Below are 144,179 nucleotides of genomic sequence, written 5' to 3' on the forward strand. Positions count from 1 at the left end.
ATCAGGATTTGAAAATCCTGACCAGTTATAAAATCTGGAATTGAAAATCCCGACCAGTTATAGAAACTGGATTTGAAAATCCCGACCAGTTATAGAAACTGGATTTGAAAATCCCGACCAGTTATAGAAACTGGATTTGAAAATCCCGACCAGTTATAACACTGAATTTGAAAATCCCGACCGGTTATAAAAACTGGATTTGAAAATCCCGACCAGTTATAGAAACTTGATTTGAAAATCCTGACCAGTTATAGAAACTGGATTTGAAAATCCCGACCAGGTATAAAAACTGGATTTGAAAATCTCGACCAGTTATAAAATTGGATTTAAAAATCCCGACCAGTTATAGAAACTGGATTTGAAAATCCTGATCAGTTATAACACTGGATTTGAAAATCCCGACCAATTATAAAACTAGATTTAAAAATCGGGACCTGTTATAGAAACTGGATTTCAAAATCCTGACCAGTTATAAATCTGGATTTGAAAATCCCAACCAGTTATAAAACTAGATTTAAAAATCCCGACCAGTTATAGAAACTGCATTTGAAAATCCTGACCAGTTATAAAACTGGATTTGAAAATCCCGACCAGTTATAGAAATTGGATTTAAAAATCCCGACCAGTTATGACACTAGATTTTGAAATCACGACCAGTTATAGAAACTGAATTTGAAAATCCCGACCAGTTGTAAAAACTGAATTTTGAAAATCCCGACCAGTTACAAAAACTGGATTTGAAAATCCCGACCAGTTATAAAAACTAGATTTGAAAATCCCGACGAGTTATAGAAACTGGATTTCAAAATCCGGATCAGTTATAGAAATTGATTTGAAAATCCCGACCAGTTATAGAAACTGGATTTGAAAATCCCGACCAGTTATAACACTGAATTTGAAAATCCCGACCAGTTATAAAAACTGCATTTGAAAATCCCGACCAGTTATAGAAACTGGATTTGAAAATTCTGACCAGTTATAGAAACTGAATTTGAAAATCCCGACCATTTATAGAAACTGGATTTGAAAATTATGATCAGTTATAACACTAGATTTGAAAATTCCGACCAATTATAAAACTGGATTTGAAAATCCCGACCAGTTATAGAAACTGGATTTGAAAATCCCGACTAGTTATAAAACTGGATTTGAAAATCCCGACCAATTATAAAACTGGATTTAAAAATCCCGACCAGTTATAGAAACTGGATTTGAAAATCCTGACCAGTTATAAAACTGGATTTGAAAATCCCGACCAGTTATAGAAACTGGATTTAAAAATTCTGACTAGTTATGACACTAGATTTAAAAATTTCGACCAGTTATAGATACTGGATTTGAAAATCCCGACCAGTTATAACACTGAATTTGAAAATCCCGACCAGTTATAAAAACTGGATTTGAAAATTCCGACGAGTTATAGAAACTAAATTTGAAAATCCTGATAAGTTATAACACTGGATTTGAAAATCCCGACCAATTATAAAACTAGATTTGAAAATCCCTACCAGTTATAGCAAATGGATTTGAAAATCCCGACCAGTTATAAAACTGGATTTGAAAATCCCGACCAGTTATGACACTAGATTTGAAAATCCCGACCAGTTATAGAAACTGGATTTGAAAATCCCGACCAGTTATAGAAACTGGATTTGAAAATCCCGACCAGTTATAGAAACTGGATTTTAAAATCCCGACCAATTATAGAAACTGGATTTGAAAATCCTGACCAGTTATAGAAACTAGATTTGAAAATCCCGACCAGTTATAAAAACTAGATTTGAAAATCCCGACCAGTTATAAAAACTGGATTTGAAAATCCCGACCAGTTATAGAAACTAGATTTGAAAATATCGACCAGTTATAGAAACTAGATTTGAAAATCCCGACCAGCTATAAAACTGGATTTGAAAATCTCGACCAGTTATAAAAACTGGATTTGAAAATCCCGACGAGTTATAAAAACTGGATTTGAAAATCCCAACCAGTTATAGAAACTGGATTTCAAAATCCCGACCAGTTATAAAAACTGGATTTGAAAATCCCGACCAGTTATAAAAACTGGATTTGAAAATTCCGACCAATTATAGAAACTGGATTTGAAAATCCTGACCAGTTATAGAAACTGAATTTGAAAATCCTGACCAGTTATTAAAACTGAATTTGAAAATCCTGACCAGTTATTAAAACTGGATTTGAAAATCCCGACCAGTTATAAAACTGGATTTGAAAATCCCGACGAGTTATAGAAACTGAATTTGAAAATCCTGATCAGTTATAACACTGGATTTGAAAATCCCGACCAATTATAAAACTAGATTTGAAAATCCCGACCAGTTATAGAAAATGGATTTGAAAATCCCGACCAGTTATAAAACTGGATTTGAAAATCCCGACCAGTTATAAAAACTGGATTTGAAAATCCCGACGAGTTATAAAAGCTGAATTTGAAAATCCTGATCAGTTATAACACTGGATTTGAAAATCCCGACCAATTATAAAACTAGATTTGAAAATCGGGAACAGTTATAGAAAATGGATTTGAAAATCCCGACCAGTTATAAAAACTGGATTGGAAAATCCCGACCAGTTATAAAAACTGGATTTCAAAATCCCGACCAGTTATAACACTGAATTTGAAAATCCCGACCAGTTATAAAAACTGGATTTGAAAATCCCGACCAGTTATAAAAACTGGATTTGAAAATTCCGACCAATTATAGAAACTGGATTTGAAAATCCTGACCAGTTATAGAAACTGAATTTGAAAATCCTGACCAGTTATTAAAACTGGATTTGAAAATCCCGACCAGTTATAAAACTGGATTTGAAAATCCCGATGAGTTATAGAAACTGAATTTGAAAATCCTGATCAGTTATAACACTGGATTTGAAAATCCCGACCAATTATAAAAACTAGATTTGAAAATCCCGACCAGTTATAGAAAATGGATTTGAAAATCCCGACCAGTTATAAAACTGGATTTGAAAATCCCGACCAGTTATAAAAACTAGAGTTGAAAATCCCGACCAGTTATAGAAACTGGATTTGAAAATCACGACCAGTTATAGAAACTGGATTTGCAAATCTCGACCAGTTATAGAAACTGGATTTGAAAATCCCGACCAGATATAGAAACTGGATTTGAAAATCCCGACCAGTTATAAAATCTGGAATTGAAAATCCCGACCAGTTATAGAAACTGGATTTCAAAATCCCGACCAGTTATAGAAACTGGATTTGAAAATCCCGACCAGTTATAGAAACTGGATTTGAAAATCCCGACCAGTTATAACACTGAATTTGAAAATCCCGACCGGTTATAAAAACTGGATTTGAAAATCCCGACCAGTTATAGAAACTTGATTTGAAAATCCTGACCAGTTATAGAAACTGGATTTGAAAATCCCGACCAGTTATAAAAACTAGATTTGAAAATCCCGACCAGTTATAAAACTGGATTTGAAAATCCTGACCAGTTATATAAACTAGATTTGAAAATCCTGATCAGTTATACTACTAGATTTGAAAATCCCGACCAATTATAAATCTGGATTTGAAATTCTCGACCAGTTATAGAAACTGCATTTGAAAATCCCGACCAGTTATAAAACTGGATTTGAAAATCCCAACCAGTTATAAAACTAGATTTAAAAATCCCGACCAGTTATAGAAACTGGATTTGAAAATCCCGACCAGTTATAAAACTGGATTTGAAAATCCCGACTAGTTATAGAAACTGGATTTGAAAATTCTGACCAGTTATAAAACTGGATTTCAAAATCCCAACCAGTTATAGAAACTGGATTTGAAAATCCCGACCAGTTATGACACTAGATTTGAAAATCCCGACCAGTTATAGAAACTTGATTTGAAAATCCCGTCCTGTTATAAAAACTTAATTTGAAAATCCCTACCAGATATAGAAACTGGATTTGAAAATCCCGACCAGTTATAGAAACTGGATTTTAAAATCCCGACCAGTTATAGAAACTAGATTTGAAAATCCTGACCAGTTATAGAAACTGGATTTGAAAATCCCGACCAGTTATAAAAACTAGATTTGAAAATCCCGACCAGTTATAGAAACTGGATTTGAAAATCCCGACCAGTTATATAAACTGGATTTGAAAATCCCGACCAGTTATAGAAACTGGATTTGAAAATCCTAATCAGTTATAACACTGGATTTGAAAATCCCGAACAATTATAAAACTAGATTTGAAAATCGGGACCTCTTATAGAAACTGGATTTGAAAATCCCGACCAGTTATAAATCTGAATTTGAAAATCCCAACCAGTTATAAAACTAGATTTAAAAATCCCGACCAGTTATAGAAACTGCATTTGAAAATCCTGACCAGTTATAAAACTGGATTTGAAAATCCCGACCAGTTATAGAAATTGGATTTGAAAATCCTGACCAGTTATGACACTAGATTTGGAAATCACGACCAGTTATAGAAACTGGATTTTAAAATCCCGACCAGTTATAGAAACTGGATTTGAAAATCCCGACCAGTTATAGAAACTGGATTTAAAAATCCCGACCAGTTATAGAAACTGGATTTGAAAATCCCGACCAGTTATAGAAACTAGATTTGAAAATCCCGACCAGTTATAAAACTGGATTTGAAAATCCCAACCAGTTATAGAAACTGGATTTAAAAATCCCGACCAGTTATAAAACTGGATTTGAAAATCCCGACCAGTTATAAAAACTGGATTTGAAAATCCCGACCAGTTATAGAAACTGGATTTCAAAATACCGATCAGTTATCGAAACTAGATTTGAAAATCCCGACCAGTTATAGAAACTGAATTTGAAAATCCCGTCCAGTTATAACACTGAATTTGAAAATCCCGACTAGTTATAAAAACTGGATTTGAAAATCCCGACGAGTTATAGAAACTGGATTTGAAAATCCTGACCAGTCATAGAAACTGAATTTGAAAATCCAGACCAGTTATGAAAACTGGATTTGAAAATCCCGACCAGTTATAAAACTGGATTTGAAAATCTCGACCAGTTATAGAAACTGTATTTGAAAATCCCGACCAGTTATAGAAACTGGATTTCAAAATCCCGACCAGTTATAGAAACTAAATTTGAAAATCCCTATCAGTTATAGAAACTGGATTTGAAAATCCCGACCAGTTATAAAATCTGGAATTGAAAATCCCGACCAGTTATAGAAACTAGATTTCAAAATCCCGACCAGTTATAGAAACTAGATTTGAAAATCCCGACCGGTTATAAAAACTGGATTTGAAAATCCCGACCAGTTATAGAAACTTGATTTGAAAATCCTGACCAGTTATAGAAACTGGATTTGAAAATCCCGACCAGTTATAAAAACTGGATTTGAAAATCCCGACCAGTTATAAAACTGGATTTGAAAATCCCGACCAGTTATAGAAACTGGATTTGAAAATCCTGATCAGTTATAACACTGGATTTGAAAATCCCGGCCAGTTATAGAAACTGGATTTCAAAATCCCGACCAGTTATAAAAACTGGATTTGAAAATCCCGACCAGTTATAACACTGAATTTGAAAATCCCGACCGGTTATAAAAACTGGATTTGAAAATCCCGACCAGTTATAAAACTGGATTTGAAAATCCCGACCAGTTATAGAAACTGGATTTGAAAATCCTGATCAGTTATAACATTGGATTTGAAAATCCCGACCAATTATAAAACTAGATTTGAAAATCCCGACCAGTTATAGAAAATGGATTTGAAAATCCCGACCAGTTATAAAACTGGATTTGAAAATCCCGACCAGTTATAGAAACTGGATTTGAAAATCCCGACCAGTTATAACACTGAATTTGAAAATCTCGACCAGTTATAGAAACTGGATTTGAAAATCCCGACGAGTTATAAAAACTGGATTTGAAAATCCCAACCAGTTATAGAAACTGGATTTCAAAATCCCGACCAGTTATAGAAACTGGAGTTGAAAATCCCGACCAGTTATAACACTGAATTTGAAAATCCCGACCAGTTATAAAAACTGGATTTGAAAATCCCGACCAGTTATAGAAACTGGATTTGAAAATCCTGACCAGTTATAGAAACTGAATTTGAAAATCCTGACCAGTTATTAAAACTGGATTTGAAAATCCCGACCAGTTATAAAACTGGATTTGAAAATCCCGACGAGTTATAGAAACTGAATTTGAAAATCCTGATCAGTTATAACACTGGATTTGAAAATCCCGACCAATTATAAAACTAGATTTGAAAATCCCGACCAGTTATAGAAAATGGATTTGAAAATCCCGACCAGTTATAAAACTGGATTTGAAAATCCCGACCAGTTATAAAAACTGGATTTGAAAATCCCGACAAGTTATAGAAGCTGAATTTGAAAATCCTGATCAGTTATAACACTGGATTTGAAAATCCCGACCAATTATAAAACTAGATTTGAAAATCGGGAACAGTTATAGAAAATGGATTTGAAAATCCCGACCGGTTATAAAAACTGGATTTGAAAATCCCGACCAGTTATAAAAACTGGATTTCAAAATCCCGACCAGTTATAACACTGAATTTGAAAATCCCGACCAGTTATAAAAACTGGATTTGAAAATCCCGACCAGTTATAAAAACTGGATTTGAAAATTCCGACCAATTATAGAAACTGGATTTGAAAATCCTGACCAGTTATAGAAACTGAATTTGAAAATCCTGACCAGTTATTAAAACTGGATTTGAAAATCCCGACCAGTTATAAAACTGGATTTTAAAATCCCGACGAGTTATAGAAACTGAATTTGAAAATCCTGATCAGTTATAACACTGGATTTGAAAATCCCGACCAATTATAAAACTAGATTTGAAAATCCCGACCAGTTATAGAAAATGGATTTGAAAATCCCGACCAGTTATAAAACTGGATTTGAAAATCCCGACCAGTTATAAAAACTAGAGTTGAAAATCCCGACCAGTTATAGAAACTGGATTTGAAAATCATGACCAGTTATAGAAACTGGATTTGCAAATCTCGACCAGTTATAGAAACTGGATTTGAAAATCCCGACCAGATATAGAAACTGGATTTGAAAATCCCGACCAGTTATAAAATCTGGAATTGAAAATCCCGACCAGTTATAGAAACTGGATTTCAAAATCCCGACCAGTTATAGAAACTGGATTTGAAAATCCCGACCAGTTATAGAAACTGGATTTGAAAATCCCGACCAGTTATAACACTGAATTTGAAAATTCCGACCGGTTATAAAAACTGGATTTGAAAATCCCGACCAGTTATAGAAACTTGATTTGAAAATCCTGACCAGTTATAGAAACTGGATTTGAAAATCCCGACCAGTTATAAAAACTAGATTTGAAAATCCCGACCAGTTATAAAACTGGATTTGAAAATCCTGACCAGTTATATAAACTAGATTTGAAAATCCTGATCAGTTATACTACTAGATTTGAAAATCCCGACCAATTATAAATCTGGATTTGAAAATCTCGACCAGTTATAGAAACTGTATTTGAAAATCCCGACCAGTTATAAAACTGGATTTGAAAATCCCAACCAGTTATAAAACTAGATTTAAAGATCCCGACCAGTTATAGAAACTGGATTTGAAAATCCCGACCAGTTATAAAACTGGATTTGAAATTCCCGACCAGTTATAGAAACTGGATTTGAAAATTCTGACCAGTTATAAAACTGGATTTCAAAATCCCAACCAGTTATAGAAACTGGATTTGAAAATCCCGACCAGTTATGACACTAGATTTGAAAATCCCGACCAGTTATAGAAACTGGATTTGAAAATCCCGTCCTCTTATAAAAACTTAATTTGAAAATCCCTACCAGATATAGAAACTGGATTTGAAAATCCCGACCAGTTATAGAAACTGGATTTTAAAATCCCGACCAGTTATAGAAACTAGATTTGAAAATCCTGACCAGTTATAGAAACTGGATTTGAAAATCCCGACCAGTTATAAAAACTAGATTTGAAAATCCCGACCAGTTATAGAAACCGGATTTGAAAATCCCGACCAGTTATATAAACTGGATTTGAAAATCCCGACCAGTTATAACACTGAATTTGAAAATCTCGACCAGTTATAGAAACTGGATTTGAAAATCCCGACGAGTTATAAAAACTGGATTTGAAAATCCCAACCAGTTATAGAAACTGGATTTCAAAATCCCGACCAGTTATAGAAACTGGAGTTGAAAATCCCGACCAGTTATAACACTGAATTTGAAAATCCCGACCAGTTATAAAAACTGGATTTGAAAATCCCGACCAGTTATAGAAACTGGATTTGAAAATCCTGACCAGTTATAGAAACTGAATTTGAAAATCCTGACCAGTTATTAAAACTGGATTTGAAAATCCCGACCAGTTATAAAACTGGATTTGAAAATCCCGACGAGTTATAGAAACTGAATTTGAAAATCCTGATCAGTTATAACACTGGATTTGAAAATCCCGACCAATTATAAAACTAGATTTGAAAATCCCGACCAGTTATAGAAAATGGATTTGAAAATCCCGACCAGTTATAAAACTGGATTTGAAAATCCCGACCAGTTATAAAAACTGGATTTGAAAATCCCGACAAGTTATAGAAGCTGAATTTGAAAATCCTGATCAGTTATAACACTGGATTTGAAAATCCCGACCAATTATAAAACTAGATTTGAAAATCGGGAACAGTTATAGAAAATGGATTTGAAAATCCCGACCGGTTATAAAAACTGGATTTGAAAATCCCGACCAGTTATAAAAACTGGATTTCAAAATCCCGACCAGTTATAACACTGAATTTGAAAATCCCGACCAGTTATAAAAACTGGATTTGAAAATCCCGACCAGTTATAAAAACTGGATTTGAAAATTCCGACCAATTATAGAAACTGGATTTGAAAATCCTGACCAGTTATAGAAACTGAATTTGAAAATCCTGACCAGTTATTAAAACTGGATTTGAAAATCCCGACCAGTTATAAAACTGGATTTTAAAATCCCGACGAGTTATAGAAACTGAATTTGAAAATCCTGATCAGTTATAACACTGGATTTGAAAATCCCGACCAATTATAAAACTAGATTTGAAAATCCCGACCAGTTATAGAAAATGGATTTGAAAATCCCGACCAGTTATAAAACTGGATTTGAAAATCCCGACCAGTTATAAAAACTAGAGTTGAAAATCCCGACCAGTTATAGAAACTGGATTTGAAAATCATGACCAGTTATAGAAACTGGATTTGCAAATCTCGACCAGTTATAGAAACTGGATTTGAAAATCCCGACCAGATATAGAAACTGGATTTGAAAATCCCGACCAGTTATAAAATCTGGAATTGAAAATCCCGACCAGTTATAGAAACTGGATTTCAAAATCCCGACCAGTTATAGAAACTGGATTTGAAAATCCCGACCAGTTATAGAAACTGGATTTGAAAATCCCGACCAGTTATAACACTGAATTTGAAAATCCCGACCGGTTATAAAAACTGGATTTGAAAATCCCGACCAGTTATAGAAACTTGATTTGAAAATCCTGACCAGTTATAGAAACTGGATTTGAAAATCCCGACCAGTTATAAAAACTAGATTTGAAAATCCCGACCAGTTATAAAACTGGATTTGAAAATCCTGACCAGTTATATAAACTAGATTTGAAAATCCTGATCAGTTATACTACTAGATTTGAAAATCCCGACCAATTATAAATCTGGATTTGAAAATCTCGACCAGTTATAGAAACTGTATTTGAAAATCCCGACCAGTTATAAAACTGGATTTGAAAATCCCAACCAGTTATAAAACTAGATTTAAAAATCCCGACCAGTTATAGAAACTGGATTTGAAAATCCCGACCAGTTATAAAACTGGATTTGAAATTCCCGACCAGTTATAGAAACTGGATTTGAAAATTCTGACCAGTTATAAAACTGGATTTCAAAATCCCAACCAGTTATAGAAACTGGATTTGAAAATCCCGACCAGTTATGACACTAGATTTGAAAATCCCGACCAGTTATAGAAACTGGATTTGAAAATCCCGTCCTCTTATAAAAACTTAATTTGAAAATCCCTACCAGATATAGAAACTGGATTTGAAAATCCCGACCAGTTATAGAAACTGGATTTTAAAATCCCGACCAGTTATAGAAACTAGATTTGAAAATCCTGACCAGTTATAGAAACTGGATTTGAAAATCCCGACCAGTTATAAAAACTAGATTTGAAAATCCCGACCAGTTATAGAAACTGGATTTGAAAATCCCGACCAGTTATATAAACTGGATTTGAAAATCCCGACCAGTTATAGAAACTGGATTTGAAAATCCTGATCAGTTATAACACTGAATTTGAAAATCCCGACCAATTATAAAATTAGATTTGAAAATCCCTACCAGTTATAGCAAATGGATTTGAAAATCCCGACCAGTTATAAAACTGGATTTGAAAATCCCGACCAGTTATGACACTAGATTTGAAAATCCCGACCAGTTATAGAAACTGGATTTGAAAATCCCGACCAGTTATAGAAACTGGATTTTAAAATCCCGACCAATTATAGAAACTGGATTTGAAAATCTTGACCAGTTATAGAAACTAGATTTGAAAATCCCGACCAGTTATAAAAACTAGATTTGAAAATCCCGACCACTTATAAAAACTGGATTTGAAAATCCCGACCAGTTATAGAAACTAGATTTGAAAATATCGACCAGTTATAGAAACTATATTTGAAAATCCTGACCAGTTATAAAACTGGATTTGAAAATCTCGACCAGTTATAAAAACTGGATTTGAAAATCCCGACGAGTTATAAAAACTGGATTTGAAAATCCCAACCAGTTATAGAAACTGGATTTCAAAATCCCGACCAGTTATAAAAACTGGATTTGAAAATCCCGACCAGTTATAAAAACTGGATTTGAAAATTCTGACCAATTATAGAAACTGGATTTGAAAATCCTGACCAGTTATAGAAACTGAATTTGAAAATCCTGACCAGTTATTAAAACTGAATTTGAAAATCCTGACCAGTTATTAAAACTGGATTTGAAAATCCCGACCAGTTATAAAACTGGATTTGAAAATCCCGACGAGTTATAGAAACTGAATTTGAAAATCCTGATCAGTTATAACACTGGATTTGAAAATCCCGACCAATTATAAAACTAGATTTGAAAATCCCGACCAGTTATAGAAAATGGATTTGAAAATCCCGACCAGTTATAAAACTGGATTTGAAATTCCCGACCAGTTATAAAAACTAGAGTTGAAAATCCCGACCAGTTATAGAAACTGGATTTAAAAATCACGACCAGTTATAGAAACTGGATTTGAAAATCTCGACCAGTTATACAAACTGGATTTGAAAATCCCGACGAGATATAGAAACTGGATTTGAAAATCCCGACCAGTTATAAAATCTGGAATTCAAAATCCCGACCAGTTATAGAAACTGGATTTGAAAATCCCGACCAGTTATAGAAACTGGATTTGAAAATCCCGACCAGTTATAACACTGAATTTGAAAATCCCGACCGGTTATAAAAACTGGATTTGAAAATCCCGACCAGTTATAGAAACTTGATTTGAAAATCCTGACCAGTTATAGAAACTGGATTTGAAAATCCCGACCAGTTATAAAAACTGGATTTGAAAATCTCGACCAGTTATAAAATTGGATTTGAAAATCCCGACCAGTTATAGAAACTGGATTTGAAAATCCTGATCAGTTATAACACTGAATTTGAAAATCCCGACCAATTATAAAACTAGATTTGAAAATCCCGACCAGTTATAGAAAATAGATTTGAAAATCCCGACCAGTTATAAAACTGGATTTGAAAATCCCGACCAGTTATAAAACTGGATTTAAAAATCCCGACCAGTTATAGAAACTGGATTTGAAAATCCCGACCAGTTATAAAACTGGATTTGAAAATCCTGACCAGTTATAGAAAATGGATTTGAAAATCCCGACCAGTTATAAAACTGGATTTGAAAATCCCGACCAGTTATAAAACTGGATTTAAAAATCCTGACCAGTTATAGAAACTGGATTTGAAAATCCTGACCACTTATAAAACTGGATTTGAAAATCCCGACCAGTTATAGAAACGGGATTTAAAAATTCCGACCAGTTATGACACTAGATTTGAAAATCCCGACCTGTTATAGATACTTGATTTGAAAATCCTGACCAGTTATAAAAACTAGAGTTGAAAATCCCGACCAGTTATAAAAACTGGAATTGAAAATCGGGACCTGTTATAGAAACTGAATTTGAAAATCCCGACCATTTATAGAAACTGGATTTGAAAATTATGATCAGTTATAACACTAGATTTGAAAATTCCGACCAATTATAAAACTGGATTTGAAAATCCCGACCAGTTATAGAAACTGGATTTGAAAATCCCGACTAGTTATAAAACTGGATTTGAAAATCCCGACCAATTATAAAACTGGATTTAAAAATCCCGACCAGTTATAGAAACTGGATTTGAAAATCCCGACCAGTTATAAAACTGGATTTGAAAATCCCGACCAGTTATAAAAACTGGATTTGAAAATCCCGACCAGTTATAGAAACTCGATTTCAAAATACCGACCAGTTTTAGAAATTGGATTTGAAAATCCCGACCAGTTATAGAAACTGGATTTGAAAATCCCGACCAGTTATAACACTGAATTTGAAAATCCCGACCAATTATAAAAACTGGATTTGAAAATCCCGACGAGTTATAGAAACTAAATTTGAAAATCCTGATCAGTTATAACACTGGATTTGAAAATCCAGACCAATTATAAAACTAGATTTGAAAATCCCGACCAGTTACAGCAAATGGATTTGAAAATCCCGACCAGTTATAAAACTGGATTTGAAAATTCCGACCAGTTATGACACTAGATTTGAAAATCCCGACCAGTTATAGAAACTGGATTTGAAAATCCCGACCAGTTATAAAACTGGATTTGAAAATCCCGACCAATTATAGAAACTGGATTTGAAAATCTTGACCAGTTATAGAAACTAGATTTGAAAATCCCGACCAGTTATAAAAACTAGATTTGAAAATCCCGACCACTTATAAAAACTGGATTTGAAAATCCCGACCAGTTATAGAAACTAGATTTGAAAATATCGACCAGTTATAGAAACTAGATTTGAAAATCCTGACCAGTTATAAAACTGGATTTGAAAATCTCGACCAGTTATAAAAACTGGATTTGAAAATCCCGACGAGTTATAAAAACTGGATTTGAAAATCCCAACCAGTTATAGAAACTGGATTTCAAAATCCCGACCAGTTATAAAAACTGGATTTGAAAATCCCGACCAGTTATAAAAACTGGATTTGAAAATTTCGACCAATTATAGAAACTGGATTTGAAAATCCTGACCAGTTATAGAAACTGAATTTGAAAATCCTGACCAGTTATTAAAACTGAATTTGAAAATCCTGACCAGTTATTAAAACTAGATTTGAAAATCCCGACCAGTTATAAAACTGGATTTGAAAATCCCGACGAGTTATAGAAACTGAATTTGAAAATCCTGATCAGTTATAACACTGGATTTGAAAATCCCGACCAATTATAAAACTAGATTTGAAAATCCCGACCAGTTATAGAAAATGGATTTGAAAATCCCGACCAGTTATAAAACTGGATTTGAAATTCCCGACCAGTTATAAAAACTAGAGTTGAAAATCCCGACCAGTTATAGAAACTGCATTTAAAAATCACGACCAGTTATAGAAACTGGATTTGAAAATCTCGACCAGTTATACAAACTGGATTTGAAAATCCCGACGAGATATAGAAACTGGATTTGAAAATCCCGACCAGTTATAAAATCTGGAATTGAAAATCCCGACCAGTTATAGAAACTGGATTTCAAAATCCCGACCAGTTATAGAAACTGGATTTGAAAATCCCGACCAGTTATAGAAACTGGATTTGAAAATCCCGACCAGTTATAACACTGAATTTGAAAATCCCGACCGGTTATAAAAACTGGATTTGAAAATCCCGACCAGTTATAGAAACTTGATTTGAAAATCCTGACCAGTTATAGAAACTGGATTTGAAAATCCCGACCAGTTATAAAAACTGGATTTGAAAATCTCGACCAGTTATAAAATTGGATTTGAAAATCCCGACCAGTTATAGAAACTGGATTTGAAAATCCTGATCAGTTATAACACTGAATTTGAAAATCCCGACCAATTATAAAACTAGATTTGAAAATCGGGACCTGTTATAGAAACTGAATTTGAAAATCCCGACCATTTATAGAAACTGGATTTGAAAATTATGATCAGTTATAACACTAGATTTGAAAATTCCGACCAATTATAAAACTGGATTTGAAAATCCCGACCAGTTATAGAAACTGGATTTGAAAATCCCGACTAGTTATAAAACTGGATTTGAAAATCCCGACCAATTATAAAACTGGATTTAAAAATCCCGACCAGTTATAGAAACTGGATTTGAAAATCCCGACCAGTTATAAAACTGGATTTGAAAATCCCGACCAGTTATAAAAACTGGATTTGAAAATCCTGACCAGTTATAGAAACTCGATTTCAAAATACCGACCAGTTTTAGAAATTGGATTTGAAAATCCCGACCAGTTATAGAAACTGGATTTGAAAATCCCGACCAGTTATAACACTGAATTTGAAAATCCCGACCAATTATAAAAACTGGATTTGAAAATCCCGACGAGTTATAGAAACTAAATTTGAAAATCCTGATCAGTTATAACACTGGATTTGAAAATCCAGACCAATTATAAAACTAGATTTGAAAATCCCGACCAGTTACAGCAAATGGATTTGAAAATCCCGACCAGTTATAAAACTGGATTTGAAAATTCCGACCAGTTATGACACTAGATTTGAAAATCCCGACTAGTTATAGAAACTGGATTTGAAAATCCCGACCAGTTATAAAACTGGATTTGAAAATCCCGACCAGTTATAGAAACTGGATTTGAAAATCCCGACCAGTTATAGAAACTGGATTTTAAAATCCCGACCAATTATAGAAACTGGATTTGAAAATCCTGACCAGTTATAGAAACTAGATTTGAAAATCCCGACCAGTTATAAAAACTAGATTTGAAAATCCCGACCAGTTATAGAAACTGGATTTGAAAATCCCGACCAGTTATAGAAACTAGATTTGAAAATATTGACCAGTTATAGAAACTAGATTTGAAAATCCCGACCAGTTATAAAACTGGATTTGAAAATCTCGACCAGTTATAGAAACTGGATTTGAAAATCCCGACCAGTTATAAAAACTGGATTTGAAAATCCCAACCAGTTATAGAAACTGGATTTCAAAATCCCGACCAGTTATAGAAACTGGAGTTGAAAATCCCGACTAGTTATAACACTGAATTTGAAAATCCCGACCAGTTATAAAAACTGGATTTGAAAATTCCGACCAGTTATAGAAACTGGATTTGAAAATCCTCACCAGTTATAGAAACTGAATTTGAAAATCCCGACCAGTTATTAAAATTGGATTTGAAAATCCCGACCAGTTATAAAACTGGATTTGAAAATCCCGACGAGTTATAGAAACTGAATTTGAAAATCCTGATCAGTTATAACACTGGATTTGAAAATCCCGACCAATTATAAAACTAGATTTGAAAATCCCGACCAGTTATAGAAAATGGATTTGAAAATCCCGACCAGTTATAAAACTGGATTTGAAAATCCCGACCAGTTATAAAAACTAGAGTTGAAAATCCCGACCAGTTATAGAAACTGGATTTGAAAATCACGACCAGTTATAGAAACTGGATTTGAAAATCTCAACCAGTTATAGAAACTGGATTTGAAAATCCCGACCAGATATAAGATCAGGATTTGAAAATCCTGACCAGTTATAAAATCTGGAATTGAAAATCCCGACCAGTTATAGAAGCTGGATTTGAAAATCCCGACCAGTTATAGAAACTGGATTTGAAAATCCCGACCAGTTATAGAAACTGGATTTGAAAATCCCGACCAGTTATAACACTGAATTTGAAAATCCCGACCGGTTATAAAAATTGGATTTGAAAATCCCGACCAGTTATAGAAACTTGATTTGAAAATCCTGACCAGTTATAGAAACTGGATTTGAAAATCCCGACCAGGTATAAAAACTGGATTTGAAAATCTCGACCAGTTATAAAATTGGATTTAAAAATCCCGACCAGTTATAGAAACTGGATTTGAAAATCCTGATCAGTTATAACACTGGATTTGAAAATCCCGACCAATTATAAAACTAGATTTAAAAATCGGGACCTGTTATAGAAACTGGATTTCAAAATCCCGACCAGTTATAAATCTGGATTTGAAAATCCCAACCAGTTATAAAACTAGATTTAAAAATCCCGACCAGTTATAGAAACTGCATTTGAAAATCCTGACCAGTTATAAAACTGGATTTGAAAATCCCGACCAGTTATAGAAATTGGATTTAAAAATCCCGACCAGTTATGACACTAGATTTTGAAATCACGACCAGTTATAGAAACTGAATTTGAAAATCCCGACCAGTTGTAAAAACTGAATTTTGAAAATCCCGACCAGTTACAAAAACTGGATTTGAAAATCCCGACCAGTTATAAAAACTAGATTTGAAAATCCCGACGAGTTATAGAAACTGGATTTCAAAATCCGGATCAGTTATAGAAACTGATTTGAAAATCCCGACCAGTTATAGAAACTGGATTTTAAAATCCCGACCAGTTATAACACTGAATTTGAAAATCCCGACCAGTTATAAAAACTGCATTTGAAAATCCCGACTAGTTATAGAAACTGGATTTGAAAATTCTGACCAGTTATAGAAACTGAATTTGAAAATCCCGACCATTTATAGAAACTGGATTTGAAAATTATGATCAGTTATAACACTAGATTTGAAAATTCCGACCAATTATAAAACTGGATTTGAAAATCCCGACCAGTTATAGAAACTGGATTTGAAAATCCCGACTAGTTATAAAACTGGATTTGAAAATCCCGACCAATTATAAAACTGAATTTAAAAATCCCGACCAGTTATAGAAACTGGATTTGAAAATCCTGACCAGTTATAAAACAGGATTTGAAAATCCCGACCAGTTATAGAAACTGGATTTAAAAATTCTGACTAGTTATGACACTAGATTTAAAAATTCCGACCAGTTATAGATACTGGATTTGAAAATCCCGACCAGTTATAACACTGAATTTGAAAATCCCGACCAGTTATAAAAACTGGATTTGAAAATTCCGACGAGTTATAGAAACTAAATTTGAAAATCCTGATAAGTTATAACACTGGATTTGAAAATCCTGACCAATTATAAAACTAGATTTGAAAATCCCTACCAGTTATAGCAAATGGATTTGAAAATCCCGACCAGTTATAAAACTGGATTTGAAAATCCCGACCAGTTATGACACTAGATTTGAAAATCCCGACCAGTTATAGAAACTGGATTTGAAAATCCCGACCAGTTATAGAAACTGGATTTGAAAATCGCGACCAGTTATGGAAACTGGATTTTAAAATCCCGACCAATTATAGAAACTGGATTTGAAAATCCTGACCAGTTATAGAAACTAGATTTGAAAATCCCGACCAGTTATAAAAACTAGATTTGAAAATCCCGACCTGTTATAAAAACTGGTTTTGAAAATCCCGACCAGTTATAGAAACTAGATTTGAAAATATCGACCAGTTATAGAAACTAGATTTGAAAATCCCGACCAGCTATAAAACTGGATTTGAAAATCTCGACCAGTTATAGAAACTGGATTTGAAAATCCCGACGAGTTATAAAAACTGGATTTGAAAATCCCAGCCAGTTATAGAAACTGGATTTCAAAATCCCGACCAGTTATAGAAACTGGAGTTGAAAATCCCGACCAGTTATAACACTGAATTTGAAAATCCCGACCAGTTATAAAAACTGGATTTGAAAATCCCGACCAGTTATAGAAACTGGATTTGAAAATCCTGACCAGTTATAGAAACTGAATTTGAAAATCCTGACCAGTTATTAAAACTGGATTTGAAAATCCCGACCAGTTATAAAACTGGATTTGAAAATCCCGACGAGTTATAGAAACTGAATTTGAAAATCCTGATCAGTTATAACACTGGATTTGAAAATCCCGACCAATTATAAAACTAGATTTGAAAATCCCGACCAGTTATAGAAAATGGATTTGAAAATCCCGACCAGTTATAAAACTGGATTTGAAAATCCCGATCAGTTATAAAAACTGGATTTGAAAATCCCGACGAGTTATAGAAGCTGAATTTGAAAATCCTGATCAGTTATAACACTGGATTTGAAAATCCCGACCAATTATAGAACTAGATTTGAAAATCGGGAACAGTTATAGAAAATGGATTTGAAAATCCCGACCAGTTATAAAAACTGGATTTGAAAATCCCGACCAGTTATAAAAACTGGATTTCAAAATCCCGACCAGTTATAACACTGAATTTGAAAATCCCGACCAGTTATAAAAACTGGATTTGAAAATCCCGACCAGTTATAAAAACTGGATTTGAAAATTCCGACCAATTATAGAAACTGGATTTGAAAATCCTGACCAGTTATAGAAACTGAATTTGAAAATCCTGACCAGTTATTAAAACTGGATTTGAAAATCCCGACCAGTTATAAAACTGGATTTGAAAATCCCGACGAGTTATAGAAACTGAATTTGAAAATCCTGATCAGTTATAACACTGGATTTGAAAATCCTGACCAATTATAAAACTAGATTTGAAAATCCCTACCAGTTATAGAAAATGGATTTGAAAATCCCGACCAGTTATAAAACTGGATTTGAAAATCCCGACCAGTTATAAAAACTAGAGTTGAAAATCCCGACCAGTTATAGAAACTGGATTTGAAAATCACGACCAGTTATAGAAACTGGATTTGCAAATCTCGACCAGTTATAGAAACTGGATTTGAAAATCCCGACCAGATATAGAAACTAGATTTGAAAATCCCGACCAGTTATAAAATCTGGAATTGAAAATCCCGACCAGTTATAGAAACTGGATTTCAAAATCCCGACCAGTTATAGAAACTGGATTTGAAAATCCCGACCAGTTATAGAAACTGGATTTGAAAATCCCGACCAGTTATAACACTGAATTTGAAAATCCCGACCGGTTATAAAAATTGGATTTGAAAATCCCGACCAGTTATAGAAACTTGATTTGAAAATCCTGACCAGTTATAGAAACTGGATTTGAAAATCCCGACCAGTTATAAAAACTAGATTTGAAAATCCCGACCAGTTATAAAACTGGATTTGAAAATCCTGACCAGTTATATAAACTAGATTTGAAAATCCTGATCAGTTATACTACTAGATTTGAAAATCCCGACCAATTATAAATCTGGATTTGAAAATCTCGACCAGTTATAGAAACTGCATTTGAAAATCCCGACCAGTTATAAAACTGGATTTGAAAATCCCAACCAGTTATAAAACTAGATTTAAAAATCCCGACCAGTTATAGAAACTGGATTTGAAAATCCCGACCAGTTATAAAACTGGATTTGAAAATCCCGACCAGTTATAGAAACTGGATTTGAAAATTCTGACCAGTTATAAAACTGGATTTCAAAATCCCAACCAGTTATAGAAACTGGATTTGAAAATCCCGACCAGTTATGACACTAGATTTGAAAATCCCGACCAGTTATAGAAACTGGATTTGAAAATCCCGTCCTGTTATAAAAACTTAATTTGAAAATCCCTACCAGATATAGAAACTGGATTTGAAAATCCCGACCAGTTATAGAAACTGGATTTTAAAATCCCGACCAGTTATAGAAACTAGATTTGAAAATCCTGACCAGTTATAGAAACTGGATTTGAAAATCCCGACCAGTTATAAAAACTAGATTTGAAAATCCCGACCAGTTATAGAAACTGGATTTGAAAATCCCGACCAGTTATATAAACTGGATTTGAAAATCCCGACCAGTTATAGAAACTGGATTTGAAAATCCTAATCAGTTATAACACTGGATTTGAAAATCCCGACCAATTATAAAACTAGATTTGAAAATCGGGACCTCTTATAGAAACTGGATTTGAAAATCCCGACCAGTTATAAATCTGAATTTGAAAATCCCAACCAGTTATAAAACTAGATTTAAAAATCCCGACCAGTTATAGAAACTGCATTTGAAAATCCTGACCAGTTATAAAACTGGATTTGAAAATCCCGACCAGTTATAGAAATTGGATTTGAAAATCCTGACCAGTTATGACACTAGATTTGGAAATCACGACCAGTTATAGAAACTGGATTTGAAAATCCCGACCAGTTATAGAAACTGGATTTGAAAATCCCGACCAGTTATAGAAACTGGATTTAAAAATCCCGACCAGTTATAGAAACTGGATTTGAAAATCCCGACCAGTTATAGAAACTAGATTTGAAAATCCCGACCAGTTATAAAACTGGATTTGAAAATCCCGACCAGTTATAGAAACTGGATTTAAAAATCCCGACCAGTTATAAAACTGGATTTGAAAATCCCGACCAGTTATAAAAACTGGATTTGAAAATCCCGACCAGTTATAGAAACTGGATTTCAAAATACCGACCAGTTATCGAAACTAGATTTGAAAATCCCGACCAGTTATAGAAACTGAATTTGAAAATCCCGTCCAGTTATAACACTGAATTTGAAAATCCCGACTAGTTATAAAAACTGGATTTGAAAATCCCGACGAGTTATAGAAACTGGATTTGAAAATCCTGACCAGTCATAGAAACTGAATTTGAAAATCCAGACCAGTTATGAAAACTGGATTTGAAAATCCCGACCAGTTATAAAACTGGATTTGAAAATCTCGACCAGTTATAGAAACTGTATTTGAAAATCCCGACCAGTTATAGAAACTGGATTTCAAAATCCCGACCAGTTATAGAAACTGGATTTGAAAATCCCTATCAGTTATAGAAACTGGATTTGAAAATCCCGACCAGTTATAAAATCTGGAATTGAAAATCCCGACCAGTTATAGAAACTAGATTTCAAAATCCCGACCAGTTATAGAAACTAGATTTGAAAATCCCGACCGGTTATAAAAACTGGATTTGAAAATCCCGACCAGTTATAGAAACTTGATTTGAAAATCCTGACCAGTTATAGAAACTGGATTTGAAAATCCCGACCAGTTATAAAAACTGGATTTGAAAATCCCGACCAGTTATAAAACTGGATTTGAAAATCCCGACCAGTTATAGAAACTGGATTTGAAAATCCTGATCAGTTATAACACTGGATTTGAAAATCCCGGCCAGTTATAGAAACTGGATTTCAAAATCCCGACCAGTTATAAAAACTGGATTTGAAAATCCCGACCAGTTATAACACTGAATTTGAAAATCCCGACCGGTTATAAAAACTGGATTTGAAAATCCCGACCAGTTATAAAACTGGATTTGAAAATCCCGACCAGTTATAGAAACTGGATTTGAAAATCCTGATCAGTTATAACACTGGATTTGAAAATCCCGACCAATTATAAAACTAGATTTGAAAATCCCGACCAGTTATAGAAAATGGATTTGAAAATCCCGACCAGTTATAAAACTGGATTTGAAAATCCCGACCAGTTATAGAAACTGGATTTGAAAATCCCGACCAGTTATAACACTGAATTTGAAAATCCCGACCAGTTATAAAAACTGGATTTGAAAATCCCGACTAGTTATAAAAACTGGATTTGAAAATCCTGACCAGTTATAGAAACTGAATTTGAAAATCCTGACCAGTTATAAAAACTGGATTTGAAAATCCTGACCAGTTATAGAAACTGAATTTGAAAATCCCGACCAGTTATAAACACTGGATTTGAAAATCCCGACTAGTTATAAAACTAGATTTGAAAATCGCGATTTATAGAAACTGAATTTGAAAATCCTGATCAGTTATAACACTGGATTTGAAAATCCCGACTAATTACAAAACAAGATTTGAAAATCCCGACCAGTTATAGAAAATGGATTTGAAAATCCCGACCAGTTATAAAACTGGATTTGAAAATCCCGACCAGTTATAAAACTGGATTTGAAAATCCCGACGAGTTATAGAAGCTGAATTTGAAAATCCTGATCAGTTATAACACTGGATTTGAAAATCCCGACCAATTATAAAACTAGATTTGAAAATCCTGACCAGTTATAGAAAATGGATTTGAAAATCCCGACCAGTTATAAAAACTGGATTTGAAAATCCCGACCAGTTATAAAAACTGGATTTCAAAATCCCGACCAGTTATAGAAACTGGATTTGAAAATCCCGACCAGTTATAGAAACTGGATTTGAAAATCCCGACCAGTTATAACACTGAATTTGAAAATCCCGACCAGTTATAAAAACTGTATTTGAAAATCCCGACCAGTTATAAAAAGTGAATTTGAAAATCCTGACCAGTTATAGAAACTGATTTTGAAAATCCTGACCAGTTATAAAAACTGGATTTGAAAATCCTGACCAGTTATAGAAAGTGAATTTGAAAATCCCGACCAGTTATAAACACTGGATATGAAAATCCTGACCAGTTATAAAACTGGATTTGAAAATCCCGACGAGTTATAGAAACTGAATTTGAAAATCATGATCAGTTATAACACTGGATTTGAAAATCCCGACCAATTATAAAACTAGATTTGAAAATCCCGACCAGTTATAGAAAATGGATTTGAAAATCCCGACCAGTTATAAAACTGGATTTGAAAATCCCGACCAGTTATAAAACTGGATTTAAAAATCCCGACCAGTTATAGAAACTGGATTTGAAAATCCCGACCAGTTATAAAACTGGATTTGAAAATCCTGACCAGTTATAGAAAATGGATTTGAAAATCCCGACCAGTTATAAAACTGGATTTGAAAATCCCGACCAGTTATAAAACTGGATTTAAAAATCCTGACCAGTTATAGAAACTGGATTTGAAAATCCTGACCACTTATAAAACTGGATTTGAAAATCCCGACCAGTTATAGAAACGGGATTTAAAAATTCCGACCAGTTATGACACTAGATTTGAAAATCCCGACCTGTTATAGATACTTGATTTGAAAATCCTGACCAGTTATAAAAACTAGAGTTGAAAATCCCGACCAGTTATAAAAACTGGAATTGAAAATCCCGACCAGTTATAGAAACTGGAATTGAAAATCTCGACCAGTTATAGAAACTGAATTTGAAAATCTCGACCAGTTATAGAAACTGGATTTGAAAATCACGACCAGTTATAAAATCAGGAATTGAAAATCCCGACCAGTTATAGAAACTGGATTTCAAAATCCCGACCAGTTATAGAAACTGTATTTGAAAATCCCGACCAGTTATAGAAACTGGATTTGAAAATCCCGACCAGTTATAACACTGAATTTGAAAATCCCGACCAGTTATAGAAACTGGATTTGAAAATCCCGACCAGTTATAACACTGAATTTGAAAATCATGACCGGTTATAAAAACTGGATTTGAAAATCCCGACCAGTTATAGAAACTTGATTTAAAAATCCTGACCAGTTATAGAAACTGGATTTGAAAATCCGGACCAGTTATAAAAACTAGATTTGAAAATCCCGACCAGTTATAAAACTGGATTTGAAAATCGCGAACAGTTATAGAAACTGGATTTGAAAATCCTGATCAGTTATAACACTGGATTTGAAAATTCCGACCAATTATAAAACTAGATTTGAAAATCGGGACCTGTTATAGAAACTGGATTTGAAAATCCCAACCAGTTATAAATCTGGATTTGAAAATCCCAACCAGTTATAGAAACTGGATTTGAAAATCCCGACCAGTTATAAAATCTGGAATTGAAAATCCCGACCAGTTATAAAAACTGGATTTCAAAATCCCGACCAGTTATAGAAACTGGATTTGAAAATCCCGACCAGTTATAGAAACTGGATTTGAAAATCCCGACCAGTTATAACACTGAATTTGAAAATCCCGACCAGTTATAGAAACTGGATTTGAAAATCCCGACCAGTTATAACACTGAATTTGAAAATCATGACCGGTTATAAAAACTGGATTGGAAAATCCCGACCAGTTATAGAAACTTGATTTGAAAATCCTGACCAGTTATAGAAACTGGATTTGAAAATCCCGACCAGTTATAAAAACTAGATTTGAAAATCCCGACCAGTTATAAAACTGGATTTGAAAATCGGGAACAGTTATAGAAACTGGATTTGAAAATCCTGATCAGTTATAACACTGGATTTGCAAATTCCGACCAATTATAAAACTAGATTTGAAAATCGGGACCTGTTATAGAAACTGGATTTGAAAATCCCGACCAGTTATAAATCTGGATTTGAAAATCCCAACCAGTTATAAAACTAGATTTAAAAATCTCGACCAGTTATAGAAACTGCATTTGAAAATCCTGACCAGTTATAAAACTGGATTTGAAAATCCCGACCAGTTATAGAAATTGGATTTGAAAATCACGACCAGTTATGACACTAGATTTGGAAATCACGACCAGTTATAGAAACTGGATTTGAAAATCCCGACCAGTTATAGAAACTGGATTTGAAAATCCCGACCAGTTATAGAAACTGGATTTGAAAATCCCGACCAGTTGTAAAAACTGAATTTTGAAAATCCTGACCAGTTACAAAAACTGGATTTGAAAATCCCGACCAGTTATAAAAACTAGATTTGAAAATCCCGACCAGTTATAGAAACTGGATTTGAAAATCCCAACCAGTTATAGAAACTGGATTTGAAAATCCCGACCAGTTATAGAAACTAGATTTGAAAATCCCGACCAGTTATAAAACTGGATTTGAAAATCCCGACCAGTTATAGAAACTGGATTTGAAAATCCCGACCAGTTATAGAAACTGGATTTCAAAATCCCGACCAGGTATAAAAACTGGATTTGAAAATCTCGACCAGTTATAGAAACTTGATTTGAAAATCCTAACCAGTTATAGAAACTGGATTTGAAAATCCCGACCAGGTATAAAAACTGGATTTGAAAATCTCGACCAGTTATAAAATTGGATTTAAAAATCCCGACCAGTTATAGAAACTGGATTTGAAAATCCTGACCAGTTATAGAAACTGAATTTGAAAATCCTGACCAGTTATAGAAACTGAATTTGAAAATCCTGACCAGTTATTAAAACTGGATTTGAAAATCCCGACCAGTTATAAAACTGGATTTGAAAATCCCGACGAGTTATAGAAACTGAATTTGAAAATCCTGATCAGTTATAACACTGGATTTGAAAATCCCGACCAATTATAAAACTAGATTTGAAAATCCCTACCAGTTATAGAAAATGGATTTGAAAATCCCGACCAGTTATAAAACTGGATTTGAAAATCCCGACCAGTTATAAAAACTAGAGTTGAAAATCCCGACCAGTTATAGAAACTGGATTTGAAAATCACGACCAGTTATAGAAACTGGATTTGCAAATCTCGACCAGTTATAGAAACTGGATTTGAAAATCCCGACCAGATATAGAAACTGGATTTGAAAATCCCGACCAGTTATAAAATCTGGAATTGAAAATCCCGACCAGTTATAGAAACTGGATTTCAAAATCCCGACCAGTTATAGAAACTGGATTTGAAAATCCCGACCAGTTATAGAAACTGGATTTGAAAATCCCGACCAGTTATAACACTGAATTTGAAAATCCCGACCGGTTATAAAAATTGGATTTGAAAATCCCGACCAGTTATAGAAACTTGATTTGAAAATCCTGACCAGTTATAGAAACTGGATTTGAAAATCCCGACCAGTTATAAAAACTAGATTTGAAAATCCCGACCAGTTATAAAACTGGATTTGAAAATCCTGACCAGTTATATAAACTAGATTTGAAAATCCTGATCAGTTATACTACTAGATTTGAAAATCCCGACCAATTATAAATCTGGATTTGAAAATCTCGACCAGTTATAGAAACTGCATTTGAAAATCCCGACCAGTTATAAAACTGGATTTGAAAATCCCAACCAGTTATAAAACTAGATTTAAAAATCCCGACCAGTTATAGAAACTGGATTTGAAAATCCCGACCAGTTATAAAACTGGATTTGAAAATCCCGACCAGTTATAGAAACTGGATTTGAAAATTCTGACCAGTTATAAAACTGGATTTCAAAATCCCAACCAGTTATAGAAACTGGATTTGAAAATCCCGACCAGTTATGACACTAGATTTGAAAATCCCGACCAGTTATAGAAACTGGATTTGAAAATCCCGTCCTGTTATAAAAACTTAATTTGAAAATCCCTACCAGATATAGAAACTGGATTTGAAAATCCCGACCAGTTATAGAAACTGGATTTTAAAATCCCGACCAGTTATAGAAACTAGATTTGAAAATCCTGACCAGTTATAGAAACTGGATTTGAAAATCCCGACCAGTTATAAAAACTAGATTTGAAAATCCCGACCAGTTATAGAAACTGGATTTGAAAATCCCGACCAGTTATATAAACTGGATTTGAAAATCCCGACCAGTTATAGAAACTGGATTTGAAAATCCTAATCAGTTATAACACTGGATTTGAAAATCCCGACCAATTATAAAACTAGATTTGAAAATCGGGACCTCTTATAGAAACTGGATTTGAAAATCCCGACCAGTTAAAAATCTGAATTTGAAAATCCCAACCAGTTATAAAACTAGATTTAAAAATCCCGACCAGTTATAGAAACTGCATTTGAAAATCCTGACCAGTTATAAAACTGGATTTGAAAATCCCGACCAGTTATAGAAATTGGATTTGAAAATCCTGACCAGTTATGACACTAGATTTGGAAATCACGACCAGTTATAGAAACTGGATTTGAAAATCCCGACCAGTTATAGAAACTGGATTTGAAAATCCCGACCAGTTATAGAAACTGGATTTAAAAATCCCGACCAGTTATAGAAACTGGATTTGAAAATCCCGACCAGTTATAGAAACTAGATTTGAAAATCCCGACCAGTTATAAAACTGGATTTGAAAATCCCGACCAGTTATAGAAACTGGATTTAAAAATCCCGACCAGTTATAAAACTGGATTTGAAAATCCCGACCAGTTATAAAAACTGGATTTGAAAATCCCGACCAGTTATAGAAACTGGATTTCAAAATACCGACCAGTTATCGAAACTAGATTTGAAAATCCCGACCAGTTATAGAAACTGAATTTGAAAATCCCGTCCAGTTATAACACTGAATTTGAAAATCCCGACTAGTTATAAAAACTGGATTTGAAAATCCAGACGAGTTATAGAAACTGGATTTGAAAATCCTGACCAGTCATAGAAACTGAATTTGAAAATCCAGACCAGTTATGAAAACTGGATTTGAAAATCCCGACCAGTTATAAAACTGGATTTGAAAATATCGACCAGTTATAGAAACTGTATTTGAAAATCCCGACCAGTTATAGAAACTGGATTTCAAAATCCCGACCAGTTATAGAAACTGGATTTGAAAATCCCTATCAGTTATAGAAACTGGATTTGAAAATCCCGACCAGTTATAAAATCTGGAATTGAAAATCCCGACCAGTTATAGAAACTAGATTTCAAAATCCCGACCAGTTATAGAAACTAGATTTGAAAATCCCGACCGGTTATAAAAACTGGATTTGAAAATCCCGACCAGTTATAGAAACTTGATTTGAAAATCCTGACCAGTTATAGAAACTGGATTTGAAAATCCCGACCAGTTATAAAAACTGGATTTGAAAATCCCGACCAGTTATAAAACTGGATTTGAAAATCCCGACCAGTTATAGAAACTGGATTTGAAAATCCTGATCAGTTATAACACTGGATTTGAAAATCCCGGCCAGTTATAGAAACTGGATTTCAAAATCCCGACCAGTTATAAAAACTGGATTTGAAAATCCCGACCAGTTATAACACTGAATTTGAAAATCCCGACCGGTTATAAAAACTGGATTTGAAAATCCCGACCAGTTATAAAACTGGATTTGAAAATCCCGACCAGTTATAGAAACTGGATTTGAAAATCCTGATCAGTTATAACACTGGATTTGAAAATCCCGACCAATTATAAAACTAGATTTGAAAATCCCGACCAGTTATAGAAAATGGATTTGAAAATCCCGACCAGTTATAAAACTGGATTTGAAAATCCCGACCAGTTATAGAAACTGGATTTGAAAATCCCGACCAGTTATAACACTGAATTTGAAAATCCCGACCAGTTATAAAAACTGGATTTGAAAATCCCGACTAGTTATAAAAACTGGATTTGAAAATCCTGACCAGTTATAGAAACTGAATTTGAAAATCCTGACCAGTTATAAAAACTGGATTTGAAAATCCTGACCAGTTATAGAAACTGAATTTGAAAATCCCGACCAGTTATAAACACTGGATTTGAAAATCCCGACCAGTTATAAAACTAGATTTGAAAATCGCGAGTTATAGAAACTGAATTTGAAAATCCTGATCAGTTATAACACTGGATTTGAAAATCCCGACTAATTACAAAACAAGATTTGAAAATCCCGACCAGTTATAGAAAATGGATTTGAAAATCCCGACCAGTTATAAAACTGGATTTGAAAATCCCGACCAGTTATAAAACTGGATTTGAAAATCCCGACGAGTTATAGAAGCTGAATTTGAAAATCCTGATCAGTTATAACACTGGATTTGAAAATCCCGACCAATTATAAAACTAGATTTGAAAATCCTGACCAGTTATAGAAAATGGATTTGAAAATCCCGACCAGTTATAAAAACTGGATTTGAAAATCCCGACCAGTTATAAAAACTGGATTTCAAAATCCCGACCAGTTATAGAAACTGGATTTGAAAATCCCGACCAGTTATAGAAACTGGATTTGAAAATCCCGACCAGTTATAACACTGAATTTGAAAATCCCGACCAGTTATAAAAACTGTATTTGAAAATCCCGACCAGTTATAAAAAGTGAATTTGAAAATCCTGACCAGTTATAGAAACTGATTTTGAAAATCCTGACCAGTTATAAAAACTGGATTTGAAAATCCTGACCAGTTATAGAAAGTGAATTTGAAAATCCCGACCAGTTATAAACACTGGATATGAAAATCCTGACCAGTTATAAAACTGGATTTGAAAATCCCGACGAGTTATAGAAACTGAATTTGAAAATCATGATCAGTTATAACACTGGATTTGAAAATCCCGACCAATTATAAAACTAGATTTGAAAATCCTGACCAGTTATAGAAAATGGATTTGAAAATCCCGACCAGTTATAAAACTGGATTTGAAAATCCCGACCAGTTATAAAACTGGATTTAAAAATCCCAACCAGTTATAGAAACTGGATTTGAAAATCCCGACCAGTTATAAAACTGGATTTGAAAATCCTGACCAGTTATAGAAAATGGATTTGAAAATCCCGACCAGTTATAAAACTGGATTTGAAAATCCCGACCAGTTATAAAACTGGATTTAAAAATCCTGACCAGTTATAGAAACTGGATTTGAAAATCCTGACCACTTATAAAACTGGATTTGAAAATCCCGACCAGTTATAGAAACGGGATTTAAAAATTCCGACCAGTTATGACACTAGATTTGAAAATCCCGACCTGTTATAGATACTTGATTTGAAAATCCTGACCAGTTATAAAAACTAGAGTTGAAAATCCCGACCAGTTATAAAAACTGGAATTGAAAATCCCGACCAGTTATAGAAACTGGAATTGAAAATCTCGACCAGTTATAGAAATTGAATTTGAAAATCTCGACCAGTTATAGAAACTGGATTTGAAAATCACGACCAGTTATAAAATCAGGAATTGAAAATCCCGACCAGTTATAGAAACTGGATTTCAAAATCCCGACCAGTTATAGAAACTGTATTTGAAAATCCCGACCAGTTATAGAAACTGGATTTGAAAATCCCGACCAGTTATAACACTGAATTTGAAAATCCCGACCAGTTATAGAAACTGGATTTGAAAATCCCGACCAGTTATAACACTGAATTTGAAAATCATGACCGGTTATAAAAACTGGATTTGAAAATCCGGACCAGTTATAGAAACTTGATTTAAAAATCCTGACCAGTTATAGAAACTGGATTTGAAAATCCGGACCAGTTATAAAAACTAGATTTGAAAATCCCGACCAGTTATAAAACTGGATTTGAAAATCGCGAACAGTTATAGAAACTGGATTTGAAAATCCTGATCAGTTATAACACTGGATTTGAAAATTCCGACCAATTATAAAACTAGATTTGAAAATCGGGACCTGTTATAGAAACTGGATTTGAAAATCCCAACCAGTTATAAATCTGGATTTGAAAATCCCAACCAGTTATAGAAACTGGATTTGAAAATCCCGACCAGTTATAAAATCTGGAATTGAAAATCCCGACCAGTTATAAAAACTGGATTTCAAAATCCCGACCAGTTATAGAAACTGGATTTGAAAATCCCGACCAGTTATAGAAACTGGATTTGAAAATCCCGACCAGTTATAACACTGAATTTGAAAATCCCGACCAGTTATAGAAACTGGATTTGAAAATCCCGACCAGTTATAACACTGAATTTGAAAATCATGACCGGTTATAAAAACTGGATTGGAAAATCCCGACCAGTTATAGAAACTTGATTTGAAAATCCTGACCAGTTATAGAAACTGGATTTGAAAATCCCGACCAGTTATAAAAACTAGATTTGAAAATCCCGACCAGTTATAAAACTGGATTTGAAAATCGGGAACAGTTATAGAAACTGGATTTGAAAATCCTGATCAGTTATAACACTGGATTTGCAAATTCCGACCAATTATAAAACTAGATTTGAAAATCGGGACCTGTTATAGAAACTGGATTTGAAAATCCCGACCAGTTATAAATCTGGATTTGAAAATCCCAACCAGTTATAAAACTAGATTTAAAAATCCCGACCAGTTATAGAAACTGCATTTGAAAATCCTGACCAGTTATAAAACTGGATTTGAAAATCCCGACCAGTTATAGAAATTGGATTTGAAAATCACGACCAGTTATGACACTAGATTTGGAAATCACGACCAGTTATAGAAACTGGATTTGAAAATCCCGACCAGTTATAGAAACTGGATTTGAAAATCCCGACCAGTTATAGAAACTGGATTTGAAAATCCCGACCAGTTGTAAAAACTGAATTTTGAAAATCCTGACCAGTTACAAAAACTGGATTTGAAAATCCCGACCAGTTATAAAAACTAGATTTGAAAATCCCGACCAGTTATAGAAACTGGATTTGAAAATCCCAACCAGTTATAGAAACTGGATTTGAAAATCCCGACCAGTTATAGAAACTAGATTTGAAAATCCCGACCAGTTATAAAACTGGATTTGAAAATCCCGACCAGTTATAGAAACTGGATTTGAAAATCCCGACCAGTTATAGAAACTGGATTTCAAAATCCCGACCAGGTATAAAAACTGGATTTGAAAATCTCGACCAGTTATAGAAACTTGATTTGAAAATCCTAACCAGTTATAGAAACTGGATTTTAAAATCCCGACCAGGTATAAAAACTGGATTTGAAAATCTCGACCAGTTATAAAATTGGATTTAAAAATCCCGACCAGTTATAGAAACTGGATTTGAAAATCCTGATCAGTTATAACACTGGATTTGAAAATCCCGACCAATTATAAAACTAGATTTAAAAATCGGGACCTGTTATAGAAACTGGATTTGAAAATCCCGACCAGTTATAAATCTGGATTTGAAAATCCCAACCAGTTATAAAACTAGATTTAAAAATCCCGACCAGTTATAGAAACTGCATTTGAAAATCCTGACCAGTTATAAAACTGGATTTGAAAATCCCGACCAGTTATAGAAATTGGATTTAAAAATCCCGACCAGTTATGACACTAGATTTTGAAATCACGACCAGTTATAGAAACTGAATTTGAAAATCCCGACCAGTTGTAAAAACTGAATTTTGAAAATCCCGACCAGTTACAAAAACTGGATTTGAAAATCCCGACCAGTTATAAAAACTAGATTTGAAAATCCCGACCAGTTATAGAAACTGGATTTCAAAATCCGGATCAGTTATAGAAACTGATTTGAAAATCCCGACCAGTTATAGAAACTGGATTTGAAAATCCCGACCAGTTATAACACTGAATTTGAAAATCCCGACCAGTTATAAAAACTGCATTTGAAAATCCCGACCAGTTATAGAAACTCGATTTGAAAATTCTGACCAGTTATAGAAACTGAATTTGAAAATCCCGACCATTTATAGAAACTGGATTTGAAAATTATGATCAGTTATAACACTAGATTTGAAAATTCCGACCAATTATAAAACTGGATTTGAAAATCCCGACCAGTTATAGAAACTGGATTTGAAAATCCCGACTAGTTATAAAACTGGATTTGAAAATCCCGACCAATTATAAATCTGGATTTAAAAATCCCGACCAGTTATAGAAACTGGATTTGAAAATCCCGACCACTTATAAAACTGGATTTGAAAATCCCGACCAGTTATAGAAACTGGATTTGAAAATCCTGACCAGTTATAAAACTGGATTTGAAAATCCCGACCAGTTATAGAAACTGGATTTAAAAATTCTGACTAGTTATGACACTAGATTTAAAAATTCCGACCAGTTATAGATACTGGATTTGAAAATCCCGACCAGTTATAACACTGAATTTGAAAATCCCGACCAGTTATCAAAACTGGATTTGAAAATTCTGACGAGTTATAGAAACTAAATTTGAAAATCCTGATAAGTTATAACACTGGATTTGAAAATCCCGACCAATTATAAAACTAGATTTGAAAATCCCTACCAGTTATAGAAAATGGATTTGAAAATCCCGACCAGTTATAAAACTGGATTTGAAAATCCCGACCAGTTATGACACTAGATTTGAAAATCCCGACCAGTTATAGAAACTGGATTTGAAAATCCCGACCAGTTATAGAAACTGGATTTGAAAATCCCGACCAGTTATAGAAACTGGATTTTAAAATCCCGACCAATTATAGAAACTGGATTTGAAAATCCTGACCAGTTATAGAAACTAGATTTGAAAATCCCGACCAGTTATAAAAACTAGATTTGAAAATCCCGACCAGTTATAAAAACTGGATTTGAAAATCCCGACCAGTTATAGAAACTAGATTTGAAAATATCGACCAGTTATAGAAACTAGATTTGAAAATCCCGACCAGTTATAAAACTGGATTTGAAAATCTCGACCAGTTATAGAAACTGGATTTGAAAATCCCGACGAGTTATAAAAACTGGATTTGAAAATCCCAACCAGTTATAGAAACTGGATTTCAAAATCCCGACCAGTTATAGAAACTGGAGTTGAAAATCCCGACCAGTTATAACACTGAATTTGAAAATCCCGACCAGTTATAAAAACTGGATTTGAAAATCCCGACCAGTTATAAAAACTGGATTTGAAAATCCTGACCAGTTATAGAAACTGAATTTGAAAATCCTGACCAGTTATTAAAACTGGATTTGAAAATCCCGACCAGTTATAAAACTGGATTTGAAAATCCCGACGAGTTATAGAAACTGAATTTGAAAATCCTGATCAGTTATAACACTGGATTTGAAAATCCCGACCAATTATAAAACTAGATTTGAAAATCCCGACCAGTTATAGAAAATGGATTTGAAAATCCCGACCAGTTATAAAACTGGATTTGAAAATCCCGACCAGTTATAAAAACTGGATTTGAAAATCCCGACGAGTTATAGAAGCTGAATTTGAAAATCCTGATCAGTTATAACACTGGATTTGAAAATACCGACCAATTATAAAACTAGATTTGAAAATCCTGACCAGCTATAGAAAATGGATTTGAAAATCCTGACCAGTTATAAAAACTGGATTTGAAAATCCCGACCAGTTATAAAAACTGGATTTCAAAATCCCGACCAGTTATAACACTGAATTTGAAAATCCCGACCAGTTATAAAAACTGGATTTGAAAATCCCGACCAGTTATAAAAACTGGATTTGAAAATTCCGACCAATTATAGAAACTGGATTTGAAAATCCTGACCAGTTATAGAAACTGAATTTGAAAATCCTGACCAGTTATTAAAACTGGATTTGAAAATCCCGACCAGTTATAAAACTGGATTTGAAAATCCCGACGAGTTATAGAAACTGAATTTGAAAATCCTGATCAGTTATAACACTGGATTTGAAAATCCCGACCAATTATAAAACTAGATTTGAAAATCCCGACCAGTTATAGAAAATGGATTTGAAAATCCCGACCAGTTATAAAACTGGATTTGAAAATCCCGACCAGTTATAAAAACTAGAGTTGAAAATCCCGACCAGTTATAGAAACTGGATTTGAAAATCACGACCAGTTATAGAAACTGGATTTGCAAATCTCGACCAGTTATAGAAACTGGATTTGAAAATCCCGACCAGTTATAAAATCTGGAATTGAAAATCCTGACCAGTTATAGAAACTGGATTTCAAAATCCCGACCAGTTATAGAAACTGGATTTGAAAATCCCGACCAGTTATAGAAACTGGATTTGAAAATCCCGACCAGTTATAACACTGAATTTGAAAATCCCGACCGGTTATAAAAACTGGATTTAAAAATCCCGACCAGTTATAGAAACTTGATTTGAAAATCCTGACCAGTTATAGAAACTGGATTTGAAAATCCCGACCAGTTATAAAAACTAGATTTGAAAATCCCGACCAGTTATAAAACTGGATTTGAAAATCCTGACCAGTTATATAAACTAGATTTGAAAATCCTGATCAGTTATACTACTAGATTTGAAAATCCCGACCAATTATAAATCTGGATTTGAAAATCTCGACCAGTTATAGAAACTGCATTTGAAAATCCCGACCAGTTATAAAACTGGATTTGAAAATCCCAACCAGTTATAAAACTAGATTTAAAAATCCCGACCAGTTATAAAATCTGGAATTGAAAATCCCGACAAGTTATAGAAACTGGATTTCAAAATCCCGACCAGTAATAGAAACAGGATTTGAAAATCCCGACCAGTTATAGAAACTGGATTTGAAAATCCCGACCAGTTATAACACTGAATTTGAAAATCCCGACCGGTTATAAAAACTGGATTTGAAAATCCCGACCAGTTATAGAAACTTGATTTGAAAATCCTGACCAGTTATAGAAACTGGATTTGAAAATCCCGACCAGTTATAAAAACTGGATTTGAAAATCCCGACCAGTTATAAAACTGGATTTGAAAATCCCGACGAGTTATAGAAACTGAATTTGAAAATCCTGATCAGTTATAACACTGGATTTGAAAATCCCGACCAATTATAAAACTAGATTTGAAAATCCCGACCAGTTATAGAAAATGGATTTGAAAATCCCGACCAGTTATAAAACTGGAGTTGAAAATCCCGACCAGTTATAAAAACTAGAGTTGAAAATCCCGACCAGTTATAGAAACTGGATTTGAAAATCACGACCAGTTATAGAAACTGAATTTGAAAATCTCGACCAGTTATAGAAACTGGATTTTAAAATCCCGACCAGATATATGATCTGGATTTGAAAATCCCGACCAGTTATAAAATCTGGAATTGAAAATCCCGACCAGTTATAGAAACTGGATTTCAAAATCCCGACCAGTTATAGAAAATGGATTTGAAAATCCCGACTAGTTATAGAAACTGGATTTGAAAATCCCGACCAGTTATAACACTGAATTTGAAAATCCCGACCGGTTATAAAAATTGGATTTGAAAATCCCGACCAGTTATAGAAACTTGATTTGAAAATCCTGACCAGTTATAGAAACTGGATTTGAAAATCCCGACCAGGTATAAAAACTGGATTTGAAAATCTCGACCAGTTATAAAATTGGATTTAAAAATCCCGACCAGTTATAGAAACTGGATTTGAAAATCCTGATCAGTTATAACACTGGATTTGAAAATCCCGACCAATTATAAAACTAGATTTAAAAATCGAGACCTGTTATAGAAACTGGATTTGAAAATCCCGACCAGTTATAAATCTGGATTTGAAAATCCCAACCAGTTATAAAACTAGATTTAAAAATCCCGACCAGTTATAGAAACTGCATTTGAAAATCCTGACCAGTTATAAAACTGGATTTGAAAATCCCGACCAGTTATAGAAATTGGATTTAAAAATCCCGACCAGTTATGACACAAGATTTTGAAATCACGACCTGTTATAGAAACTGAATTTGAAAATCCCGACCAGTTGTAAAAACTGAATTTTGAAAATCCCGACCAGTTACAAAAACTGGATTTGAAAATCCTGACCAGTTATAAAAACTAGATTTGAAAATCCCGACCAGTTATAGAAACTGGATTTCAAAATCCCGATCAGTTATAGAAACTGATTTGAAAATCCCGACCAGTTATAGAAACTGGATTTGAAAATCCCGACCAGTTATAACACTGAATTTGAAAATCCCGACCAGTTATAAAAACTGCATTTGAAAATCCCGACCAGTTATAGAAACTGGATTTGAAAATCCTGACCAGTTATAGAAACTGAATTTGAAAATCCCGACCATTTATAGAAACTGGATTTGAAATTTATGATCAGTTATAACACTAGATTTGAAAATTCCGACCAATTATAAAACTGGATTTGAAAATCCCGACCAGTTATAGAAACTGGATTTGAAAATCCCGACTAGTTATAAAACTGGATTTGAAAATCCCGACCAATTATAAATCTGGATTTAAAAATCCCGACCAGTTATAGAAACTGGATTTGAAAATCCCGACCAGTTATAAAACTGGATTTGAAAATCCCGACCAGTTATAGAAACTGGATTTGAAAATCCTGACCAGTTATAAAACTGGATTTGAAAATCCCGACCAGTTATAGAAACTGGATTTAAAAATTCTGACTAGTTATGACACTAGATTTAAAAATTCCGACCAGTTATAGATACTGGATTTGAAAATCCCGACCAGTTATAACACTGAATTTGAAAATCCCGACCAATTATAAAAACTGGATTTTAAAATCCCGACGAGTTATAGAAACTAAATTTGAAAATCCTGATAAGTTATAACACTGGATTTGAAAATCCCGACCAATTATAAAATTAGATTTGAAAATCCCTACCAGTTATAGCAAATGGATTTGAAAATCCCGACCAGTTATAAAACTGGATTTGAAAATCCCGACCAGTTATGACACTAGATTTGAAAATCCCGACCAGTTATAGAAACTGGATTTGAAAATCCCGACCAGTTATGACACTAGATTTGAAAATCCCGACCAGTTATAGAAACTGGATTTGAAAATCCCGACCAGTTATAGAAACTGGATTTGAAAATCCCGACCAGTTATAGAAACTGGATTTTAAAATCCCGACCAATTATAGAAACTGGATTTGAAAATCTTGACCAGTTATAGAAACTAGATTTGAAAATCCCGACCAGTTATAAAAACTAGATTTGAAAATCCCGACCACTTATAAAAACTGGATTTGAAAATCCCGACCAGTTATAGAAACTAGATTTGAAAATATCGACCAGTTATAGAAACTAGATTTGAAAATCCTGACCAGTTATAAAACTGGATTTGAAAATCTCGACCAGTTATAAAAACTGGATTTGAAAATCCCGACGAGTTATAAAAACTGGATTTGAAAATCCCAACCAGTTATAGAAACTGGATTTCAAAATCCCGACCAGTTATAAAAACTGGATTTGAAAATCCCTACCAGTTATAAAAACTGGATTTGAAAATTCCGACCAATTATAGAAACTGGATTTGAAAATCCTGACCAGTTATAGAAACTGAATTTGAAAATCCTGACCAGTTATTAAAACTGAATTTGAAAATCCTGACCAGTTATTAAAACTGGATTTGAAAATCCCGACCAGTTATAAAACTAGATTTGAAAATCCCGACGAGTTATAGAAACTGAATTTGAAAATCCTGATCAGTTATAACACTGGATTTGAAAATCCCGACCAATTATAAAACTAGATTTGAAAATCCCGACCAGTTATAGAAAATGGATTTGAAAATCCCGACCAGTTATAAAACTGGATTTGAAAATCCCGACCAGTTATAAAAACTAGAGTTGAAAATCCCGACCAGTTATAGAAACTGGATTTGAAAATCACGACCAGTTATAGAAACTGGATTTGAAAATCTCGACCAGTTATAGAAACTGGATTTGAAAATCCCGACGAGATATAGAAACTGGATTTGAAAATATCGACCAGTTATAAAATCTGGAATTGAAAATCCCGACCAGTTATAGAAACTGGATTTCAAAATCCCGACCAGTTATAGAAACTGGATTTGAAAATCCCGACCAGTTATAGAAACTGGATTTGAAAATCCCGACCAGTTATAACACTGAATTTGAAAATCCCGACCGGTTATAAAAACTGGATTTGAAAATCCCGACCAGTTATAGAAACTTGATTTGAAAATCCTGACCAGTTATAGAAACTGGATTTGAAAATCCCGACCAGTTATAAAAACTGGATTTGAAAATCTCGACCAGTTATAAAATTGGATTTGAAAATCCCGACCAGTTATAGAAACTGGATTTGAAAATCCTGATCAGTTATAACACTGAATTTGAAAATCCCGACCAATTATAAAACTAGATTTGAAAATCGGGACCTGTTATAGAAAGTGAATTTGAAAATCCCGACCATTTATAGAAACTGGATTTGAAAATTATGATCAGTTATAACACTAGATTTGAAAATTCCGACCAATTATAAAACTGGATTTGAAAATCCTGACCAGTTATAGAAACTGGATTTGAAAATCCCGACTAGTTATAAAACTGGATTTGAAAATCCCGACCAATTATAAAACTGGATTTAAAAATCCCGACCAGTTATAGAAACTGGATTTGAAAATCCCGACCAGTTATAAAACTGGATTTGAAAATCCCGACCAGTTATAAAAACTGGATTTGAAAATCCCGACCAGTTATAGAAACTCGATTTCAAAATACCGACCAGTTTTAGAAATTGGATTTGAAAATCCCGACCAGTTATAGAAACTGGATTTGAAAATCCCGACCAGTTATAACACTGAATTTGAAAATCCCGACCAGTTATAAAAACTGGATTTGAAAATCCCGACGAGTTATAGAAACTAAATTTGAAAATCCTGATCAGTTATAACACTGGATTTGAAAATCGAGACCAATTATAAAACTAGATTTGAAAATCCCGACCAGTTACAGCAAATGGATTTGAAAATCCCGACCAGTTATAAAACTGGATTTGAAAATTCTGACCAGTTATGACACTAGATTTGAAAATCCCGACGAGTTATAGAAACTGGATTTGAAAATCCCGACCAGTTATAAAACTGGATTTGAAAATCCCGACCAGTTATAGAAACTCGATTTGAAAATCCCGACCAGTTATAGAAACTGGATTTTAAAATCCCGACCAATTATAGAAACTGGATTTGAAAATCCTGACCAGTTATAGAAACTAGATTTGAAAATCCCGACCAGTTATAAAAACTAGATTTGAAAATCCCGACCAGTTATAGAAACTGGATTTGAAAATCCCGACCAGTTATAGAAACTAGATTTGAAAATATCGACCAGTTATAGAAACTAGATTTGAAAATCCCGACCAGTTATAAAACTGGATTTGAAAATCTCGACCAGTTATAGAATCTGGATTTGAAAATCCCGACCAGTTATAAAAACTGGATTTGAAAATCCCAACCAGTTATAGAAACTGGATTTCAAAATCCCGACCAGTTATAGAAACTGGAGTTGAAAATCCCGACTAGTTATAACACTGAATTTGAAAATCCCGACCAGTTATAAAAACTGGATTTGAAAATTCCGACCAGTTATAGAAACTGGATTTGAAAATCCTGACCAGTTATAGAAACTGAATTTGAAAATCCCGACCAGTTATTAAAATTGGATTTGAAAATCCCGACCAGTTATAAAACTGGATTTGAAAATCCCGACGAGTTATAGAAACTGAATTTGAAAATCCTGATCAGTTATAACACTGGATTTGAAAATCCCGACCAATTATAAAACTAGATTTGAAAATCCCGACCAGTTATAGAAAATGGATTTGAAAATCCCGACCAGTTATAAAATCTGGATTTGAAAATCCCGACCAGTTATAAAAACTAGAGTTGAAAATCCCGACCAGTTATAGAAACTGGATTTGAAAATCACGACCAGTTATAGAAACTGGATTTGAAAATCTCAACCAGTTATAGAAACTGGATTTGAAAATCCCGACCAGATATAAGATCTGGATTTGAAAATCCTGACCAGTTATAAAATCTGGAATTGAAAATCCCGACCAGTTATAGAAACTGGATTTGAAAATCCCGACCAGTTATAGAAACTGGATTTGAAAATCCCGACCAGTTTTAGAAACTGGATTTGAAAATCCCGACCAGTTATAACACTGAATTTGAAAATCCCGACCAGTTATAAAAACTGGATTTGAAAATCCCGACCAGTTATAGAAACTTGATTTGAAAATCCTGACCAGTTATAGAAACTGGATTTGAAAATCCCGACCAGGTATAAAAACTGGATTTGAAAATCTCGACCAGTTATAAAATTGGATTTAAAAATCCCGACCAGTTATAAAAACTGGATTTGAAAATCCTGATCAGTTATAACACTGGATTTGAAAATCCCGACCAATTATAAAACTAGATTTAAAAATCGGGACCTGTTATAGAAACTGGATTTCAAAATCCCGACCAGTTATAAATCTGGATTTGAAAATCCCAACCAGTTATAAAACTAGATTTAAAAATCCCGACCAGTTATAGAAACTGCATTTGAAAATCCTGACCAGTTATAAAACTGGATTTGAAAATCCCGACCAGTTATAGAAATTGGATTTAAAAATCCCGACCAGTTATGACACTAGATTTTGAAATCACGACCAGTTATAGAAACTGAATTTGAAAATCCCGACCAGTTGTAAAAAATGAATTTTGAAAATCCCGACCAGTTACAAAAACTAGATTTGAAAATCCCGACCAGTTATAAAAACTAGATTTGAAAATCCCGACGAGTTATAGAAACTGGATTTCAAAATCCGGATCAGTTATAGAAACTGATTTGAAAATCCCGACCAGTTATAGAAACTGGATTTGAAAATCCCGACCAGTTATAACACTGAATTTGAAAATCCCGACCAGTTATAAAAACTGCATTTGAAAATCCCGACCAGTTATAGAAACTGGATTTGAAAATTCTGACCAGTTATAGAAACTGAATTTGAAAATCCCGACCATTTATAGAAACTGGATTTGAAAATTATGATCAGTTATAACACTAGATTTGAAAATTCCGACCAATTATAAAACTGGATTTGAAAATCCCGACCAGTTATAGAAACTGGATTTGAAAATCCCGACTAGTTATAAAACTGGATTTGAAAATCCCGACCAATTATAAAACTGGATTTAAAAATCCCGACCAGTTATAGAAACTGGATTTGAAAATCCTGACCAGTTATAAAACTGGATTTGAAAATCCCGACCAGTTATAGAAACTGGATTTAAAAATTCTGACTAGTTATGACACTAGATTTAAAAATTCCGACCAGTTATAGATACTGGATTTGAAAATCCCGACCAGTTATAACACTGAATTTGAAAATCCCGACCAGTTATAAAAACTGGATTTGAAAATTCCGACGAGTTATAGAAACTAAATTTGAAAATCCTGATAAGTTATAACACTGGATTTGAAAATCCCGACCAATTATAAAACTAGATTTGAAAGTCCCTACCAGTTATAGCAAATGGATTTGAAAATCCCGACCAGTTATAAAACTGGATTTGAAAATCCCGACCAGTTATGACACTAGATTTGAAAATCCCGACCAGTTATAGAAACTGGATTTGAAAATCCCGACCAGTTATAGAAACTGGATTTGAAAATCCCGACCAGTTATAGAAACTGGATTTTAAAATCCCGACCAATTATAGAAACTGGATTTGAAAATCCTGACCAGTTATAGAAACTAGATTTGAAAATCCCGACCAGTTATAAAAACTAGATTTGAAAATCCCGACCAGTTATAAAAACTGGATTTGAAAATCCCGACCAGTTATAGAAACTAGATTTGAAAATATCGACCAGTTATAGAAACTAGATTTGAAAATCCCGACCAGCTATAAAACTGGATTTGAAAATCTCGACCAGTTATAGAAACTCGATTTGAAAATCCCGACGAGTTATAAAAACTGGATTTGAAAATCCCAACCAGTTATAGAAACTGGATTTCAAAATCCCGACCAGTTATACAAACTGGAGTTGAAAATCCCGACCAGTTATAACACTGAATTTGAAAATCCCGACCAGTTATAAAAACTGGATTTGAAAATCCCGACCAGTTATAGAAACTGGATTTGAAAATCCTGACCAGTTATAGAAACTGAATTTGAAAATCCTGACCAGTTATTAAAACTGGATTTGAAAATCCCGACCAGTTATAAAACTGGATTTGAAAATCCCGACGAGTTATAGAAACTGAATTTGAAAATCCTGATCAGTTATAACACTGGATTTGAAAATCCCGACCAATTATAAAACTAGATTTGAAAATCCCGACCAGTTATAGAAAATGGATTTGAAAATCCCGACCAGTTATAAAACTGGATTTGAAAATCCCGACCAGTTATAAAAACTGGATTTGAAAATCCCGACGAGTTATAGAAGCTGAATTTGAAAATCCTGATCAGTTATAACACTGGATTTGAAAATCCCGACCAATTATAAAACTAGATTTGAAAATCGGGAACAGTTATAGAAAATGGATTTGAAAATCCCGACCAGTTATAAAAACTGGATTTGAAAATCCCGACCAGTTATAAAAACTGGATTTCAAAATCCCGACCAGTTATAACACTGAATTTGAAAATCCCGACCAGTTATAAAAACTGGATTTGAAAATCCCGACCAGTTATAAAAACTGGATTTGAAAATTCCGACCAATTATAGAAACTGGATTTGAAAATCCTGACCAGTTATAGAAACTGAATTTGAAAATCCTGACCAGTTATTAAAACTGGATTTGAAAATCCCGACCAGTTATAAAACTGGATTTGAAAATCCCGACGAGTTATAGAAACTGAATTTGAAAATCCTGATCAGTTATAATACTGGATTTGAAAATCCCGACCAATTATAAAACTAGATTTGAAAATCCTGACCAGTTATAGAAAATGGATTTGAAAATCCCGACCAGTTATAAAACTGGATTTGAAAATCCCGACCAGTTATAAAAACTAGAGTTGAAAATCCCGACCAGTTATAGAAACTGGATTTGAAAATCACGACCAGTTATAGAAACTGGATTTGCAAATCTCGACCAGTTATAGAAACTGGATTTGAAAATCCCGACCAGATATAGAAACTGGATTTGAAAATCCCGACCAGTTATAAAATCTGGAATTGAAAATCCCGACCAGTTATAGAAACTGGATTTCAAAATCCCGACCAGTTATAGAAACTGGATTTGAAAATCCCGTCCAGTTATAGAAACTGGATTTGAAAATCCCGACCAGTTATAACACTGAATTTGAAAATCCCGACCGGTTATAAAAACTGGATTTGAAAATCCCGACCAGTTATAGAAACTTTATTTGAAAATCCTGACCAGTTATAGAAACTGGATTTGAAAATCCCGACCAGTTATAAAAACTAGATTTGAAAATCCCGACCAGTTATAAAACTGGATTTGAAAATCCTGACCAGTTATATAAACTAGATTTGAAAATCCTGATCAGTTATACTACTAGATTTGAAAATCCCGACCAATTATAAATCTGGATTTGAAAATCTCGACCAGTTATAGAAACTGCATTTGAAAATCCCGACCAGTTATAAAACTGGATTTGAAAATCCCAACCAGTTATAAAACTAGATTTAAAAATCCCGACCAGTTATAGAAACTGGATTTGAAAATCCCGACCAGTTATAAAACTGGATTTGAAAATCCCGACCAGTTATAGAAACTGGATTTGAAAATTCTGACCAGTTATAAAACTGGATTTCAAAATCCCAACCAGTTATAGAAACTGGATTTGAAAATCCCGACCAGTTATGACACTAGATTTGAAAATCCCGACCAGTTATAGAAACTGGATTTGAAAATCCCGTCCTGTTATAAAAACTTAATTTGAAAATCCCTACCAGATATAGAAACTGGATTTGAAAATCCCGACCAGTTATAGAAACTGGATTTTAAAATCCCGACCAGTTATAGAAACTAGATTTGAAAATCCTGACCAGTTATAGAAACTGGATTTGAAAATCTCGACCAGTTATAAAAACTAGATTTGAAAATCCCGACCAGTTATATAAACTGGATTTGAAAATCCCGACCAGTTATATAAACTGTATTTGAAAATCCCGACCAGTTATAGAAACTGGATTTGAAAATCCTAATCAGTTATAACACTGGATTTGAAAATCCCGACCAATTATAAAACTAGATTTGAAAATCGGGACCTCTTATAGAAACTGGATTTGAAAATCCCGACCAGTTATAAATCTGAATTTGAAAATCCCAACCAGTTATAAAACTAGATTTAAAAATCCCGACCAGTTATAGAAACTGCTTTTGAAAATCCTGACCAGTTATAAAACTGGATTTGAAAATCCCGACCAGTTATAGAAATTGGATTTGAAAATCCTGACCAGTTATGACACTAGATTTGGAAATCACGAACAGTTATAGAAACTGGATTTGAAAATCCCGACCAGTTATAGAAACTGGATTTGAAAATCCCGACCAGTTATAGAAACTGGATTTAAAAATCCCGACCAGTTATAGAAACTGGATTTGAAAATCCCGACCAGTTATAGAAACTAGATTTGAAAATCCCGACCAGTAATAGAAACTGGATTTCAAAATACCGACCAGTTATCGAAACTAGATTTGAAAATCCCGACCAGTTATAGAAACTGAATTTGAAAATCCCGACCAGTTATAACACTGAATTTGAAAATCCCGACTAGTTATAAAAACTGGATTTGAAAATCCCGACGAGTTATAGAAACTGGATTTGAAAATCCTGACCAGTCATAGAAACTGAATTTGAAAATCCAGACCAGTTATGAAAACTGGATTTGAAAATCCCGACCAGTTATAAAACTGGATTTGAAAATCTCGACCAGTTATAGAAACTGTATTTGAAAATCCCGACCAGTTATAGAAACTGGATTTCAAAATCCCGACCAGTAATAGAAACTGGATTTGAAAATCCCTATCAGTTATAGAAACTGGATTTGAAAATCCCGACCAGTTAAAAAATCTGGAATTGAAAATCCCGACCAGTTATAGAAACTAGATTTCAAAATCCCGACCAGTTATAGAAACTAGATTTGAAAATCCCGACCGGTTATAAAAACTGGATTTGAAAATCCCGACCAGTTATAGAAACTTGATTTGAAAATCCTGACCAGTTATAGAAACTGGATTTGAAAATCCCGACCAGTTATAAAAACTGGATTTGAAAATCCCGACCAGTTATAAAACTGGATTTGAAAATCCCGACCAGTTATAGAAACTGGATTTGAAAATCCTGATCAGTTATAACACTGGATTTGAAAATCCCGGCCAGTTATAGAAACTGGATTTCAAAATCCCGACCAGTTATAAAAACTGGATTTGAAAATCCCGACCAGTTATAACACTGAATTTGAAAATCCCGACCGGTTATAAAAACTGGATTTGAAAATCCCGACCAGTTATAAAACTGGATTTGAAAATCCCGACCAGTTATAGAAACTGGATTTGAAAATCCTGATCAGTTATAATACTGGATTTGAAAATCCCGACCAATTATAAAACTAGATTTGAAAATCCCGACCAGTTATAGAAAATGGATTTGAAAATCCCGACCAGTTATAAAACTGGATTTGAAAATCCCGACCAGTTATAGAAACTGGATTTGAAAATCCCGACCAGTTATAACACTGAATTTGAAAATCCCGACCAGTTATAAAAACTGGATTTGAAAATCCCGACTAGTTATAAAAACTGGATTTGAAAATCCTGACCAGTTATAGAAACTGAATTTGAAAATCCTGACCAGTTATAAAAACTGGATTTGAAAATCCTGACCAGTTATAGAAACTGAATTTGAAAATACCGACCAGTTATAAACACTGGATTTGAAAATCCCGACCAGTTATAAAACTGGATTTGAAAATCGCGAGGAGTTATAGAAACTGAATTTGAAAATCCTGATCAGTTATAACACTGGATTTGAAAATCCCGACTAATTACAAAACAAGATTTGAAAATCCCGACCAGTTATAGAAAATGGATTTGAAAATCCCGACCAGTTATAAAACTGGATTTGAAAATCCCGACCAGTTATAAAACTGGATTTGAAAATCCCGACGAGTTATAGAAGCTGAATTTGAAAATCCTGATCAGTTATAACACTGGATTTGAAAATCCCGACCAATTATAAAACTAGATTTGAAAATCCTGACCAGTTATAGAAAATGGATTTGAAAATCCCGACCAGTTATAAAAACTGGATTTGAAAATCCCGACCAGTTATAAAAACTGGATTTCAAAATCCCGACCAGTTATAGAAACTGGATTTGAAAATCCCGACCAGTTATAGAAACTGGATTTGAAAATCCCGACCAGTTATAACACTGAATTTGAAAATCCCGACCAGTTATAAAAACTGTATTTGAAAATCCCGACCAGTTATAAAAAGTGAATTTGAAAATCCTGACCAGTTATAGAAACTGATTTTGAAAATCCTGACCAGTTATAAAAACTGGATTTGAAAATCCTGACCAGTTATAGAAAGTGAATTTGAAAATCCCGACCAGTTATAAACACTGGATTTGAAAATCCTAACCAGTTATAAAACTGGATTTGAAAATCCCGACGAGTTATAGAAACTGAATTTGAAAATCATGATCAGTTATAACACTGGATTTGAAAATCCCGACCAATTATAAAACTAGATTTGAAAATCCCGACCAGTTATAGAAAATGGATTTGAAAATCCCGACCAGTTATAAAACTGGATTTGAAAATCCCGACCAGTTATAAAACTGGATTTAAAAATCCCGACCAGTTATAGAAACTGGATTTGAAAATCCCGACCTGTTATAAAACTGGATTTGAAAATCCTGACCAGTTATAGAAAATGGATTTGAAAATCCCGACCAGTTATAAAACTGGATTTGAAAATCTCGACTAGTTATAAAACTGGATTTAAAAATCCTGACCAGTTATAGAAACTGGATTTGAAAATCCGGACCAGTTATAGAAACTTGATTTGAAAATCCTGACCAGTTATAGAAACTGGATTTGAAAATCCCGACCAGTTATAAAAACTGGATTTGAAAATCCCGACTAGTTATAAAACTGGATTTGAAAATCCCGACCAGTTATAAAAACTAGAGTTGAAAATCCCGACCAGTTATAAAAACTGGAATTGAAAATCTCGACCAGTTATAGAAATTGAATTTGAAAATCTCGACCAGTTATAGAAACTGAATTTGAAAATCCCGACCAGTTATAGAAACTGGATTTGAAAATCCCGACCAGTTATAAAATCTGGAATTGAAAATCCCGACCAGTTATAGAAACTGGATTTCAAAATACCGACCAGTTATAGAAACTGGATTTGAAAATCCTGACCAGTTATAGAAACTGGATTTGAAAATCCCGACCAGTTATAACACTGAATTTGAAAATCCCGACCAGTTATAGAAACTGGATTTGAAAATCCCGACCAGTTATAACACTGGATTTGAAAATCCCGACCGGTTATAAAAACTGGATTTGAAAATCCCGACCAATTATAAAACTGGATTTGAAAATCCCGACCAGTTATAGAAACTGGATTTGAAAATCCTGATCAGTTATAACACTGGATTTGAAAATCCCGACCAATTATAAAACTAGATTTGAAAATCCCGACCAGTTATAGAAAATGGATTTGAAAATCCCGACCGACTATAAAACTGGATTTGAAAATCCCGACCAGTTATAGAAACTGGATTTGAAAATCCCGACCAGTTATAACACTGAATTTGAAAATCTCGACCAGTTATAAAAACTGGATTTGAAAATCCCGACTAGTTATAAAAACTGGATTTGAAAATCCTGACCAGTTATAGAAACTGAATTTGAAAATCCTGACCAGTTATAAAAACTGGATTTGAAAATCCTGACCAGTTATAGAAACTGAATTTGAAAATCCCGACCAGTTATAAACACTGGATTTGAAAATCCCGACCAGTTATAAAACTGGATTTGAAAATCGCGAGGAGTTATAGAAACTGAATTTGAAAATCCTGATCAGTTATAACACTGGATTTGAAAATCCCGACTAATTACAAAACAAGATTTGAAAATCCCGACCAGTTATAGAAAATGGATTTGAAAATCCCGACCAGTTATAAAACTGGATTTGAAAATCCCGACCAGTTATAAAACTGGATTTGAAAATCCCGACGAGTTATAGAAGCTGAATTTGAAAATCCTGATCAGTTATAACACTGGATTTGAAAATCCCGACCAATTATAAAACTAGATTTGAAAATCCTGACCAGTTATAGAAAATGGATTTGAAAATCCCGACCAGTTATAAAAACTGGATTTGAAAATCCCGACCAGTTATAAAAACTGGATTTCAAAATCCCGACCAGTTATAGAAACTGGATTTGAAAATCCCGACCAGTTATAGAAACTGGATTTGAAAATCCCGACCAGTTATAACACTGAATTTGAAAATCCCGACCAGTTATAAAAACTGTATTTGAAAATCCCGACCAGTTATAAAAAGTGAATTTGAAAATCCTGACCAGTTATAGAAACTGATTTTGAAAATCCTGACCAGTTATAAAAACTGGATTTGAAAATCCTGACCAGTTATAGAAAGTGAATTTGAAAATCCCGACCAGTTATAAACACTGGATTTGAAAATCCTAACCAGTTATAAAACTGGATTTGAAAATCCCGACGAGTTATAGAAACTGAATTTGAAAATCATGATCAGTTATAACACTGGATTTGAAAATCCCGACCAATTATAAAACTAGATTTGAAAATCCCGACCAGTTATAGAAAATAGATTTGAAAATCCCGACCAGTTATAAAACTGGATTTGAAAATCCCGACCAGTTATAAAACTGGATTTAAAAATCCCGACCAGTTATAGAAACTGGATTTGAAAATCCCGACCAGTTATAAAACTGGATTTGAAAATCCTGACCAGTTATAGAAAATGGATTTGAAAATCCCGACCAGTTATAAAACTGGATTTGAAAATCCCGACCAGTTATAAAACTGGATTTAAAAATCCTGACCAGTTATAGAAACTGGATTTGAAAATCCTGACCACTTATAAAACTGGATTTGAAAATCCCGACCAGTTATAGAAACGGGATTTAAAAATTCCGACCAGTTATGACACTAGATTTGAAAATCCCGACCTGTTATAGATACTTGATTTGAAAATCCTGACCAGTTATAAAAACTAGAGTTGAAAATCCCGACCAGTTATAAAAACTGGAATTGAAAATCCCGACCAGTTATAGAAACTGGAATTGAAAATCTCGACCAGTTATAGAAACTGAATTTGAAAATCCCGACCAGTTATAGAAACTGGATTTGAAAATCCCGACCAGTTATAAAATCTGGAATTGAAAATCCCGACCAGTTATAGAAACTGGATTTCAAAATACCGACCAGTTATAGAAACTGGATTTGAAAATCCCGACCAGTTATAGAAACTGGATTTAAAAATCCCGACCAGTTATAACACTGAATTTGAAAATCCCGACCAGTTATAGAAACTGGATTTGAAAATCCCGACCAGTTATAACACTGAATTTGAAAATCATAACCGGTTATAAAAACTGGATTTCAAAATCCCGACCAGTTATAGAAACTTGATTTAAAAATCCTGACCAGTTATAGAAACTGGATTTGAAAATCCCGACCAGTTATAAAAACTAGATTTGAAAATCTCGACCAGTTATAAAACTGGATTTGAAAATCGCGAACAGTTATAGAAACTGGATTTGAAAATCCTGATCAGTTATAACACTGGATTTTAAAATTCCGACCAATTATAAAACTAGATTTGAAAATCGGGACCTGTTATAGAAACTGGATTTGAAAATCCCAACCAGTTATAAATCTGGATTTGAAAATCCCAACCAGTTATAGAAACTGGATTTGAAAATCCCGACCAGTTATAAAATCTGGAATTGAAAATCCCGACCAGTTATAGAAACTGGATTTCAAAATCCTGACCAGTTATAGAAACTGGATTTGAAAATCCCGACCAGTTATAACACTGAATTTGAAAATCCCGACCAGTTATAGAAACTGGATTTGAAAATCCCGACCAGTTATAACACTGAATTTGAAAATCATGACCGGTTATAAAAACTGGATTGGAAAATCCCGACCAGTTATAGAAACTTGATTTGAAAATTCTGACCAGTTATAGAAACTGGATTTGAAAATCCCGACCAGTTATAAAAACTAGATTTGAAAATCCCGACCAGTTATAAAACTGGATTTGAAAATCGGGAACAGTTATAGAAACTGGATTTGAAAATCCTGATCAGTTATAACACTGGATTTGAAAATTCCGACCAATTATAAAACTAGATTTGAAAATCGGGACCTGTTATAGAAACTGGATTTGAAAATCCCGACCAGTTATAAATCTGGATTTGAAAATCCCAACCAGTTATAAAACTAGATTTAAAAATCCCGACCAGTTATAGAAACTGCATTTGAAAATCCTGACCAGTTATAAAACTGGATTTGAAAATCCCGACCAGTTATAGAAATTGGATTTGAAAATCACGACCAGTTATGACACTAGATTTGGAAATCACGACCAGTTATAGAAACTGGATTTGAAAATCCCGACCAGTTATAGAAACTGGATTTGAAAATCCCGACCAGTTATAGAAACTGGATTTGAAAATCACGACCAGTTGTAAAAACTGAATTTTGAAAATCCTGACCAGTTACAAAAACTGGATTTGAAAATCCCGACCAGTTATAAAAACTAGATTTGAAAATCCCGACCAGTTATAGAAACTGGATTTAAAAATCCCAACCAGTTATAGAAACTGGATTTGAAAATCCCGACCAGTTATAGAAACTAGATTTGAAAATCCCGACCAGTTATAAAACTGGATTTGAAAATCCCGACCAGTTATAGAAACTGGATTTGAAAATCCCGACCAGTTATAGAAACTGGATTTCAAAATCCAGACCAGGTATAAAAACTGGATTTGAAAATCTCGACCAGTTATAGAAACTTGATTTGAAAATCCTAACCAGTTATAGAAACTGGATTTGAAAATCCCGACCAGGTATAAAAACTGGATTTGAAAATCTCGACCAGTTATAAAATTGGATTTAAAAATCCCGACCAGTTATAGAAACTAGATTTGAAAATCCTGATCAGTTATAACACTGGATTTGAAAATCCCGACCAATTATAAAACTAGATTTAAAAATCGGGACCTATTATAGAAACTGGATTTGAAAATCCCGACCAGTTATAAATCTGGATTTGAAAATCCCAACCAGTTATAAAACTAGATTTAAAAATCCCGACCAGTTATAGAAACTGCATTTGAAAATCCTGACCACTTATAAAACTGGATTTGAAAATCCCGACCAGTTATAGAAATTGGATTTAAAAATCCCGTCCAGTTATGACACTAGATTTTGAAATCACGACCAGTTATAGAAACTGAATTTGAAAATCCCGACCAGTTGTAAAAACTGAATTTTGAAAATCCCGACCAGTTACAAAAACTGGATTTGAAAATCCCGACCAGTTATAAAAACTAGATTTGAAAATCCCGACCAGTTATAGAAACTGGATTTCAAAATCCGGATCAGTTATAGAAACTGATTTGAAAATCCCGACCAGTTATAGAAACTGGATTTGAAAATCCCGACCAGTTATAACACTGAATTTGAAAATCCCAACCAGTTATAAAAACTGCATTTGAAAATCCCGACCAGTTATAGAAACTCGATTTGAAAATTCTGACCAGTTATAGAAACTGAATTTCAAAATCCCGACCATTTATAGAAACTGGATTTGAAAATTATGATCAGTTATAACACTAGATTTGAAAATTCCGACCAATTATAAAACTGGATTTGAAAATCCCGACCAGTTATAGAAACTGGATTTGAAAATCCCGACTAGTTATAAAACTGGATTTGAAAATCCCGACCAATTATAAATCTGGATTTAAAAATCCCGACCAGTTATAGAAACTGGATTTGAAAATCCCGACCAGTTATAAAACTGGATTTGAAAATCCCGACCAGTTATAGAAACTGGATTTGAAAATCCTGACCAGTTATAAAACTGGATTTGAAAATCCCGACCAGTTATAGAAACTGGATTTAAAAATTCTGACTAGTTATGACACTAGATTTAAAAATTCCGACCAGTTATAGATACTGGATTTGAAAATCCCGACCAGTTATAACACTGAATTTGAAAATCCCGACTAGTTATAAAAACTGGATTTGAAAATTCCGACGAGTTATAGAAACTAAATTTGAAAATCCTGATAAGTTATAACACTGGATTTGAAAATCCCGACCAATTATAAAACTAGATTTGAAAATCCCTACCAGTTATAGCAAATGGATTTGAAAATCCCGACCAGTTATAAAACTGGATTTGAAAATCCCGACCAGTTATGACACTAGATTTGAAAATCCCGACCAGTTATAGAAACTGGATTTGAAAATCCCGACCAGTTGTAAAAACTGAATTTTGAAAATCCCGACCAGTTACAAAAACTGGATTTGAAAATCCTGACCAGTTATAAAAACTAGATTTGAAAATCCCGACCAGTTATAGAAACTGGATTTCAAAATCCCGATCAGTTATAGAAACTGATTTGAAAATCCCGACCAGTTATAGAAACTGGATTTGAAAATCCCGACCAGTTATAACACTGAATTTGAAAATCCCGACCAGTTATAAAAACTGCATTTGAAAATCCCGACCAGTTATAGAAACTGGATTTGAAAATCCTGACCAGTTATAGAAACTGAATTTGAAAATCCCGACCATTTATAGAAACTGGATTTGAAATTTATGATCAGTTATAACACTAGATTTGAAAATTCCGACCAATTATAAAACTTTATTTGAAAATCCCGACCAGTTATAGAAACTGGATTTGAAAATCCCGACCAGTTATAGAAACTAGATTTGAAAATCCCGACCAGTTATAAAACTGGATTTGAAAATCCCGACCAGTTATAGAAACTGGATTTAAAAATCCCGACCAGTTATAAAACTGGATTTGAAAATCCCGACCAGTTATAAAAACTGGATTTGAAAATCCCGACCAGTTATAGAAACTGGATTTCAAAATACCGACCAGTTATCGAAACTAGATTTGAAAATCCCGACCAGTTATAGAAACTGAATTTGAAAATCCCGACCAGTTATAACACTGAATTTGAAAATCCCGACTAGTTATAAAAACTGGATTTGAAAATCCCGACGAGTTATAGAAACTGGATTTGAAAATCCTGACCAGTCATAGAAACTGAATTTGAAAATCCAGACCAGTTATGAAAACTGGATTTGAAAATCCCGACCAGTTATGACACTAGATTTGAAAATCCCGACCAGTTATAGAAACTGGATTTGAAAATCCCGTCCTGTTATAAAAACTTAATTTGAAAATCCCTACCAGATATAGAAACTGGATTTGAAAATCCCGACCAGTTATAGAAACTGGATTTTAAAATCCCGACCAGTTATAGAAACTAGATTTGAAAATCCTGACCAGTTATAGAAACTGGATTTGAAAATCCCGACCAGTTATAAAAACTAGATTTGAAAATCCCGACCAGTTATATAAACTGGATTTGAAAATCCCGACCAGTTATATAAACTGTATTTGAAAATCCCGACCAGTTATAGAAACTGGATTTGAAAATCCTAATCAGTTATAACACTGGATTTGAAAATCCCGACCAATTATAAAACTAGATTTGAAAATCGGGACCTCTTATAGAAACTGGATTTGAAAATCCCGACCAGTTATAAATCTGAATTTGAAAATCCCAACCAGTTATAAAACTAGATTTAAAAATCCCGACCAGTTATAGAAACTGCATTTGAAAATCCTGACCAGTTATAAAACTGGATTTGAAAATCCCGACCAGTTATAGAAATTGGATTTGAAAATCCTGACCAGTTATGACACTAGATTTGGAAATCACGACCAGTTATAGAAACTGGATTTGAAAATCCCGACCAGTTATAGAAACTGGATTTGAAAATCCCGACCAGATATAGAAACTGGATTTAAAAATCCCGACCAGTTATAGAAACTGGATTTGAAAATCCCGACCAGTTATAGAAACTAGATTTGAAAATCCCGACCAGTTATAAAACTGGATTTGAAAATCCCGACCAGTTATAGAAACTGGATTTAAAAATCCCGACCAGTTATAAAACTGGATTTGAAAATCCCGACCAGTTATAAAAACTGGATTTGAAAATCCCGACCAGTTATAGAAACTGGATTTCAAAATACCGACCAGTTATCGAAACTAGATTTGAAAATCCCGACCAGTTATAGAAACTGAATTTGAAAATCCCGACCAGTTATAACACTGAATTTGAAAATCCCGACTAGTTATAAAAACTGGATTTGAAAATCCCGACGAGTTATAGAAACTGGATTTGAAAATCCTGACCAGTCATAGAAACTGAATTTGAAAATCCAGACCAGTTATGAAAACTGGATTTGAAAATCCCGACCAGTTATAAAACTGGATTTGAAAATCTCGACCAGTTATAGAAACTGTATTTGAAAATCCCGACCAGTTATAGAAACTGGATTTCAAAATCCCGACCAGTTATATAAACTGGATTTGAAAATCCCTATCAGTTATAGAAACTGGATTTGAAAATCCCGACCAGTTATAAAATCTGGAATTGAAAATCCTGACCAGTTATAGAAACTAGATTTCAAAATCCCGACCAGTTATAGAAACTAGATTTGAAAATCCCGACCGGTTATAAAAACTGGATTTGAAAATCCCGACCAGTTATAGAAACTTGATTTGAAAATCCTGACCAGTTATAGAAACTGGATTTGAAAATCCCGACCAGTTATAAAAACTGGATTTGAAAATCCCGACCAGTTATAAAACTGGATTTGAAAATCCCGACCAGTTATAGAAACTGGATTTGAAAATCCTGATCAGTTATAACACTGGATTTGAAAATCCCGGCCAGTTATAGAAACTGGATTTCAAAATCCCGACCAGTTATAAAAACTGGATTTGAAAATCCCGACCAGTTATAACACTGAATTTGAAAATCCCGACCGGTTATAAAAACTGGATTTGAAAATCCCGACCAGTTATAAAACTGGATTTGAAAATCCCGACCAGTTATAGAAACTGGATTTGAAAATCCTGATCAGTTATAACACTGGATTTGAAAATCCCGACCAATTATAAAACTAGATTTGAAAATCCCGACCAGTTATAGAAAATGGATTTGAAAATCCCGACCAGTTATAAAACTGGATTTGAAAATCCCGACCAGTTATAGAAACTGGATTTGAAAATCCCGACCAGTTATAACACTGAATTTGAAAATCCCGACCAGTTATAAAAACTGGATTTGAAAATCCCGACTAGTTATAAAAACTGGATTTGAAAATCCTGACCAGTTATAGAAACTGAATTTGAAAATCCTGACCAGTTATAAAAACTGGATTTGAAAATCCTGACCAGTTATAGAAACTGAATTTGAAAATACCGACCAGTTATAAACACTGGATTTGAAAATCCCGACCAGTTATAAAACTGGATTTGAAAATCGCGAGGAGTTATAGAAACTGAATTTGAAAATCCTGATCAGTTATAACACTGGATTTGAAAATCCCGACTAATTACAAAACAAGATTTGAAAATCCCGACCAGTTATAGAAAATGGATTTGAAAATCCCGACCAGTTATAAAACTGGATTTGAAAATCCCGACCAGTTATAAAACTGGATTTGAAAATCCCGACGAGTTATAGAAGCTGAATTTGAAAATCCTGATCAGTTATAACACTGGATTTGAAAATCCCGACCAATTATAAAACTAGATTTGAAAATCCTGACCAGTTATAGAAAATGGATTTGAAAATCCCGACCAGTTATAAAAACTGGATTTGAAAATCCCGACCAGTTATAAAAACTGGATTTCAAAATCCCGACCAGTTATAGAAACTGGATTTGAAAATCCCGACCAGTTATAGAAACTGGATTTGAAAATCTCGACCAGTTATAACACTGAATTTGAAAATCCCGACCAGTTATAAAAACTGTATTTGAAAATCCCGACCAGTTATAAAAAGTGAATTTGAAAATCCTGACCAGTTATAGAAACTGATTTTGAAAATCCTGACCACTTATAAAAACTGGATTTGAAAATCCTGACCAGTTATAGAAAGTGAATTTGAAAATCCCGACCAGTTATAAACACTGGATTTGAAAATCCTAACCAGTTATAAAACTGGATTTGAAAATCCCGACGAGTTATAGAAACTGAATTTGAAAATCATGATCAGTTATAACACTGGATTTGAAAATCCCGACCAATTATAAAACTAGATTTGAAAATCCCGACCAGTTATAGAAAATGGATTTGAAAATCCCGACCAGTTATAAAACTGGATTTGAAAATCCCGACCAGTTATAAAACTGGATTTAAAAATCCCGACCAGTTATAGAAACTGGATTTGAAAATCCCGACCTGTTATAAAACTGGATTTGAAAATCCTGACCAGTTATAGAAAATGGATTTGAAAATCCCGACCAGTTATAAAACTGGATTTGAAAATCTCGACCAGTTATAAAACTGGATTTAAAAATCCTGACCAGTTATAGAAACTGGATTTGAAAATCCGGACCAGTTATAGAAACTTGATTTGAAAATCCTGACCAGTTATAGAAACTGGATTTGAAAATCCCGACCAGTTATAAAAACTGGATTTGAAAATCCCGACCAGTTATAAAACTGGATTTGAAAATCCCGACCAGTTATAAAAACTAGAGTTGAAAATCCCGACCAGTTATAAAAACTGGAATTGAAAATCCCGACCAGTTATAGAAATTGAATTTGAAAATCTCGACCAGTTATAGAAACTGAATTTGAAAATCCCGACCAGTTATAGAAACTGGATTTGAAAATCCCGACCAGTTATAAAATCTGGAATAGAAAATCCCGACCAGTTATAGAAACTGGATTTCAAAATACCGACCAGTTATAGAAACTGGATTTGAAAATCCTGACCAGTTATAGAAACTGGATTTGAAAATCCCGACCAGTTATAACACTGAATTTGAAAATCCCGACCAGTTATAGAAACTGGATTTGAAAATCCCGACCAGTTATAACACTGGATTTGAAAATCCCGACCGGTTATAAAAACTGGATTTGAAAATCCCGACCAATTATAAAACTGGATTTGAAAATCCCGACCAGTTATAGAAACTGGATTTGAAAATCCTGATCAGTTATAACACTGGATTTGAAAATCCCGACCAATTATAAAAGTAGATTTGAAAATCCCGACCAGTTATAGAAAATGGATTTGAAAATCCCGACCAGTTATAAAACTGGATTTGAAAATCCCGACCAGTTATAGAAACTGGATTTGAAAATCCCGACCAGTTATAACACTGAATTTGAAAATCCCGACCAGTTATAAAAACTGGATTTGAAAATCCCGACTAGTTATAAAAACTGGATTTGAAAATCCTGACCAGTTATAGAAACTGAATTTGAAAATCCTGACCAGTTATAAAAACTGGATTTGAAAATCCTGACCAGTTATAGAAACTGAATTTGAAAATCCCGACCAGTTATAAACACTGGATTTGAAAATCCCGACCAGTTATAAAACTGGATTTGAAAATCGCGAGGAGTTATAGAAACTGAATTTGAAAATCCTGATCAGTTATAACACTGGATTTGAAAATCCCGACTAATTACAAAACAAGATTTGAAAATCCCGACCAGTTATAGAAAATGGATTTGAAAATCCCGACCAGTTATAAAACTGGATTTGAAAATCCCGACCAGTTATAAAACTGGATTTGAAAATCCCGACGAGTTATAGAAGCTGAATTTGAAAATCCTGATCAGTTATAACACTGGATTTGAAAATCCCGACCAATTATAAAACTAGATTTGAAAATCCTGACCAGTTATAGAAAATGGATTTGAAAATCCCGACCAGTTATAAAAACTGGATTTGAAAATCCCGACCAGTTATAAAAACTGGATTTCAAAATCCCGACCAGTTATAGAAACTGGATTTGAAAATCCCGACCAGTTATAGAAACTGGATTTGAAAATCCCGACCAGTTATAACACTGAATTTGAAAATCCCGACCAGTTATAAAAACTGTATTTGAAAATCCCGACCAGTTATAAAAAGTGAATTTGAAAATCCTGACCAGTTATAGAAACTGATTTTGAAAATCCTGACCAGTTATAAAAACTGGATTTGAAAATCCTGACCAGTTATAGAAAGTGAATTTGAAAATCCCGACCAGTTATAAACACTGGATTTGAAAATCCTAACCAGTTATAAAACTGGATTTGAAAATCCCGACGAGTTATAGAAACTGAATTTGAAAATCATGATCAGTTATAACACTGGATTTGAAAATCCCGACCAATTATAAAACTAGATTTGAAAATCCCGACCAGTTATAGAAAATAGATTTGAAAATCCCGACCAGTTATAAAACCGGATTTGAAAATCCCGACCAGTTATAAAACTGGATTTAAAAATCCCGACCAGTTATAGAAACTGGATTTGAAAATCCCGACCAGTTATAAAACTGGATTTGAAAATCCTGACCAGTTATAGAAAATGGATTTGAAAATCCCGACCAGTTATAAAACTGGATTTGAAAATCCCGACCAGTTATAAAACTGGATTTAAAAATCCTGACCAGTTATAGAAACTGGATTTGAAAATCCTGACCACTTATAAAACTGGATTTGAAAATCCCGACCAGTTATAGAAACGGGATTTAAAAATTCCGACCAGTTATGACACTAGATTTGAAAATCCCGACCTGTTATAGATACTTGATTTGAAAATCCTGACCAGTTATAAAAACTAGAGTTGAAAATCCCGACCAGTTATAAAAACTGGAATTGAAAATCCCGACCAGTTATAGAAACTGGAATTGAAAATCTCGACCAGTTATAGAAACTGAATTTGAAAATCCCGACCAGTTATAGAAACTGGATTTGAAAATCCCGACCAGTTATAAAATCTGGAATTGAAAATCCCGACCAGTTATAGAAACTGGATTTCAAAATACCGACCAGTTATAGAAACTGGATTTGAAAATCCCGACCAGTTATAGAAACTGGATTTGAAAATCCCGACCAGTTATAACACTGAATTTGAAAATCCCGACCAGTTATAGAAACTGGATTTGAAAATCCCGACCAGTTATAACACTGAATTTGAAAATCATGACCGGTTATAAAAACTGGATTTCAAAATCCCGACCAGTTATAGAAACTTGATTTAAAAATCCTGACCAGTTATAGAAACTGGATTTGAAAATCCCGACCAGTTATAAAAACTAGATTTGAAAATCTCGACCAGTTATAAAACTGGATTTGAAAATCGCGAACAGTTATAGAAACTGGATTTGAAAATCCTGATCAGTTATAACACTGGATTTGAAAATTCCGACCAATTATAAAACTAGATTTGAAAATCGGGACCTGTTATAGAAACTGGATTTGAAAATCCCAACCAGTTATAAATCTGGATTTGAAAATCCCAACCAGTTATAGAAACTGGATTTGAAAATCCCGACCAGTTATAAAATCTGGAATTGAAAATCCCGACCAGTTATAGAAACTGGATTTCAAAATCCTGACCAGTTATAGAAACTGGATTTGAAAATCCCGACCAGTTATAGAAACTGGATTTGAAAATCCCGACCAGTTATAACACTGAATTTGAAAATCCCGACCAGTTATAGAAACTGGATTTGAAAATCCCGACCAGTTATAACACTGAATTTGAAAATCATGACCGGTTATAAAAACTGGATTGGAAAATCCCGACCAGTTATAGAAACTTGATTTGAAAATTCTGACCAGTTATAGAAACTGGATTTGAAAATCCCGACCAGTTATAAAAACTAGATTTGAAAATCCCGACCAGTTATAAAACTGGATTTGAAAATCGGGAACAGTTATAGAAACTGGATTTGAAAATCCTGATCAGTTATAACACTGGATTTGAAAATTCCGACCAATTATAAAACTAGATTTGAAAATCGGGACCTGTTATAGAAACTGGATTTGAAAATCCCGACCAGTTATAAATCTGGATTTGAAAATCCCAACCAGTTATAAAACTAGATTTAAAAATCCCGACCAGTTATAGAAACTGCATTTGAAAATCCTGACCAGTTATAAAACTGGATTTGAAAATCCCGACCAGTTATAGAAACTGGATTTGAAAATCCCGACCAGTTATAGAAATTGGATTTGAAAATCACGACCAGTTATGACACTAGATTTGGAAATCACGACCAGTTATAGAAACTGGATTTAAAAATCCCGACCAGTTATAGAAACTGGATTTGAAAATCCCGACCAGTTATAGAAACTGGATTTGAAAATCCCGACCAGTTGTAAAAACTGAATTTTGAAAATCCTGACCAGTTACAAAAACTGGATTTGAAAATCCCGACCAGTTATAAAAACTAGATTTGAAAATCCCGACCAGTTATAGAAACTGGATTTAAAAATCCCAACCAGTTATAGAAACTGGATTTGAAAATCCCGACCAGTTATAGAAACTAGATTTGAAAATCCCGACCAGTTATAAAACTGGATTTGAAAATCCCGACCAGTTATAGAAACTGGATTTGAAAATCCCGACCAGTTATAGAAACTGGATTTCAAAATCCAGACCAGGTATAAAAACTCGATTTGAAAATCTCGACCAGTTATAGAAACTTGATTTGAAAATCCTAACCAGTTATAGAAACTGGATTTGAAAATCCCGACCAGGTATAAAAACTGGATTTGAAAATCTCGACCAGTTATAAAATTGGATTTAAAAATCCCGACCAGTTATAGAAACTGGATTTGAAAATCCTGATCAGTTATAACACTGGATTTGAAAATCCCGACCAATTATAAAACTAGATTTAAAAATCGGGACCTATTATAGAAACTGGATTTGAAAATCCCGACCAGTTATAAATCTGGATTTGAAAATCCCAACCAGTTATAAAACTAGATTTAAAAATCCCGACCAGTTATAGAAACTGCATTTGAAAATCCTGACCACTTATAAAACTGGATTTGAAAATCCCGACCAGTTATAGAAATTGGATTTAAAAATCCCGTCCAGTTATGACACTAGATTTTGAAATCACGACCAGTTATAGAAACTGAATTTGAAAATCCCGACCAGTTGTAAAAACTGAATTTTGAAAATCCCGACCAGTTACAAAAACTGGATTTGAAAATCCCGACCAGTTATAAAAACTAGATTTGAAAATCCCGACCAGTTATAGAAACTGGATTTCAAAATCCGGATCAGTTATAGAAACTGATTTGAAAATCCCGACCAGTTATAGAAACTGGATTTGAAAATCCCGACCAGTTATAACACTGAATTTGAAAATCCCAACCAGTTATAAAAACTGCATTTGAAAATCCCGACCAGTTATAGAAACTCGATTTGAAAATTCTGACCAGTTATAGAAACTGAATTTCAAAATCCCGACCATTTATAGAAACTGGATTTGAAAATTATGATCAGTTATAACACTAGATTTGAAAATTCCGACCAATTATAAAACTGGATTTGAAAATCCCGACCAGTTATAGAAACTGGATTTGAAAATCCCGACTAGTTATAAAACTGGATTTGAAAATCCCGACCAATTATAAATCTGGATTTAAAAATCCCGACCAGTTATAGAAACTGGATTTGAAAATCCCGACCAGTTATAAAACTGGATTTGAAAATCCCGACCAGTTATAGAAACTGGATTTGAAAATCCTGACCAGTTATAAAACTGGATTTGAAAATCCCGACCAGTTATAGAAACTGAATTTAAAAATTCTGACTAGTTATGACACTAGATTTAAAAATTCCGACCAGTTATAGATACTGGATTTGAAAATCCCGACCAGTTATAACACTGAATTTGAAAATCCCGACTAGTTATAAAAACTGGATTTGAAAATTCCGACGAGTTATAGAAACTAAATTTGAAAATCCTGATAAGTTATAACACTGGATTTGAAAATCCCGACCAATTATAAAACTAGATTTGAAAATCCCTACCAGTTATAGCAAATGGATTTGAAAATCCCGACCAGTTATAAAACTGGATTTGAAAATCCCGACCAGTTATGACACTAGATTTGAAAATCCCGACCAGTTATAGAAACTGGATTTGAAAATCCCGACCAGTTGTAAAAACTGAATTTTGAAAATCCCGACCAGTTACAAAAACTGGATTTGAAAATCCTGACCAGTTATAAAAACTAGATTTGAAAATCCCGACCAGTTATAGAAACTGGATTTCAAAATCCCGATCAGTTATAGAAACTGATTTGAAAATCCCGACCAGTTATAGAAACTGGATTTGAAAATCCCGACCAGTTATAACACTGAATTTGAAAATCCCGACCGGTTATAAAAACTGGATTTGAAAATCCCGACCAGTTATAGAAACTTGATTTGAAATTCCTGACCAGTTATAGAAACTGGATTTGAAAATCCCGACCAGTTATAAAAACTGGATTTGAAAATCTCGACCAGTTATAAAATTGGATTTGAAAATCCCGACCAGTTATAGAAACTGGATTTGAAAATCCTGATCAGTTATAACACTGAATTTGAAAATCCCGACCAATTATAAAACTAGATTTGAAAATCGGGACCTGTTATAGAAAGTGAATTTGAAAATCCCGACCATTTATAGAAACTGGATTTGAAAATTATGATCAGTTATAACACTAGATTTGAAAATTCCGACCAATTATAAAACTGGATTTGAAAATCCCGACCAGTTATAGAAACTGGATTTGAAAATCCCGACTAGTTATAAAACTGGATTTGAAAATCCCGACCAATTATAAAACTGGATTTAAAAATCCCGACCAGTTATAGAAACTGGATTTGAAAATCCCGACCAGTTATAAAACTTGATTTGAAAATCCCGACCAGTTATAAAATTGGATTTGAAAATCCCGACCAGTTATAGAAACTGGATTTGAAAATCCTGACCAGTTATAAAACTGGATTTGAAAATCCCGACCAGTTATAGAAACTGGATTTAAAAATTCTGACTAGTTATGACACTAGATTTAAAAATTCCGACCAGTTATAGATACTGGATTTGAAAATCCCGACCAGTTATAACACTGAATTTGAAAATCCCGACCAGTTATAAAAACTGGATTTGAAAATCCCGACGAGTTATAGAAACTAAATTTGAAAATCCTGATAAGTTATAACACTGGATTTGAAAATCCCGACCAATTATAAAATTAGATTTGAAAATCCCTACCAGTTATAGCAAATGGATTTGAAAATCCCGACCAGTTATAAAACTGGATTTGAAAATCCCGACCAGTTATAACACTAGATTTGAAAATCCCGACCAGTTATAGAAACTGGATTTGAAAATCCCGACCAGTTATAGAAACTGGATTTGAAAATCCCGACCAGTTATAGAAACTGGATTTTAAAATCCCGACCAATTATAGAAACTGGATTTGAAAATTCTGACCAGTTATAGAAACTAGATTTGAAAATCCCGACCAGTTATAAAAACTAGATTTGAAAATCCCGACCAGTTATAAAAACTGGATTTGAAAATCCCGACCAGTTATAGAAACTAGATTTGAAAATATCGACCAGTTATAGAAACTAGATTTGAAAATCCCGACCAGTTATAAAACTGGATTTGAAAATCTCGACCAGTTATAGAAACTGGATTTGAAAATCTCGACGAGTTATAAAAACTGGATTTGAAAATCCCAACCAGTTATAGAAACTGGATTTCAAAATCCCGACCAGTTATAGAAACTGGAGTTGAAAATCCCGACCAGTTATAACACTGAATTTGAAAATCCCGACCAGTTATAAAAACTGTATTTGAAAATCCCGACCAGTTATAGAAACTGGATTTGAAAATCCTGACCAGTTATAGAAACTGAATTTGAAAATCCTGACCAGTTATTAAAACTGGATTTGAAAATCCCGACCAGTTATAAAACTGGATTTGAAAATCCCGACGAGTTATAGAAACTGAATTTGAAAATCCTGATTAGTTATAACACTGGATTTGAAAATCCCGACCAATTATAAAACTAGATTTGAAAATCCCGACCAGTTATAGAAAATGGATTTGAAAATCCCGACCAGTTATAAAACTGGATTTGAAAATCCCGACCAGTTATAAAAACTGGATTTGAAAATCCCGACGAGTTATAGAAGCTGAATTTTAAAATCCTGATCAGTTATAACACTGGATTTGAAAATCCCGACCAATTATAAAACTAGATTTGAAAATCCTGACCAGCTATAGAAAATGGATTTGAAAATCCCGACCAGTTATAAAAACTGGATTTGAAAATCCCGACCAGTTATAAAAACTGGATTTTAAAATCCCGACCAGTTATAACACTGAATTTGAAAATCCCGACCAGTTATAAAAACTGGATTTGAAAATCCCGACCAGTTATAAAAACTGGATTTGAAAATTCCGACCAATTATAGAAACTGGATTTGAAAATCCTGACCAGTTATAGAAACTGAATTTGAAAATCCTGACCAGTTATTAAAACTGGATTTGAAAATCCCGACCAGTTATAAATCTGGATTTGAAAATCCCGACGAGTTATAGAAACTGAATTTGAAAATCCTGATCAGTTATAACACTGGATTTGAAAATCCCGACCAATTATAAAACTAGATTTGAAAATCCCGACCAGTTATAGAAAATGGATTTGAAAATCCCGACCAGTTATAAAACTGGATTTGAAAATCCCGACCAGTTATAAAAACTAGATTTGAAAATCCCGACGAGTTATAGAAGCTGAATTTGAAAATCCTGATCAGTTATAACACTGGATTTGAAAATCCCGACCAATTATAAAACTAGATTTGAAAATCCTGACCAGTTATAGAAAATGGATTTGAAAATCCCGACCAGTTATAAAAACTGGATTTGAAAATCCCGACCAGTTATAAAAACTGGATTTCAAAATCCCGACCAGTTATAAAAACTGGATTTCAAAATCCCGACCAGTTATAGAAACTGGATTTGAAAATCCCGACCAGTTATAGAAACTGGATTTGAAAATCCCGAAAAGTTATAACACTGAATTTGGAAATCCATACCAGTTATAAAAACTGTATTTGAAAATCCCGACCAGTTATAAAAAGTGAATTTGAAAATCCTGACCAGTTATAAAAACTGGAATTGAAAATCCTCACCAGTTATAGAAAGTGAATTTGAAAATCCCGACCAGTTATAAACACTGGATTTGAAAACCCTGACCAGTTATAAAACTGGATTTGAAAATCCCGACGAGTTATAGAAACTGAATTTGAAAATCATGATCAGTTATAACACTGGATTTGAAAATCCCGACCAATTATAAAACTAGATTTGAAAATCCCGACCAGTTATAGAAAATGGATTTGAAAATCCCGACCAGTTATAAAACTGGATTTGAAAATCCCGACCAGTTATAAAACTGGATTTAAAAATCCCGACCAGTTATAGAAACTGGATTTGAAAATCCCGACCAGTTATAAAACTGGATTTGAAAATCCTGACCAGTTATAGAAAATGGATTTGAAAATCCCGACCAGTTATAAAACTGGATTTGAAAATCCCGACCAGTTATAAAACTGGATTTAAAAATCCTGACCAGTTATAGAAACTGGATTTGAAAATCCTGACCACTTATAAAACTGGATTTGAAAATTCCGACCAGTTATAGAAACGGGATTTAAAAATTCCGACCAGTTATGACACTAGATTTGAAAATCCCGACCTGTTATAGATACTTGATTTGAAAATCCTGACCAGTTATAAAAACTAGAGTTGAAAATCCCGACCAGTTATAAAAACTGGAATTGAAAATCCCGACCAGTTATAGAAACTGGAATTGAAAATCTCGACCAGTTATAGAAACTGAATTTGAAAATCCCGACCAGTTATAGAAACTGGATTTTAAAATCCCGACCAGTTATAAAATCTGGAATTGAAAATCCCGACCAGTTATAGAAACTGGATTTCAAAATCCCGACCAGTTATAGAAACTGGATTTGAAAATCCCGACCAGTTATAGAAACTAGATTTGAAAATCCCGACCAGTTATAACACTGAATTTGAAAATCCCGACCAGTTATAGAAACTGGATTTGAAAATCCCGACCAGTTATAACACTGAATTTGAAAATCATGACCGGTTATAAAAACTGGATTTGAAAATCCCGACCAGTTATAGAAACTTGATTTAAAAATCCTGACCAGTTATAGAAACTGGATTTGAAAATCCCGACCAGTTATAAAAACTAGATTTGAAAATCCCTACCAGTTATAAAACTGGATTTGAAAATCGCGAACAGTTATAGAAACTGGATTTGAAAATCCTGATCAGTTATAACACTGGATTTGAAAATTCCGACCAATTATAAAACTAGATTTGAAAATCGGGACCTGTTATAGAAACTGGATTTGAAAATCCCGACCAGTTATAAATCTGGATTTGAAAATCCCAACCAGTTATAGAAAATGGATTTGAAAATCCCGACCAGTTATAAAATCTGGAATTGAAAATCCCGACCAGTTATAGAAACTGGATTTCAAAATCCCGACCAGTTATAGAAACTGGATTTGAAAATCACGACCAGTTATAGAAACTGGATTTGAAAATCCCGACCAGTTATAACACTGAATTTGAAAATCCCGACCAGTTATAGAAACTGGATTTGAAAATCCCGACCAGTTATAACACTGAATTTGAAAATCATGACCGGTTATAAAAACTGGATTGGAAAATCCCGACCAGTTATAAAAACTTCATTTGAAAATCCTGACCAATTATAGAAACTGGATTTGAAAATCCCGACCAGTTATAAAAACTAGATTTGAAAATCCCGACCAGTTATAAAACTGGATTTGAAAATCGGGAACAGTTATAGAAACTGGATTTGAAAATCCTGATCAGTTATAACACTGGATTTGAAAATTCTGACCAATTATAAAACTAGATTTGAAAATCGGGACCTGTTATAGAAACTGGATTTGAAAATCCCGACCAGTTATAAATCTGGATTTGAAAATCCCAACCAGTTATAAAACTAGATTTAAAAATCCCGACCAGTTATAGAAACTGCATTTGAAAATCCTGACCAGTTATAAAACTGGATTTGAAAATCCCGACCAGTTATAGAAATTGGATTTGAAAATCACGACCAGTTATAGAAACTGCATTTGAAAATCCTGACCAGTTATAAAACTGGATTTGAAAATCCCGACCAGTTATAGAAATTGGATTTAAAAATCCCGACCAGTTATGACACTAGATTTTGAAATCACGACCAGTTATAGAAACTGAATTTGAAAATCCCGACCAGTTGTAAAAACTGAATTTTGAAAATCCCGACCAGTTACAAAAACTGGATTTCAAAATCCCGACCAGTTATAAAAACTAGATTTGAAAATCCCGACCAGTTATAGAAACTGGATTTCAAAATCCGGATCAGTTATAGAAACTGATTTGAAAATCCCGACCAGTTATAGAAACTGGATTTGAAAATCCCGACCAGTTATAACACTGAATTTGAAAATCCCCACCAGTTATAAAAACTGCATTTGAAAATCCCGACCAGTTATAGAAACTCGATTTGAAAATTCTGACCAGTTATAGAAACTGAATTTGAAAATCCCGACCATTTATAGAAACTGGATTTGAAAATTATGATCAGTTATAACACTAGATTTGAAAATTCCGACTAATTATAAAACTGGATTTGAAAATCCCGACCAGTTATAGAAACTGGATTTGAAAATCCCGACTAGTTATAAAACTGGATTTGAAAATCCCGACCAATTATAAATCTGGATTTAAAAATCCCGACCAGTTATAGAAACTGGATTTGAAAATCTCGACCAGTTATAAAACTGGATTTGAAAATCCCGACCAGTTATAGAAACTGGATTTTAAAATCCTGACCAGTTATAAAACTGGATTTGAAAATCCCGACCAGTTATAGAAACTGGATTTAAAAATTCTGACTAGTTATGACACTAGATTTAAAAATTCCGACCAGTTATAGATACTGGATTTGAAAATCCCGACCAGTTATAACACTGAATTTGAAAATCCCGACCAGTTATAAAAACTGGATTTGAAAATTCCGACGAGTTATAGAAACTAAATTTGAAAATCCTGATAAGTTATAACACTGGATTTGAAAATCCCGACCAATTATAAAACTAGATTTGAAAATCCCTACCAGTTATAGCAAATGGATTTGAAAATCCCGACCAGTTATAAAACTGGATTTGAAAATCCCGACCAGTTATGACACTAGATTTGAAAATCCCGACCAGTTATAGAAACTGGATTTGAAAATCCCGACCAGTTATAGAAACTGGATTTGAAAATCCCGACCAGTTATAGAAACTGGATTTTAAAATCCCGACCAATTATAGAAACTGGATTTGAAAATCCTGACCAGTTATAGAAACTAGATTTGAAAATCCCGACCAGTTATAAAAACTAGATTTGAAAATCCCGACCAGTTATAAAAACTGGATTTGAAAATCCCGACCAGTTATAGAAACTAGATTTGAAAATATCGACCAGTTATAGAAACTAGATTTGAAAATCCTGACCAGTTATAAAACTGGATTTGAAAATCTCGACCAGTTATAGAAACTGGATTTGAAAATCCCGACGAGTTATAAAAACTGGATTTGAAAATCCCAACCTGTTATAGAAACTGGATTTCAAAATCCCGACCAGTTATAGAAACTGGAGTTGAAAATCCCGACCAGTTATAACACTGAATTTGAAAATCCCGACCAGTTATAAAAACTGGATTTGAAAATCCCGACCAGTTATAGAAACTGGATTTGAAAATCCTGACCAGTTATAGAAACTGAATTTAAAAATCCTGACCAGTTATTAAAACTGGATTTGAAAATCCCGACCAGTTATAAAACTGGATTTGAAAATCCCGACGAGTTATAGAAACTGAATTTGAAAATCCTGATCAGTTATAACACTGGATTTGAAAATCCCGACCAATTATAAAACTAGATTTGAAAATCCCGACCAGTTATAGAAAATGGATTTGAAAATCCCGACCAGTTATAAAACTGGATTTGAAAATCCCGACCAGTTATAAAAACTGGATTTGAAAATCCCGACGAGTTATAGAAGCTGAATTTGAAAATCCTGATCAGTTATAACACTGGATTTGAAAATCCCGACCAATTATAAAACTAGATTTGAAAATCCTGACCAGCTATAGAAAATGGATTTGAAAATCCCGACCAGTTATAAAAACTGGATTTGAAAATCCCGACCAGTTATAAAAACTGGATTTCAAAATCCCGACCAGTTATAACACTGAATTTGAAAATCCCGACCAGTTATAAAAACTGGATTTGAAAATACCGACCAGTTATAAAAACTGGATTTGAAAATTCCGACCAATTATAGAAACTGGATTTGAAAATCCTGACCAGTTATAGAAACTGAATTTGAAAATCCTGACCAGTTATTAAAACTGGATTTGAAAATCCCGACCAGTTATAAAACTGGATTTGAAAATCCCGACGAGTTATAGAATCTGAATTTGAAAATCCTGATCAGTTATAACACTGGATTTGAAAATCCCGACCAATTATAAAACTAGATTTGAAAATCCCGACCAGTTATAGAAAATGGATTTGAAAATCCCGACTAGTTATAAAACTGGATTTGAAAATCCCGACCAGTTATAAAAACTAGAGTTGAAAATCCCGACCAGTTATAGAAACTGGATTTGAAAATCACGACCAATTATAGAAACTGGATTTGCAAATCTCGACCAGTTATAGAAACTGGATTTGAAAATCCCGACCAGATATAGAAACTGGATTTGAAAATCCCGACCAGTTATAAAATCTGGAATTGAAAATCCCGACCAGTTATAGAAACGGGATTTCAAAATCCCGACCAGTTATAGAAACTGGATTTGAAAATCCCGACCAGTTATAGAAACTGGATTTGAAAATCCCGACCAATTATAACACTGAATTTGAAAATCCCGACCGGTTATAAAAACTGGATTTGAAAATCCCGACCAGTTATAGAAACTTGATTTGAAAATCCTGACCAGTTATAAAAACTAGATTTGAAAATCCCGACCAGTTATAAAACTGGATTTGAAAATCCCGACCAGTTATAAAACTGGATTTGAAAATCCCGACCAGTTATAGAAACTGGATTTGAAAATTCTGACCAGTTATAAAACTGGATTTCAAAATCCCAACCAGTTCTAGAAACTGGATTTGAAAATCCCGACCAGTTATGACACTAGATTTGAAAATCCCGACCAGTTATAGAAACTGGATTTGAAAATCCCGTCCTGTTATAAAAACTTAATTTGAAAATCCCTACCAGATATAGAAACTGGATTTGAAAATCCCGACCAGTTATAGAAACTGGATTTTAAAATCCCGACCAGTTATAGAAACTAGATTTGAAAATCCTGACCAGTTATAGAAACTGGATTTGAAAATCCCGACCAGTTATAAAAACTAGATTTGAAAATCCCGACCAGTTATAGAAACTGGATTTGAAAATCCCGACCAGTTATATAAACTGGATTTGAAAATCCCGACCAGTTATAGAAACTGGATTTGAAAATCCTAATCAGTTATAACACTGGATTTGAAAATCCCGACCAATTATAAAACTAGATTTGAAAATCGGGACCACTTATAGAAACTGGATTTGAAAATCCCCACCAGTTATAAATCTGAATTTGAAAATCCCAACCAGTTATAAAACTAGATTTAAAAATCCCGACCAGTTATAGAAACTGCATTTGAAAATCCTGACCAGTTATAAAACTGGATTTGAAAATCCCGACCAGTTATAGAAATTGGATTTGAAAATCCTGACCAGTTATGACACTAGATTTGGAAATCACGACCAGTTATAGAAACTGAATTTGAAAATCCCGACCAGTTATAGAAACTGGATTTGAAAATCCCAACCAGTTATAGAAACTGGATTTGAAAATCCCGACCAGTTATAGAAACTGGATTTGAAAATCCCGACCAGTTATAGAAACTAGATTTGAAAATCCCGACCAGTTATAAAACTGGATTTGAAAATCCCGACCAGTTATAGAAACTGGATTTAAAAATCCCGACCAGTTATAAAACTGGATTTGAAAATCCCGACCAGTTATAAAAACTGGATTTGAAAATCCCGACCAGTTATAGAAACTGGATTTCAAAATACCGACCAGTTATCGAAACTAGATTTGAAAATCCCGACCAGTTATAGAAACTGGATTTGAAAATCCCGACCAGTTATAACCCTGAATTTGAAAATCCCGACTAGTTATAAAAACTGGATTTGAAAATCCCGACGAGTTATAGAAACTGGATTTGAAAATCCTGACCAGTCATAGAAACTGAATTTGAAAATCCAGACCAGTTATGAAAACTGGATTTGAAAATCCCGACCAGTTATAAAACTGGATTTGAAAATCTCGACCAGTTATAGAAACTGTATTTGAAAATCCCGACCAGTTATAGAAACTGGATTTCAAAATCCCGACCAGTTATAGAAACTGGATTTGAAAATCCATATCAGTTATAGAAACTGGATTTGAAAATCCCGACCAGTTATAAAATCTGGAATTGAAAATCCCGACCAGTTATAGAAACTAGATTTCAAAATCTCGACCAGTTATAGAAACTAGATTTGAAAATCCCGACCGGTTATAAAAACTGGATTTGAAAATCCCGACCAGTTATAGAAACTTGATTTGAAAATCCTGACCAGTTATAGAAACTGGATTTGAAAATCCCGACCAGTTATAAAAACTGGATTTGAAAATCCCGACCAGTTATAAAACTGGATTTGAAAATCCCGACCAGTTATAGAAACTGGATTTGAAAATCCTGATCAGTTATAACACTGGATTTGAAAATCCCGGCCAGTTATAGAAACTGGATTTCAAAATCCCGACCAGTTATAAAAACTGGATTTGAAAATCCCGACCAGTTATAACACTGAATTTGAAAATCCCGACCGGTTATAAAAACTGGATTTGAAAATCCCGACCAGTTATAAAACTGGATTTGAAAATCCCGACCAGTTATAGAAACTGGATTTGAAAATCCTGATCAGTTATAACACTGGATTTGAAAATCCCGACCAATTATAAAACTAGATTTGAAAATCCCGACCAGTTATAGAAAATGGATTTGAAAATCCCGACCAGTTATAAAACTGGATTTGAAAATCCCGACCAGTTATAGAAACTGGATTTGAAAATCCCGACCAGTTATAACACTGAATTTGAAAATCCCGACCAGTTACAAAAACTGGATTTGAAAATCCCGACTAGTTATAAAAACTGGATTTGAAAATCCTGACCAGTTATAGAAACTAAATTTGAAAATCATGACCAGTTATAAAAACTGGATTTGAAAATCCTGACCAGTTATAGAAACTGAATTTGAAAATCCCGACCAGTTATAAACACTGGATTTGAAAATCCCGACCAGTTATAAAACTGGATTTGAAAATCGCGAGGAGTTATAGAAACTGAATTTGAAAATCCTGATCAGTTATAACACTGGATTTGAAAATCCCGACTAATTACAAAACAAGATTTGAAAATCCCGACCAGTTATAGAAAATGGATTTGAAAATCCCGACCAGTTATAAAACTGGATTTGAAAATCCCGACCAGTTATAAAACTGGATTTGAAAATCCCGACGAGTTATAGAAGCTGAATTTGAAAATCCTGATCAGTTATAACACTGGATTTGAAAATCCCGACCAATTATAAAACTAGATTTGAAAATCCTGACCAGTTATAGAAAATGGATTTGAAAATCCCGACCAGTTATAAAAACTGGATTTGAAAATCCCGACCAGTTATAAAAACTGGATTTCAAAATCCCGACCAGTTATAAAAACTGGATTTCAAAATCCCGACCAGTTATAGAAACTGGATTTGAAAATCCCGACCAGTTATAGAAACTGGATTTGAAAATCCCGACCAGTTATAACACTGAATTTGAAAATCCCGACCAGTTATAAAAACTGTATTTGAAAATCCCGACCAGTTATAAAAAGTGAATTTGAAAATCCTGACCAGTTATAGAAACTGATTTTGAAAATCCTGACCAGTTATAAAAACTGGATTTGAAAATCCTGACCAGTTATAGAAAGTGAATTTGAAAATCCCGACCAGTTATAAACACTGGATTTGAAAATCCTGACCAGTTATAAAACTGGATTTGAAAATCCCGACGAGTTATAGAAACTGAATTTGAAAATCATGATCAGTTATAACACTGGATTTGAAAATCCCGACCAATTATAAAACTAGATTTGAAAATCCCGACCAGTTATAGAAAATGGATTTGAAAATCCCGACCAGTTATAAAACTGGATTTGAAAATCCCGACCAGTTATAAAACTGGATTTAAAAATTCCGACCAGTTATAGAAACTGGATTTGAAAATCCCGACCAGTTATAAAACTGGATTTGAAAATCCTGACCAGTTATAGAAAATGGATTTGAAAATCCCGACCAGTTATAAAACTGGATTTGAAAATCTCGACCAGTTATAAAACTGGATTTAAAAATCCTGACCAGTTATAGAAACTGGATTTGAAAATCCTGACCACTTATAAAACTGGATTTGAAAATCCCGACCAGTTATAGAAACGGGATTTAAAAATTCCGACCAGTTATGACACTAGATTTGAAAATCCCGACCTGTTATAGATACTTGATTTGAAAATCCTGACCAGTTATAAAAACTAGAGTTGAAAATCCCGACCAGTTATAAAAACTGGAATTGAAAATCCCGACCAGTTATAGAAACTGGAATTGAAAATCTCGACCAGTTATAGAAACTGAATTTGAAAATCCCGACCAGTTATAGAAACTGGATTTGAAAATCCCGACCAGTTATAAAATCTGGAATTGAAAATCCCGACCAGTTATAGAAACTGGATTTCAAAATCCCGACCAGTTATAGAAACTGGATTTGAAAATCCCGACCAGTTATAGAAACTGGATTTGAAAATCCCGACCAGTTATAGAAACTGGATTTGAAAATCCCGACCAGTTATAGAAACTGGATTTGAAAATCCCGACCAGTTATAACACTGAATTTGAAAATCCCGACCAGTTATAGAAACTGGATTTGAAAATCCCGACCAGTTATAACACTGAATTTGAAAATCATGACCGATTATAAAAACTAGATTTGAAAATCCCGACCAGTTATAAAAACTAGATTTGAAAATCCCGACCAGTTATAAAACTGGATTTGAAAATCGCGAACAGTTATAGAAACTGGATTCGAAAATCCTGATCAGTTATAACACTGGATTTGAAAATTCCGACCAATTATAAAACTAGATTTGAAAATCGGGACCTGTTATAGAAACTGGATTTGAAAATCCCGACCAGTTATAAATCTGGATTTGAAAATCCCAACCAGTTATAGAAACTGGATTTGAAAATCCCGACCAGTTATAAAATCTGGAATTGAAAATCCTGACCAGTTATAGAAACTGGATTTCAAAATCCCGACCAGTTATAAAAACTGGATTTGAAAATCCCGACCAGTTATAGAAACTGGATTTGAAAATCCCGACCAGTTATAACACTGAATTTGAAAATCCCGAGCAGTTATAGAAACTGGATTTGAAAATCCCGACCAGTTATAAGACTGAATTTGAAAATCATGACCGGTTATAAAAACTGGATTGGAAAATCCCGACCAGTTATAAAAACTTGATTTGAAAATCCTGACCAGTTATAGAAACTGGATTTGAAAATCCCGACCAGTTATAAAAACTAGATTTGAAAATCCCGACCAGTTATAAAACTGGATTTGAAAATCGGGAACAGTTATAGAAACTGGATTTGAAAATCCTGATCAGTTATAACACTGGATTTGAAAATTCCGACCAATTATAAAACTAGATTTGAAAATCGGGACCTGTTATAGAAACTGGATTTGAAAATCCCGACCAGTTATAAATCTGGATTTGAAAATCCCAACCAGTTATAAAACTAGATTTAAAAATCTCGACCAGTTATAGAAACTGCATTTGAAAATCCTGACCAGTTATAAAACTGGATTTGAAAATCCCGACCAGTTATAGAAATTGGATTTGAAAATCCCGACCAGTTATAGAAACTGGATTTGAAAATCCCGACCAGTTATAGAAACTGGATTTGAAAATCCCGACCAGTTATAGAAACTGGATTTGAAAATCCCGACCAGTTGTAAAAACTGAATTTTGAAAATCCTGACCAGTTACAAAAATTGGATTTGAAAATCCCGACCAGTTATAAAAACTAGATTTGAAAATCCCGACCAGTTATAGAAACTGGATTTGAAAATCCCAACCAGTTATAGAAACTGGATTTGAAAATCCCGACCAGTTATAGAAACTAGATTTGAAAATCCCGACCAGTTATAAAACTGGATTTGAAAATCCCGACCAGTTATAGAAACTGGATTTGAAAATCCCGACCAGTTATAGAAACTGGATTTCAAAATCCCGACCAGTTATAGAAACTGGATTTGAAAATCCCGACCAGTTATAACACTGAATTTGAAAATCCCGACCGGTTATAAAAACTGGATTTGAAAATCCCGACCAGTTATAGAAACTTGATTTGAAAATCCTGACCAGTTATAGAAACTGGATTTGAAAATCCCGACCAGTTATAAAAACTGGATTTCAAAATCCCGACAAATTATAAAACTGGATTTGAAAATCCCGACCAGTTATAGAAACTGGATTTGAAAATCCTGATCAGTTATAACACTGGATTTAAAAATCCCGACCAATTATAAAACTAGATTTGAAAATCGGGACCTCTTATAGAAACTGGATTTGAAAATCCCGACCAGTTATAAATCTGGATTTGAAAATCCCAACCAGTTATAAAACTAGATTTAAAAAACCCGACCAGTTATAGAAACTGCATTTGAAAATACTGACCAGTTATAAAACTGGATTTGAAAATCCCGACCAGTTATAAAACTGGATTTGAAAATCCCGACCAGTTATAGAAATTGGATTTGAAAATCCTGACCAGTTATGACACTAGATTTGGAAATCACGACCAGTTATAGAAACTGGATTTGAAAATCCCGACCAGTTATAGAAACTGGATTTGAAAATCCAGACCAGTTATAGAAACTGGATTTGAAAATCCCGACCAGTTATAGAAACTAGATTTGAAAATCCCGACCAGTTATAAAACTGGATTTGAAAATCCCGACCAGTTATAGAAACTGGATTTGAAAATCCCGACCAGTTATAAAAACTGGATTTGAAAATCCCGACCAGTTATAGAAACTGGATTTTAAAATCCCGACCAGTTATAACACTGAATTTGAAAATCCCGACCAGTTATAAAAACTGGATTTGAAAATCCCGACCAGTTATAGAAACTAGATTTGAAAATCCCGACCGGTTATAAAAACTAGATTTGAAAATCCCGACCAGTTATAGAAACTTGATTTGAAAATCCTGACCAGTTATAGAAACTGGATTTGAAAATCCCGACCAGTTATAAAAACTGGATTTGAAAATCCCGACCAGTTATAAAACTGGATTTGAAAATCCCGACCAGTTATATAAACTGGATTTGAAAATCCCGACCAGTTATATAAACTGGATTTGAAAATCCTGATCAGTTATAACACTGGATTTGAAAATCCCGACCAGTTATAGAAACTGGATTTCAAAATCCCGACCAGTTATAGAAACTGGATTTGAAAATCCCGACCAGTTATAACACTGAATTTGAAAATCCCGACCGGTTATAAAAACTGGATTTGAAAATCCCGACCAGTTATAAAACTGGATTTGAAAATCCCGACCAGTTATAGAAACTGGATTTGAAAATCCTGATCAGTTATAACACTGGATTTGAAAATCCCGACCAATTATAAAACTAGATTTGAAAATCCCGACCAGTTATAAAACTGGATTTGAAAATCCTGACCAGTTATAGAAACTAGATTTGAAAATCCTGATCAGTTATAATACTAGATTTGAAAACCCCGACCAATTATAAATCTGGATTTGAAAATCTCGACCAGTTATAGAAACTGCATTTGAAAATCCCGACCAGTTATAGAAACTCGATTTGAAAATTCTGACCAGTTATAGAAACTGAATTTCAAAATCCCGACCATTTATAGAAACTGGATTTGAAAATTATGATCAGTTATAACACTAGATTTGAAAATTCCGACCAATTATAAAACTGGATTTGAAAATCCCGACCAGTTATAGAAACTGGATTTGAAAATCCCGACTAGTTATAAAACTGGATTTGAAAATCCCGACCAATTATAAATCTGGATTTAAAAATCCCGACCAGTTATAGAAACTGGATTTGAAAATCCCGACCAGTTATAAAACTGGATTTGAAAATCCCGACCAGTTATAGAAACTGGATTTGAAAATCCTGACCAGTTATAAAACTGGATTTGAAAATCCCGACCAGTTATAGAAACTGAATTTAAAAATTCTGACTAGTTATGACACTAGATTTAAAAATTCCGACCAGTTATAGATACTGGATTTGAAAATCCCGACCAGTTATAACACTGAATTTGAAAATCCCGACTAGTTATAAAAACTGGATTTGAAAATTCCGACGAGTTATAGAAACTAAATTTGAAAATCCTGATAAGTTATAACACTGGATTTGAAAATCCCGACCAATTATAAAACTAGATTTGAAAATCCCTACCAGTTATAGCAAATGGATTTGAAAATCCCGACCAGTTATAAAACTGGATTTGAAAATCCCGACCAGTTATGACACTAGATTTGAAAATCCCGACCAGTTATAGAAACTGGATTTGAAAATCCCGACCAGTTGTAAAAACTGAATTTTGAAAATCCCGACCAGTTACAAAAACTGGATTTGAAAATCCTGACCAGTTATAAAAACTAGATTTGAAAATCCCGACCAGTTATAGAAACTGGATTTCAAAATCCCGATCAGTTATAAAAACTGATTTGAAAATCCCGACCAGTTATAGAAACTGGATTTGAAAATCCCGACCAGTTATAACACTGAATTTGAAAATCCCGACCGGTTATAAAAACTGGATTTGAAAATCCCGACCAGTTATAGAAACTTGATTTGAAATTCCTGACCAGTTATAGAAACTGGATTTGAAAATCCCGACCAGTTATAAAAACTGGATTTGAAAATCTCGACCAGTTATAAAATTGGATTTGAAAATCCCGACCAGTTATAGAAACTGGATTTGAAAATCCTGATCAGTTATAACACTGAATTTGAAAATCCCGACCAATTATAAAACTAGATTTGAAAATCGGGACCTGTTATAGAAAGTGAATTTGAAAATCCCGACCATTTATAGAAACTGGATTTGAAAATTATGATCAGTTATAACACTAGATTTGAAAATTCCGACCAATTATAAAACTGGATTTGAAAATCCCGACCAGTTATAGAAACTGGATTTGAAAATCCCGACTAGTTATAAAACTGGATTTGAAAATCCCGACCAATTATAAAACTGGATTTAAAAATCCCGACCAGTTATAGAAACTGGATTTGAAAATCCCGACCAGTTATAAAACTTGATTTGAAAATCCCGACCAGTTATAAAATTGGATTTGAAAATCCCGACCAGTTATAGAAACTGGATTTGAAAATCCTGACCAGTTATAAAACTGGATTTGAAAATCCCGACCAGTTATAGAAACTGGATTTAAAAATTCTGACTAGTTATGACACTAGATTTAAAAATTCCGACCAGTTATAGATACTGGATTTGAAAATCCCGACCAGTTATAACACTGAATTTGAAAATCCCGACCAGTTATAAAAACTGGATTTGAAAATCCCGACGAGTTATAGAAACTAAATTTGAAAATCCTGATAAGTTATAACACTGGATTTGAAAATCCCGACCAATTATAAAATTAGATTTGAAAATCCCTACCAGTTATAGCAAATGGATTTGAAAATCCCGACCAGTTATAAAACTGGATTTGAAAATCCCGACCAGTTATAACACTAGATTTGAAAATCCCGACCAGTTATAGAAACTGGATTTGAAAATCCCGACCAGTTATAGAAACTGGATTTGAAAATCCCGACCAGTTATAGAAACTGGATTTTAAAATCCCGACCAATTATAGAAACTGGATTTGAAAATCCTGACCAGTTATAGAAACTAGATTTGAAAATCCCGACCAGTTATAAAAACTAGATTTGAAAATCCCGACCAGTTATAAAAACTGGATTTGAAAATCCCGACCAGTTATAGAAACTAGATTTGAAAATATCGACCAGTTATAGAAACTAGATTTGAAAATCCCGACCAGTTATAAAACTGGATTTGAAAATCTCGACCAGTTATAGAAACTGGATTTGAAAATCTCGACGAGTTATAAAAACTGGATTTGAAAATCCCAACCAGTTATAGAAACTGGATTTCAAAATCCCGACCAGTTATAGAAACTGGAGTTGAAAATCCCGACCAGTTATAACACTGAATTTGAAAATCCCGACCAGTTATAAAAACTGTATTTGAAAATCCCGACCAGTTATAGAAACTGGATTTGAAAATCCTGACCAGTTATAGAAACTGAATTTGAAAATCCTGACCAGTTATTAAAACTGGATTTGAAAATCCCGACCAGTTATAAAACTGGATTTGAAAATCCCGACGAGTTATAGAAACTGAATTTGAAAATCCTGATCAGTTATAACACTGGATTTGAAAATCCCGACCAATTATAAAACTAGATTTGAAAATCCCGACCAGTTATAGAAAATGGATTTGAAAATCCCGACCAGTTATAAAACTGGATTTGAAAATCCCGACCAGTTATAAAAACTGGATTTGAAAATCCCGACGAGTTATAGAAGCTGAATTTTAAAATCCTGATCAGTTATAACACTGGATTTGAAAATCCCGACCAATTATAAAACTAGATTTGAAAATCCTGACCAGCTATAGAAAATGGATTTGAAAATCCCGACCAGTTATAAAAACTGGATTTGAAAATTCCGACCAATTATAGAAACTGGATTTGAAAATCCTGACCAGTTATAGAAACTGAATTTGAAAATCCTGACCAGTTATTAAAACTGGATTTGAAAATCCCGACCAGTTATAAATCTGGATTTGAAAATCCCGACGAGTTATAGAAACTGAATTTGAAAATCCTGATCAGTTATAACACTGGATTTGAAAATCCCGACCAATTATAAAACTAGATTTGAAAATCCCGACCAGTTATAGAAAATGGATTTGAAAATCCCGACCAGTTATAAAACTGGATTTGAAAATCCCGACCAGTTATAAAAACTAGATTTGAAAATCCCGACGAGTTATAGAAGCTGAATTTGAAAATCCTGATCAGTTATAACACTGGATTTGAAAATCCCGACCAATTATAAAACTAGATTTGAAAATCCTGACCAGTTATAGAAAATGGATTTGAAAATCCCGACCAGTTATAAAAACTGGATTTGAAAATCCCGACCAGTTATAAAAACTGGATTTCAAAATCCCGACCAGTTATAAAAACTGGATTTCAAAATCCCGACCAGTTATAGAAACTGGATTTGAAAATCCCGACCAGTTATAGAAACTGGATTTGAAAATCCCGAAAAGTTATAACACTGAATTTGAAAATCCCGACCAGTTATAAAAACTGTATTTGAAAATCCCGACCAGTTATAAAAAGTGAATTTGAAAATCCTGACCAGTTATAAAAACTGGAATTGAAAATCCTCACCAGTTATAGAAAGTGAATTTGAAAATCCCGACCAGTTATAAACACTGGATTTGAAAACCCTGACCAGTTATAAAACTGGATTTGAAAATCCCGACGAGTTATAGAAACTGAATTTGAAAATCATGATGAGTTATAACACTGGATTTGAAAATCCCGACCAATTATAAAACTAGATTTGAAAATCCCGACCAGTTATAGAAAATGGATTTGAAAATCCCGACCAGTTATAAAACTGGATTTGAAAATCCCGACCAGTTATAAAACTGGATTTAAAAATCCCGACCAGTTATAGAAACTGGATTTGAAAATCCCGACCAGTTATAAAACTGGATTTGAAAATCCTGACCAGTTATAGAAAATGGATTTGAAAATCCCGACCAGTTATAAAACTGGATTTGAAAATCCCGACCAGTTATAAAACTGGATTTAAAAATCCTGACCAGTTATAGAAACTGGATTTGAAAATCCTGACCACTTATAAAACTGGATTTGAAAATCCCGACCAGTTATAGAAACGGGATTTAAAAATTCCGACCAGTTATGACACTAGATTTGAAAATCCCGACCTGTTATAGATACTTGATTTGAAAATCCTGACCAGTTATAAAAACTAGAGTTGAAAATCCCGACCAGTTATAAAAACTGGAATTGAAAATCCCGACCAGTTATAGAAACTGGAATTGAAAATCTCGACCAGTTATAGAAACTGAATTTGAAAATCCCGACCAGTTATAGAAACTGGATTTGAAAATCCCGACCAGTTATAAAATCTGGAATTGAAAATCCCGACCAGTTATAGAAACTGGATTTCAAAATCCCGACCAGTTATAGAAACTGGATTTGAAAATCCCGACCAGTTATAGAAACTAGATTTGAAAATCCCGACCAGTTATAACACTGAATTTGAAAATCCCGACCAGTTATAGAAACTGGATTTGAAAATCCCGACCAGTTATAACACTGAATTTGAAAATCATGACCGGTTATAAAAACTGGATTTGAACATCCCGACCAGTTATAGAAACTTGATTTAAAAATCCTGACCAGTTATAGAAACTGGATTTGAAAATCCCGACCAGTTATAAAAACTAGATTTGAAAATCCCGACCAGTTATAAAACTGGATTTGAAAATCGCGAACAGTTATAGAAACTGGATTTGAAAATCCTGATCAGTTATAACACTGGATTTGAAAATTCCGACCAATTATAAAACTAGATTTGAAAATCGGGACCTGTTATAGAAACTGGATTTGAAAATCCCGACCAGTTATAAATCTGGATTTGAAAATCCCAACCAGTTATAGAAAATGGATTTGAAAATCCCGACCAGTTATAAAATCTGGAATTGAAAATCCCGACCAGTTATAGAAACTGGATTTCAAAATCCCGACCAGTTATAGAAACTGGATTTGAAAATCTCGACCAGTTATAGAAACTGGATTTGAAAATCCCGACCAGTTATAACACTGAATTTGAAAATCCCGACCAGTTATAGAAACTGGATTTGAAAATCCCGACCAGTTATAACACTGAATTTGAAAATCATGACCGGTTATAAAAACTGGATTGGAAAATCCCGACCAGTTATAAAAACTTGATTTGAAAATCCTGACCAATTATAGAAACTGGATTTGAAAATCCCGACCAGTTATAAAAACTAGATTTGAAAATCCCGACCAGTTATAAAACTGGATTTGAAAATCGGGAACAGTTATAGAAACTGGATTTGAAAATCCTGATCAGTTATAACACTGGATTTGAAAATTCCGACCAATTATAAAACTAGATTTGAAAATCGGGACCTGTTATAGAAACTGGATTTGAAAATCCCGACCAGTTATAAATCTGGATTTGAAAATCCCAACCAGTTATAAAACTAGATTTAAAAATCCCGACCAGTTATAGAAACTGCATTTGAAAATCCTGACCAGTTATAAAACTGGATTTGAAAATCCCGACCAGTTATAGAAATTGGATTTGAAAATCACGACCAGTTATAGAAACTGCATTTGAAAATCCTGACCAGTTATAAAACTGGATTTGAAAATCCCGACCAGTTATAGAAATTGGATTTAAAAATCCCGACCAGTTATGACACTAGATTTTGAAATCACGACCAGTTATAGAAACTGAATTTGAAAATCCCGACCAGTTGTAAAAACTGAATTTTGAAAATCCCGACCAGTTACAAAAACTGGATTTCAAAATCCCGACCAGTTATAAAAACTAGATTTGAAAATCCCGACCAGTTATAGAAACTGGATTTCAAAATCCGGATCAGTTATAGAAACTGATTTGAAAATCCCGACCAGTTATAGAAACTGGATTTGAAAATCCCGACCAGTTATAACACTGAATTTGAAAATCCCCACCAGTTATAAAAACTGCATTTGAAAATCCCGACCAGTTATAGAAACTCGATTTGAAAATTCTGACCAGTTATAGAAACTGAATTTGAAAATCCCGACCATTTATAGAAACTGGATTTGAAAATTATGATCAGTTATAACACTAGATTTGAAAATTCCGACTAATTATAAAACTGGATTTGAAAATCCCGACCAGTTATAGAAACTGGATTTGAAAATCCCGACTAGTTATAAAACTGGATTTGAAAATCCCGACCAATTATCAATCTGGATTTAAAAATCCCGACCAGTTATAGAAACTGGATTTGAAAATCTCGACCAGTTATAAAACTGGATTTGAAAATCCCGACCAGTTATAGAAACTGGATTTGAAAATCCTGACCAGTTATAAAACTGGATTTGAAAATCCCGACCAGTTATAGAAACTGGATTTAAAAATTCTGACTAGTTATGACACTAGATTTAAAAATTCCGACCAGTTATAGATACTGGATTTGAAAATCCCGACCAGTTATAACACTGAATTTGAAAATCCCGACCAGTTATAAAAACTGGATTTGAAAATTCCGACGAGTTATAGAAACTAAATTTGAAAATCCTGATAAGTTATAACACTGGATTTGAAAATCCCGACCAATTATAAAACTAGATTTGAAAATCCCTACCAGTTATAGCAAATGGATTTGAAAATCCCGACCAGTTATAAAACTGGATTTGAAAATCCCGACCAGTTATGACACTAGATTTGAAAATCCCGACCAGTTATAGAAACTGGATTTGAAAATCCCGACCAGTTATAGAAACTGGATTTGAAAATCCCGACCAGTTATAGAAACTGGATTTTAAAATCCCGACCAATTATAGAAACTGGATTTGAAAATCCTGACCAGTTATAGAAACTAGATTTGAAAATCCCGACCAGTTATAAAAACTAGATTTGAAAATCCCGACCAGTTATAAAAACTGGATTTGAAAATCCCGACCAGTTATAGAAACTAGATTTGAAAATATCGACCAGTTATAGAAACTAGATTTGAAAATCCTGACCAGTTATAAAACTGGATTTGAAAATCTCGACCAGTTATAGAAACTGGATTTGAAAATCCCGACGAGTTATAAAAACTGGATTTGAAAATCCCAACCTGTTATAGAAACTGGATTTCAAAATCCCGACCAGTTATAGAAACTGGAGTTGAAAATCCCGACCAGTTATAACACTGAATTTGAAAATCCCGACCAGTTATAAAAACTGGATTTGAAAATCCCGACCAGTTATAGAAACTGGATTTGAAAATCCTTACCAGTTATAGAAACTGAATTTAAAAATCCTGACCAGTTATTAAAACTGGATTTGAAAATCCCGACCAGTTATAAAACTGGATTTGAAAATCCCGACGAGTTATAGAAACTGAATTTGAAAATCCTGATCAGTTATAACACTGGATTTGAAAATCCCGACCAATTATAAAACTAGATTTGAAAATCCCGACCAGTTATAGAAAATGGATTTGAAAATCCCGACCAGTTATAAAACTGGATTTGAAAATCCCGACCAGTTATAAAAACTGGATTTGAAAATCCCGACGAGTTATAGAAGCTGAATTTGAAAATCCTGATCAGTTATAACACTGGATTTGAAAATCCCGACCAATTATAAAACTATATTTGAAAATCCTGACCAGCTATAGAAAATGGATTTGAAAATCCCGACCAGTTATAAAAACTGGATTTGAAAATCCCGACCAGTTATAAAAACTGGATTTCAAAATCCCGACCAGTTATAACACTGAATTTGAAAATCCCGACCAGTTATAAAAACTGGATTTGAAAATACCGACCAGTTATAAAAACTGGATTTGAAAATTCCGACCAATTATAGAAACTGGATTTGAAAATCCTGACCAGTTATAGAAACTGAATTTGAAAATCCTGACCAGTTATTAAAACTGGATTTGAAAATCCCGACCAGTTATAAAACTGGATTTGAAAATCCCGACGAGTTATAGAAACTGAATTTGAAAATCCTGATCAGTTATAACACTGGATTTGAAAATCCCGACCAATTATAAAACTAGATTTGAAAATCCCGACCAGTTATAGAAAATGGATTTGAAAATCCCGACCAGTTATAAAACTGGATTTGAAAATCCCGACCAGTTATAAAAACTAGAGTTGAAAATCCCGACCAGTTATAGAAACTGGATTTGAAAATCACGACCAATTATAGAAACTGGATTTGCAAATCTCGACCAGTTATAGAAACTGGATTTGAAAATCCCGACCAGATATAGAAACTGGATTTGAAAATCCCGACCAGTTATAAAATCTGGAATTGAAAATCCCGACCAGTTATAGAAACGGGATTTCAAAATCCCGACCAGTTATAGAAACTGGATTTGAAAATCCCGACCAGTTATAGAAACTGGATTTGAAAATCCCGACCAATTATAACACTGAATTTGAAAATCCCGACCGGTTATAAAAACTGGATTTGAAAATCCCGACCAGTTATAGAAACTTGATTTGAAAATCCTGACCAGTTATAGAAACTGGATTTGAAAATCCCGACCAGTTATAAAAACTAGATTTGAAAATCCCGACCAGTTATAAAACTGGATTTGAAAATCCCGACCAGTTATAAAACTGGATTTGAAAATCCCGACCAGTTATAGAAACTGGATTTGAAAATTCTGACCAGTTATAAAACTGGATTTCAAAATCCCAACCAGTTCTAGAAACTGGATTTGAAAATCCCGACCAGTTATGACACTAGATTTGAAAATCCCGACCAGTTATAGAAACTGGATTTGAAAATCCCGTCCTGTTATAAAAACTTAATTTGAAAATCCCTACCAGATATAGAAACTGGATTTGAAAATCCCGACCAGTTATAGAAACTGGATTTTAAAATCCCGACCAGTTATAGAAACTAGATTTGAAAATCCTGACCAGTTATAGAAACTGGATTTGAAAATCCCGACCAGTTATAAAAACTAGATTTGAAAATCCCGACCAGTTATAGAAACTGGATTTGAAAATCCCGACCAGTTATATAAACTGGATTTGAAAATCCCGACCAGTTATAGAAACTGGATTTGAAAATCCTAATCAGTTATAACACTGGATTTGAAAATCCCGACCAATTATAAAACTAGATTTGAAAATCGGGACCACTTATAGAAACTGGATTTGAAAATCCCCACCAGTTATAAATCTGAATTTGAAAATCCCAACCAGTTATAAAACTAGATTTAAAAATCCCGACCAGTTATAGAAACTGCATTTGAAAATCCTGACCAGTTATAAAACTGGATTTGAAAATCCCGACCAGTTATAGAAATTGGATTTGAAAATCCTGACCAGTTATGACACTAGATTTGGAAATCACGACCAGTTATAGAAACTGAATTTGAAAATCCCGACCAGTTATAGAAACTGGATTTGAAAATCCCAACCAGTTATAGAAACTGGATTTGAAAATCCCGACCAGTTATAGAAACTGGATTTGAAAATCCCGACCAGTTATAGAAACTAGATTTGAAAATCCCGACCAGTTATAAAACTGGATTTGAAAATCCCGACCAGTTATAGAAACTGGATTTAAAAATCCCGACCAGTTATAAAACTGGATTTGAAAATCCCGACCAGTTATAAAAACTGGATTTGAAAATCCCGACCAGTTATAGAAACTGGATTTCAAAATACCGACCAGTTATCGAAACTAGATTTGAAAATCCCGACCAGTTATAGAAACTGGATTTGAAAATCCCGACCAGTTATAACCCTGAATTTGAAAATCCCGACTAGTTATAAAAACTGGATTTGAAAATCCCGACGAGTTATAGAAACTGGATTTGAAAATCCTGACCAGTCATAGAAACTGAATTTGAAAATCCAGACCAGTTATGAAAACTGGATTTGAAAATCCCGACCAGTTATAAAACTGGATTTGAAAATCTCGACCAGTTATAGAAACTGTATTTGAAAATCCCGACCAGTTATAGAAACTGGATTTCAAAATCCCGACCAGTTATAGAAACTGGATTTGAAAATCCATATCAGTTATAGAAACTGGATTTGAAAATCCCGACCAGTTATAAAATCTGGAATTGAAAATCCCGACCAGTTATAGAAACTAGATTTCAAAATCTCGACCAGTTATAGAAACTAGATTTGAAAATCCCGACCGGTTATAAAAACTGGATTTGAAAATCCCGACCAGTTATAGAAACTTGATTTGAAAATCCTGACCAGTTATAGAAACTGGATTTGAAAATCCCGACCAGTTATAAAAACTGGATTTGAAAATCCCGACCAGTTATAAAACTGGATTTGAAAATCCCGACCAGTTATAGAAACTGGATTTGAAAATCCTGATCAGTTATAACACTGGATTTGAAAATCCCGGCCAGTTATAGAAACTGGATTTCAAAATCCCGACCAGTTATAAAAACTGGATTTGAAAATCCCGACCAGTTATAACACTGAATTTGAAAATCCCTACCGGTTATAAAAACTGGATTTGAAAATCCCGACCAGTTATAAAACTGGATTTTAAAATCCCGACCAGTTATAGAAACTGGATTTGAAAATCCTGATCAGTTATAACACTGGATTTGAAAATCCCGACCAATTATAAAACTAGATTTGAAAATCCCGACCAGTTATAGAAAATGGATTTGAAAATCCCGACCAGTTATAAAACTGGATTTGAAAATCCCGACCAGTTATAGAAACTGGATTTGAAAATCCCGACCAGTTATAGAAACTGGATTTGAAAATCCCGACCAGTTGTAAAAACTGAATTTTGAAAATCCCGACCAGTTACAAAAACTGGATTTGAAAATCCTGACCAGTTATAAAAACTAGATTTGAAAATCCCGACCAGTTATAGAAACTGGATTTCAAAATCCCGATCAGTTATAGAAACTGATTTGAAAATCCCGACCAGTTATAGAAACTGGATTTGAAAATCCCGACCAGTTATAACACTGAATTTGAAAATCCCGACCGGTTATAAAAACTGGATTTGAAAATCCCGACCAGTTATAGAAACTTGATTTGAAATTCCTGACCAGTTATAGAAACTGGATTTGAAAATCCCGACCAGTTATAAAAACTGGATTTGAAAATCTCGACCAGTTATAAAATTGGATTTGAAAATCCCGACCAGTTATAGAAACTGGATTTGAAAATCCTGATCAGTTATAACACTGAATTTGAAAATCCCGACCAATTATAAAACTAGATTTGAAAATCGGGACCTGTTATAGAAAGTGAATTTGAAAATCCCGACCATTTATAGAAACTGGATTTGAAAATTATGATCAGTTATAACACTAGATTTGAAAATTCCGACCAATTATAAAACTGGATTTGAAAATCCCCACCAGTTATAGAAACTGGATTTGAAAATCCCGACTAGTTATAAAACTGGATTTGAAAATCCCGACCAATTATAAAACTGGATTTAAAAATCCCGACCAATTATAGAAACTGGATTTGAAAATCCCGACCAGTTATAAAACTTGATTTGAAAATCCCGACCAGTTATAAAATTGGATTTGAAAATCCCGACCAGTTATAGAAACTGGATTTGAAAATCCTGACCAGTTATAAAACTGGATTTGAAAATCCCGACCAGTTATAGAAACTGGATTTAAAAATTCTGACTAGTTATGACACTAGATTTAAAAATTCCGACCAGTTATAGATACTGGATTTGAAAATCCCGACCAGTTATAACACTGAATTTGAAAATCCCGACCAGTTATAAAAACTGGATTTGAAAATCCCGACGAGTTATAGAAACTAAATTTGAAAATCCTGATAAGTTATAACACTGGATTTGAAAATCCCGACCAATTATAAAATTAGATTTGAAAATCCCTACCAGTTATAGCAAATGGATTTGAAAATCCCGACCAGTTATAAAACTGGATTTGAAAATCCCGACCAGTTATAACACTAGATTTGAAAATCCCGACCAGTTATAGAAACTGGATTTGAAAATCCCGACCAGTTATAGAAACTGGATTTGAAAATCCCGACCAGTTATAGAAACTGGATTTTAAAATCCCGACCAATTATAGAAACTGGATTTGAAAATCCTGACCAGTTATAGAAACTAGATTTGAAAATCCCGACCAGTTATAAAAACTAGATTTGAAAATCCCGACCAGTTATAAAAACTGGATTTGAAAATCCCGACCAGTTATAGAAACTAGATTTGAAAATATCGACCAGTTATAGAAACTAGATTTGAAAATCCCGACCAGTTATAAAACTGGATTTGAAAATCTCGACCAGTTATAGAAACTGGATTTGAAAATCTCGACGAGTTATAAAAACTGGATTTGAAAATCCCAACCAGTTATAGAAACTGGATTTCAAAATCCCGACCAGTTATAGAAACTGGAGTTGAAAATCCCGACCAGTTATAACACTGAATTTGAAAATCCCGACCAGTTATAAAAACTGTATTTGAAAATCCCGACCAGTTATAGAAACTGGATTTGAAAATCCTGACCAGTTATAGAAACTGAATTTGAAAATCCTGACCAGTTATTAAAACTGGATTTGAAAATCCCGACCAGTTATTAAACTGGATTTGAAAATCCCGACGAGTTATAGAAACTGAATTTGAAAATCCTGATCAGTTATAACACTGGATTTGAAAATCCCGACCAATTATAAAACTAGATTTGAAAATCCCGACCAGTTATAGAAAATGGATTTGAAAATCCCGACCAGTTATAAAACTGGATTTGAAAATCCCGACCAGTTATAAAAACTGGATTTGAAAATCCCGACGAGTTATAGAAGCTGAATTTTAAAATCCTGATCAGTTATAACACTGGATTTGAAAATCCCGACCAATTATAAAACTAGATTTGAAAATCCTGACCAGCTATAGAAAATGGATTTGAAAATCCCGACCAGTTATAAAAACTGGATTTGAAAATCCCGACCAGTTATAAAAACTGGATTTCAAAATCTCGACCAGTTATAACACTGAATTTGAAAATCCCGACCAGTTATAAAAACTGGATTTGAAAATCCCGACCAGTTATAAAAACTGGATTTGAAAATTCCGACCAATTATAGAAACTGGATTTGAAAATCCTGACCAGTTATAGAAACTGAATTTGAAAATCCTGACCAGTTATTAAAACTGGATTTGAAAATCCCGACCAGTTATAAATCTGTATTTGAAAATCCCGACGAGTTATAGAAACTGAATTTGAAAATCCTGATCAGTTATAACACTGGATTTGAAAATCCCGACCAATTATAAAACTAGATTTGAAAATCCCGACCAGTTATAGAAAATGGATTTGAAAATCCCGACCAGTTATAAAACTGGATTTGAAAATCCCGACCAGTTATAAAAACTAGATTTGAAAATCCCGACGAGTTATAGAAGCTGAATTTGAAAATCCTGATCAGTTATAACACTGGATTTGAAAATCCCGACCAATTATAAAACTAGATTTGAAAATCCTGACCAGTTATAGAAAATGGATTTGAAAATCCCGACCAGTTATAAAAACTGGATTTGAAAATCCCGACCAGTTATAAAAACTGGATTTCAAAATCCCGACCAGTTATAAAAACTGGATTTCAAAATCCCGACCAGTTATAAAAACTGGATTTGAAAATCCCGACCAGTTATAGAAACTGGATTTGAAAATCCCGAAAAGTTATAACACTGAATTTGAAAATCCCGACCAGTTATAAAAACTGTATTTGAAAATCCCGACCAGTTATAAAAAGTGAATTTGAAAATCCTGACCAGTTATAAAAACTGGAATTGAAAATCCTCACCAGTTATAGAAAGTGAATTTGAAAATCCCGACCAGTTATAAACACTGGATTTGAAAACCCTGACCAGTTATAAAACTGGATTTGAAAATCCCGACGAGTTATAGAAACTGAATTTGAAAATCATGATGAGTTATAACACTGAATTTGAAAATCCCGACCAATTATAAAACTAGATTTGAAAATCCCGACCAGTTATAGAAAATGAATTTGAAAATCCCGACCAGTTATAAAACTGGATTTGAAAATCCCGACCAGTTATAAAACTGGATTTAAAAATCCCGACCAGTTATAAAAACTGGATTTGAAAATCCCGACCAGTTATAAAACTGGATTTGAAAATCCTGACCAGTTATAGAAAATGGATTTGAAAATCCCGACCAGTTATAAAACTGGATTTGAAAATCCCGACCAGTTATAAAACTGGATTTAAAAATCCTGACCAGTTATAGAATCTGGATTTGAAAATCCTGACCACTTATAAAACTGGATTTGAAAATCCCGACCAGTTATAGAAACGGGATTTAAAAATTCCGACCAGTTATGACACTAGATTTGAAAATCCCGACCTGTTATAGATACTTGATTTGAAAATCCTGACCAGTTATAAAAACTAGAGTTGAAAATCCCGACCAGTTATAAAAACTGGAATTGAAAATCCCGACCAGTTATAGAAACTGGAATTGAAAATCTCGACCAGTTATAGAAACTGAATTTGAAAATCCCGACCAGTTATAGAAACTGGATTTGAAAATCCCGACCAGTTATAAAATCTGGAATTGAAAATCCCGACCAGTTATAGAAACTGGATTTCAAAATCCCGACCAGTTATAGAAACTGGATTTGAAAATCCCGACCAGTTATAGAAACTAGATTTGAAAATCCCGACCAGTTATAACACTGAATTTGAAAATCCCGATCAGTTATAGAAACTGGATTTGAAAATCCCGACCAGTTATAACACTGAATTTGAAAATCATGACCGGTTATAAAAACTGGATTTGAAAATCCCGACCAGTTATAGAAACTTGATTTAAAAATCCTGACCAGTTATAGAAACTGGATTTGAAAATCCCGACCAGTTATAAAAACTAGATTTGAAAATCCCGACCAGTTATAAAACTGGATTTGAAAATCGCGAACAGTTATAGAAACTGGATTTGAAAATCCTGATCAGTTATAACACTGGATTTGAAAATTCCGACCAATTATAAAACTAGATTTGAAAATCGGGACCTGTTATAGAAACTGGATTTGAAAATCCCGACCAGTTATAAATCTGGATTTGAAAATCCCAACCAGTTATAGAAAATGGATTTGAAAATCCCGACCAGTTATAAAATCTGGAATTGAAAATCCCGACCAGTTATAGAAACTGGATTTCAAAATCCCGACCAGTTATAGAAACTGGATTTGAAAATCTCGACCAGTTATAGAAACTGGATTTGAAAATCCCGACCAGTTATAACACTGAATTTGAAAATCCCGACCAGTTATAGAAACTGGATTTGAAAATCCCGACCAGTTATAACACTGAATTTGAAAATCATGACCGGTTATAAAAACTGGATTGGAAAATCCCGACCAGTTATAAAAACTTGATTTGAAAATCCTGACCAATTATAGAAACTGGATTTGAAAATCCCGACCAGTTATAAAAACTAGATTTGAAAATCCCGACCAGTTATAAAACTGGATTTGAAAATCGGGAACAGTTATAGAAACTGGATTTGAAAATCCTGATCAGTTATAACACTGGATTTGAAAATTCCGACCAATTATAAAACTAGATTTGAAAATCGGGACCTGTTATAGAAACTGGATTTGAAAATCCCGACCAGTTATAAATCTGGATTTGAAAATCCCAACCAGTTATAAAACTAGATTTAAAAATCCCGACCAGTTATAGAAACTGCATTTGAAAATCCTGACCAGTTATAAAACTGGATTTGAAAATCCCGACCAGTTATAGAAATTGGATTTGAAAATCACGACCAGTTATAGAAACTGCATTTGAAAATCCTGACCAGTTATAAAACTGGATTTGAAAATCCCGACCAGTTATAGAAATTGGATTTAAAAATCCCGACCAGTTATGACACTAGATTTTGAAATCACGACCAGTTATAGAAACTGAATTTGAAAATCCCGACCAGTTGTAAAAACTGAATTTTGAAAATCCCGACCAGTTACAAAAACTGGATTTCAAAATCCCGACCAGTTATAAAAACTAGATTTGAAAATCCCGACCAGTTATAGAAACTGGATTTCAAAATCCGGATCAGTTATAGAAACTGATTTGAAAATCCCGACCAGTTATAGAAACTGGATTTGAAAATCCCGACCAGTTATAACACTGAATTTGAAAATCCCCACCAGTTATAAAAACTGCATTTGAAAATCCCGACCAGTTATAGAAACTCGATTTGAAAATTCTGACCAGTTATAGAAACTGAATTTGAAAATCCCGACCATTTATAGAAACTGGATTTGAAAATTATGATCAGTTATAACACTAGATTTGAAAATTCCGACTAATTATAAAACTGGATTTGAAAATCCCGACCAGTTATAGAAACTGGATTTGAAAATCCCGACTAGTTATAAAACTGGATTTGAAAATCCCGACCAATTATCAATCTGGATTTAAAAATCCCGACCAGTTATAGAAACTGGATTTGAAAATCTCGACCAGTTATAAAACTGGATTTGAAAATCCCGACCAGTTATAGAAACTGGATTTGAAAATCCTGACCAGTTATAAAACTGGATTTGAAAATCCCGACCAGTTATAGAAACTGGATTTAAAAATTCTGACTAGTTATGACACTAGATTTAAAAATTCCGACCAGTTATAGATACTGGATTTGAAAATCCCGACCAGTTATAACACTGAATTTGAAAATCCCGACCAGTTATAAAAACTGGATTTGAAAATTCCGACGAGTTATAGAAACTAAATTTGAAAATCCTGATAAGTTATAACACTGGATTTGAAAATCCCAACCAATTATAAAACTAGATTTGAAAATCCCTACCAGTTATAGCAAATGGATTTGAAAATCCCGACCAGTTATAAAACTGGATTTGAAAATCCCGACCAGTTATGACACTAGATTTGAAAATCCCGACCAGTTATAGAAACTGGATTTGAAAATCCCGACCAGTTATAGAAACTGGATTTGAAAATCCCTACCAGTTATAGAAACTGGATTTTAAAATCCCGACCAATTATAGAAACTGGATTTTAAAATCCTGACCAGTTATAGAAACTAGATTTGAAAATCCCGACCAGTTATAAAAACTAGATTTGAAAATCCCGACCAGTTATAAAAACTGGATTTGAAAATCCCGACCAGTTATAGAAACTAGATTTGAAAATATCGACCAGTTATAGAAACTAGATTTGAAAATCCTGACCAGTTATAAAACTGGATTTGAAAATCTCGACCAGTTATAGAAACTGGATTTGAAAATCCCGACGAGTTATAAAAACTGGATTTGAAAATCCCAACCTGTTATAGAAACTGGATTTCAAAATCCCGACCAGTTATAGAAACTGGAGTTGAAAATCCCGACCAGTTATAACACTGAATTTGAAAATCCCGACCAGTTATAAAAACTGGATTTGAAAATTCCGACCAATTATAGAAACTGGATTTGAAAATCCTGACCAGTTATAGAAACTGAATTTGAAAATCCTGACCAGTTATTAAAACTGGATTTGAAAATCCCGACCAGTTATAAAACTGGATTTGAAAATCCCGACGAGTTATAGAAACTGAATTTGAAAATCCTGATCAGTTATAACACTGGATTTGAAAATCCCGACCAATTATAAAACTAGATTTGAAAATCCCGACCAGTTATAGAAAATGGATTTGAAAATCCCGACCAGTTATAAAACTGGATTTGAAAATCCCGACCAGTTATAAAAACTAGAGTTGAAAATCCTTACCAGTTATAGAAACTGGATTTGAAAATCACGACCAATTATAGAAACTGGATTTGCAAATCTCGACCAGTTATAGAAACTGGATTTGAAAATCCCGACCAGATATAGAAACTGGATTTGAAAATCCCGACCAGTTATAAAATCTGGAATTGAAAATCCCGACCAGTTATAGAAACGGGATTTCAAAATCCCGACCAGTTATAGAAACTGGATTTGAAAATCCCGACCAGTTATAGAAACTGGATTTGAAAATCCCGACCAATTATAACACTGAATTTGAAAATCCCGACCGGTTATAAAAACTGGATTTGAAAATCCCGACCAGTTATAGAAACTTGATTTGAAAATCCTGACCAGTTATAGAAACTGGATTTGAAAATCCCGACCAGTTATAAAAACTAGATTTGAAAATCCCGACCAGTTATAAAACTGGATTTGAAAATCCCGACCAGTTATAAAACTGGATTTGAAAATCCCGACCAGTTATAGAAACTGGATTTGAAAATTCTGACCAGTTATAAAACTGGATTTTAAAATCCCAACCAGTTCTAGAAACTGGATTTGAAAATCCCGACCAGTTATGACACTAGATTTGAAAATCCCGACCAGTTATAGAAACTGGATTTGAAAATCCCGTCCTGTTATAAAAACTTAATTTGAAAATCCCTACCAGATATAGAAACTGGATTTGAAAATCCCGACCAGTTATAGAAACTGGATTTTAAAATCCCGACCAGTTATAGAAACTAGATTTGAAAATCCTGACCAGTTATAGAAACTGGATTTGAAAATCCCGACCAGTTATAAAAACTAGATTTGAAAATCCCGACCAGTTATAGAAACTGGATTTGAAAATCCCGACCAGTTATATAAACTGGATTTGAAAATCCCGACCAGTTATAGAAACTGGATTTGAAAATCCTAATCAGTTATAACACTGGATTTGAAAATCCCGACCAATTATAAAACTAGATTTGAAAATCGGGACCACTTATAGAAACTGGATTTGAAAATCCCCACCAGTTATAAATCTGAATTTGAAAATCCCAACCAGTTATAAAACTAGATTTAAAAATCCCGACCAGTTATAGAAACTGCATTTGAAAATCCTGACCAGTTATAAAACTGGATTTGAAAATCCCGACCAGTTATAGAAATTGGATTTGAAAATCCTGACCAGTTATGACACTAGATTTGGAAATCACGACCAGTTATAGAAACTGAATTTGAAAATCCCGACCAGTTATAGAAACTGGATTTGAAAATCCCAACCAGTTATAGAAACTGGATTTGAAAATCCCGACCAGTTATAGAAACTGGATTTGAAAATCCCGACCAGTTATAGAAACTAGATTTGAAAATCCCGACCAGTTATAAAACTGGATTTGAAAATCCCGACCAGTTATAGAAACTGGATTTAAAAATCCCGACCAGTTATAAAACTGGATTTGAAAATCCCGACCAGTTATAAAAACTGGATTTGAAAATCCCGACCAGTTATAGAAACTGGATTTCAAAATACCGACCAGTTATCGAAACTAGATTTGAAAATCCCGACCAGTTATAGAAACTGGATTTGAAAATCCCGACCAGTTATAACCCTGAATTTGAAAATCCCGACTAGTTATAAAAACTGGATTTGAAAATCCCGACGAGTTATAGAAACTGGATTTGAAAATCCTGACCAGTCATAGAAACTGAATTTGAAAATCCAGACCAGTTATGAAAACTGGATTTGAAAATCCCGACCAGTTATAAAACTGGATTTGAAAATCTCGACCAGTTATAGAAACTGTATTTGAAAATCCCGACCAGTTATAGAAACTGGATTTCAAAATCCCGACCAGTTATAGAAACTGGATTTGAAAATCCATATCAGTTATAGAAACAGGATTTGAAAATCCCGACCAGTTATAAAATCTGGAATTGAAAATCCCGACCAGTTATAGAAACTAGATTTCAAAATCTCGACCAGTTATAGAAACTAGATTTGAAAATCCCGACCGGTTATAAAAACTGGATTTGAAAATCCCGACCAGTTATAGAAACTTGATTTGAAAATCCTGACCAGTTATAGAAACTGGATTTGAAAATCCCGACCAGTTATAAAAACTGGATTTGAAAATCCCGACCAGTTATAAAACTGGATTTGAAAATCCCGACCAGTTATAGAAACTGGATTTGAAAATCCTGATCAGTTATAACACTGGATTTGAAAATCCCGGCCAGTTATAGAAACTGGATTTCAAAATCCCGACCAGTTATAAAAACTGGATTTGAAAATCCCGACCAGTTATAACACTGAATTTGAAAATCCCGACCGGTTATAAAAACTGGATTTGAAAATCCCGACCAGTTATAAAACTGGATTTGAAAATCCCGACCAGTTATAGAAACTGGATTTGAAAATCCTGATCAGTTATAACACTGGATTTGAAAATCCCGACCAATTATAAAACTAGATTTGAAAATCCCGACCAGTTATAGAAAATGGATTTGAAAATCCCGACCAGTTATAAAACTGGATTTGAAAATCCCGACCAGTTATAGAAACTGGATTTGAAAATCCCGACCAGTTATAACACTGAATTTGAAAATCCCGACCAGTTACAAAAACTGGATTTGAAAATCCCGACTAGTTATAAAAACTGGATTTGAAAATCCTGACCAGTTATAGAAACTAAATTTGAAAATCCTGACCAGTTATAAAAACTGGATTTGAAAATCCTGACCAGTTATAGAAACTGAATTTGAAAATCCCGACCAGTTATAAACACTGGATTTGAAAATCCCGACCAGTTATAAAACTGGATTTGAAAATCGCGAGGAGTTATAGAAACTGAATTTGAAAATCCTGATCAGTTATAACACTGGATTTGAAAATCCCGACTAATTACAAAACAAGATTTGAAAATCCCGACCAGTTATAGAAAATGGATTTGAAAATCCCGACCAGTTATAAAACTGGATTTGAAAATCCCGACCAGTTATAAAACTGGATTTGAAAATCCCGACGAGTTATAGAAGCTGAATTTGAAAATCCTGATCAGTTATAACACTGGATTTGAAAATCCCGACCAATTATAAAACTAGATTTGAAAATCCTGACCAGTTATAGAAAATGGATTTGAAAATCCCGACCAGTTATAAAAACTGGATTTGAAAATCCCGACCAGTTATAAAAACTGGATTTCAAAATCCCGACCAGTTATAAAAACTGGATTTCAAAATCCCGACCAGTTATAGAAACTGGTTTTGAAAATCCCGACCAGTTATAGAAACTGGATTTGAAAATCCCGACCAGTTATAACACTGAATTTGAAAATCCCGACCAGTTATAAAAACTGTATTTGAAAATCCCGACCAGTTATAAAAAGTGAATTTGAAAATCCTGACCAGTTATAGAAACTGATTTTGAAAATCCTGACCAGTTATAAAAACTGGATTTGAAAATCCTGACCAGTTATAGAAAGTGAATTTGAAAATCCCGACCAGTTATAAACACTGGATTTGAAAATCCTGACCAGTTATAAAACTGGATTTGAAAATCCCGACGAGTTATAGAAACTGAATTTGAAAATCATGATCAGTTATAACACTGGATTTGAAAATCCCGACCAATTATAAAACTAGATTTGAAAATCCCGACCAGTTATAGAAAATGGATTTGAAAATCCCGACCAGTTATAAAACTGGATTTGAAAATCCCGACCAGTTATAAAACTGGATTTAAAAATCCCGACCAGTTATAGAAACTGGATTTGAAAATCCCGACCAGTTATAAAACTGGATTTGAAAATCCTGACCAGTTATAGAAAATGGATTTGAAAATCCCGACCAGTTATAAAACTGGATTTGAAAATCCCGACCAGTTATAAAACTGGATTTAAAAATCCTGACCAGTTATAGAAACTGGATTTGAAAATCCTGACCACTTATAAAACTGGATTTGAAAATCCCGACCAGTTATAGAAACGGGATTTAAAAATTCCGACCAGTTATGACACTAGATTTGAAAATCCCGACCTGTTATAGATACTTGATTTGAAAATCCTGACCAGTTATAAAAACTAGAGTTGAAAATCCCGACCAGTTATAAAAACTGGAATTGAAAATCCCGACCAGTTATAGAAACTGGAATTGAAAATCTCGACCAGTTATAGAAACTGAATTTGAAAATCCCGACCAGTTATAGAAACTGGATTTGAAAATCCCGACCAGTTATAAAATCTGGAATTGAAAATCCCGACCAGTTATAGAAACTGGATTTCAAAATCCCGACCAGTTATAGAAACTGGATTTGAAAATCCCGACCAGTTATAGAAACTGGATTTGAAAATCCCGACCAGTTATAACACTGAATTTGAAAATCCCGACCAGTTATAGAAACTGGATTTGAAAATCCCGACCAGTTATAACACTGAATTTGAAAATCATGACCGATTATAAAAACTGGATTTGAAAATCCCGACCAGTTATAGAAACTTGATTTAAAAATCCTGACCAGTTATAGAAACTGGATTTGAAAATCCCGACCAGTTATAAAAACTAGATTTGAAAATCCCGACCAGTTATAAAACTGGATTTGAAAATCGCGAACAGTTATAGAAACTGGATTCGAAAATCCTGATCAGTTATAACACTGGATTTGAAAATTCCGACCAATTATAAAACTAGATTTGAAAATCGGGACCTGTTATAGAAACTTGATTTGAAAATCCCGACCAGTTATAAATCTGGATTTGAAAATCCCAACCAGTTATAGAAACTGGATTTGAAAATCCCGACCAGTTATAAAATCTGGAATTGAAAATCCCGACCAGTTATAGAAACTGGATTTCAAAATCCCGACCAGTTATAAAAACTGGATTTGAAAATCCCGACCAGTTATAGAAACTGGATTTGAAAATCCCGACCAGTTATAACACTGAATTTGAAAATCCCGAGCAGTTATAGAAACTGGATTTGAAAATCCCGACCAGTTATAAGACTGAATTTGAAAATCATGACCGGTTATAAAAACTGGATTGGAAAATCCCGACCAGTTATAAAAACTTGATTTGAAAATCCTGACCAGTTATAGAAACTGGATTTGAAAATCCCGACCAGTTATAAAAACTAGATTTGAAAATCCCGACCAGTTATAAAACTGGATTTGAAAATCGGGAACAGTTATAGAAACTGGATTTGAAAATCCTGATCAGTTATAACACTGGATTTGAAAATTCCGACCAATTATAAAACTAGATTTGAAAATCGGGACCTGTTATAGAAACTGGATTTGAAAATCCCGACCAGTTATAAATCTGGATTTGAAAATCCCAACCAGTTATAAAACTAGATTTAAAAATCTCGACCAGTTATAGAAACTGCATTTGAAAATCCTGACCAGTTATAAAACTGGATTTGAAAATCCCGACCAGTTATAGAAATTGGATTTGAAAATCCCGACCAGTTATAGAAACTGGATTTGAAAATCCCGACCAGTTATAGAAACTGGATTTGAAAATCCCGACCAGTTATAGAAACTGGATTTGAAAATCCCGACCAGTTGTAAAAACTGAATTTTGAAAATCCTGACCAGTTACAAAAACTGGATTTGAAAATCCCGACCAGTTATAAAAACTAGATTTGAAAATCCCGACCAGTTATAGAAACTGGATTTGAAAATCCCAACCAGTTATAGAAACTGGATTTGAAAATCCCGACCAGTTATAGAAACTAGATTTGAAAATCCCGACCAGTTATAAAACTGGATTTGAAAATCCCGACCAGTTATAGAAACTGGATTTGAAAATCCCGACCAGTTATAGAAACTGGATTTCAAAATCCCGACCAGTTATAGAAACTGGATTTGAAAATCCCGACCAGTTATAACACTGAATTTGAAAATCCCGACCGGTTATAAAAACTGGATTTGAAAATCCCGACCAGTTATAGAAACTTGATTTGAAAATCCTGACCAGTTATAGAAACTGGATTTGAAAATCCCGACCAGTTATAAAAACTGGATTTCAAAATCCCGACAAATTATAAAACTGGATTTGAAAATCCCGACCAGTTATAGAAACTGGATTTGAAAATCCTGATCAGTTATAACACTGGATTTAAAAATCCCGACCAATTATAAAACTAGATTTGAAAATCGGGACCTCTTATAGAAACTGGATTTGAAAATCCCGACCAGTTATAAATCTGGATTTGAAAATCCCAACCAGTTATAAAACTAGATTTAAAAATCCAGACCAGTTATAGAAACTGCATTTGAAAATACTGACCAGTTATAAAACTGGATTTGAAAATCCCGACCAGTTATAAAACTGGATTTGAAAATCCCGACCAGTTATAGAAATTGGATTTGAAAATCCTGACCAGTTATGACACTAGATTTGGAAATCACGACCAGTTATAGAAACTGGATTTGAAAATCCCGACCAGTTATAGAAACTGGATTTGAAAATCCCGACCAGTTATAGAAACTGGATTTGAAAATCCCGACCAGTTATAGAAACTAGATTTGAAAATCCCGACCAGTTATAAAACTGGATTTGAAAATCCCGACCAGTTATAGAAACTGGATTTGAAAATCCCGACCAGTTATAAAAACTGGATTTGAAAATCCCGACCAGTTATAAAAACTGGATTTGAAAATCCCGACCAGTTATAGAAACTGGATTTTAAAATCCCGACCAGTTATAACACTGAATTTGAAAATCCCGACCAGTTATAAAAACTGGATTTGAAAATCCCGACCAGTTATAGAAACTAGATTTGAAAATCCCGACCGGTTATAAAAACTAGATTTGAAAATCCCGACCAGTTATAGAAACTTGATTTGAAAATCCTGACCAGTTATAGAAACTGGATTTGAAAATCCCGACCAGTTATAAAAACTGGATTTGAAAATCCCGACCAGTTATAAAACTGGATTTGAAAATCCCGACCAGTTATATAAACTGGATTTGAAAATCCCGACCAGTTATATAAACTGGATTTGAAAATCCTGATCAGTTATAACACTGGATTTGAAAATCCCGACCAGTTATAGAAACTGGATTTCAAAATCCCGACCAGTTATAGAAACTGGATTTGAAAATCCCGACCAGTTATAACACTGAATTTGAAAATCCCGACCGGTTATAAAAACTGGATTTGAAAATCCCGACCAGTTATAAAACTGGATTTGAAAATCCCGACCAGTTATAGAAACTGGATTTGAAAATCCTGATCAGTTATAACACTGGATTTGAAAATCCCGACCAATTATAAAACTAGATTTGAAAATCCCGACCAGTTATAAAACTGGATTTGAAAATCCTGACCAGTTATAGAAACTAGATTTGAAAATCCTGATCAGTTATAATACTAGATTTGAAAATCCCGACCAATTATAAATCTGGATTTGAAAATCTCGACCAGTTATAGAAACTGCATTTGAAAATCCCGACCAGTTATAAAACTGGATTTGAAAATCCCAACCAGTTATAGAAACTGGATTTGAAAATCCCGACCAGTTATAAAAACTAGATTTGAAAATCCCGACCAGTTATAAAACTGGATTTGAAAATCGCGAACAGTTATAGAAACTGGATTCGAAAATCCTGATCAGTTATAACACTGGATTTGAAAATTCCGACCAATTATAAAACTAGATTTGAAAATCGGGACCTGTTATAGAAACTTGATTTGAAAATCCCGACCAGTTATAAATCTGGATTTGAAAATCCCAACCAGTTATAGAAACTGGATTTGAAAATCCCGACCAGTTATAAAATCTGGAATTGAAAATCCCGACCAGTTATAGAAACTGGATTTCAAAATCCCGACCAGTTATAAAAACTGGATTTGAAAATCCCGACCAGTTATAGAAACTGGATTTGAAAATCCCGACCAGTTATAACACTGAATTTGAAAATCCCGAGCAGTTATAGAAACTGGATTTGAAAATCCCGACCAGTTATAAGACTGAATTTGAAAATCATGACCGGTTATAAAAACTGGATTGGAAAATCCCGACCAGTTATAAAAACTTGATTTGAAAATCCTGACCAGTTATAGAAACTGGATTTGAAAATCCCGACCAGTTATAAAAACTAGATTTGAAAATCCCGACCAGTTATAAAACTGGATTTGAAAATCGGGAACAGTTATAGAAACTGGATTTGAAAATCCTGATCAGTTATAACACTGGATTTGAAAATTCCGACCAATTATAAAACTAGATTTGAAAATCGGGACCTGTTATAGAAACTGGATTTGAAAATCCCGACCAGTTATAAATCTGGATTTGAAAATCCCAACCAGTTATAAAACTAGATTTAAAAATCTCGACCAGTTATAGAAACTGCATTTGAAAATCCTGACCAGTTATAAAACTGGATTTGAAAATCCCGACCAGTTATAGAAATTGGATTTGAAAATCCCGACCAGTTATAGAAACTGGATTTGAAAATCCCGACCAGTTATAGAAACTGGATTTGAAAATCCCGACCAGTTATAGAAACTGGATTTGAAAATCCCGACCAGTTGTAAAAACTGAATTTTGAAAATCCTGACCAGTTACAAAAACTGGATTTGAAAATCCCGACCAGTTATAAAAACTAGATTTGAAAATCCCGACCAGTTATAGAAACTGGATTTGAAAATCCCAACCAGTTATAGAAACTGGATTTGAAAATCCCGACCAGTTATAGAAACTAGATTTGAAAATCCCGACCAGTTATAAAACTGGATTTGAAAATCCCGACCAGTTATAGAAACTGGATTTGAAAATCCCGACCAGTTATAGAAACTGGATTTCAAAATCCCGACCAGTTATAGAAACTGGATTTGAAAATCCCGACCAGTTATAACACTGAATTTGAAAATCCCGACCGGTTATAAAAACTGGATTTGAAAATCCCGACCAGTTATAGAAACTTGATTTGAAAATCCTGACCAGTTATAGAAACTGGATTTGAAAATCCCGACCAGTTATAAAAACTGGATTTCAAAATCCCGACAAATTATAAAACTGGATTTGAAAATCCCGACCAGTTATAGAAACTGGATTTGAAAATCCTGATCAGTTATAACACTGGATTTAAAAATCCCGACCAATTATAAAACTAGATTTGAAAATCGGGACCTCTTATAGAAACTGGATTTGAAAATCCCGACCAGTTATAAATCTGGATTTGAAAATCCCAACCAGTTATAAAACTAGATTTAAAAATCCAGACCAGTTATAGAAACTGCATTTGAAAATACTGACCAGTTATAAAACTGGATTTGAAAATCCCGACCAGTTATAAAACTGGATTTGAAAATCCCGACCAGTTATAGAAATTGGATTTGAAAATCCTGACCAGTTATGACACTAGATTTGGAAATCACGACCAGTTATAGAAACTGGATTTGAAAATCCCGACCAGTTATAGAAACTGGATTTGAAAATCCCGACCAGTTATAGAAACTGGATTTGAAAATCCCGACCAGTTATAGAAACTAGATTTGAAAATCCCGACCAGTTATAAAACTGGATTTGAAAATCCCGACCAGTTATAGAAACTGGATTTGAAAATCCCGACCAGTTATAAAAACTGGATTTGAAAATCCCGACCAGTTATAAAAACTGGATTTGAAAATCCCGACCAGTTATAGAAACTGGATTTTAAAATCCCGACCAGTTATAACACTGAATTTGAAAATCCCGACCAGTTATAAAAACTGGATTTGAAAATCCCGACCGGTTATAAAAACTAGATTTGAAAATCCCGACCAGTTATAGAAACTTGATTTGAAAATCCTGACCAGTTATAGAAACTGGATTTGAAAATCCCGACCAGTTATAAAAACTGGATTTGAAAATCCCGACCAGTTATAAAACTGGATTTGAAAATCCCGACCAGTTATATAAACTGGATTTGAAAATCCCGACCAGTTATATAAACTGGATTTGAAAATCCTGATCAGTTATAACACTGGATTTGAAAATCCCGACCAGTTATAGAAACTGGATTTCAAAATCCCGACCAGTTATAGAAACTGGATTTGAAAATCCCGACCAGTTATAACACTGAATTTGAAAATCCCGACCGGTTATAAAAACTGGATTTGAAAATCCCGACCAGTTATAAAACTGGATTTGAAAATCCCGACCAGTTATAGAAACTGGATTTGAAAATCCTGATCAGTTATAACACTGGATTTGAAAATCCCGACCAATTATAAAACTAGATTTGAAAATCCCGACCAGTTATAAAACTGGATTTGAAAATCCTGACCAGTTATAGAAACTAGATTTGAAAATCCTGATCAGTTATAATACTAGATTTGAAAATCCCGACCAATTATAAATCTGGATTTGAAAATCTCGACCAGTTATAGAAACTGCATTTGAAAATCCCGACCAGTTATAAAACTGGATTTGAAAATCCCAACCAGTTATAAAACTAGATTTCAAAATCCCGACCAGTTATAGAAACTGGATTTGAAAATCCCGATCAGTTATAAAACTGGATTTGAAAATCCCGTTCGTTTTAAAAAGCTTAATTTGAAAATCCCTACCAGATATAGAAACTGGATTTGAAAATCCCGACCAGTTATAGAAACTGGATTTTAAAATCCCGACTAGTTATAGAAACTAGATTTGAAAATCCTGACCAGTTATAGAAACTGGATTTGAAAATCCCGACCAGTTATAAAAACTAGATTTGAAAATCCCGACCAGTTATAGAAACTGGATTTGAAAATCCCGACCAGTTATATAAACTGGATTTGAAAATCCCGACCATTTATAGAAACTGGATTTGAAAATCCTAATCAGTTATAACACTGGATTTGAAAATCCCGACCAATTATAAAACTAGATTTGAAAATCGGGACATCTTATAGAAACTGGATTTGAAAATCCCGACCAGTTATAAATCTGAATTTGAAAATCCCGACCGGTTATAAAAGCTGGATTTGAAAATCCCGACCAGTTATAAAACTGGATTTGAAAATCCCGACCAGTTATAGAAACTGGATTTGAAAATCCTGATCAGTTATAACACTGGATTTGAAAATCCCGACAAATTATAAAACTAGATTTGAAAATCCCGACCAGTTATAAAACTGGATTTGAAAATCCTGACCAGTTATAGAAACTAGATTTGAAAATCCTGATCAGTTATAATACTAGATTTGAAAATCCCGACCAATTATAAATCTGGATTTGAAAATCTCGACCAGTTATAGAAACTGCATTTGAAAATCCCGACCAGTTATAAAACTGGATTTGAAAATCCCAACCAGTTATAAAACTAGATTTAAAAATCCCGACCAGTTATAGAAACTGGATTTGAAAATCCCGATCAGTTATAAAACTGGATTTGAAAATCCCGACCAGTTATAGAAACTGGATTTGAAAATTCTGACCAGTTATAAAACTGGATTTCAAAATCCCAACCAGTTATAGAAACTGGATTTAAAAATCCCGACCAGTTATGACACTAGATTTCAAAATCCCGACCAGTTATAGAAACTGGATTTGAAAATCCCGTTCGTTTATAAAAACTTAATTTGAAAATCCCTACCAGATATAGAAACTGGATTTGAAAATCCCGACCAGTTATAGAAACTGGATTTTAAAATCCCGACTAGTTATAGAAACTAGATTTGAAAATCCTGACCAGTTATAGAAACTGGATTTGAAAATCCCGACCAGTTATAAAAACTAGATTTGAAAATCCCGACTAGTTATAGAAACTGGATTTAAAAATCCCGACCAGTTATATAAACTGGATTTGAAAATCCCGACCATTTATAGAAACTGGATTTGAAAATCCCGACCAGTTATAGAAACTGGATTTGAAAATCCCGACCAGTTATAACACTGAATTTGAAAATCCCGACCAGTTATAAAAATTGGATTTGAAAATCCCGAACAGTTATAGAAACTAGATTTGAAAATCCCGACCGGTTATAAAAACTAGATTTGAAAATCCCGACCAGTTATAGAAACTTGATTTGAAAATCCTGACCAGTTATAGAAACTGGATTTGAAAATCCCGACCAGTTATAAAAACTGGATTTGAAAATCCCGACCAGTTATAAAACTGGATTTGAAAATCCCGACCAGTTATACAAACTGGATTTGAAAATCCCGACCAGTTATATAAACTGGATTTGAAAATCCTGATCAGTTATAACACTGGATTTGAAAATCCCGACCAGTTATAGAAACTGGATTTCAAAATCCCGACCAGTTATAGAAACTGGATTTGAAAATCCCGACCAGTTATAACACTGAATTTGAAAATCCCGACCGGTTATAAAAACTGGATTTGAAAATCCCGACCAGTTATAAAACTGGATTTGAAAATCCCGACCAGTTATAGAAACTGGATTTGAAAATCCTGATCAGTTATAACACTGGATTTGAAAATCCCGACCAATTATAAAACTAGATTTGAAAATCTCGACCAGTTATAAAACTGGATTTGAAAATCCTGACCAGTTATAGAAACTAGATTTGAAAACCCTGATCAGTTATAATACTAGATTTGAAAATCCCGACCAATTATAAATCTGGATTTGAAAATCTCGACCAGTTATAGAAACTGCATTTGAAAATCCCGACCAGTTATAAAACTGGATTTGGAAATCCCAACCAGTTATAAAACTAGATTTAAAAATCCCGACCAGTTATAGAAACTGGATTTGAAAATCCCGATCAGTTATAAAACTGGATTTGAAAATCCCGACCAGTTATAGAAACTGGATTTGAAAATTCTGACCAGTTATAAAACTGGATTTCAAAATCCCAACCAGTTATAGAAACTGGATTTAAAAATCCCGACCAGTTATGACACTAGATTTGAAAATCCCGACCAGTTATAGAAACTGGATTTGAAAATCCCGACCAGTTATAGAAACTGGATTTTAAAATCCCGACTAGTTATAGAAACTAGATTTGAAAATCCTGACCAGTTATAGAAACTGGATTTGAAAATCCCGACCAGTTATAAAAACTAGATTTGAAAATCCCGACCAGTTATAGAAACTGGATTTGAAAATCCCGACCAGTTATATAAACTGGATTTGAAAATCCCGACCATTTATAGAAACTGGATTTGAAAATCCTAATCAGTTATAACACTGGATTTGAAAATCCCGACCAATTATAAAACTAGATTTGAAAATCGGGACCTCTTATAGAAACTGGATTTGAAAATCCCGACCAGTTATAAATCTGAATTTGAAAATCCCACCCAGTTATAAAACTAGATTTAAAAATCCCGACCAGTTATAGAAACTGTATTTGAAAATCCTGACCAGTTATAAAATTGGATTTGAAAATCCCGACCAGTTATAGAAATTGGATTTGAAAATCCTGACCAGTTATGACACTAGATTTGGAAATCACGACCAGTTATAGAAACTGTATTTGAAAATTCCGACCAGTTATAGAAACTGGATTTGAAAATCCCGACCAGTTATAGAAACTGGATTTGAAAATCCCGACCAGTTATAGAAACTAGATTTGAAAATCCCGACCAGTTATAAAACTGGATTTGAAAATCCCGACCAGTAATAGAAACTGGATTTAAAAATCTCGACCAGTTATAAAACTGGATTTGAAAATCCTGACCAGTTATAAAAACTGGATTTGAAAATCCCGACCAGTTATAGAAACTGGATTTCAAAATACCGACCAGTTATCGAAACTGGATTTGAAAATCCCGACCAGTTATAGAAACTGGATTTGAAAATCCCGACCAGTTATAACACTGAATTTGAAAATCCCGACTAGTTATAAAAACTGGATTTGAAAATCCCGACCAGTTATAGAAACTGGATTTGAAAATCCTGACCAGTCATAGAAACTGAATTTGAAAATCCAGACCAGTTATGAAAACTGGATTTGAAAATCCCGACCAGTTATAAAACTGGATTTGAAAATCTCGACCAGTTATAGAAACTGTATTTGAAAATTCCGACCAGTTGTAGAAACTGGATTTCAAAATCCCGACCAGTTATAGAAACTGGATTTGAAAATCCCTATCAGTTATAGAAACTGGATTTGAAAATCCCGACCAGTTATAAAATCTGGAATTGAAAATCCCGACCAGTTATAGAAACTAGATTTCAAAATCCCGACCAGTTATAGAAACTAGATTTAAAAATCCTGACCGGTTATAAAAACTGGATTTGAAAATTCCAACCAGTTATAGAAACTTGATTTGAAAATCCTGACCAGTTATAGAACTGGATTTGAAAATCCCGACCAGTTATAAAAACTGGATTTGAAAATCCCGACAAGTTATAGAAACTGGATTTGAAAATCCTGATCAGTTATAACACTGGATTTGAAAATCCCGACCAGTTATAGAAACTGGATTTCAAAATCCCGACCAGTTATAGAAACTGGATTTGAAAATCCCGACCAGTTATAACACTGAATTTGAAAATCCCGACCGGTTATAAAAACTGGATTTGAAAATCCCGACCAGTTATAAAACTGGATTTGAAAATCCCGACCAGTTATAGAAACTGGATTTGAAAATCCTGATCAGTTATAACACTGGATTTGAAAATCCCGACCAATTATAAAACTAGATTTGAAAATCCCGACCAGTTATAGAAAATGGATTTGAAAATCCCGACCAGTTATAAAACTGGATTTGAAAATCCCGACCAGTTATAGAAACTGGATTTGAAAATCCCGACCAGTTATAACACTGAATTTGAAAATCCCGACCAGTTATAAAAACTGGATTTGAAAATCCCGACTAGTTATAAAAACTGGATTTGAAAATCCTGACCAGTTATAGAAACTGAATTTGAAAATCCTGACCAGTTATAAAAACTGGATTTGAAAATCCTGACCAGTTATAGAAACTGAATTTGAAAATCCCGACCAGTTATAAACACTGGATTTGAAAATCCCGACCAGTTATAAAACTGGATTTGAAAATCGCGAGGAGTTATAGAAACTGAATTTGAAAATCCTGATCAGTTATAACACTGGATTTGAAAATCTCGACTAATGACAAAACAAGATTTGAAAATCCCGACCAGTTATAGAAAATGGATTTGAAAATCCCGACCAGTTATAAAACTGGATTTGAAAATCCCGACCAGTTATAAAACTGGATTTGAAAATCCCGACGAGTTATAGAAGCTGAATTTGAAAATCCTGACCAGTTATGACACTAGATTTGGAAATCACGACCAGTTATAGAAACTGGATTTGAAAATCCCGACCAGTTATAGAAACTGGATTTGAAAATCCCGACCAGTTATAGAAACTGGATTTGAAAATCCCGACCAGTTATAGAAACTGGATTTGAAAATCCCGACTAGTTATAACACTGAATTTGAAAATCCCGACCAGTTATAAAAACTGTATTTGAAAATCCCGACCAGTTATAAAAAGTGAATTTGAAAATCCTGACATGTTATAGAAACTGATTTTGAAAATCCTGACCAGTTATAAAAACTGGATTTGAAAATCCTGACCAGTTATAGAAACTGAATTTGAAAATCCCGACCAGTTATAAACACTGGATTTGAAAATCCTGACCAGTTATAAAACTGGATTTGAAAATCCCGACGAGTTATAGAAACTGAATTTGAAAATCATGATCAGTTATAACACTGGATTTGAAAATCCCGACCAATTATAAAACTAGATTTGAAAATCCCGACCAGTTATAGAAAATGGATTTGAAAATCCCGACCAGTTATAAAACTGGATTTGAAAATCCCGACCAGTTATAAAACTGGATTTAAAAATCCCGACCAGTTATAGAAACTAGATTTGAAAATCCCGACCAGTTATAAAACTGGATTTGAAAATCCTGACCAGTTATAGAAAATGCATTTGAAAATCCCGACCAGTTATAAAACTGGATTTGAAAATCCCGACCAGTTATAAAACTGGATTTAAAAATCCTGACCAGTTATAGAAACTGGATTTGAAAATCCTGACCACTTATAAAACTGGATTTGAAAATTCCGACCAGTTATAGAAACTGGATTTAAAAATTCCGACCAGTTACGACACTAGATTTGAAAATCCCGACCAGTTATAGAAACTGGATTTGAAAATCCTGATCAGTTATAACACTGGATTTGAAAATCCCGACCAATTATAAAACTAGATTTGAAAATCCCGACCAGTTATAGAAAATGGATTTAAAAATCCCGACCAGTTATAAAACTAGATTTGAAAATCCCGACCAGTTATAGAAACTGGATTTGAAAATCCCGACCAGTTATAAAATCTGGAATTGAAAATCCCGACCAGTTATAGAAACTGGATTTCAAAATCCCGACCAGTTATAGAAACTGGATTTGAAAATCCCGACCAGTTATAGAAACTGGATTTGAAAATCCCGACCAGTTATAACACTGAATTTGAAAATCCCGACCAGTTATAGAAACTGGATTTGAAAATCCCGACCAGTTATAACACTGAATTTGAAAATCATGACCGATTATAAAAACTGGATTTGAAAATCCCGACCAGTTATAGAAACTTGATTTAAAAATCCTGACCAGTTATAGAAACTGGATTTGAAAATCCCGACCAGTCATAAAAACTAGATTTGAAAATCCCGACCAGTTATAAAACTGGATTTGAAAATCGCGAACAGTTATAGAAACTGGATTCGAAAATCCTGATCAGTTATAACACTGGATTTGAAAATTCCGACCAATTATAAAACTAGATTTGAAAATCGGGACCTGTTATAAAAACTTGATTTGAAAATCCCGACCAGTTATAAATCTGGATTTGAAAATCCCAACCAGTTATAGAAACTGGATTTGAAAATCCCGACCAGTTATAAAATCTGGAATTGAAAATCCCGACCAGTTATAGAAACTGGATTTCAAAATCCCGACCAGTTATAAAAACTGGATTTGAAAATCCCGACCAGTTATAGAAACTGGATTTGAAAATCCCGACCAGTTATAACACTGAATTTGAAAATCCCGAGCAGTTATAGAAACTGGATTTGAAAATCCCGACCAGTTATAAGACTGAATTTGAAAATCATGACCGGTTATAAAAACTGGATTGGAAAATCCCGACCAGTTATAAAAACTTGATTTGAAAATCCTGACCAGTTATAGAAACTGGATTTGAAAATCCCGACCAGTTATAAAAACTAGATTTGAAAATCCCGACCAGTTATAAAACTGGATTTGAAAATCGGGAACAGTTATAGAAACTGGATTTGAAAATCCTGATCAGTTATAACACTGGATTTGAAAATTCCGACCCATTATAAAACTAGATTTGAAAATCGGGACCTGTTATAGAAACTGGATTTGAAAATCCCGACCAGTTATAAATCTGGATTTGAAAATCCCAACCAGTTATAAAACTAGATTTAAAAATCTCGACCAGTTATAGAAACTGCATTTGAAAATCCTGACCAGTTATAAAACTGGATTTGAAAATCCCGACCAGTTATAGAAATTGGATTTGAAAATCCCGACCAGTTATAGAAACTGGATTTGAAAATCCCGACCAGTTATAGAAACTGGATTTGAAAATCCCGACCAGTTATAGAAACTGGATTTGAAAATCCCGACCAGTTGTAAAAACTGAATTTTGAAAATCCTGACCAGTTACAAAAACTGGATTTGAAAATCCCGACCAGTTATAAAAACTAGATTTGAAAATCCCGACCAGTTATAGAAACTGGATTTGAAAATCCCAACCAGTTATAGAAACTGGATTTGAAAATCCCGACCAGTTATAGAAACTAGATTTGAAAATCCCGACCAGTTATAAAACTGGATTTGAAAATCCCGACCAGTTATAGAAACTGGATTTGAAAATCCCGACCAGTTATAGAAACTGGATTTCAAAATCCCGACCAGTTATAGAAACTGGATTTGAAAATCCCGACCAGTTATAACACTGAATTTGAAAATCCCGACCGGTTATAAAAACTGGATTTGAAAATCCCGACCAGTTATAGAAACTTGATTTGAAAATCCTGACCAGTTATAGAAACTGGATTTGAAAATCCCGACCAGTTATAAAAACTGGATTTCAAAATCCCGACAAATTATAAAACTGGATTTGAAAATCCCGACCAGTTATAGAAACTGGATTTGAAAATCCTGATCAGTTATAACACTGGATTTAAAAATCCCGACCAATTATAAAACTAGATTTGAAAATCGGGACCTCTTATAGAAACTGGATTTGAAAATCCCGACCAGTTATAAATCTGGATTTGAAAATCCCAACCAGTTATAAAACTAGATTTAAAAATCCAGACCAGTTATAGAAACTGCATTTGAAAATACTGACCAGTTATAAAACTGGATTTGAAAATCCCGACCAGTTATAAAACTGGATTTGAAAATCCCGACCAGTTATAGAAATTGGATTTGAAAATCCTGACCAGTTATGACACTAGATTTGGAAATCACGACCAGTTATAGAAACTGGATTTGAAAATCCCGACCAGTTATAGAAACTGGATTTGAAAATCCCGACCAGTTATAGAAACTAGATTTGAAAATCCCGACCAGTTATAAAACTGGATTTGAAAATCCCGACCAGTTATAGAAACTGGATTTGAAAATCCCGACCAGTTATAAAAACTGGATTTGAAAATCCCGACCAGTTATAAAAACTGGATTTGAAAATCCCGACCAGTTATAGAAACTGGATTTTAAAATCCCGACCAGTTATAACACTGAATTTGAAAATCCCGACCAGTTATAAAAACTGGATTTGAAAATCCCGACCAGTTATAGAAACTAGATTTGAAAATCCCGACCGGTTATAAAAACTAGATTTGAAAATCCCGACCAGTTATAGAAACTTGATTTGAAAATCCTGACCAGTTATAGAAACTGGATTTGAAAATCCCGACCAGTTATAAAAACTGGATTTGAAAATCCCGACCAGTTATAAAACTGGATTTGAAAATCCCGACCAGTTATATAAACTGGATTTGAAAATCCCGACCAGTTATATAAACTGGATTTGAAAATCCTGATCAGTTATAACACTGGATTTGAAAATCCCGACCAGTTATAGAAACTGGATTTCAAAATCCCGACCAGTTATAGAAACTGGATTTGAAAATCCCGACCAGTTATAACACTGAATTTGAAAATCCCGACCGGTTATAAAAACTGGATTTGAAAATCCCGACCAGTTATAAAACTGGATTTGAAAATCCCGACCAGTTATAGAAACTGGATTTGAAAATCCTGATCAGTTATAACACTGGATTTGAAAATCCCGACCAATTATAAAACTAGATTTGAAAATCCCGACCAGTTATAAAACTGGATTTGAAAATCCTGACCAGTTATAGAAACTAGATTTGAAAATCCTGATCAGTTATAATACTAGATTTGAAAATCCCGACCAATTATAAATCTGGATTTGAAAATCTCGACCAGTTATAGAAACTGCATTTGAAAATCCCGACCAGTTATAAAACTGGATTTGAAAATCCCAACCAGTTATAAAACTAGATTTCAAAATCCCGACCAGTTATAGAAACTGGATTTGAAAATCCCGATCAGTTATAAAACTGGATTTGAAAATCCCGTTCGTTTTAAAAAGCTTAATTTGAAAATCCCTACCAGATATAGAAACTGGATTTGAAAATCCCGACCAGTTATAGAAACTGGATTTTAAAATCCCGACTAGTTATAGAAACTAGATTTGAAAATCCTGACCAGTTATAGAAACTGGATTTGAAAATCCCGACCAGTTATAAAAACTAGATTTGAAAATCCCGACCAGTTATAGAAACTGGATTTGAAAATCCCGACCAGTTATATAAACTGGATTTGAAAATCCCGACCATTTATAGAAACTGGATTTGAAAATCCTAATCAGTTATAACACTGGATTTGAAAATCCCGACCAATTATAAAACTAGATTTGAAAATCGGGACATCTTATAGAAACTGGATTTGAAAATCCCGACCAGTTATAAATCTGAATTTGAAAATCCCGACCGGTTATAAAAGCTGGATTTGAAAATCCCGACCAGTTATAAAACTGGATTTGAAAATCCCGACCAGTTATAGAAACTGGATTTGAAAATCCTGATCAGTTATAACACTGGATTTGAAAATCCCGACAAATTATAAAACTAGATTTGAAAATCCCGACCAGTTATAAAACTGGATTTGAAAATCCTGACCAGTTATAGAAACTAGATTTGAAAATCCTGATCAGTTATAATACTAGATTTGAAAATCCCGACCAATTATAAATCTGGATTTGAAAATCTCGACCAGTTATAGAAACTGCATTTGAAAATCCCGACCAGTTATAAAACTGGATTTGAAAATCCCAACCAGTTATAAAACTAGATTTAAAAATCCCGACCAGTTATAGAAACTGGATTTGAAAATCCCGATCAGTTATAAAACTGGATTTGAAAATCCCGACCAGTTATAGAAACTGGATTTGAAAATTCTGACCAGTTATAAAACTGGATTTCAAAATCCCAACCAGTTATAGAAACTGGATTTAAAAATCCCGACCAGTTATGACACTAGATTTCAAAATCCCGACCAGTTATAGAAACTGGATTTGAAAATCCCGTTCGTTTATAAAAACTTAATTTGAAAATCCCTACCAGATATAGAAACTGGATTTGAAAATCCCGACCAGTTATAGAAACTAGATTTTAAAATCCCGACTAGTTATAGAAACTAGATTTGAAAATCCTGACCAGTTATAGAAACTGGATTTGAAAATCCCGACCAGTTATAAAAACTAGATTTGAAAATCCCGACTAGTTATAGAAACTGGATTTAAAAATCCCGACCAGTTATATAAACTGGATTTGAAAATCCCGACCATTTATAGAAACTGGATTTGAAAATCCCGACCAGTTATAGAAACTGGATTTGAAAATCCCGACCAGTTATAACACTGAATTTGAAAATCCCGACCAGTTATAAAAATTGGATTTGAAAATCCCGAACAGTTATAGAAACTAGATTTGAAAATCCCGACCGGTTATAAAAACTAGATTTGAAAATCCCGACCAGTTATAGAAACTTGATTTGAAAATCCTGACCAGTTATAGAAACTGGATTTGAAAATCCCGACCAGTTATAAAAACTGGATTTGAAAATCCCGACCAGTTATAAAACTGGATTTGAAAATCCCGACCAGTTATACAAACTGGATTTGAAAATCCCGACCAGTTATATAAACTGGATTTGAAAATCCTGATCAGTTATAACACTGGATTTGAAAATCCCGACCAGTTATAGAAACTGGATTTCAAAATCCCGACCAGTTATAGAAACTGGATTTGAAAATCCCGACCAGTTATAACACTGAATTTGAAAATCCCGACCGGTTATAAAAACTGGATTTGAAAATCCCGACCAGTTATAAAACTGGATTTGAAAATCCCGACCAGTTATAGAAACTGGATTTGAAAATCCTGATCAGTTATAACACTGGATTTGAAAATCCCGACCAATTATAAAACTAGATTTGAAAATCTCGACCAGTTATAAAACTGGATTTGAAAATCCTGACCAGTTATAGAAACTAGATTTGAAAATCCTGATCAGTTATAATACTAGATTTGAAAATCCCGACCAATTATAAATCTGGATTTGAAAATCTCGACCAGTTATAGAAACTGCATTTGAAAATCCCGACCAGTTATAAAACTGGATTTGGAAATCCCAACCAGTTATAAAACTAGATTTAAAAATCCCGACCAGTTATAGAAACTGGATTTGAAAATCCCGATCAGTTATAAAACTGGATTTGAAAATCCCGACCAGTTATAGAAACTGGATTTGAAAATTCTGACCAGTTATAAAACTGGATTTCAAAATCCCAACCAGTTATAGAAACTGGATTTAAAAATCCCGACCAGTTATAACACTAGATTTGAAAATCCCGACCAGTTATAGAAACTGGATTTGAAAATCCCGACCAGTTATAGAAACTGGATTTTAAAATCCCGACTAGTTATAGAAACTAGATTTGAAAATCCTGACCAGTTATAGAAACTGGATTTGAAAATCCCGACCAGTTATAAAAACTAGATTTGAAAATCCCGACCAGTTATAGAAACTGGATTTGAAAATCCCGACCAGTTATATAAACTGGATTTGAAAATCCCGACCATTTATAGAAACTGGATTTGAAAATCCTAATCAGTTATAACACTGGATTTGAAAATCCCGACCAATTATAAAACTAGATTTGAAAATCGGGACCTCTTATAGAAACTGGATTTGAAAATCCCGACCAGTTATAAATCTGAATTTGAAAATCCCACCCAGTTATAAAACTAGATTTAAAAATCCCGACCAGTTATAGAAACTGTATTTGAAAATCCTGACCAGTTATAAAATTGGATTTGAAAATCCCGACCAGTTATAGAAATTGGATTTGAAAATCCTGACCAGTTATGACACTAGATTTGGAAATCACGACCAGTTATAGAAACTGTATTTGAAAATTCCGACCAGTTATAGAAACTGGATTTGAAAATCCCGACCAGTTATAGAAACTGGATTTGAAAATCCCGACCAGTTATAGAAACTGGATTTGAAAATCCCGACCAGTTATAGAAACTAGATTTGAAAATCCCGACCAGTTATAAAACTGGATTTGAAAATCCCGACCAGTAATAGAAACTGGATTTAAAAATCTCGACCAGTTATAAAACTGGATTTGAAAATCCTGACCAGTTATAAAAACTGGATTTGAAAATCCCGACCAGTTATAGAAACTGGATTTCAAAATACCGACCAGTTATCGAAACTGGATTTGAAAATCCCGACCAGTTATAGAAACTGGATTTGAAAATCCCGACCAGTTATAACACTGAATTTGAAAATCCCGACTAGTTATAAAAACTGGATTTGAAAATCCCGACCAGTTATAGAAACTGGATTTGAAAATCCTGACCAGTCATAGAAACTGAATTTGAAAATCCAGACCAGTTATGAAAACTGGATTTGAAAATCCCGACCAGTTATAAAACTGGATTTGAAAATCTTGACCAGTTATAGAAACTGTATTTGAAAATTCCGACCAATTGTAGAAACTGGATTTCAAAATCCCGACCAGTTATAGAAACTGGATTTGAAAATCCCTATCAGTTATAGAAACTGGATTTGAAAATCCCGACCAGTTATAAAATCTGGAATTGAAAATCCCGACCAGTTATAGAAACTAGATTTCAAAATCCCGACCAGTTATAGAAACTAGATTTAAAAATCCTGACCGGTTATAAAAACTGGATTTGAAAATTCCAACCAGTTATAGAAACTTGATTTGAAAATCCTGACCAGTTATAGAACTGGATTTGAAAATCCCGACCAGTTATAAAAACTGGATTTGAAAATCCCGACAAGTTATAGAAACTGGATTTGAAAATCCTGATCAGTTATAACACTGGATTTGAAAATCCCGACCAGTTATAGAAACTGGATTTCAAAATCCCGACCAGTTATAGAAACTGGATTTGAAAATCCCGACCAGTTATAACACTGAATTTGAAAATCCCGACCGGTTATAAAAACTGGATTTGAAAATCCCGACCAGTTATAAAACTGGATTTGAAAATCCCGACCAGTTATAGAAACTGGATTTGAAAATCCTGATCAGTTATAACACTGGATTTGAAAATCCCGACCAATTATAAAACTAGATTTGAAAATCCCGACCAGTTATAGAAAATGGATTTGAAAATCCCGACCAGTTATAAAACTGGATTTGAAAATCCCGACCAGTTTTAGAAACTGGATTTGAAAATCCCGACCAGTTATAACACTGAATTTGAAAATCCCGACCAGTTATAAAAACTGGATTTGAAAATCCCGACTAGTTATAAAAACTGGATTTGAAAATCCTGACCAGTTATAGAAACTGAATTTGAAAATCCTGACCAGTTATAAAAACTGGATTTGAAAATCCTGACCAGTTATAGAAACTGAATTTGAAAATCCCGACCAGTTATAAACACTGGATTTGAAAATCCCGACCAGTTATAAAACTGGATTTGAAAATCGCGAGGAGTTATAGAAACTGAATTTGAAAATCCTGATCAGTTATAACACTGGATTTGAAAATCTCGACTAATGACAAAACAAGATTTGAAAATCCCGACCAGTTATAGAAAATGGATTTGAAAATCCCGACCAGTTATAAAACTGGATTTGAAAATCCCGACCAGTTATAAAACTGGATTTGAAAATCCCGACGAGTTATAGAAGCTGAATTTGAAAATCCTGACCAGTTATGACACTAGATTTGGAAATCACGACCAGTTATAGAAACTGGATTTGAAAATCCCGACCAGTTATAGAAACTGGATTTGAAAATCCCGACCAGTTATAGAAACTGGATTTGAAAATCCCGACCAGTTATAGAAACTGGATTTGAAAATCCCGACCAGTTATAGAAACTGGATTTGAAAATCCCGACCAGTTATAGAAACTGGATTTGAAAATCCCGACTAGTTATAACACTGAATTTGAAAATCCCGACCAGTTATAAAAACTGTATTTGAAAATCCCGACCAGTTATAAAAAGTGAATTTGAAAATCCTGACATGTTATAGAAACTGATTTTGAAAATCCTGACCAGTTATAAAAACTGGATTTGAAAATCCTGACCAGTTATAGAAACTGAATTTGAAAATCCCGACCAGTTATAAACACTGGATTTGAAAATCCTGACCAGTTATAAAACTGGATTTGAAAATCCCGACGAGTTATAGAAACTGAATTTGAAAATCATGATCAGTTATAACACTGGATTTGAAAATCCCGACCAATTATAAAACTAGATTTGAAAATCCCGACCAGTTATAGAAAATGGATTTGAAAATCCCGACCAGTTATAAAACTGGATTTGAAAATCCCGACCAGTTATAAAACTGGATTTAAAAATCCCGACCAGTTATAGAAACTGGATTTGAAAATCCCGACCAGTTATAAAACTGGATTTGAAAATCCTGACCAGTTATAGAAAATGCATTTGAAAATCCCGACCAGTTATAAAACTGGATTTGAAAATCCCGACCAGTTATAAAACTGGATTTAAAAATCCTGACCAGTTATAGAAACTGGATTTGAAAATCCTGACCACTTATAAAACTGGATTTGAAAATTCTGACCAGTTATAGAAACTGGATTTAAAAATTCCGACCAGTTACGACACTAGATTTGAAAATCCCGACCAGTTATAGAAACTGGATTTGAAAATCCTGATCAGTTATAACACTGGATTTGAAAATCCCGACCAATTATAAAACTAGATTTGAAAATCCCGACCAGTTATAGAAAATGGATTTAAAAATCCCGACCAGTTATAAAACTAGATTTGAAAATCCCGACCAGTTATAGAAACTGGATTTGAAAATCCCGACCAGTTATAACACTGAATTTGAAAATCCCGACCAGTTATAAAAACTGGATTTGAAAATCCCGACTAGTTATAAAAACTGGATTTGAAAATCCTGACCAGTTATAGAAACTGAATTTGAAAATCCTGACCAGTTATAAAAACTGGATTTGAAAATCCTGACCAGTTATAGAAACTGAATTTGAAAATCCCGACCAGTTATAAACACTGGATTTGAAAATCCCGACCAGTTATAAAACTGGATTTGAAAATCGCGAGGAGTTATAGAAACTGAATTTGAAAATCCTGATCAGTTATAACACTGGATTTGAAAATCCCGACTAATTACAAAACAAGATTTGAAAATCCCGACCAGTTATAGAAAATGGATTTGAAAATCTCGACCAGTTATAAAACTGGATTTGAAAATCCCGACCAGTTATAAAACTGGATTTGAAAATCCCGACGAGTTATAGAAGCTGAATTTGAAAATCCTGATCAGTTATAACACGGGATTTGAAAATCCCGACCAATTATAAAACTAGATTTGAAAATCCTGACCAGTTATAGAAAATGGATTTGAAAATCCCGACTAGTTATAAAAACTGGATTTGAAAATCCCGACCAGTTATAAAAATTGGATTTCAAAATCCCGACCAGTTATAGAAACTGGATTTGAAAATCCCGACCAGTTATAGAAACTGGATTTGAAAATCCCGATCAGTTATAGAAACTGGATTTGAAAATCCCAACCAGTTATAGAAACTAGATTTGAAAATCCCGACCAGTTGTAAAAACTTAATTATTGAAAATCTCGACCAGTTACAAAAACTAGATTTGAAAATCCCGACCAGTTATAAAACTGGATTTGAAAATCCTGACCAGTTATATAAACTAGATTTGAAAATCCTGATCAGTTATAATACTAGATTTGAAAATCCCGACCAATTATAAATCTGGATTTGAAAATCTCGACCAGTTATAGAAACTGCATTTGAAAATCCCGACCAGTTATAAAACTGGATTTGAAAATCCCAACCAGTTATAAAACTAGATTTAAAAATCCCGACCAGTTATAGAAACTGGATTTGAAAATCCCGACCAGTTATAGAAACTGGATTTGAAAATCCCGACCAGTTATAGAAACTGGATTTGAAAATTCTGACCAGTTATAAAACTGGATTTCAAAATCCCAACCAGTTATAGAAACTTGATTTGAAAATCCCGACCAGTTATGACACTAGATTTGAAAATCCCGACCAGTTATAGAAACTGGATTTGAAAATCCCGTCCTGTTATAAAAACTTAATTTGAAAATCCCTACCAGATATAGAAACTGGATTTGAAAATCCCGACCAGTTATATAAACTGGATTTTAAAATCCCGACCAGTTATAGAAACTAGATTTGAAAATCCTGACCAGTTATAGAAACCGGATTTGAAAATCCCGACCAGTTATAAAAACTAGATTTGAAAATTCCGACCAGTTATAGAAACTGGATTTGAAAATCCCGACCAGTTATATAAACTGGATTTGAAAATCCCGACCAGTTATAGAAACTGGATTTGAAAATCCTAATCAGTTATAACACTGGATTTGAAAATCCCGACCAATTATAAAACTAGATTTGAAAATCGGGACCTCTTATAGAAACTGGATTTGAAAATCCCGACCAGTTATAAATCTGAATTTGAAAATCCCTACCAGTTATAAAACTAGATTTAAAAATCCCGACCAGTTATAGAAACTGCATTTGAAAATCCTGACCAGTTATAAAACTGGATTTGAAAATCCAGACCAGTTATAGAAATTGGATTTGAAAATCCCGTCCTGTTATAAAAACTTAATTTGAAAATCCCTACCAGATATAGAAACTGGATTTGAAAATCCCGACCAGTTATATAAACTGGATTTTAAAATCACGACCAGTTATAGAAACTAGATTTGAAAATCCTGACCAGTTATAGAAACCGGATTTGAAAATCCCGACCAGTTATAAAAACTAGATTTGAAAATTCCGACCAGTTATAGAAACTGGATTTGAAAATCCCGACCAGTTATATAAACTGGATTTGAAAATCCCGACCAGTTATAGAAACTGGATTTGAAAATCCTAATCAGTTATAACACTGGATTTGAAAATCCCGACCAATTATAAAACTAGATTTGAAAATCGGGACCTCTTATAGAAACTGGATTTGAAAATCCCGACCAGTTATAAATCTGAATTTGAAAATCCCTACCAGTTATAAAACTAGATTTAAAAATCCCGACCAGTTATAGAAACTGCATTTGAAAATCCTGACCAGTTATAAAACTGGATTTGAAAATCCCGACAAGTTATAGAAATTGGATTTGAAAATCCTGACCAGTTATAAAAACTAGATTTGAAAATTACGACCAGTTATAAAACTGGATTTGAAAATCCCGACCAGTTATAGAAACTGGATTTAAAAATCCCGACCAGTTATAAAACTGGATTTGAAAATCCCGACCAGTTATAAAACTGGATTTGAAAATCCCGACCAGTTATAAAAACTGGATTTGAAAATCCCGACCAGTTATAGAAACTGGATTTCAAAATACTGACCAGTTATCGAAACTGGATTTGAAAATCCCGACCAGTTATAGAAACTGGATTTGAAAATCCCGACCAGTTATAACACTGAATTTGAAAATCCCGACTAGTTATAAAAACTGGATTTTAAAATCCCGACGAGTTATAGAAACTGGATTTGAAAATCCTGACCAGTCATAAAAACTGAATTTGAAAATCCAGACCAGTTATGAAAACTGGATTTGAAAATCCCGACGAGTTATAAAACTGGATTTGAAAATCTCGACCAGTTATAGAAACTGTATTTGAAAATCCCGACCAGTTATAGAAACTGGATTTCAAAATCCCGACCAGTTATAGAAACTGGATTTGAAAATCCCTATCAGTTATAGAAACTGGATTTGAAAATCCCGACCAGTTATAAAATCTGGAATTCAAAATCCCGACCAGTTATAGAAACTAGATTTCAAAATCCCGACCAGTTATAGAAACTAGATTTGAAAATCCCGACCGGTTATAAAAACTGGATTTGAAAATCCCGACTAGTTATAGAAACTTGATTTGAAAATCCTGACCAGTTATAGAAACTGGATTTGAAAATCCCGACCAGTTATAAAAACTGGATTTGAAAATCCCGACCAGTTATAAAACTGAATTTGAAAATCCCGACCAGTTATAGAAACTGGATTTGAAAATCCTGATCACTTATAACACTGGATTTGAAAATCCCGGCCAGTTATAGAAACTGGATTTCAAAATCCCGACCAGTTATAAAAACTGAATTTGAAAATCCCGACCAGTTATAACACTGAATTTGAAAATCCCGACCGGTTATAAAAACTGGATTTGAAAATCCCGACCAGTTATAAAACTGGATTTGAAAATCCCGACCAGGTATAGAAACTGGATTTGAAAATCCTGATCAGTTATAACACTGGATTTGAAAATCCTGACCAATTATAAAACTAGATTTGAAAATCCCGACCAGTTATAGAAAATGGATTTGAAAATCCCGACCAGTTATAAAACTGGATTTGAAAATCCCGACCAGTTATAGAAACTGGATTTGAAAATCCCGACCAGTTATAACACTGAATTTGAAAATCCCGACCAGTTATAAAAACTGGATTTGAAAATCCCGACTAGTTATAAAAACTGGATTTGAAAATCCTGACCAGTTATAGAAACTGAATTTGAAAATCCCGACCAGTTATAGAAACTGGATTTGAAAATCCTGATCACTTATAACACTGGATTTGAAAATCCCGGCCAGTTATAGAAACTGGATTTCAAAATCCCGACCAGTTATAAAAACTGAATTTGAAAATCCCGACCAGTTATAACACTGAATTTGAAAATCCCGACCGGTTATAAAAACTGGATTTGAAAATCCCGACCAGTTATAAAACTGGATTTGAAAATCCCGACCAGTTATAGAAACTGGATTTGAAAATCCTGATCAGTTATAACACTGGATTTGAAAATCCTGACCAATTATAAAACTAGATTTGAAAATCCCGACCAGTTATAGAAAATGGATTTGAAAATCCCGACCAGTTATAAAACTGGATTTGAAAATCCCGACCAGTTATAGAAACTGGATTTGAAAATCCCGACCAGTTATAACACTGAATTTGAAAATCCCGACCAGTTATAAAAACTGGATTTGAAAATCCCGACTAGTTATAAAAACTGGATTTGAAAATCCTGACCAGTTATAGAAACTGAATTTGAAAATCCTGACCAGGTATAAAAACTGGATTTGAAAATCCTGACCAGTTATAGAAACTGAATTTGAAAATCCCGACCAGTTATAAACACTGGATTTGAAAATCCCGACCAGTTATAAAACTGGATTTGAAAATCACGAGGAGTTATAGAAACTGAATTTGAAAATCCTGATCAGTTATAACACTGGATTTGAAAATCCCGACTAATTACAAAACAAGATTTGAAAATCCCGACCAGTTATAGAAAATGGATTTGAAAATCCCGACCAGTTATAAAACTGGATTTGAAAATCCCGACCAGTTATAAAACTGGATTTGAAAATCCCGACGAGTTATAGAAGCTGAATTTGAAAATCCTGATCAGTTATAACACTGGATTTGAAAATCCCGACCAATTATAAAACTAGATTTGAAAATCCTGACCAGTTATAGAAAATGGATTTGAAAATCCCGACCAGTTATAAAAACTGGATTTGAAAATCCCGACCAGTTATAAAAACTGGATTTCAAAATCCCGACCAGTTATAGAAACTGGATTTGAAAATCCCGACCAGTTATAGAAACTGGATTTGAAAATCCCGACCAGTTATAACACTGAATTTGAAAATCCAGACCAGTTATAAAAACTGTATTTGAAAATCCCGACCAGTTATAAAAAGTGAATTTGAAAATCCTGACCAGTTATAGAAACTGATTTTGAAAATCCTGACCAGTTATAAAAACTGGATTTGAAAATCCTGACCATTTATAGAAAGTGAATTTGAAAATCCCGACCAGTTATAAACACTGGATTTGAAAATCCTGACCAGTTATAAAACTGGATTTGAAAATCCCGACGAGTTATAGAAACTGAATTTGAAAATCATGATCAGTTATAACACTGGATTTGAAAATCCTGACCAATTATAAAACTAGATTTGAAAATCCCGACCAGTTATAGAAAATGGATTTGAAAATCCCGACCAGTTATAAAACTGGATTTGAAAATCCCAACCAGTTATAAAACTGGATTTAAAAATCCCGACCAGTTATAGAAACTGGATTTGAAAATCCCGACCAGTTATAAAACTGGATTTGAAAATCCTGACCTGTTATAGAAAATGGATTTGAAAATCCCGACCAGTTATAAAACTGGATTTGAAAATCCCGACCAGTTATAAAACTGGATTTAAAAATCCTGACCAGTTATAGAAACTGGATTTGAAAATCCTGACCACTTATAAAACTGGATTTGAAAATCCCGACCAGTTATAGAAACGGGATTTAAAAATTCCGACCAGTTATGACACTAGATTTGAAAATCCCGACCTGTTATAGATACTTGATTTGAAAATCCTGACCAGTTATAAAAACTAGAGTTGAAAATCCCGACCAGTTATAAAAACTGGAATTGAAAATCCCGACCAGTCATAGAAACTGGAATTGAAAATCTCGACCAGTTATAGAAACTGAATTTGAAAATCCCGACCAGTTATAGAAACTGGATTTGAAAATCACGACCAGTTATAAAATCTGGAATTGAAAATCCCGACCAGTTATAGAAACTGGATTTCAAAATCCCGACCAGTTATAGAAACTGGATTTGAAAATCCCGACCAGTTATAGAAACTGGATTTGAAAATCCCGACCGGTTATAACACTGAATTTGAAAATCCCGACCAGTTATAGAAACTGGATTTGAAAATCCCGACCAGTTATAACACTGAATTTGAAAATCATGACCGGTTATAAAAACTGGATTTGAAAATCCCGACCAGTTATAGAAACTTGATTTAAAAATCCTGACCAGTTATAGAAACTGGATTTGAAAATCCCGACCAGTTATAAAAACTAGATTTGAAAATCCCGACCAGTTATAAAACTGGATTTGAAAATCGCGAACAGTTATAGAAACTGGATTTGAAAATCCTGATCAGTTATAACACTGGATTTGAAAATTCCGACCAATTATAAAACTAGATTTGAAAATCGGGACCTGTTATAGAAACTGGATTTCAAAATCCCGACCAGTTATAAATCTGGATTTGAAAATCCCAACCAGTTATAGAAACTGGATTTGAAAATCCCGACCAGTTATAAAATCTGGAATTGAAAATCCCGACCAGTTATAGAAACTGGATTACAAAATCCCGACCAGTTATAGAAACTGGATTTGAAAATCCCGACCAGTTATAGAAACTGGATTTGAAAATCCCGACCAGTTATAACACTGAATTTGAAAATCTCGACCAGTTATAGAAACTGGATTTGAAAATCCCGACCAGTTATAACACTGAATTTGAAAATCATGACCGGTTATAAAAACTGGATTGGAAAATCCCGACCAGTTATAGAAACTTGATTTGAAAATCCTGACCAGTTATAGAAACTGGATTTGAAAATCCCGACCAGTTATAAAAACTAGATTTGAAAATCCCGACCAGTTATAAAACTGGATTTGAAAATCGGGAACAGTTATAGAAACTGGATTTGAAAATCCTGATCAGTTATAACACTGGATTTGAAAATTCCGACCAATTATAAAACTAGATTTGAAAATCGGGACCAGTTATAGAAACTGGATTTGAAAATCCCGACCAGTTATAAATCTGGATTTGAAAATCCCAACCAGTTATAAAACTAGATTTAAAAATCCCGACCAGTTATAGAAACTGCATTTGAAAATCCTGACCAGTTATAAAACTGGATTTGAAAATCCCGACCAGTTATAGAAATTGGATTTGAAAATCACGACCAGTTATGACACTAGATTTGGAAATCACGACCAGTTATAGAAACTGGATTTGAAAATCCCGACGAGTTATATAAACTGGATTTGAAAATCCCGACCAGTTATAGAAACTGGATTTGAAAATCCCGACCAGTTGTAAAAACTGAATTTTGAAAATCCTGACCAGTTACAAAAACTGGATTTGAAAATCCCGACCAGTTATAAAAACTAGATTTGAAAATCCCGACCAGTTATAGAAACTGGATTTGAAAATCCCAACCAGTTATAGAAACTGGATTTGAAAATCCCGACCAGTTATAGAAACTAGATTTGAAAATCCCGACCAGTTATAAAACTGGATTTGAAAATCCCGACCAGTTATAGAAACTGGATTTGAAAATCCCGACCAGTTATAGAAACTGGATTTCAAAATCCCGACCAGTTATAGAAACTGGATTTGAAAATCCTGACCAGTTATAGAAACTGGATTTGAAAATCCCGACCAGTTATAACACTGAATTTGAAAATCCCGACCGGTTATAAAAACTGAATTTGAAAATCCCGACCAGTTATAGAAACTTGATTTGAAAATCCTGACCAGTTATAGAAACTGGATTTGAAAATCCCGACCAGTTATAAAAACTGGATTTGAAAATCCCGACAAATTATAAAACTGGATTTGAAAATCCCGACCAGTTATAGAAACTGGATTTGAAAATCCTGATCAGTTATAACACTGGATTTAAAAATCCCGACCAATTATAAAACTAGATTTGAAAATCGGGACCTCTTATAGAAACTGGATTTGAAAATCCCGACCAATTATAAATCTGGATTTGAAAATCCCAACCAGTTATAAAACTAGATTTAAAAATCCCGACCAGTTATAGAAACTGCATTTGAAAATCCTGACCAGTTATAAAACTGAATTTGAAAATCCCGACCAGTTATAGAAATTGGATTTGAAAATCCTGACCAGTTATGACACTAGATTTGGAAATCACGACCAGTTATAGAAACTGGATTTGAAAATCCCGACCAGTTATAGAAACTGGATTTGAAAATCCCGACCAGTTATAGAAACTGGATTTGAAAATCCCGACCAGTTATAGAAACTGGATTTGAAAATCCCGACCAGTTATAGAAACTGGATTTGAAAATCCCGACCAGTTATAGAAACTAGATTTGAAAATCCCGACCAGTTATAAAACTGGATTTGTAAATCCCGACCAGTTATAGAAACTGGATTTGAAAATCCCAACCAGTTATAAAAACTGGATTTGAAAATCCCGACCAGTTATAAAAACTGGATTTGAAAATCCCGACCAGTTATAGAAACTGGATTTGAAAATCCCGACCAGTTATAACACTGAATTTGAAAATCCCGACCAGTTATAAAAACTGGATTTGAAAATCCCGACCAGTTATAGAAACTAGATTTGAAAATCCCGACCGGTTATAAAAACTAGATTTGAAAATCCCGACCAGTTATAGAAACTTGATTTGAAAATCCTGACCAGTTATAGAAACTGGATTTGAAAATCCCGACCAGTTATAAAAACTGGATTTGAAAATCCCGACCAGTTATAAAACTGGATTTGAAAATCCCGACCAGTTATAGAAACTGGATTTGAAAATCCCGACCAGTTATAGAAACTGGATTTGAAAATCCTGATCAGTTATAACACTGGATTTGAAAATCCCGACCAGTTATAGAAACTGGATTTCAAAATCCCGACCAGTTATAAAAACTGGATTTGAAAATCCCGACCAGTTATAACACTGAATTTGAAAATCCCGACCAGTTATAGAAATTGGATTTGAAAATCCCGACTAGTTATAAAACTGGATTTGAAAATCCCGACCAGTTATAGAAACTGGATTTCAAAATCCTGACCAGTTATAAAACTGGATTTGAAAATCCCGACCAGTTATAGAAATTGGATTTGAAAATCCCGACCAGTTATGACACTAGATTTAAAAATCCCGACCAGTTATAGAAACTTGATTTGAAAATCCCGACCAGTTATAGAAACTGGATTTGAAAATCCCAACCAGTTATAGAAACTGGATTTGAAAATCCCGACCAGTTGTAAAAACTGAATTTTGAAAATCTCGACCAGTTACAAAAACTAGATTTGAAAATCCCGACCAGTTATAAAACTGGATTTGAAAATCCTGACCAGTTATAGAAACTAGATTTGAAAATCCTGATCAGTTATAATACTAGATTTGAAAATCCCGACCAATTATAAATCTGGATTTGAAAATCTCGACCAGTTATAGAAACTGCATTTGAAAATCCCGACCAGTTATAAAACTGGATTTGAAAATCCCAACCAGTTATAAAACTAGATTTAAAAATCCCGACCAGTTATAGAAACTGGATTTGAAAATCCCGATCAGTTATAAAACTGGATTTGAAAATTCCGACCAGTTATAGAAACTGGATTTGAAAATTCTGACCAGTTATAAAACTGGATTTCAAAATCCCAACCAGTTATAGAAACTGGATTTAAAAATCCCGACCAGTTATGACACTAGATTTGAAAATCCCGACCAGTTATAGAAACTGGATTTGAAAATCCCGTTCTGTTATAAAAACTTAATTTGAAAATCCCTACCAGATATAGAAACTGGATTTGAAAATCCCGACCAGTTATAGAAACTGGATTTTAAAATCCCGACTAGTTATAGAAACTAGATTTGAAAATCCTGACCAGTTATAGAAACTAGATTTGAAAATCCCGACCAGTTATAAAAACTAGATTTGAAAATCCCGACCAGTTATAGAAACTGGATTTGAAAATCCCGACCAGTTATATAAACTGGATTTGAAAATCCCGACCATTTATAGAAACTGGATTTGAAAATCCTAATCAGTTATAACACTGGATTTGAAAATCCCGACCAATTATAAAACTAGATTTGAAAATCGGGACCTCTTATAGAAACTGGATTTGAAAATCCCGACCAGTTATAAATCTGAATTTGAAAATCCCACCCAGTTATAAAACTAGATTTAAAAATCCCGACCAGTTATAGAAACTGTATTTGAAAATCCTGACCAGTTATAAAATTGGATTTGAAAATCCCGACCAGTTATAGAAATTGGATTTGAAAATCCTGACCAGTTATGACACTAGATTTGGAAATCACGACCAGTTATAGAAACTGGATTTGAAAATCCCGACCAGTTATAGAAACTGGATTTGAAAATCCCGACCAGTTATAGAAACTGGATTTGAAAATCCCGACTAGTTATAGAAACTGGATTTGAAAATCCCGACCAGTTATAGAAACTGGATTTGAAAATCCCGACCAGTTATAGAAACTAGATTTGAAAATCCCGACCAGTTATAAAACTGGATTTGAAAATCCCAACCAGTTATAGAAACTGGATTTAAAAATCCCGACCAGTTATAAAACTGGATTTGAAAATCCCGACCAGTTATAAAAACTGGATTTGAAAATCCCGACCAGTTATAGAAACTGGATTTCAAAATACCGACCAGTTATCGAAACTGGATTTGAAAATCCCGACCAGTTATAGAAACTGGATTTGAAAATCCCGACCAGTTATAACACTGAATTTGAAAATCCCGACTAGTTATAAAAACTGGATTTGAAAATCCCGACCAGTTATAGAAACTGGATTTGAAAATCCTGACCAGTCATAGAAACTGAATTTGAAAATCCAGACCAGTTATGAAAACTGGATTTGAAAATCCCGACCAGTTATAAAACTGGATTTGAAAATCTCGACCAGTTATAGAAACTGTATTTGAAAATCCCGACCAGTTATAGAAACTGGATTTCAAAATCCCGACCAGTTATAGAAACTGGATTTGAAAATCCCTATCAGTTATAGAAACTGGATTTGAAAATCCCGACCAGTTATAAAATCTCGAATTGAAAATCCCGACCAGTTATAGAAACTAGATTTCAAAATCCCGACCAGTTATAGCAACTAGATTTGAAAATCCCGACCGGTTATAAAAACTGGATTTGAAAATCCCGACCAGTTATAGAAACTTGATTTGAAAATCCTGACCAGTTATAGAACTGGATTTGAAAATCCCGACCAGTTATAAAAACTGGATTTGAAAATCCCGACCAGTTATAGAAACTGGATTTGAAAATCCTGATCAGTTATAACACTGGATTTGAAAATCCCGACCAGTTATAGAAACTGGATTTCAAAATCCCGACCAGTTATAGAAACTGGATTTGAAAATCCCGACCAGTTATAACACTGAATTTGAAAATCCCGACCGGTTATAAAAACTGGATTTGAAAAAAATCCCGACCAGTTATAAAACTGGATTTGAAAATCCCGACCAGTTATAGAAACTGGATTTGAAAATCCTGATCAGTTATAACACTGGATTTGAAAATCCCGACCAATTATAAAACTAGATTTGAAAATCCCGACCAGTTATAGAAAATGGATTTGAAAATCCCGACCAGTTATAAAACTGGATTTGAAAATCCCGACCAGTTATAGAAACTGAATTTGAAAATCCCGACCAGTTATAACACTGAATTTGAAAATCCCGACCAGTTATAAAAACTGGATTTGAAAATCCCGACTAGTTATAAAAACTGGATTTGAAAATCCTGACCAGTTATAGAAACTGAATTTGAAAATCCTGACCAGTTATAAAAACTGGATTTGAAAATCCCGACAAATTATAAAACTGGATTTGAAAATCCCGACCATTTATAGAAACTGGATTTGAAAATCCTAATCAGTTATAACACTGGATTTGAAAATCCCGACCAATTATAAAACTAGATTTGAAAATCGGGACCTCTTATAGAAACTGGATTTGAAAATCCCGACCAGTTATAAATCTGAATTTGAAAATCCCACCCAGTTATAAAACTAGATTTAAAAATCCCGACCAGTTATAGAAACTGTATTTGAAAATCCTGACCAGTTATAAAATTGGATTTGAAAATCCCGACCAGTTATAGAAATTGGATTTGAAAATCCTGACCAGTTATGACACTAGATTTGGAAATCACGACCAGTTATAGAAACTGGATTTGAAAATCCCGACCAGTTATAGAAACTGGATTTGAAAATCCCGACCAGTTATAGAAACTGGATTTGAAAATCCCGACTAGTTATAGAAACTGGATTTGAAAATCCCGACCAGTTATAGAAACTGGATTTGAAAATCCCGACCAGTTATAGAAACTAGATTTGAAAATCCCGACCAGTTATAAAACTGGATTTGAAAATCCCAACCAGTTATAGAAACTGGATTTAAAAATCCCGACCAGTTATAAAACTGGATTTGAAAATCCCGACCAGTTATAAAAACTGGATTTGAAAATCCCGACCAGTTATAGAAACTGGATTTCAAAATACCGACCAGTTATCGAAACTGGATTTGAAAATCCCGACCAGTTATAGAAACTGGATTTGAAAATCCCGACCAGTTATAACACTGAATTTGAAAATCCCGACTAGTTATAAAAACTGGATTTGAAAATCCCGACCAGTTATAGAAACTGGATTTGAAAATCCTGACCAGTCATAGAAACTGAATTTGAAAATCCAGACCAGTTATGAAAACTGGATTTGAAAATCCCGACCAGTTATAAAACTGGATTTGAAAATCTCGACCAGTTATAGAAACTGTATTTGAAAATCCCGACCAGTTATAGAAACTGGATTTCAAAATCCCGACCAGTTATAGAAACTGGATTTGAAAATCCCTATCAGTTATAGAAACTGGATTTGAAAATCCCGACCAGTTATAAAATCTCGAATTGAAAATCCCGACCAGTTATAGAAACTAGATTTCAAAATCCCGACCAGTTATAGCAACTAGATTTGAAAATCCCGACCGGTTATAAAAACTGGATTTGAAAATCCCGACCAGTTATAGAAATTTGATTTGAAAATCCTGACCAGTTATAGAACTGGATTTGAAAATCCCGACCAGTTATAAAAACTGGATTTGAAAATCCCGACCAGTTATAGAAACTGGATTTGAAAATCCTGATCAGTTATAACACTGGATTTGAAAATCCCGACCAGTTATAGAAACTGGATTTGAAAATCCCGACCAGTTATAGAAACTGGATTTGAAAATCCCGACCAGTTATAACACTGAATTTGAAAATCCCGACCGGTTATAAAAACTGGATTTGAAAAAAATCCCGACCAGTTATAAAACTGGATTTGAAAATCCCGACCAGTTATAGAAACTGGATTTGAAAATCCTGATCAGTTATAACACTGGATTTGAAAATCCCGACCAATTACAAAACTAGATTTGAAAATCCCGACCAGTTATAGAAAATGGATTTGAAAATCCCGACCAGTTATAAAACTGGATTTGAAAATCCCGACCAGTTATAGAAACTGGATTTGAAAATCCCGACCAGTTATAACACTGAATTTGAAAATCCCGACCAGTTATAAAAACTGGATTTGAAAATCCCGACTAGTTATAAAAACTGGATTTGAAAATCCTGACCAGTTATAGAAACTGAATTTGAAAATCCTGACCAGTTATAAAAACTGGATTTGAAAATCCTGACCAGTTATAGAAACTGAATTTGAAAATCCCGACCAGTTATAAACACTGGATTTGAAAATCCCGACCAGTTATAAAACTGGATTTGAAAATCGCGAGGAGTTATATTAACTGAATTTGAAAATCTCGACTAATTACAAAACAAGATTTGAAAATCCCGACCAGTTATAGAAAATGGATTTGAAAATCCCGACCAGTTATAAAACTGGATTTGAAAATCCCGACCAGTTATAAAACTGGATTTGAAAATCCCGACGAGTTATAGAAGCTGAATTTGAAAATCCTGACCAGTTATGACACTAGATTTGGAAATCACGACCAGTTATAGAAACTGGATTTGAAAATCCTGACCAGTTATAGAAACTGGATTTGAAAATCCCGACCAGTTATAGAAACTGGATTTGAAAATCCCGACCAGCTATAGAAACTGGATTTGAAAATCCCGACCAGTTATAGAAACTGGATTTGAAAATCCCGACCAGTTATAGAAACTGGATTTGAAAATCCCGACCAGTTATAACACTGAATTTGAAAATCCCGACCAGTTATAAAAACTGTATTTGAAAATCCCGACCAGTTATAAAAAGTGAATTTGAAAATCCTGACATGTTATAGAAACTGATTTTGAAAATCCTGACCAGTTATAAAAACTGGATTTGAAATTCCTGACCAGTTATAGAAACTGAATTTGAAAATCCCGACCAGTTATAAACACTGGATTTGAAAATCCTGACCAGTTATAAAACTGGATTTGAAAATCCCGACGAGTTATAGAAACTGAATTTGAAAATCATGATCAGTTATAACACTGGATTTGAAAATCCCGACCAATTATAAAACTAGATTTGAAAATCCCGACCAGTTATAGAAAATGGATTTGAAAATCCCGACCAGTTATAAAACTGGATTTGAAAATCCCGACCAGTTATAAAACTGGATTTAAAAATCCCGACCAGTTATAGAAACTGGATTTGAAAATCCCGACCAGTTATAAAACTGGATTTGAAAATCCTGACCAGTTATAGAAAATGCATTTGAAAATCCCGACCAGTTATAAAACTGGATTTGAAAATCCCGACCAGTTATAAAACTGGATTTAAAAATCCTGACCAGTTATAGAAACTGGATTTGAAAATCCTGACCACTTATAAAACTGGATTTGAAAATCCCGACCAGTTATAGAAACTGGATTTAAAAATTCCGACTAGTTATGACACTAGATTTGAAAATCCCGACCTGTTATAAATACTTGATTTGAAAATCCTGACCAGTTATAAAAACTAGAGTTGAAAATCCCGACCAGTTATAAAAACTGGAATTGAAAATCCCGACAGTTATAGAAACTGGAATTGAAAATCTCGACCAGTTATAGAAACTGGATTTGAAAATCCCGACCAGTTATAGAAACTGGATTTGAAAATCCCGACCAGTTGTAAAAACTGAATTTTGAAAATCCTGACCAGTTACAAAAACTGGATTTGAAAATCCCGACCAGTTATAAAAACTAGATTTGAAAATCCCGACCAGTTATAGAAACTGGATTTGAAAATCCCAACCAGTTATAGAAACTGGATTTGAAAATCCCGACCAGTTATAGAAACTAGATTTGAAAATCCCGACCAGTTATAAAACTGGATTTGAAAATCCCGACCAGTTATAGAAACTGGATTTGAAAATCCCGACCAGTTATAGAAACTGGATTTCAAAATCCCGACCAGTTATAGAAACTGGATTTGAAAATCCTGACCAGTTATAGAAACTGGATTTGAAAATCCCGACCAGTTATAACACTGAATTTGAAAATCCCGACCGGTTATAAAAACTGAATTTGAAAATCCTGACCAGTTATAGAAACTTGATTTGAAAATCCTGACCAGTTATAGAAACTGGATTTGAAAATCCCGACCAGTTATAAAAACTGGATTTGAAAATCCCGACAAATTATAAAACTGGATTTGAAAATCCCGACCAGTTATAGAAACTGGATTTGAAAATCCTGATCAGTTATAACACTGGATTTAAAAATCCCGACCAATTATAAAACTAGATTTGAAAATCGGGACCTCTTATAGAAACTGGATTTGAAAATCCCGACCAATTATAAATCTGGATTTGAAAATCCCAACCAGTTATAAAACTAGATTTAAAAATCCCGACCAGTTATAGAAACTGCATTTGAAAATCCTGACCAGTTATAAAACTGGATTTGAAAATCCCGACCAGTTATAGAAATTGGATTTGAAAATCCTGACCAGTTATGACACTAGATTTGGAAATCACGACCAGTTATAGAAACTGGATTTGAAAATCCCGACCAGTTATAGAAACTGGATTTGAAAATCCCGACCAGTTATAGAAACTGGATTTGAAAATCCCGACCAGTTGTAAAAACTGAATTTTGAAAATCCTGACCAGTTACAAAAACTGGATTTGAAAATCCCGACCAGTTATAAAAACTAGATTTGAAAATCCCGACCAGTTATAGAAACTGGATTTGAAAATCCCAACCAGTTATAGAAACTGGATTTGAAAATCCCGACCAGTTATAGAAACTAGATTTGAAAATCCCGACCAGTTATAAAACTGGATTTGAAAATCCCGACCAGTTATAGAAACTGGATTTGAAAATCCCGACCAGTTATAGAAACTGGATTTCAAAATCCCGACCAGTTATAGAAACTGGATTTGAAAATCCTGACCAGTTATAGAAACTGGATTTGAAAATCCCGACCAGTTATAACACTGAATTTGAAAATCCCGACCGGTTATAAAAACTGAATTTGAAAATCCCGACCAGTTATAGAAACTTGATTTGAAAATCCTGACCAGTTATAGAAACTGGATTTGAAAATCCCGACCAGTTATTAAAACTGGATTTGAAAATCCCGACAAATTATAAAACTGGATTTGAAAATCCCGACCAGTTATAGAAACTGGATTTGAAAATCCTGATCAGTTATAACACTGGATTTAAAAATCCCGACCAATTATAAAACTAGATTTGAAAATCGGGACCTCTTATAGAAACTGGATTTGAAAATCCCGACCAATTATAAATCTGGATTTGAAAATCCCAACCAGTTATAAAACTAGATTTAAAAATCCCGACCAGTTATAGAAACTGCATTTGAAAATCCTGACCAGTTATAAAACTGGATTTGAAAATCCCGACCAGTTATAGAAATTGGATTTGAAAATCCTGACCAGTTATGACACTAGATTTGGAAATCACGACCAGTTATAGAAACTGGATTTGAAAATCCCGACCAGTTATAGAAACTGGATTTGAAAATCCCGACCAGTTATAGAAACTGGATTTGAAAATCCCGACCAGTTATAGAAACTGGATTTGAAAATCCCGACCAGTTATAGAAACTGGATTTGAAAATCCCGACCAGTTATAGAAACTAGATTTGAAAATCCCGACCAGTTATAAAACTGGATTTGTAAATCCCGACCAGTTATAGAAACTGGATTTGAAAATCCCAACCAGTTATAAAAACTGGATTTGAAAATCCCGACCAGTTATAAAAACTGGATTTGAAAATCCCGACCAGTTATAGAAACTGGATTTGAAAATCCCGACCAGTTATAACACTGAATTTGAAAATCCCGACCAGTTATAAAAACTGGATTTGAAAATCCCGACCAGTTATAGAAACTAGATTTGAAAATCCCGACCGGTTATAAAAACTAGATTTGAAAATCCCGACCAGTTATAGAAACTTGATTTGAAAATCCTGACCAGTTATAGAAACTGGATTTGAAAATCCCGACCAGTTATAAAAACTGGATTTGAAAATCCCGACCAGTTATAAAACTGGATTTGAAAATCCCGACCAGTTATAGAAACTGGATTTGAAAATCCCGACCAGTTATAGAAACTGGATTTGAAAATCCTGATCAGTTATAACACTGGATTTGAAAATCCCGACCAGTTATAGAAACTGGATTTCAAAATCCCGACCAGTTATAAAAACTGGATTTGAAAATCCCGACCAGTTATAACACTGAATTTGAAAATCCCGACCAGTTATAGAAATTGGATTTGAAAATCCCGACTAGTTATAAAACTGGATTTGAAAATCCCGACCAGTTATAGAAACTGGATTTCAAAATCCTGACCAGTTATAAAACTGGATTTGAAAATCCCGACCAGTTATAGAAATTGGATTTGAAAATCCCGACCAGTTATGACACTAGATTTAAAAATCCCGACCAGTTATAGAAACTTGATTTGAAAATCCCGACCAGTTATAGAAACTGGATTTGAAAATCCCAACCAGTTATAGAAACTGGATTTGAAAATCCCGACCAGTTGTAAAAACTGAATTTTGAAAATCTCGACCAGTTACAAAAACTAGATTTGAAAATCCCGACCAGTTATAAAACTGGATTTGAAAATCCTGACCAGTTATAGAAACTAGATTTGAAAATCCTGATCAGTTATAATACTAGATTTGAAAATCTCGACCAATTATAAATCTGGATTTGAAAATCTCGACCAGTTATAGAAACTGCATTTGAAAATCCCGACCAGTTATAAAACTGGATTTGAAAATCCCAACCAGTTATAAAACTAGATTTAAAAATCCCGACCAGTTATAGAAACTGGATTTGAAAATCCCGATCAGTTATAAAACTGGATTTGAAAATTCCGACCAGTTATAGAAACTGGATTTGAAAATTCTGACCAGTTATAAAACTGGATTTCAAAATCTCAACCAGTTATAGAAACTGGATTTAAAAATCCCGACCAGTTATGACACTAGATTTGAAAATCCCGACCAGTTATAGAAACTGGATTTGAAAATCCCGTTCTGTTATAAAAACTTAATTTGAAAATCCCTACCAGATATAGAAACTGGATTTGAAAATCCCGACCAGTTATAGAAACTGGATTTTAAAATCCCGACTAGTTATAGAAACTAGATTTGAAAATCCTGACCAGTTATAGAAACTAGATTTGAAAATCCCGACCAGTTATAAAAACTAGATTTGAAAATCCCGACCAGTTATAGAAACTGGATTTGAAAATCCCGACCAGTTATATAAACTGGATTTGAAAATCCCGACCATTTATAGAAACTGGATTTGAAAATCCTAATCAGTTATAACACTGGATTTGAAAATCCCGACCAATTATAAAACTAGATTTGAAAATCGGGACCTCTTATAGAAACTGGATTTGAAAATCCCGACCAGTTATAAATCTGAATTTGAAAATCCCACCCAGTTATAAAACTAGATTTAAAAATCCCGACCAGTTATAGAAACTGTATTTGAAAATCCTGACCAGTTATAAAATTGGATTTGAAAATCCCGACCAGTTATAGAAATTGGATTTGAAAATCCTGACCAGTTATGACACTAGATTTGGAAATCACGACCAGTTATAGAAACTGGATTTGAAAATCCCGACCAGTTATAGAAACTGGATTTGAAAATCCCGACCAGTTATAGAAACTGGATTTGAAAATCCCGACTAGTTATAGAAACTGGATTTGAAAATCCCGACCAGTTATAGAAACTGGATTTGAAAATCCCGACCAGTTATAGAAACTAGATTTGAAAATCCCGACCAGTTATAAAACTGGATTTGAAAATCCCAACCAGTTATAGAAACTGGATTTAAAAATCCCGACCAGTTATAAAACTGGATTTGAAAATCCCGACCAGTTATAAAAACTGGATTTGAAAATCCCGACCAGTTATAGAAACTGGATTTCAAAATACCGACCAGTTATCGAAACTGGATTTGAAAATCCCGACCAGTTATAGAAACTGGATTTGAAAATCCCGACCAGTTATAACACTGAATTTGAAAATCCCGACTAGTTATAAAAACTGGATTTGAAAATCCCGACCAGTTATAGAAACTGGATTTGAAAATCCTGACCAGTCATAGAAACTGAATTTGAAAATCCAGACCAGTTATGAAAACTGGATTTGAAAATCCCGACCAGTTATAAAACTGGATTTGAAAATCTCGACCAGTTATAGAAACTGTATTTGAAAATCCCGACCAGTTATAGAAACTGGATTTCAAAATCCCGACCAGTTATAGAAACTGGATTTGAAAATCCCTATCAGTTATAGAAACTGGATTTGAAAATCCCGACCAGTTATAAAATCTCGAATTGAAAATCCCGACCAGTTATAGAAACTAGATTTCAAAATCCCGACCAGTTATAGCAACTAGATTTGAAAATCCCGACCGGTTATAAAAACTGGATTTGAAAATCCCGACCAGTTATAGAAACTTGATTTGAAAATCCTGACCAGTTATAGAACTGGATTTGAAAATCCCGACCAGTTATAAAAACTGGATTTGAAAATCCCGACCAGTTATAGAAACTGGATTTGAAAATCCTGATCAGTTATAACACTGGATTTGAAAATCCCGACCAGTTATAGAAACTGGATTTCAAAATCCCGACCAGTTATAGAAACTGGATTTGAAAATCCCGACCAGTTATAACACTGAATTTGAAAATCCCGACCGGTTATAAAAACTGGATTTGAAAAAAATCCCGACCAGTTATAAAACTGGATTTGAAAATCCCGACCAGTTATAGAAACTGGATTTGAAAATCCTGATCAGTTATAACACTGGATTTGAAAATCCCGACCAATTATAAAACTAGATTTGAAAATCCCGACCAGTTATAGAAAATGGATTTGAAAATCCCGACCAGTTATAAAACTGGATTTGAAAATCCCGACCAGTTATAGAAACTGGATTTGAAAATCCCGACCAGTTATAACACTGAATTTGAAAATCCCGACCAGTTATAAAAACTGGATTTGAAAATCCCGACTAGTTATAAAAACTGGATTTGAAAATCCTGACCAGTTATAGAAACTGAATTTGAAAATCCTGACCAGTTATAAAAACTGGATTTGAAAATCCCGACAAATTATAAAACTGGATTTGAAAATCCCGACCATTTATAGAAACTGGATTTGAAAATCCTAATCAGTTATAACACTGGATTTGAAAATCCCGACCAATTATAAAACTAGATTTGAAAATCGGGACCTCTTATAGAAACTGGATTTGAAAATCCCGACCAGTTATAAATCTGAATTTGAAAATCCCACCCAGTTATAAAACTAGATTTAAAAATCCCGACCAGTTATAGAAACTGTATTTGAAAATCCTGACCAGTTATAAAATTGGATTTGAAAATCCCGACCAGTTATAGAAATTGGATTTGAAAATCCTGACCAGTTATGACACTAGATTTGGAAATCACGACCAGTTATAGAAACTGGATTTGAAAATCCCGACCAGTTATAGAAACTGGATTTGAAAATCCCGACCAGTTATAGAAACTGGATTTGAAAATCCCGACTAGTTATAGAAACTGGATTTGAAAATCCCGACCAGTTATAGAAACTGGATTTGAAAATCCCGACCAGTTATAGAAACTAGATTTGAAAATCCCGACCAGTTATAAAACTGGATTTGAAAATCCCAACCAGTTATAGAAACTGGATTTAAAAATCCCGACCAGTTATAAAACTGGATTTGAAAATCCCGACCAGTTATAAAAACTGGATTTGAAAATCCCGACCAGTTATAGAAACTGGATTTCAAAATACCGACCAGTTATCGAAACTGGATTTGAAAATCCCGACCAGTTATAGAAACTGGATTTGAAAATCCCGACCAGTTATAACACTGAATTTGAAAATCCCGACTAGTTATAAAAACTGGATTTGAAAATCCCGACCAGTTATAGAAACTGGATTTGAAAATCCTGACCAGTCATAGAAACTGAATTTGAAAATCCAGACCAGTTATGAAAACTGGATTTGAAAATCCCGACCAGTTATAAAACTGGATTTGAAAATCTCGACCAGTTATAGAAACTGTATTTGAAAATCCCGACCAGTTATAGAAACTGGATTTCAAAATCCCGACCAGTTATAGAAACTGGATTTGAAAATCCCTATCAGTTATAGAAACTGGATTTGAAAATCCCGACCAGTTATAAAATCTCGAATTGAAAATCCCGACCAGTTATAGAAACTGGATTTGAAAAAAATCCCGACCAGTTATAAAACTGGATTTGAAAATCCCGACCAGTTATAGAAACTGGATTTGAAAATCCTGATCAGTTATAACACTGGATTTGAAAATCCCGACCAATTATAAAACTAGATTTGAAAATCCCGACCAGTTATAGAAAATGGATTTGAAAATCCCGACCAGTTATAAAACTGGATTTGAAAATCCCGACCAGTTATAGAAACTGGATTTGAAAATCCCGACCAGTTATAACACTGAATTTGAAAATCCCGACCAGTTATAAAAACTGGATTTGAAAATCCCGACTAGTTATAAAAACTGGATTTGAAAATCCTGACCAGTTATAGAAACTGAATTTGAAAATCCTGACCAGTTATAAAAACTGGATTTGAAAATCCTGACCAGTTATAGAAACTGAATTTGAAAATCCCGACCAGTTATAAACACTGGATTTGAAAATCCCGACCAGTTATAAAACTGGATTTGAAAATCGCGAGGAGTTATATTAACTGAATTTGAAAATCTCGACTAATTACAAAACAAGATTTGAAAATCCCGACCAGTTATAGAAAATGGATTTGAAAATCCCGACCAGTTATAAAACTGGATTTGAAAATCCCGACCAGTTATAAAACTGGATTTGAAAATCCCGACGAGTTATAGAAGCTGAATTTGAAAATCCTGACCAGTTATGACACTAGATTTGGAAATCACGACCAGTTATAGAAACTGGATTTGAAAATCCTGACCAGTTATAGAAACTGGATTTGAAAATCCCGACCAGTTATAGAAACTGGATTTGAAAATCCCGACCAGCTATAGAAACTGGATTTGAAAATCCCGACCAGTTATAGAAACTGGATTTGAAAATCCCGACCAGTTATAGAAACTGGATTTGAAAATCCCGACCAGTTATAACACTGAATTTGAAAATCCCGACCAGTTATAAAAACTGTATTTGAAAATCCCGATCAGTTATAAAAAGTGAATTTGAAAATCCTGACATGTTATAGAAACTGATTTTGAAAATCCTGACCAGTTATAAAAACTGGATTTGAAAATCCTGACCAGTTATAGAAACTGAATTTGAAAATCCCGACCAGTTATAAACACTGGATTTGAAAATCCTGACCAGTTATAAAACTGGATTTGAAAATCCCGACGAGTTATAGAAACTGAATTTGAAAATCATGATCAGTTATAACACTGGATTTGAAAATCCCGACCAATTATAAAACTAGATTTGAAAATCCCGACCAGTTATAGAAAATGGATTTGAAAATCCCGACCAGTTATAAAACTGGATTTGAAAATCCCGACCAGTTATAAAACTGGATTTAAAAATCCCGACCAGTTATAGAAACTGGATTTGAAAATCCCGACCAGTTATAAAACTGGATTTGAAAATCCTGACCAGTTATAGGAAATGCATTTGAAAATCCCGACCAGTTATAAAACTGGATTTGAAAATCCCGACCAGTTATAAAACTGGATTTAAAAATCCTGACCAGTTATAGAAACTGGATTTGAAAATCCTGACCACTTATAAAACTGGATTTGAAAATCCCGACCAGTTATAGAAACTGGATTTAAAAATTCCGACCAGTTATGACACTAGATTTGAAAATCCCGACCTGTTATAGATACTTGATTTGAAAATCCTGACCAGTTATAAAAACTAGAGTTGAAAATCCCGACCAGTTATAAAAACTGGAATTGAAAATCCCGACAGTTATAGAAACTGGAATTGAAAATCTCGACCAGT

This window comes from Nuphar pumila, chromosome 10 (genome assembly GCF_984573655.1).
Source record: "Nuphar pumila chromosome 10, dmNupPumi1.hap1.1, whole genome shotgun sequence".
Classification (NCBI taxonomy): domain Eukaryota; kingdom Viridiplantae; phylum Streptophyta; class Magnoliopsida; order Nymphaeales; family Nymphaeaceae; genus Nuphar; species Nuphar pumila.